This window comes from Lynx rufus, unplaced genomic scaffold (genome assembly GCF_022079265.1).
Source record: "Lynx rufus isolate CCGP_SWC_20201006 ecotype Redwood Valley unplaced genomic scaffold, mLynRuf1.p SCAF_4, whole genome shotgun sequence".
Taxonomy (NCBI): Eukaryota; Metazoa; Chordata; class Mammalia; order Carnivora; family Felidae; genus Lynx; species Lynx rufus.
In genome coordinates, this window is record NW_025814856.1 from 60,132,660 (window position 1) to 60,276,838 (window position 144,179).

Sequence of the window (144,179 nt, forward strand, 5' to 3'; positions counted from 1 at the left end):
CACTTTTATAGCTAATTAACCTCCATCTGGTCACAAGTTACTTGAATTCAGCAAATTCTATTCCAGTGATTCAAACTGAAACAGAGATCAATTTGGGTCTAGTCAGCACATAAGTATTGAGGGGTTCCCTTGGCCCAGCAATCTGCTGATGATGGGGAGGCTGTGACATGAGCACAGCAGGCTCTCCACCTTGATGACTATAGTTAATGAACTTCCTCCATGTCGTCAGGTCGCTTTCACTGTGCCTACTCATGTCAAGTGGGTCATGACCTCTGACCCTAATTGTCACACTTTGTTGTCTATGTGCAGCAGTACCCAGCACTCTCCACCAATGTGTCCCCCTGCACCTCACAGTGCATATCCCAAACTGACATTCTCTCTGGCATCACCATTGCCTCCTCTTGCAAACAGAAGTCCCTCTCTTGGGGATAAACCCCCAAAGTCCCATTTTCATGCCCCAAGGCCACCTCTGCCACATCCTCCAACGTATCCCCTGAAATGACTGCCCCTCTGAAGGAACCCCTATCATCTTTCCTTCCCCCTTCAGTCTGAAGCTGTGCCTCAACCTCTCTCTCTTTAATAAAGCCCCTTGAGGAATGTACAGTTTCACACTGGGACACTGAGGGCTCATAGGAATTGTAAATGAAAAGCAGTTTCCCAGAATGTAGGACAAACAATGGCACCGAGGAGCTGAACTTATGCTATTGTGGCTATAAGATGCCAGTAAAGAAGGTCAGCCTGTAGACCCTTCCCACTTCTCCCCCAGTATACCTCATATCTCCATAACTTAATCTGGATGTGCTGTTCCTTTTCATGCTGTGTTAGGGGGATTGCCATTCATTCACATACTTGCTCATTCATTTTTCATGTATTTGGTGCCTGCTGGGTGCCAGGCTTTGGCTAGATGATAACTACTTCTGGAAATTCCAGGTTACATGTCACTACTTCCTTGAAGCCCTTCTTGATGTCGACACTTTCTCTCTGTACCCTCAGGTACATCTGTGAGCTCTGAGTGTTATGGTCATACTTTTATGATTTTTCCAGCTTGTGGGCACTGTGATTATATATATAATGTAATCTCTTCCTTACCCATTCATTTGGGCTCTGTCCATAATTTGGATATTATAGATAATGGTGCTATAAACATGGGGGTGCATTTATCACTTTGAGTCAATACTTTTGTATCTCTTGGGTAAATACCTACTAGATCAGGTGCTGGAACATAGGGTAGTTCTATCTTTAACTGTATGAGGAACCTCCATACTGTTTTCCAGAGAGGCTGCACCAGTTTGCATTACCACCAACAGTGTAAGAAGGTTACCCTTTTCAACATCCTTGCCAACACGTGTCATTTCGTCTCTTGATAATTTGAGCCATTCTTACTGGTGTGAGGTGATATACCACTGTCATTTTAATATGTATTTCTCTGATGAGTATTTCCCATCTGCTGGCCATCTGTGTTATTTGGAAAAATGTCTATTCATGTCTTTTGTCCATTTGTTAACTGGCTTATTTGGTTTTTGCCTGTCGACTTTGTAAGTTCTTTAGAGATTTTGGATACTAACCCTTTATCAGATATGTCATTTGCAAATATCTTCTATTCCACAGGTTGCCTTTTAGTTTTATTGTTTCTTTTGCTGTGCAGCAGAAACTTTTTATTTTGATAAAGGCCCAAAAGTTTATTTTTGCTTTTGTTTCCCTCGCCTTAGATGACATGTCTGCTAAGAAGTTGCTAGAGCTGACGTCAAACAGGTTACTTACTGCCTGTGTTCTCCTCTAGGATTTATATGGCTTCCAGTCTCACATATGGATCTTTAATCTATTTTGAATTTATTTTTTATTTGGTGTAAGAAAGTGGTCAATTTTCATTTTTGCATGTTGCTGTCCAGTTTTGCCAGCACCATTTGTTGAAGACACTAATTTTTTTATATTGGATGTTCCTTCCTGCTTTGTTGAAGATTAATTGACCACAGAGTTGTGGGTCCATGTCTGGGCTTTCTATTCTGTTCCATTGATCTATGTTGTGCCAGTACCACACTGCTTTGATCAATTTGGTTTTGTAATATAATTTTAAGTTCAGAACTGTGATGTTTCCACCTTTTTCTTTTCCAAGTTGTTTTGGCAATTTAGGGTCTTTTGTGGTTTATAAAAATTTTAGTAATGTTTGTTCTACAATGTATAAAATGCTTTTGGTATTTTGTAGAAGTTATATTAAATGTGTAGATTGCTTTGGGTAGGTAGACATTTTGACAATATTTGTTCTTTACAATTAAAGGTGTGGATCATCTTTCCATTTCTTTTTGCCATCTTCAGTTTCTTTCTTCAGCATTTTATAGTTTTCAGAGTTTAGAGTTTTAACTTCTTTGGTGACGTTTATTCCTAGGTATTTTATGTTTTGTGCAATTGTAAATGTGTTGATTTCTTGATTTTTGTTTCTTCTGTTTCATTATTGTTTAGAAATGGAACAGATTTCTATATGTTGAATTTCTATCCTGCAATTTTACTGAATTTGTGTATCCATTCTTGGAATTCTTTTGGTAGAGTCTATCAGGTGTTCTATATAGAGTGTCATCTGCAAAGACTTCAAGTTTAACTTCTTCCTTGCCTATTTGAATGCTTCTTATCCTTTGTGTTGTATGATAGCTGTGGATAGGACTTCCAGGATTATGTTAAAGAACAGTAGTGTGTTCCTGAAGGTCATGCTCCTGACTTTTGGGAAAAAGCTCTCAGTTTATCCCACTGAGCATGATATCACCTTTGGGATTCTCTTATATGCCTTTTATTATGTTGATGTATATACCTTCTCACACTACTCTGATGATAGTTTTCATCATCAATGGATGCTGTACTTTGTCAATGTCTTCTATGCATCTATTGAAAGGATCATATGATTCTTACCATTTTTTATTAATGTGATATATCATGTTGACTGATTTTCAAATATTGTATCATCCTTGCAGCTGAGCAATAAATCCCACGTGACCATGGTGAATGAATTTCAATGTACTGTTGGTTGCAGTTTGCTAGTATTTCATTCACAATTTTTGCATCCTTGTTCATCAGGGATATTGGCCTGTAATTTTCTTTTTTAGTGGATCCTTATCTTGTTTTGGCAAGAGGATACTGCTGGCCTCATTGAGTGTATTGTGAATTTTTCCTTCTATTTTTTGAAATAGTTTGAGAAGAATAGGTATTAACTCTTCTTTAAATATTTGGTACAATTCACTTATTAAGGAATCTGGTCCTGGACTTTTGTTTTTTGAGATGTTTTTGATTACAGATTCAATTTCTTTGCTGGGTACAGGTCTATTCAGGTTTTACATTTCTTCTTATTTAGTTTATATGTTTCTAGGAATGTATCCATTTCTTCCAGGTGGTCCAATTTGTTGACATATAATTTTTCATAAGATTCTCTTATAATTGTATTTCTGTGGTATTGGTGGTTATTTCTCCTGTCTTCAAGATTTTATTTGAATCCCTTTTGTTCTACTTTTGGTAAGTCTGGCAACGGTTTTATCAATTTTATTAATTTTTTTCAAAGTTCTTCTGTTTCGTCATTTTGGGTAGTCCCTGGGGTAGCTCCCAACTACAGGGAACTTCCTGTGTGCTGTCTGAAGTAACGTGTTGGTGGGCAGGGCTGCAGTCACACCTGATGTGCCACCGCTGGGGCCACAGTCAGACTGGTATGTACCTTACTTTCCCTTGTCCTGGGGGCAGGACTCATTGTGGAGTGGTGTGGCACTTGCACACTGCCAGGCTTCTGGTGCTGCTTTGATGGGATCTGGTGTATTAGCTTGGGTGGATCTGTGAGGTGCACAGGAGCAGGAGGGGCAGGCTTAGCTTGCTTTGCTGTTGGTGGTCCGCTGCAGGAGGGGCCCTGCAGCACCAGAAGGCAGACCCATTGGAAGGATGGATCCCCAGGAGCACAGCGTTGGGTGTTTGCCTGGTGCAAGCAAGTTCGGTGATGGGAACTGGTTCCCTTTGGGATTACGGCTGGGAATGGGAGAGGGAGATGGTGCTTGCCAGTGCCTTTGTTCCCCTGCCAAGCAGAGCTCTCTATTCTCAGGCTCAACAACTCTCCCTCCCAGTGTCCTCTTGCCCTCCTGCTCTCCAAGCAGAGCTGTTGACTTTTCACATTCCAGATGTTGAGTCCCTCTGGCTGTCAGAACTCACGAAGTCCAACCCCTCTGCTTTTGCAAGCCAGACTTCAGGGGCTCTGCCTTGCCAGGTGGGCTGCCCCTCCACTGCCCTGGCTGCCTCCCACCAGTCCATGTAGTGCACACCACCTCTCTGCCCTTCCTACCCTCTTCCGTGGGTCTCTGGTCTATGCTCGGTCCAGAGAGTCTGTTCTTTCAGTCTTCTGGTAGTTTTCTGGGTTATTTAGGCAAATGCTGGTGGAATCTAAGTGATCAGCAGGACGAGGTGAGCCCAGTGTCCTCCTACGCCACCATCTTCCTTGCAAACCTAATTTTTTTCAAAGAATCAGCTCCTAGCTGCATTGATCTGTTCTATTATTTCTATATCACTCAATTCTCCTCTACTTGTTCTCTTCTTCTTGTGGCCATAGGCTTCATTATTTGTTCTTTTTCTAGCTCATTTATGTGTGAGTTTAGGCTATTTTAGACTTGGGCCTGTATTGCTATACACTTCTCTGTTAGGATGGCTTTTTCTGAGTCCCAAAGGAGTTGTACTGTTGTATTTTCATTTGTTTCCATGCATTCTTTAAATTTCTTCTTTGATTTCCTGGTTGGCCAATTCCTTGTTTAATAGCATGTTGTTTAAACTCTGTGTATTTGTGGCCTATCCAAACGTTTCTCTTGTGGTTGTCTTCAATTTCATAGTGTTATGGTCAGAAAGCAGGCATGTTGTGGCTGGGTGGCTCAGTTAGGCGTCCGACTTCAGGTCATGATCTCACCGTTTGTGGGTTTGAGCCCTGTGTTAGGCTTTGTGCTGACTGCTTAGACCCTGGAGCCTGCTTCGGATTCTGTGTCTCCCTCTATCTCTACCCTTCCCCTGCTTATGCTCCATCTCTCTCTGTCTCTTTGTCTCTCTCTCTCTTAAAAATAAACACTGGGGTTCCTGGGTGGCTCAGTTGGTTATGTGTCCGACTTCAGCTCAGGTCTCATGATTTCATGGCTTGTGAATCTGAGCCCTGCATCTGGCTCTTTGCTGGCAGCTCACAGCCTGCAGCCCGCTTTGGATTCTCTCTCCCTCTTTCTCTGCCCCTTCCCCACTCACACTTTGTCTCTCAAAAATAAACATTAAATTTTTTTTAAATAACTAAACATTAAAAAAATAAAAAAGGAAACAGGCATGTTATGATCTCAATCTTTTTGCACTTGTTTAGGCCCAATTTGTGACATAGTATGTGGTCTATTCTGGAGAATGTCCCATGTGCTTTTGAAAAGAATGTCAAAATGTTAGGATGTTAACTTCTGAACATATCTCTTAAACCCATCTGGCCCAGTTTGTTATTCAATGACAATTCCTTGTTTTCTGCTTAGATGATCTGTCCAGTGATGGAAGTGAGGTGTTAACATCCACCACAATTATTGTATCAATATCATTGGTTTACTTAATGTTGTTATTGTTTTATATATCTGGGTGCTCCCACCTTGGGTGCATAAATACTTAAAAATTTTACATCTTTTTGTTGGCTAGATACCTTTGTTAGATAGATACCTTTGTTATAATATGCCTTTTGTCATGTCTTGTCACTATCATTGGTTTAAAATCTAGTTTGCCTGATACAAGTATCATTACTCCTACTTTATTTGCACCTCTATTTTCGTGATCAGTGTTACTCCATTCCTTCACTTTCAATCTGCAGGAGTCTTTAAGTCTAAAATGAGTCTCTTGTAGGCCGTACAGATCTTGTTTTTGTTCTTGTTTATCCATTCTGACACCCTGTCTTTTGATTAGATCATCTTGATTAGATCATTCAGGGTAATTGCTAGATATGTATTTAGTGTCATTTTATTACTCATTTTGTTATTGTTTTTGGACAATTTCTCTGTTGCTTTCTTGTCTTTATCAGTTTTCTTCTTTCCTTTCCACTCAGAGTCCCCTTTAATATTTATTTCAGGGCAGGTTTAGTGGTAACAGACACCTTTAGATTCTGTTTGACTGGGAAATTTTTCATCTCTTTCTATGCAAAATGATAGCCATGCAGGATAGAGTGTTCTTGGCTGAATATTTTTCCCCTTCAGCACTTCGAATCACTTAGATCTCTGGCCATGACATCATCTTGATCTTTCATTTGAGATGAGTTCCATTGTCTAGGAATTTTGCCTTTTAATTGCCTTTAATCAGTCAGGTACTGTGTGGAATGAGAAATTTGATTCAGTTTTTTCATATTTCATTGCAAACAGTGGTACTAATTATGATGATAACATCAGCAGTAATTTGGAGTACCACAAACTCTAGGAATTTCCATCTTGGTAAAGTCCATCCTGTGCTGGACTTCAGTGAGGGCCAATCTATTCTTAACTCCATTTTCTTTTCAACCAAAAAACCATCTGGTCGTCCTTCTGGGAGCAGGCACCAAGTGACAGCCAGCTGTTGAGAAGGTCACTAGTAAGTATCTTAGGACCTCACTGGGATGACTGAACTCATGCACACAGCCTCCAAAAGTAGACCTCCAGCAGCATGTCCAGATATGCTCCCATGAACATTTCCCATGGAATTCTAAAAAAAACTATAAACGGGTGACAGGTAAACAGAACAAGCTGTGAAGATGGCACTAGAGTGGGTCTGTGACCCAAGGTGATGAGAGTGGGCCACCAGGTGACTGTGGGCCCAAGGCTTCAAGTACTCATTGATGGCAAGACAGGTAGGCTCCTCACAGCCATCCTGAGAAGGGCCCCAGCTCTGGAGAGGGGTCTTGTAGTAATTTTGATGTTCTCACGACTGGAATCTATGTGGAAAGGTGGGAGTTCTGGTGCCTCCCTTGTACCTCCATAGCAGGTCCCCAGCTCTAGGTGAGGTTTGGAAATATTGGGAAATGAAAAATGACTACTGGAACCATAAAGAAGGGCACAGGAGCCAGATCTATGTCTTCTTTGCCCAGCAGCCCCCAGTAGGACCCTGTGTGCAGAAGGTCCTAGAGCATGTGGGTTGACCTTTGCCTGCCACCCCAGTGACCTGGAATCACAATGCTGGCCTAGCCCCGCACCCTTCTCCAGAGCCACCCTCAGGTGGGTGGATAGTGCACCAATCCTCTGACACCACAGTAATGATCCTGCTAGTGATGCCATGCTCCTGAACCTCTACTTCCCTTTCTGCACTGAAATCTTATCTCTTGCCCATTTCCCTGGAGCTCTGAAGGACAAAGCTACCTAAAAGCATCCACCAGGTATCCACAGCACCTGAGCAATCATGATCAGGAAGGACATGGATCACTTCTTGAGCCTCGGATCTCCTTCCCAAGCCAAGGACACATGGAGTGTCTCAAGCATGATCCTTGGTGCCTCTGAAGCAAACCTCATGGCCTGCAAGGTGTGACCCTGGAAGCCTTGGAAATGGACTTGGAAATGTTTTCTAGGAGGTCTTGGGGACAGTAATTTTTGGAGAGATGTTTGCTAAAAAGGTTAGAGTCTCCTGAGTAGATTCTCATGCCTACTGGGACTACTTCCAGGCTCTGGAGGTACATAAAAAATTTCCCAATACCATGGGAAAGGAGAGGAGGAAATCCCTTCAGAGGCTTCTCAGAGCAGGAGGAGTTGTTCCCAGGCTCCAAGTGGCCTTGAGAAATCTACAGGGGCATGGGCAGGCACGGACTGCAAAATTGAAACCATGAAAATACTTGAAGAATTGTGTCTTTATCATATTTATTTCATAATTCCAGTGTGGAGAACTTTCAAAAAAATTTTTAAAACCACTTAGAAGTCACAAGGGAAAGACTGATAAGCTTGACCATACAGAATATTTGTAATAAATAATCATTAAGTGGGACCAGGGAAGTAAATTGCAGCACATCCATACAATGCAATACTATCCATTTTTGGTTTATTTATATTATAGTGAAATAGATCTGTAGGTTCTGAGATAGAAACATGTTCATGAACTGCTAAATGAATATAGCAAGTGCTAGAATTGTCAAAGTGTAGACAGAAAAAAAAACATATGGAACTTTTTCAAACTTCTATGGAAAGGTAGGGAATTGGAATAGCTTAAACATTTGTGAAGGACAAGAATAAAGTCTTTCCTATATCCTGGTGTCAACAGTCAAAAACAACACTGGCTTCATAAACTATAAGCCACACTTCCTCCTGTCTGCTGTCTCCTACTTACAGTCCTCTGGCAGGCAGCTGACATCCCAGCCCCTCCAACTCCCAGCTCCTTCAAAGCCCAAGTGAACTGGGAGCCAGTAAGACCCTAATCTTCAGGGTCCGTGTGTCCTCAGCCTTTCCCCTCATACTGGGAGCCCCAGGCAATTCGTTCATCTGCCTCAGCTGTGCAAGTCTGGTGCTACCTGTCCCGACCTACACTAAGTGTAGTTCTTCAGTCCAGGAGCTTTGGGCTGCCTTCCCAAGGGAAGTTTATTCCTTTGCAGAGCACATAGGAGGGAAGGGTTAACTTTTTGCACCTGGACCCACCATATAGACATTGTGTGCTTTCAACTACCAGTAACCCAAACTTACAGAAGTCTTGGGTTTGTTGGCACAGCCATGGCCACAATAGCAAGTTCAGGAGTGCCAGAAGGAAAGGGGAGATACACACACACACAGACACACCCTGATGGTTAATTGGTACTCTTGCCAGGGCCTGCAGTGGTGGCAGCAGAAAAGTATTCTTTTAGTTAAAGCAAACTAGCTAAATTTTATTTGCTATTTACTTTAAGGTGAGGACTGGCAAAGTGATAGATCCTGAGGTTTAGAGTAATCATAATAAGTATCACTGTTGTTATCACTCTTGTCATTGTTACCATTCTTTGTAGTTAATTGTGGTTGACTGTATAAAACGTATCTATCCATTGATAGTGTACGATTTATTGAAAGCAGTGCAAGAGGGGGTTTCAGTACATGGAATTTTCTGTATTTTTCAGAACGTGAATTGCTTGCTCCAACCTAAGAAGCCCTAACCCACAACATGAAGCAGCCAGCCTTGGAGTTCCTCTCATTTTTAGTCCTGATTCTAAGTTAGGAAAGCTAACTAATCACATAAAACGCCTTCTAGCCAATCTCTTTCCTGTTTCCCCAGTCACAACCTCTGATCAGGCTGCACATTCCTTTTCACCCCCAGAAAACTTTCTACTTCTCCCTATGCCTTTGAGTCTCTTCCAAAAGAGCACATGGTCATGGCTGAGTCCCTTGCTATTTAGAGCAAGCTCTGAATGAACAGTGTGTGTTCTCATTTGGGTGGTCTTTACTGATGTCTAGGGAGGTTAGTAGACAGGGACCAAATAAAGTGCCCAGAATATATATGTTTTATAAGTTAACTTTTTTTCCCAAATGAGTTATTTATTTATCCATACAGCTTAAAAAAACTGAGATATAATTCACATACCACAAAATCTACTCTTTAAAAGTGTACAATTAAGTTACTTACAGTCTATTCAGGAAGTTATGCAAACCGTCATCATTGTCTAATTCCACAATATTATCACCACCTCAAAAAGGAACCCAGGTTCAGGGCATCTAGTGTGTAGCATGGCGGTCATATTTAACAATACTCTGTTGTAAACGAGAAAGTTAACTGTAAAAGTAGAGCTTTAATGTTCTCATCATAATGACGACAACAAAATGACAATTATGTGAAAAAAGGATGCCTTCACTAATCTTACAGTGATAACCATTTCACAGTACCTACATGTATCAAATCATCACATTGTACATCTTACACTATACAATGTTTATGTCAACCATATTTCAGTAAAGCTGGAGTGGGGAAGAGAAACCCAGCCCTGATTAAATGATCACTTCCTTTTCCACCCCCCTCCCAACCCCTGGCAATCACCAATATGCTTTTTTTCCCTCTATGGATTTGTCTTTTCTGAATATTTTAAGTAAATGGAATAAAATATGTAGCCATGTACGTCTGCATTCTTTCTTATGCTTAGCATCATGTATTTAAGGCTTACCCATGTTTTAACATATACCAGTGCTTTATTACTCACCTTAGTATTTTATGTACATAATATTAAAAATATATATGTACACCGACATATATATATTCATGTGCCACTAAGTCCCTTATTTTTAAATTGTGGAAAATATATTAACAAAACACTGGTCGTTGCAACACTTCAGGCTTCTGGGGGCCTGGAAAAAGGAAAGCTCTGAGCCAGAAACTCAGTCCCTGGACTAGGGAGTATGGGGGCTGTCAGTGGTGGGGGTGGTAGACACCACAGAGGGAGCTCTGCTGAGGGGGTAGGTGGTGGCAGCGGCCTGCACTAGCTGTGTGGAATGAAAACAAAGAGAAAGAATCACCAAAAGCAAGGAAAAGTGGAAAAAGTTCAAGACAAGGACAAGACATAATAGAATCAGGGCTGTGCTATTTACAAGTTGTACCTACAGAGCTTGAAATTATTTCTGAAAAATACTGAAGTTTTGGGCCCTTCACTACTTCCTCATAAGGAAGTATGCAAGAGACAACATGGCACACCGAGCATGACGGTTGACAAATCACTGTCAGTCATTTTGCAGGAATACAAATTGAGGCACTTCAGTTCCTCTAAACTATGAGTTGAGCCTGACTCTTTATTGTTGTTCATGTCCTTAGTCTTCATCTGAATTCTTCACTGCTGGTTCCATCCACTCACCAGACATGATTGACTCATGCAGGTGCATTAGATGGCCATTACACCTTTTTTCCTCTCCTATATCTCAATGTTACTCTCACCTGGAATATTTTAACCTGAACAATTCAGATCGGTTTGCTGTTCCCATGTTGCTTTTCAGACCAGTTTAATATCACATCATCTTCACAGCTAGTGCTTGCTCACGGCCTGTGAACTCACCTTTGTTAGGACAGTTGACACATTCAGGGCTACACAGCCTGAGAGATGGGCAGAACAGGCTCCTGTCCTGGGAAGAGTAGCCAGGTTTGGGAAATAATCCCCAGAGAGAAAACATTAGAGAACTTGGCATAGCACTGAGATAGAGATAACCAGTCAAGAACGGGAAAGGTCCTTGTACTAAAATCCTGGCTGGCTATATTCTAGCCTCACAGAAAACAAAGAGGCAAGTGGCTTACACTGCAGGACATTTTTTGGATAGAACAAGGGAAATTTGATGACATGGGGTTTTTAGTAAGATGAAGTATGGCAGTAAAGAATAGTGTAAGGCAGAGTGGTAGAGGGAACGAACAGTCTTTCATCCTGGGGGTTATATAATAAAAATGCCGACTCGTGATTGCCATAAACAATGTCATCTAGCTCTGTGGTCCTACTTCTTCATCGCTAAAAGTAAAAGACTTAGAGATTTAGCCATTTTTAACTATGTGAAATAGACTAGGTGTGACACTTCTTGAAAGAAGTTTCCCCTGCAAGATATGTGGCAGAATATATCTTTCAATGTAACAAAATATTATTGAAGGTCATAACTGCTGCTATGCAACTTTAGTTTTTCTCTAGAAGTTTCTGCCCCCTGAATGGTGCACATTGTTATATTTTTCTTTCTTTTATGTTTCAAATAGAGTGTTTAAATTTGACTTGCTTATCCACACAGATTCTAGAAATAAGAGCTTCAGCCCAGCAAAATTTTTTTAAAAAGACTCAATACAGTGCCATTAAGTACTACATTCCTGCCCTGCCACAACTTGCCCCACCCACTCAAAGACAGCAGCACACTCAGAAGACAGCAGCCCAGCCCTTCTTAGGAATCCACTATACCACCTACCCTCTGGTTACTAGAAGGCCAGCAGGGAGCCAGTCCTGGCAGTGCTCTCCTACCCATGGGAGTACCAGGGGCCTCCAACATCCTGCTCTCACATCTGAGACTCTTCAGGCCCACCCCTGGCCTTGCTCCTGAGACCCGCCCAGATCCAGCATATTCAGGAGCAGGGTGTGGCCAGTGGCATCTGGCTGCAGAGCCCAAGGTCATTGGAGCCCCTTCTGGCCCTCAGTGCAGCCCAGCCCTGGCCCTAACTGCCCCTTTTGCCCAACCCCAACTTGCCTTAACCAAACCACAACCATCATCACAACCAGAAGAACCAACCAGGCCATGCTGCCCTTCCTGGAGTCCCATGTGCCACCCACCCACCCAAACCAGGACCCAGTTAAAGCTATCCTTTCAACAGCAGCCAAAAATGAGAGCTCCAGAGGGAGGGGGGCTCTGAAGAGGAGTGCAGCTCCTGAAAAGGAGGGTGGTCATGCATGGCCTGGGTCAGGACAGGAGGCAGTGCCCTGGGACTGGCAGTCACCTGAAGGTCCTGAGAAGTGCCATCTCTTGAGGAGGGTTCCACTCTGATACCTGCCCAGCCTCAAAGTGCAACTGGGATGTGTTTCTGCATTTCTCTTTTTGCTTTTGAGTTTTGTCTTTATGTCAAGTGACCCTGGACTTGCTGAGAGTGGCTAGCTGTTTCCTGAGAGTGACTCACTGTTTCCTGAGAGCAGCAGCAATAAGAGAGACAGTAGGGCCTGAGGTCTGGATCACTCTTGTCTCCTCAAGACTGGACGGGCTTTTACTTGCTCTAGGGGGAAGATGTCTGTCCCTTGGTAAAGTAGCCTGAGTATCATGAAAAGAAGGGCTGTTTCTTCATAAGTTGGAGCCTCATCCCAGGGCTTAGATGGTTGGGGTACCAAGTGAATTGCTTGGGGCTCCCAGGATTCCATGGGGGAAGAGGTTATAGGGAGCCCCTGGTTGGCCCTGGGTCTGAGTAAGGTTCGAAGAGGAAAGGCTGGGATGCTGTCTGCCCACCCAGTGGTAGGGGGACAGAGATGGCTACAGGGACTGAAGTGGGTAGGTGAAGTTTGGGGGCTGGAGGTAGGGAGGGAAAGAGGCAGGAGGTGTCTGGAGGGAGCCTCACTTGAAGTGGTGACAGCAGCAGCAGAAAAGGGTGGGAGGCATAAGCCTACAGCACCCTATTTTCCCAGGCAGTCTCCCATCCATGTTCAGGGTTGGGTAGCTGAAGTGTCTGGGAGAAAAGCCAAGTGGCTCATTTTCTGTGCTAAACCTGAACTTCTTGCCCTTCTCTTACTCCTTCATGCATTGCTCCACCCAGGCCCTCCTTAAACACTGGTCATACTTCTGGCTTCTGCTCTGTGGATGACACTAACAGGACAGGGTGGAAACACAGTTTCAGCTTCGCAGTGACCAGTGCAGGTGCCTGGCCAGCCCTGCCTCTGATACCACATCTGGCGCAGCATCACTGTGAGGTGGCCACTGGCAGATTCACTTAGGCTAGGAACTGAGGCTGCAAAGGCCCAAATGACTTGCTTAAGGCCAGTAGAAGGATTAAAACCTAGGTGTGGGGACCCCTAAAGCTGTGTCTAAAGAACAGACCATCTACCACAGAAACAGGTTGTAGAAGAGTAAACGGGTCATTGTGGGGTGGGGTTTGGCTCTTGCCTGGATTGGTCCTTTTCCTCACTTCCTTCCTACTGCCTGGAAGCCCTGTACTTCCATCTCCTTCTAAACATCCTGCACTTTCCTATTGTCCTGTCCAGTCTGAGATAGAACAGAGGGATCTCTGCCTCTGGAGTGAAGATTAAGTTTATTATTCAGATGTAGAGTCATGTAAAAGGCTAACAAAATTAAAATTGAACATAAAAATCATGTAGAATGCTAATGGTTTGGATGAGATGAAGATGGCAGGAGGTCTCTCAGACTCCTGTTAGTGATTGAGGCTTGGTCCAGGAGGGATGGAGAAGGGAGAGGAATCTCACCTTTGGTGAACTTGACCCACAGAGAGCCTCTGTTTAAAAATTTCATCTATTCAGTGTTTCATCCATAATCACATTTTTCTGAGCCCTTTTCCGCATCTGGCCCAGAGTCCTCATAGAGCTCACAGGCTGGAGACATCATCAGAGTGTGAACACAGCACTTGCACCTGCACAACCTGCCTGACATGCAGGTTTTGGTTGCCAAGGTAGCTATTTCAAAGATATCCATTGTGAATAAACCCATTGCCAGCTGTTTGACACAGCTACTAGGGAAACAGCTAGATGAGAAACCAGGTCACCGCAACTATGAAGTTCCCTTTTTATTAAGCCCTGGGTAACTGACCACTTGACTGACTTCCTTCTTATACTTTAATCCCTACCATTTTCCAATAAAGAGTGAACCTTGAAACCCTTAGACACCCCTCTTGAGACTTCAATAAAGGCACACTCCCAAGTCTGCTTTTCTCTCCCTACCTGAGACCCTAATGTGCGGCCCTTGGGTGTGCTGTGTACCCTCCAGGACCTGTATTTTTTTTTCAAAGTTCCTTGGTGGTTTATGCTGTGGTGCATCTTGCAATCATAATAAGAAACACAAGGGCCAGTCCAGCCTCAACACTCGCTCTGGATGGGGAAATGCCTGTGGGTGCTCATCACAAGTAGTACATGCCCAGGTGAGTGCCTCAGGCACTCCTAACTGATAGCATCACTATCAGTTGACTGAGACTGACACTAAACAGACTAAGGGACCCAAGTGAGACCATAGAGGCCTGCAGGAGAGAGCGAGGCCTAAGATGGTCTTCATGAAGGAAGTGCCATCTGTGTTGGGTCTACAAGATGAGCCAGGGGCAGCCACTGAGCTGGAACAAAACCATGACAAATGGATGAACAAATGAATGAATGAATGAATGGCTATCCAACAGAGAATGAAGCAGGGAAGCTCACCCATGCTGAGGGCTGAAACACAGTGCACACTGGGTGTGTTAGTCCATTCATGTTGCTATAACAAAATACAGCAGACTGGATAACTTATAAAAAGCAACCCTATTTGGAGGCTGAAAGTCAAGATCATGGTACCAGCATGGTTGGGTAAGGGACCTTTTCCTGGTTCATATCTGGTAGCTTCTTGCTATGTCTTCGCAAGGTGGAAGAGACTAGGTGTCAGTGTGGAGTCTTTTTATAGAAGCAAAAATCTCATTCATGAAAGCTCTGGCTTCATTACCTAAACACGTTCCAAGGACCCCAGCTTCTAACAATTTCACATTGGGCATTAGGATTTCAACATATGAATTTGGAGCAGGGGAGGGGACAGGGAATAAACATTCAGATCATAGCACAGACAGAATGGTGGTGAGACCTATGGTGTAATGCCTGCCTCACTCAGGGAAAGAATGTGGCACTGATGCTTTGGAGGGGAGACAGTGAACACAGCATGTTAGAAGGGGTATGTGCTACAAAAGAAAGATGGGGACTCAGGAAGCTTATAAGTGGGCTGGAGTGGACAGGAGGGGGCTAGGAACAGCTGGGGCAGGGGACAGTCACGTTGAAGAGATTGCACAGGATATCGTGCCCGCTGTGAGGACTTTTCCTCCAGGTGGGGGAGCTTGTGCTGAGCAGGGGTGGGGCTGAATGCCCTGAAGGTATGAAGTGGGTAATAGCTAGGGAGACTTGGGGTGGGGAAGGCTGTCACTATAGATTGTGCAGGCAGGGAAGCCTTCTCTTAGGAAGTGACATGTGAGCTGATATGTATCTCTTGTATGGACCATGTTTCTAGCTTGCTAAATGTGGTGTTTTAGCATGTGCATCTGCCTACATGTGTACACTGGACACGCCTTGTTGTAAACAACCCATTGGTATGTCTGAGTCACTTCATCTAGGCGTCCAGCCTTCCTGCTCACCATTTCTTTTTTCTTTTTTTTCAGACAAAATAGACTTTATTTTTTTTTATATATGGAATTTATTGTCAAGTTGGTTTCCATACAACACCCAGTGCTCATCACAAAAGGTGCCTTCCTCAATACCCATCACCTACCCTCCCCTCCCTCCCACCCCCCATCAACCCTCAGTTTGTTCTCAGCTTTTAAGAGTCTCTTACACTTTGGCTCTCTTCCACTCTAAGTGCTCCTATGCATCAGTACTCCTGGATCCCCTGGGTAAATTCCTAGCAGTGCTATTGCTGGGTCATAGGATAGGTCTATTTTTAATTTTCTGAGGCACCTCCACACTGTTTTCCAGAGTGGCTGCACCAATTTGCATTCCCACCAACAGTGCAAGAGGGGTCCCATTTCTCCACATCCTCTCCAGCATCTAGAGTCTCCTGATATGTTCATTTTATCCACTCTGACTGGTGTGAGGTGATATCTGAGTGTGGTTTTGATTTGTATTTCCCTGATGAGGAGCGACGTTGAGCATCTTTTCATGTGCCTGTTGGCCATCCGGATGTCTTCTTTAGAGAAGTGTCTATTCATGTTTTCTGCCCATTTCTTCACTGGGTTATTGGTTTTTCAAGTGTGGAGTTTGGTGACCTCTTTATAGATTTTGGATACTAACCCTTTGTCCGATATGTCATTTGCAAATATCTTTTCCCATTCCGTTGGTTGCCTTTTAGTTTTGTTGGTTGTTTCCTTTGCTGTGCAGAAGCTTTTTATCTTCATAAGGTCCCAGTAATTCACTTTTGCTTTTAATTCCCTTGCCTTTGGGGATGTGTCGAGTAAGAGATTGCTACGGCTGAGGTCAGAGAGGTCTTTTCCTGCTGTGTCCTCTAGGGTTTTGATGGTTTCCTGTCTCACATTCAGGTCCTTTATCCATTTTGAGTTTATTTTTGTAAATGGTGTGACAAAGTGGTCTAGTTTCAACCTTCTGCATGTTGCTGTCCAGTTCTCCCAGCACCATTTGTTAAAGAGACTGTCTTTTTTCCACTGGATGTTTTTTCCTGCTTTGTCAAAGATTAGTTGGCCATACGTTTGTGGGTCTAGTTCTGGGGTTTCTATTCTATTCCATTGGTTTATGTGTCTGTTTTTGTGCCACATGCTCACCATTTCAACTTAGAGGAATCATTCTCCAAGGGGTATCCTTTTCAAATACAAACCAATCCATCCTGTGTCCACAACTCCAACCACTTCATCTATCAGACTCTCACACTTGGGGCCACTATCCACCTGCCCTAATAATGCCAGGGCCATGTACCAGAAAACTAGGGACGACCTCTATGTTCCAGAGTCCTGAAAGTATTCAAGCCAGCCAGCCCTAAGCCTGCTTACCTTTCCTACCTGTTCCTTTCTAAGAAAACTAGAATAAGGAACTTTCTCACATTTTCCCACCTACTCCCTCTGCCTCCTGACCACCATGGCACATGTGGCCCTGTACGGTGTGATCTGCCCCTCCTCTGGGAGCTTTGAGTAAAAACTGTCTTTTCAATAAAAGGCCATCTCCTGATATGTTTACCTTACTATAACACACTTATGAATAAACAATATTTTAAAATAGTGAATGTCAAGAGACCTCCTAGGCACTTTGAAGAGTGGGCAAATGAGTAAACTATACATCTTTTCATAATATTCTCAAGTTTAATACATTAAAATATATTAGAGTTCCTTTCCCCCATAAAGTTTCAGGCATCATAAGAATGGAGGGCATATAGGAAATTATATGGATGAGACCAAGCATCTGGGGAAGAGACTGGGAATGCACAAGTGATAGAAGAAAGAACAAGATGAAGCCCCCTGGAAGATATTAACTCCAGGCTTGTTTATTTGGGAACACCAATCTTCCAGAGAATTTCCAGAGAAGTGCCTGGAGAGGGGATGGTGGGAGCTGAACTTGGCTGTTCACCCTATGGAAGGAAGGGCTGAGGATTTCAGAGGGCTGTGGTTCTAGGAGCAGCCTGGCCCAAAGGAACCACAGAGAAAACTCTTCCCCAAGACTGCTGTCCTGGTTAGGATAAGGTTCAGCTGCTGTCAAAGAGGTCCCTCGCATGAGTTTGCATCTCTCTCCTGCTTGGTCTAGAGGCAGACAGTCCAGGGCTGGCCTGGTAGGGCTGCTCCAGGAAGCCCCTCTCCCTGAAGCCCTGTCATCCCAGAGGAGTTGCCCTTGTCCACACAGGCCAGGATGGAGCTCACATTCCAGCAGCAGGACAGGGAGAGAAGCAGAAAGTGCCTGATTCTCTCTGCTAGGAGACATCCCAGAAGTACAAATCACTTTGCTTCCCATCCAGGGGGGAAATCCTGGTCACACAACCAGCCCTGCCACAGAGGATGCTGGGAAATTTATAGTCTGGGCAGCCATATGCGCAGTTCAAAGTCAGGTGTCTGGTTACTTGCAGTAGTGGATAATGCCACCTGGAGCCACATGGACATGTCTGCTACATCCCTTTAAAAAACGTTCCCTCCCACCACCCAACCACCCCATATCCCAAGATCATGTTTTATAAGAGACTGTCCATGAGATAAATTGCATTAATTCATAATTCAAGAACCAGTTGAAAATCATAGGCCAGTGGATGCTTTTCATTAGATTTGCTAGCAAATTGCTAGTGTAACCCCATTACGAACTCTGAAGCTTTTTGGCTGGCAAAGGTGACTGGGCCAGAGAGTGGGAGAATAATAGCAAGGTACCAAATGATAAGATAAGAACCATATGGTCCTGTCAATAGATGCAGAAAAAGCATTTGACAAAATACAGCATCCTTTCTTGATGAAAACCCTCAAGAAAGTTGGGATAGAAGGAACATACTTAAACATCACAGAAGCCATTTCTGAAAAGCCCACAGCTAATATCCTCAATGGGGAAAAACTGAGAGCTTTCCACCTGAGATCAGGAACATGACTGGGATGTCCCACTCTCACCTCTATTGTTTAACATAGTATTGGAAGTCCTAGCATCAGCAATCCAGACAACAAAATGAAATAAAAGACATCAAAATTGGCAAAAATGAAGTCAAATTTTCACTTTTCACAGATGAAATGATACTCTACATGGAAAACCCGACAGACTCCACCAAAAGTCTGCAAGAACTGATACATGAGTTCAGCAAAGTCTCAGGGTACAAAATTAATGTACACAAATTGGTTGAATTTTTATACACCAATAATGAAGCAACAGAAAGAGAAAGAAACATCCCATTCACAATTGCACCAAGAACCATAAAATACCTAGGAATAAACCTAACCAAAGATGTAAAAGATCTGTATGCTGAAAACTATAGAAAGCTTATGAAGGAAATTGAAGAAGACACAATGAAATGGAAAAACATTCCATGCTCAGGGATTGGAAGAATAAATATTGTTAAAATGTCAATAATACCCAAAGCAATCTATACATTCACAGCAATACCAATCAAAATTGCACCAGCATTCTTCTCAAAGCTAGAACAAACATTCTTAAAATTTTTATGGAACCACAAAAGACCCGAATAGCCAAAGTAATATTGAAGAAGAAAACCAAAATGTCAGGCATCACAATCCCAGACTTTGGTCTCTACTACAAAGCTGTAATCATCAAGACAGTATGGTATTGGCACAAAAACAAACACACAGACTAATGGAATAGAATAGAGACCCTAGAATTGGACCCACAAATGTATGGCTAACTAATCTTTGACAAAGCTGGAAAGAGTACCCAATGGAAAAAAACACAGTCTCTTTAACAAATTGTGCAGGAAGAACTGGACAGCAACATGCAGAAGAATGAAACTAGACCACTTTCTTACATCATACATACAAATAAACTCAAAATGGATGAAGGATATGAATGTGAGACAGGAAAAACTACCTCAGTAAAAACTACCACTGTCTTCACAGTTTGAGTCAATAATTTAAAAATCGTTCTTGATTGTTTTCTTCCTCTGTCACTGGACAGTCATTTCCTAGGCCAGTTTTGCAGAAACTACCTTCTAAGACCTCCAGGCCACCCCCTCCTTCCCCCTCTAGTCCTCTTCTCTCCTATCCTCTCCACTTCTCCATTCCTTTGTGCCTTGCCCTTCCTAACCCCCAAATTCCCAGTACACTAGGTCTCCTTTCTTTGGATGACCATAGTGACCTACTTCTCCTAGGGAGGGGCTCTGGCTCCCATTCTCCCACCCAGAGCCCACAGCAGCCAGATGTGTCTTGCCCAATAGAAGTCGACTATATCAATCCCTGCCAGACCCCTGGCAGAAGTGGATCCCCTGCTCTTCAGAACAAAACCCAAACCCTTTTCCCGTGAAACTTTGACTAATGAGGGAGATCAGTGGAAGCCACTGGCCCAGCAGCCAGGCCCACAGCTCACAGAAGGAGAAAGTTTTATTAGCAGAGCGCTTCACCATCAGAGCTGATTGCTTTCCAGGCCCTGAGCTGTGGGATGTTCATTTTTAGAGACACATAGCAAAATGCATCAGTGGGGTGGTCCTGTACACAAAGGGTGCTAGTCTAATCCCTCCCTCCCTACTCTCACTATCTCTGATCCGATTAACCTAACACTCCAGCTTCCTTCTGTCTAGAATGCCCCTTCTCCATTTCTTGTGTCAAACCCATACACCTGGGGCCTACTAGACATCACCTCCTTCAGGAAGCCACCCTGATACCTCCAGCAGCAGATGAACATGTGCTGTGCTTTGAATATCCCTCCCCTTGCACCTATGAACAGGTGACTGTACTGTAGTTATGTCCCTGCCTTGTCTTCCCAACTGGCCCATGAATTCTTCAGGTGGGATCTATGTGTGGTTCATCTTGGGGGGGGGTGGCAATGTCATTTGGCTGAATGTCCAGCATATGGGCTTCTCAGAGAGGAAGCCACATAGGCAATGTATCTGTGGGAAAGTGAATGATTCAGTGTGTGCAAGTGCAGGGTGATGGTGAAAAGGTCTTCATGGGGACAGGTAGGAGAGTCCTAAAAGCCCACTAAATGACTGGGACTTGCCCTGAAGGGGAGAAGAGCCATGGATGGATTCTAAGGAGAGCAAAACTGGTTGACCACACATTGAATTGTCATCATAAAGAAAACCAACACTGTGGGGGGGGGAGCCACAAGATCCCCACCCTGTCACTAGTATTTTTTCTTGCTTCTCCTGGACCTGCTCTAAGGGTGTATGGAGCATCTTCTCTGGTCAGATGCAAGGACCATCCCTGGGCAGGGTCACAGCATGTGGAAAGACTGTGCACACAGTGCAGCTGGATGTCACCAAAGCAGTCAGGGGACCTCTTGGAGATTCCTCATGTTTCTTAGAAGCCCACAGGGTAGCTCCCTGATAGCTATCTGAAACCACAAATTCACTGCCAAAAAATGTAAATAGCTGTTTTATGGAAACCAGGCTTTTACAGCCACCTTTCTGGCATCCCCTACATATCCCTCCAGGCTGCTTTCTCTTACCATAAATCCCCCAGAATGTCTGGATCCTCTTGGAGTGCCCCTTTGAACTTTGAATTGGATAAACAATACCTCAGGCCTCTTAGAAGGACTGCTCCATGAAACTGTTATAAAAAGCAAGAACCATCACAGTGGAGAGATCCAACTACTGCATTACAGTCAGGAAACTCAGTTTCAAGCTTCAGTGACCCCTAAGCCACTTTGGGGCCCACCCCCACACCACTTCTGACTCCCACACAGGCTTGTTCATGAGACTTTGTTACCCTGTTGTGAACTCTTGGTTACAATTACCATAGGCACAGGACCCAAATGCTCCCCTTGGTCCTTCTGAAAATGTTGGACAATGTTAGTGTAGGAAGGTAATACACAATCTCTGCACTTCTGCCCTGCGATCCTCTCGTGATAATTCCCTTAAGTCATTTTTCCATTTAATTGTTCTGGTGACTTCCCAAGTACTACATCACTACACGCTCCTCCCAGTGGGGCATGTGCAGTCCCAATGCAAGGATGCAAAACAGTATCTGTGATACATCTTTCTGGAGCTTTTATTACAGAATTTGGTAGAACTCCCCCCCTTTTCTAAACATGGAAGAAAAGACAGAGAAGAGCAGGGGAGGGGAGTAGTGTTCCAAGAAAAACCCAGTCATGACGGGGACAGAGGGGTGAACCTGCAACCAGAGCGACCTCTCCTCTTGTAGGCCATAGATGTGGGATATCCTCTTGATTTGAATCCCATGCAGAGAACTCCAGAGCAGTTTGCAAGCCTCTCTGTCCATGGAACCAAGTTCTCTGGTCTAAGTGCCCTTGCACACCCAGCGTCTTCTTGTACCACTTCCAGCCTCTGACCAATCTCCTGTACCATGTCGCCAGACTCCCTGAAGCTCAGCATCTTTTTTTCTTTCCATTTAAAATGTATAGAGTGTGGCTCCACCTCCCCAGCATTTGATCCCTGCCTTGGCCATCCCCCATGAGAGATTAAACTGACTTTATTTTGTTTGCCATTCTGGTTCTTGCTTGCAGCCTAAAACACAAGTGTCTTAGAATAAGACATGAGGAACATGATGGTCACTCCATGCCAGCCTTGGCTCTGGCCAAAGGAGGAGGGTGGGGTCATACCATCAAGCTGCCTGGTGTGGAGGAGTTTCCTTTTGAGAACACACTCCAGGGCTTTATTACTGCTGCTAGTGCCTTGGGTGTAGGAGGTACCAGGGCCACACTGGGGGCTGAACTGGAGGCAGAGGATGCTCCAGGGCCACACTGAGATGCTGTGCTGGAGATGGGCTCCTTCACTTCAGGCTGGGTGGGGAATGGCAGGCACTATGTGCTTCTGCTCTGTCTCCTGGTCCCCTTCAGGCCTCTGTGTTTCTTTACTGAACAACCAGGCAGGTATAGCTGGCTCATGCCAGCAGCATTTTCTACTGCCTCTGACACCTGCTGAGCCTCCTGGGTTTGGGTAGGATTGCAGTTGGAGTCAGCAGAAGGGGAGGGCCTTGCTGTGATGGCATGGTCCTCCATCTTGGGTTTTTCAGAACTCAAAATCAAGGAGGTGGCCGTCCCACTGTCATACTTCCAGGCTGTTGATGGGTCCTAGATCTAGTCCCACACATAGCCCATGTTCATCATCACCTGAGTCACCTGAGGGTCCTTGGTGTCATGGAGTGGCTATTGTAAGGCCTGAGTTCCTTCTCTTGCACCACAGTATGGATCTCTCATATCTTCTAACATTCTTCTGTCACTGGGGTTGAGGACCATCAGTTTTCTCAAGAGGTTTTCACATTCAAGAGGGAAGAATTTTGGATATGGTATTGTCTCCTCAGGATCTGCTTCCATAGCTGCCAAAAGTCCTCTCCCACAAAAGGCAGGGGCACCAGTGACCATGGTGACAGACTGGTTCCCAGGATCCACACATCCAGCATGGGGTCAGAAGAGTTCTGAGGCAGCATAAGTTGGGGGGTGGGGGCTGCCACAGTAGACGTTCAGCTTATGGCTGATGGTGAACTCATTGCTGAGGCCAAAGTCTGCAATTTTTATGATCAGGTTAACACCAAAAAGTAGGCTCTCCAGCTTCTGGTCCCTGAAGGCTGATGACATTGGCAGTACTGCACAGTGTATACTAGCTGCTGTAATTTGCCTTGAGACTCTTTCTCTGTCATGCAGCCATGGCCCAGTAAATAACCAAATATGTCACCCCCACTAATGTACTCTGAGATGAGGAAGAGTGTTTCTGTACTGTCAGTCACCTGGAGCATTTTTATGATATTGGTGTGATCCCAGCCCTTCATGCTATGGACTTCACAGAAAAGTCTTAGGAAGCTGGAGGAGGTCTGCTGACTCTTGTTAATGACCTTACTGAAGGAAGACAGCATTTATGACATTTACCTCAATAAGATAATCAGCACAGTCTTCTTCAACAGCCTCAGAGGCCAAATGACAGTGGGTTGATCTATTCAAAATGTTGGTGAAAAAATATGTCAACCAACAATCCTACTCTGGCAAAACTGTCTTTCAAAAATGAGAGATTGTTGATTCATTATATTACACACCTTAAACTAATATAACATCATATGTTTATAAAATTTCAGAAAGAGAAAGAGAAAGGGAAGGGAAGGAAGGAGGAAAGGGAGGAAGGGACAAAGGGAGGAAGGGAGGGAGGGAGGCAAGGAAGGAAAGGGAAAGGGGGAAAGGAAAGGAAAGGAAAGGAAAGGAAAGGAGGAAGGCAAGGAAGGGGAAGAAGGGAAGGGAGGAAGGGAACGGAAGGGAAGGGACCAGAAGAAAGGATTTGGAAGGAAGAATGGTATGGAAGAAAGGATGGGAGGGAGGGAGGGAGGGAAGGAAGGAAGGAGAAAAGGAGGGAGCGAGGAAGGAAGAAAAGGAGGGAAAGCAGGAGAAAGAGAGGGAGGGAGAAAAATAAGGAAGGATGCAAGGGAGGGAGGGAGGACGGAGGGAGGGATTCTCCCCCCTCCCCAAGAAACGAGGGATAAATTAAGACATTCCCAGATATGCCAAAGCTTAGAACATTGTTACTTCTAGACCAGCCCTGCAATGAAGGCAGTTGTTCAGGTTTAAATTAAAAGACAATGGAAAGTAACTCAAAGTCTTATGAAGAAATAAAGATTTCTGCTAAAAAGAAATACATGGATGAGTAGAAAAGCTAGTATCATTGTAACTTTAGTTTGCATCTCTACTTTTTCCTTTCTACATTAAGAGACTAATGTAGTTTTGTTTTCAATATATGAAGTTTATTGTCCTATTGGTTTCCATACAACACCCAGTGCTCATCCCAAAAGGTGCCCTCCTCAGTACCCATCACGCAACCTCCCCTCCCTCCCACCCCCCATCAACCCTCAGTTTGTTCTCAGTTTTTAAGAGTCTCTTACGCTTTGGCTCTCTTCCACTCTAACCTCTTGGTGTTTTCTTTTTCCTTCCCCTCCCCCATGGGTTTCTGTTAACTTTCTCAGGATCCACATAAAAGTGAAACCATATGGTATCTGTCTTTCTCTGTATGGCTTATTTCACTTAGCATCACACTCTCCAGTTCCATCCATGTTGCTACAAAGGGCCATATTTCATTCTTTCTCTTTGCCATGTAGTACTCCATTGTGTAGGTAAATCACAATTTTTTTATCCATTCATCAGTTGGACATTTAGGCTCTTTCCATAATTTGGCTATTGTTGAGAGTGCTGCTATAAACATTGGGGTACAAGTGCCCCTATGCATCAGTACTCCTGGATCCCTTGGGTAATTCCTAGCAGGGCTATTGCTGGGTCATAGGGTAGGTCTATTTTCAATTTTTTGAGGAACCTCCACACTGTTTTCCAGAGTGGCTGCACCAATTTGCATTCCCACCAACAGTGCAAGAGGGGTCCCATTTCTCCACATCCTCTCCAGCATCTATAGTCTCCTGATGTGTTCATTTTGGCCACTCTGACTGGTGTGAGGTGATATCTGAGTGTGGTTTTGATTTGTATTTCCCTGATGAGGAGCGACGTTGAGCATCTTTTCATGTGCCTGTTGGCCATCCGGATGTCTTCTTTAGAGAAGTGTCTATTCATGTTTTCTGCCCATTTCTTCACTGGGTTATTGGTTTTTCAGGTGTGGAGTTTGATGAGCTCTTTACAGATTTTGCATACTAGCCCTTTGTCCGATATGTCATTTGCAAATATCTTTTCCCATTCCGTTGGTTGCCTTTTAGTTTTGTTGGTTGTTTCCTTTGCTGTGCAGAAGCTTTTTATCTTCATAAGGTCCCAGTAGTTCATTTTTGCTTTTAATTCCCTTGCCTTTGGGGATGTGTCAGTAAGAAATTGGTATGGCTGAGGTCAGAGGTCTTTTCCTGCTGTGTCCTCTAGGGTTTTGATGGTTTCCTGTCTCACATTCAGGTCCTTTATCAATTTTGAGTTCATTTTTGTGAATGTTGTGAGAAAGTGGTCTAGTTTCAATCTTCTGCATGTTGCTGTCCAGTTCTCCCAGCACCATTTGTTAAAGAGACTGTCTTTTTTCCACTGGATGTTTTTTCCTGCTTTGTCAAAGATTAGTTGGCCATACGTTTGTGGGTCTAGTTCTGGGGTTTCTATTCTATTCCATTGGTCTATGTGTCTGTTTTTGTGCCAGTACCATGCTGTCTTGATGATGACAGCTTTGTAGTAGAGGCTAAAGTCTGGGATTGCGATGTCTCCTGCTTTGGTCTTCTTCAAAATTACTTTGGCTATTCGGGGCCTTTTGTGGTTCCATATGAATTTTAGCATTGCTTGTGCTAGCTTTGAGAAGAATGCTTGTGCAATTTTGACTGGGATTGCATTGAATGTGTAGATAGCTTTGGGTAGTATTGACATTTTGACAATATTCTTCCAACCCATGAGCATGGAATGTTTTTCCATTTCTTTATATCTTCTTCAATTTCCTTCATAAGCTTTCTATAGTTTTCAGCATACAGATCTTGTACATCTTTGGTTAGATTTATTCCTAGGTATTTTATGCTTCTTGGTGTAATTGTGAATGGGATCAGTTTCTTTATTTGTCTTTCTGTTGCTTCATTATTAGTGTATAAGAATGCAACTGATTTCTGTACATTGATTTTGTATCCTGCAACTTTGCTAAATTCATGTATCAGTTCTAGCAGACTTCTGGTGGGGTCTATCGGATTTCCATGTATAATATGTCATCTGCAAAAGTGAAAGCTTAACTTCATCTTTGCCAATTTTGATGCCTTTGATTTCCTTTTGTTGTCTGATTGCTGATGCTAGAACTTCCAACCCTATGTTAAACTACAGCGGTGAGAGTGGACATCCCTGTCGTGTTCCTGATCTCAGGGAAAGAGCTCTCAGTTTTTCCCCATTGAGGATGATGTTAGCTGTGGGCTTTTCATAAATGGCTTTTATGATCTTTAAGTATGTTCCTTCTATCCCGACTTTCTGAAGGGTTTTTTATTAAGAAATGGTGCTGAATTTTGTCAAATGCCTTTTCTGCATCAACTGACAGGATCATATGGTTCTTTTCTTTTATTAATGTGATGTATCACGTTAATTGATTTGCGAAGGTTGAACCAGCCCTGCAGCCCAGGAATGAATCCCACTTGATCATGGTCAATAATTCTTTTTATATGTTGTTGAATTCGATTTGCTACTATCTTATTGAGAATTTTTGCATCCATATTCATCAGGGATTTTGGCCTGTAGTTCTTTTTTTACTGGGTCTCTGTCTGGTTTAGGAATCAAAGTAATACTGGCTTCACAGAATGAGTCTGGAAGTTTTCCTTCCCTTTCTATTTCTTGGAATAGCTTGAGAAGGATATCTTTAAACGTCTGGTAGAACTCCCCTGGGAAGCCATCTGGTCCTGGACTCTTATTTGTTGGGAGATTTTTGATGACTGATTCAATTTCTTCGCTGGTTATGGGTCTGTTCAAGCTTTCTATTTCCTCCTGGTTGAGTTTTGGAAGGGTGTGAGTGTTTAGGAATTTGTCCATTTCTTCCAGGTTGTCCAGCTTGTTGGCATATAATTTTTCATACTATTCCCTGATAATTGCTTGTATCTCTGAGGGGTTGGTTGTAATAATTCCATTTTAATTCATGATTTTATCTATTTGGGTCATCTCCCTTTCCTTTTGAGAAGCCTGGCTAGAGGTTTATCAATTTTGTTTATTTTCAACTCTTGGTTTCGTTGATCTGCTCTACAGTTTTTTTTTAGATTCTATATTATTTATTTCTGCCTTGATCTTTATTATTTCTCTTCTTCTGCTGGGTTTTGGGTGTCTTTGCTGTTCTGCTTCTATTTCCTTTAGGTGTGCTGTTAGATTTTGTATTTGGGGTTTTTTCTTGTTTCTTGAGATAGGCCTGGATTGCAATGGATTTTCCTCTCAGGACTGCCTTCACTGCATCCCAAAGCGTTTGGATTGTTGTATTTTTATTTTCATTTGTTTCCATATATTTTTTAATTTCTTCTCTAATTTCCTGGTTGACCCATTCATTCTTTAGTAAGGTGTTCTTTAACCTCCATGCTTTTGGAGGTTTTCCAGACTTTTTCCTGTGGTTGATTTCAAGCTTCATAGCATTGTGGTCTGAAAGTATGCATGGTATAATTTCAATTCTTGTATACTTATGAAGGGCTGTTTTGTGACCCAGTATGTGATCTATCTTGGAGAATGTTCCATGTGCACTCGAGGAGAAAGTATATTCTGTTGCTTTGGGATGCAGAGTTCTAAATCTATCTGTCAAGTCCATCTGATCCAATGTATCATTCAGGGCCCTTGTTTCTTTCTTTCTTTCTTTCTTTCTTTCTTTTTCAATATATGAAGTTTATTGTCAAATTGGTTTCCATACAACACCCAGTGCTCATCCCAAAAGGTGCCCTCCTCAATACCCATCACCCACCCTCTCCTCCTTCCCACCCCCCATCAACCCTCAGTTTGTTCTCAGTTTTTAAGTGTCTCTTATGCTTTGGCTCTCTTCCACTCTAATCTCTTTTTTTTTCCTTCCCCTCCCCCATGGGTTTCTGTTAAGTTTCTCAGGATCCACATAAGAGTGAAACCATATGGTATCTGTCTTTCTCTGTATGGCTTATTTCAGTTAGCATCACTCTCCATTTCCATCCATGTTTCTAAAAAGAAGGGCCCTTGTTTCTTCACTGACCGCGTGTCTAGATGATGTATCCATTTCTGTAAGTGGAGTGTTAAAGTCCCCTGCAATTATCACATTCTTATCAATAAGGTTGCTTACGTTTGTAATTGTTTTATATATTTTGGGGCTCCGGTATTCGGCGCATTGACGTTTATAATTGTTAGCTCTTCCTGATGGATAGACCGTGATGATTATATAATGCCCTTCTTCATCTCTTGTTACAGCCTTTAATTTAAAGTCTAGTTTGTCTGATATAAGTATGGCAATCCAGCTTTCTTTTGACTTCCAGTGGCATGATAAATAGTTCTCCATCCCCTCACTCTCAATCTGAAGGTGTCCTCAGGTCTAACATGAGTCTCTTGTAGACAGCAAATAGATGGGTCTTGTTTTTTTATCCATTCTGATACCCTATGTCTTTTGGTTCGCACATTTAGTCCATTTACATTCAGTGTCATTATAGAAAGATATGGGTTTAGAGTCATTGTGGTGTCCGTAGGTTTCATGCTTGTAGTGATGTCTCTGGTACTTTGTCTCACAGGATTCCCCTTAGGATCTCTTGTAGGGCTGGTTTAGTGGTGACGAATTCCTTCAGTTTTTGTTTGTTTTGGGAAGACCTTTATCTCTCCTATTCTAAATGACAGACTTGCTGGATAAAGGATTCTCGGCTGCATATTTTTTCTGTTCACCACATTGAAGATCTCTTGCCATTCCTTTCTGGCCTGCCAAGTTTCAGTAGAGAGATCGGTCATGAGTCTTATAGGTCTCCCTTTATATGTTAGAGCACGTTTATCTCTAGCTGCTTTCAGAATTTTCTCTTCATCCTTGTATTTTGCCAGTTTCACTATGATATGTCGTGCAGAAGATCGATTCAAGTTACGTCTGAAGGGGGTTCTCTGTGCCTCTTGGTTTTCAATGCCTTTTTCCTTCCCCAGATCAGGGAAGTTCTCAGCTATTATTTCTTCAAGTACACCTTCAGCACCTTTCCCACTCTCTTTCTCCTCTGGAATACCAATTATGCATATATTGTTTCTCTTTAGTGTACCACTTAGTTCTCTAATTTTCCCCTCATACTCCTGGATATTTTTATCTTTTTCTCAGCTTCTTCTTTTTCCATAATTTTATCTTCTAGTTCACATATTCTCTCCTCTGCCTCTTCAATCCGAACTGTAGTTGTCTCCATTTTATTTTTCAGTTCATTGATAGCACTTTTTAGCTCCTCCTGGCTGTTCCTTAGTCCCTTGATCTCTGTAGCAAGAGATTCTCTGCTGTCCTTTATACTTTTTTCAAGCCCAGCGATTAACTTTATGACTATTATTCTAAATTCACTTTCTGTTATATTGTTTAAATCATTTTTGATCAGTTTGTTAGCTGTTGTTATTTCCTGGACGTTTTTCTGAGGGGAATTCTTTCGTTTCATCATTTTGGATAGTCCCTGGAGTGGTGTGGGACTGCAGGACACTTCCCCTGTGCTGTCTTGAATAACTTGTGTTGGTGGGCGGGGCCGCCCTCCGACGTGATGTCTGCCCCCAGCCCACCGCTGGGGCCACAGTCTGACTGGTGTGTGCCTTCTCTTCCCCTCTCCTAGGGGCGGGATTCACTGTGGGGTGCGGTGGCCCATCTGGGCTACTTGCACACTGCCAGGCTTGTGGTGCTGGGGAGCTGGTATATTAGCTGGGGTGGATCGGCGAGGTGCACAGGGGCGGGAGGAGCAGGCTCAGCTTGCTTTTCCTTCAGAGATCTGCTTCGGGAGGGGCCCTGTGGCACCAGGAGGGATTCAGACCCGCCAGAGGGATGAATCTGCAGAAGCACAGCGTTGAGTGTTTGTGCGGTGCAAGCAAGTTCCCTGGCAGGAACTGGTTCCCTTTGTGATTTTGGTTGGGGGATAGGCGAGGGAGATGGCATTGTTGAGCGGCTTTGTTTCCCACCAAGCTGAGCTCTGTTGTCTGGGGCTCAACAACTCTCCCTCCCATTGTCCTCCAGCCCTCCCGTTCTCTGAGCAGAGCTGTTAGCTTATAACCTTCCAGATGTCAAGTCCCGCTTGCTGTCGGAATGTTAGCTAAAATTAAAATTAAAGAAAAAAAGATAAAATGTGGTTCCAAGTACTAGGTAAAATAATGGGAATTTCCACGTTAAGACAAGATGGGGTAGACATCTCTTCCCAATCCTCTCACTAAATACAACTAAAAATGCTGGACATTATATATAAAATAAACATAAGATTTTAAAAGGTGGAGAGAAAAATTGGCTGGCCAGGGACCTCAGGATTCAACAAACAACACAGAGGTAAGTTACCCGAGTTTGGTGTGTTTGAGGGTGGTGCTGGTTTGTTTTATATATCCCAGACTGGATGCTGGAGAAGTCAACAAGCCAGAAATGTCAATCAATGGGCAAGACCCAAAAAGAAAAGACTCAACAAAAGCCTGCTTTGTCTAGCCAAAGCTCCAGAAGAGGGACAGCCTAGCAAAGCACAGAACTTCTAGACAACAGCTGCTCTATTCCAGACAAATATCACAGGAAGACTGCAGCCCCACTTTCATCAGCAAAGACCAAGTGGGGAGCCTGGACTCTGACCTAATCTATGTGGAATGTGGTGCTCACTCCTTCTGGCTGACGTGGGATAGGGGAAGACTAAGTGGAGAGTAAGTGGTACTCTGCCTGGTGGTAATGAGCTCCCCCCTTCATGTTGATGAAGGCCATGTGGGGAGCAGTAATAAGGCATCCCTCTCCCTCTCGGACAAGGTGGGATCAGAAGAATGCTGACTCCCTGCCAGTCCACCAGCAATGAGGTGCTCCTCTTCTCCCAGTGTGTGAATAGAGATGGGGGAATCCTGGGCTTCCAGCCCTACCTGGCAGTAAGCAAGCAATGCATTATTCCCTTTCCTTCAGTGGTGCACTGTCAGAGGAGGTAGCTAAAAAAGACTTGAATAAGATCCAGAATTTAATAACCTATACCCCAAATGCCAGGGATTTAATCTAAAATCACTTTTTACAAAAGAAATCTATAACCAGTAAAGAAATAGAATTCGTAATCAAAAATCTCCCAAAAAAACCCAAGAGTCCAGGGCTGGGCAACTTTCCAGGGGAATTCTACCAAACATTTAAAGAAGAGTTAACACCTATTCTTTTGAAGCTGTTCCAAAAATTAGAAATGTAAGGAAATCTTCCAAACTCATTCTAGGAAGTCAGCATTACCTTGATTTCAAAACCAGACCAAGACCCCACGAAAAAAGGAGAACTCCAGACCAATTTCCCTGATGAACACTGATGTGAAATTACTCAACAGGAAACCGACCAACCAGATACAACAATACATTAAAAGAATTATTCATCACGACCAAGTGGGATATATACCCAGGATGCAGGGCTGGTTCAATATTCACAAAACAATCAAATGTGATATATCACATTAATAAAAGAAAGGACAAGAACCACATGATCCTCTCTATAGATGCAGAGAAAGCACTTGACAAAATACAGCATCGTTTCATGATAAAAACCCTCAAGGATGTAGGGATAAGAGGATCGCACCTCAAGATCATAAAAAGCCATATGTGAAAGACCCACCGTCAATATCATCCTCATTTGGGAAAAACTAAGAGCTTATCCATAAGGTCAGGAACATGACAAGGATGTCTACTCTCGCCACTGTTACTCAATATAGTATTAAAAGTCTTAGCCTCAGCAATCAGACAACACAAAGGAGTAAAAGGCATCCAAATTGGCAAGGAGGAAGTCAAACTTTTTACTCTTCGCAGATGACATGATACTGTATATGGAAAACCCAAAAGATTCTACCAAAAAACTGCTAGAACTGATCCATGAATTCATCAAAGTTGCAGGATATAAAATCAATGCACAGAAATCAGTTGTATTCCTATACACCAATAATGAAGTGACAGCAAGAGAAATCAAGGAATCTATCCCATTTACAGTTGCACCAAAAACCATAAAATACCTAGGAATAAATCTAACCAAACAGGTGAAAAATCTATACACTGAGAAGTATAAAAAGTTTATGAAAGAAATTGAAGACACAAAAAAATGGAAAAATATTCCTTACTCCTGGATTGCAAGAACAAACATTATTAAAATATCGATACCACCCAAAGCAATCTACATATTCAATGAAATGCTTATCAAAATAACACCAACATTCTTCATAGAGCTAGAAAAAACAATCCTAAAATTTGTATGGAATGAGAAAAGACGCCGAATAACCAAAGATATCCTGAAAAAGAAAACCAAAACTGGAGGCATCACAATTCTGGACTTCAAGCTGTATTACAAAGCTGTAATCATCAAGACAGTATGGAAATCGTACAAAACCAGACACGCAGATCAATGGAATAGATTAGAGAACCCAGAAATGGACTCACAAATATATGGCCATTTAATCATTGACAAAGCAGGAAAGAAAATCCAATAGAATAAAGACAGTCTCTTCAGCAATCGTGCTGGGAAAACTGGACAGTGACATGCAGAAAAATGAACCTGGATCATTTACTGACACCATACACAAAAACTCAAAATGGATGAAAGACCTAAGTGTAAGACAGGAGGCCATCAAAATCCTCGAGGAGAAAGCAGGGAATCACCTCCTTGACCTCGGCTGCAGCAACTTCTTACTCAACACATATCCAGAGGCAAGGGAAATAAAAGAAAAAATGAACTATTGGGACCTCATCAAAATAAAAAGCCTCTTCACAGCAAAAGAAACAATCAGCAAAACTAAAAGGCAACCAACAGAATGGGAGAAGATATTTGCAAACGACATATCAGATAATGGGTTAGTATCCAAAATCTATAAAGAACTTATCAAACTCAACACCCAAAAAACAAACAATCCAGTGAAGAAATGGGCAAAAGACATGAATAGACACTTCTCCAAGGAAGACATCCCATGGCCCACTAACACATGAAAAACGGCTCAACACCACTCATCATCAGGGAAATACAAATCAAAACCACAATGAGATACCACCTGACACCTGTCAGAATGGCTAACATTAACAACTCAGGCCACAACAGATGTTGGCAAGGATGCAGAGAAAGAGGATCTCTTTTGCACTGCTGGTGGCAATGGAAACTGGTGCAGCCAGTTTGGAAAACAATATGGAGGTTCCTCAAAAAACTAAAAATAGACCTATCCTACAACCTAGCAATTGCACTACTAGGCATTTATCCAAGGGATATGTGTGCTGTTTCGAAGGGACACATGCACCCCATGTTTATAGCAGCACTATCAACAATAGCCAAAGAATGGAAAGAGCCCAAACGTCCATCGATGGATGAATGGATAAAGAAAATGTGGCATATATATACAATGGAGTATTATTTGGCAATCAAAAAGAATGAAATCTTGCCATTCCAACTACGTGGATGGAACTGGAGGGTATTATGCTAAGTGAAATTAGAGAAAGACAAAAATCATATGACTTCACTCATATGAGGACTTTAGGGGACAAAACAGATGAACATAAGGGAAGGGAAACAAAAATAATATAAAAACAGAGATGGGGACAAAACAGAAGAGACTCATAAATATGGAGAACAAACTGAGGGTTGGTGGAGGGGTTGTGGGAGGGGGGATGGGCTAAATGGGTAAGGGGCATTAAGGAATCTACTCTTGAAATCATTGTTTCACTATATGCTAACTAATTTGGATGTAAATTTTAAAAAATAAAAAATAAAATAAAATAAAAATAAACAAAGAAAAAAACCCTAAAAAATAGACCACAATATGTAGTCAAGAGCTCCATTTTTGGTGTGTTTATCTGCTCTTCTGTTTGTTTTTGCTTTTAGAGAGGGAGAGAGTACTGTGGGCAGAGGGAGGGAGGGAGAGGGGGAGAGAGAGACGGGGGAGGGGAAAAGAGAGAGAGAGAGAGAGAGACTTTCCCATGACCTTGGGGTCATGACCTAAGCCAAAAATAAAAAGGTGGGACGATCAACCAACTGAGCCACACAGGCCCCCATATCTGCTCTTCTGGACCATGTATATACATGGGGACAAGACTCAGCTTTCCCTGACTCATCACAATAACATGACATCTAGTACCTGGCAGACCTTCAATTAATATTTGAGTGTTTGAATATTTGAATATTTAAATGAATGAATGAATGAATCAATCAATGAACTAAAGGCAAGGGTGGGAGTCAGGTCTCTGGGAGAAGGACTCATGACCTTGAAGATGATCTCTGTTGAGGTCAGCACTGGCCTTAGACCTCTGTTGCTACAGACACCAGATTCCACTAATGGCAAATTTTACTTGTTGAAAGAAATGGCCACATGGCTTCCAGAAGATACCAGACTCACCTGAGGTGCAGAAAGTGGAGCATGGGTTAGGCCAGTATTGTTTCATCCAGAGGGGTAGGACACCAGGTGTGCTACACATGTGCAGGTAGGTGGAGATCCGGCTGCTCTGAATTGCCACCAGATTGCCACCAACACCTGGGAGGAGAAAAAGAATGTGGTTTCCCCCTTTTTATGCCAGTCTCTCAGTTCTGGCCCTTATTTTAAGTCTACTTCCTCCAGAAGCCTCCCTTGATTGATGTAGCACTTGGTCTCTTTTCCTTTCCTCCCACTTTACAACAGATTTTATTTGGCTGCAAGCAAGGGTAAACTCGACCTTGTGAGTGAAGTGCCAGGGTAGTAACTGTATCACCTTGACAGCTACCTCTTATGGTGAAGGAAATGTGACTGGCAAAGTAGGTTTACAATACAGATTTGTCAAGTAGAGGGAGGGAGGGAGAGTGATGGAAAGGTCTATGGGAGGATGTCTTGATAAGGCCTTCAAGGCCGTGGGAAGTGACAGGGATCAGATTACAGACTGGAACATCTGAGAAAATGAAGATTTTTTCCACCTAAGGTGGAAAGGAGATGGAAGAGAAGGTGGGCAACAGCAGCAAGGGAAGAGGGGATAGCATATGCAACAGGTCTGGGGCTTATGGCTGAGACTCCCAGCTTCCACAGAGAATGGACCATGCCAAGACTACAAAGGCCATGCTGAGCTGTCTTTGCAGGGACAGGATTACAGGCTGAGAGAGAAGAGCGTCTGTTCAGGACCATCTCCTTTAGAGAGTGGGAAGGCTCCCTCCATCCTGTTTCCTCAGCCCATTGGGGAATAACCCCTCACTGGGCCAGATGTGCCCCAGTGATATCCAGAGGCAGAGACCAACAACCCTGGATGCAAAAGTCTGTGGGCAGAGGATGGCTGCAGATCTATTTTGCTCAATCCACATGATTTAAAAAAGGGGGGAGGAGTGGATTTAAAAATGTAACTCAAATTACTTGTTAGCATTTACATAAATTGCTGGCTTCTCCTAACAAGTCAGTTCTGCCAACTCTGGACCTCCAAACTTGCCAGGCAGCAACTGGCTGGAGCTAAGCAGGCCCCTCTCCCTCCACACCAGGAACACGTTCTGCAGCATGACCTATTCCCTGCTGCTCCTTACTGCCCAGCTACTGTCATACTGGCTGAACTCACTCAACATTCTCATGTGGCCCCACAGTCATCTGAGTTGGTGACATCCAAGAAAATCTTTCTAAGCTTTAGCCTGCCTTAGCAGTTGTTGTCTTTCACATGGCCAGCTCCTTGTATGACGGGCAAGCTCTGCCTCTACTGGGGCAGACCTGCTGGGTGGTCCACTGATATTCAAGGAATAATCACCTGGGTTCCCATGGAAATGGGGAGAGGGGGTGCCCAAAGGCCTCTGTAGCCTGTTTCTGCAGCCCCAGAACACCAGGGCCTGGGACCAAGCAAAGTATGCAAAAAGCTATCACATTTGGTTCCCTCCCTGACTGGTCAGTTCCATTTACAGATCCTTATCAGAAGCCAGACACAAACCAAGCTTTGGTTAAGAGAGCCCATAGGGTCTAAGCCTAGAAGGGAGATCAATGAAGGGTTGGGTGGAAGACAACAGGGAACGGAGGGGATTCAGGCAAACCGGACAAACACAAGTCCTGTCTGAGTGGCAGCTGATTGTTTCCTCACCCAGAATGTAAACTCAGTATTGTCACAGTCTTGCTTTCGAAGAAGGCAGAAATCCAGATTTTTATGTGCAAAAGTCTTAGTTTTAAATGTCATCAATGAATCTAAATTTAAGAAATTAGCAAACATACAAACAAACCATGAGAAGCCAACACCCCAGTTCTGAAGGCCACGATCAGGTGGCAGTGAATCCTGGCTTAGATGTGCCTTCAAGGCATGGGATTTAGCTCTGTGGGACAGCTCAAGTCTCTGTGGTGACTGTGAGGAAGAGTGTGAGCTGGTGGAGCAGTGGTCAGGGCTTTTTCCCTGAGGGTCTCCTTCCATATGAGAAAAACCAGCCCGGTAGTCCCTGCCCAGCAGAAACATAGCCATGGCTCAGTTTCCAGATTATGCCTTTGAAGGCCTGGGGCTAGACCTCTGAAGTCACTGCTGTTCAGGTCCCACTGCCCAAACCCTGTGGGCCAATACAGCCCAGGGGTCCCAGGTGATGGTGACTGCCAATACCTACCACATATGATGGGAGTAAATATGGCCATGCCTTGGAATTGCTGTTTAGAAATGGTTTTGTTCAAGATGAGCCCTCCAAAACTGGGGAGAGAGCAGAGGGAAAATGATTAGTTTATCCTTGTAGGGGACCTGGTATACCTCTATACAAAATGTCTTATCAGAGGCACCTGGGTGGCTCAGTCGGTTGAGAGTCTGACTTCAGCTCAGGTCGTGATCTCATTATTCTGGAATTCAAGCCCCACATTGGGCTATATGCTGACAGCTCAGAGCCCGGAGCCTGTTTAGGATTTTCTCTCTCTTCCTCTGCCCCTCCCCTAGTCATGCTCGCTGGCTCTCTTTCTCTCTCTCTCTCTCACACAAATAAACAAATATTAAAATAAAAAATTTTTTCAAAATGTCTTACCAGTTTCCTTTCTCAGTGTAGCAAACACTTTCCTGACCCCTATACAAAATATCTGATATAGACAGGCTGGTATCCACAGTGTCCTCTCCACCACGCACATGGTTCTCCACCTCTATTCTGAGCATCAGCTGGTTCCAGAAGGCCCATCAGATAATGTTAGCCCATTAAAAACAAGTTACAAACTCTCTGAGGTCACATAGCTGGCTGGACTCTCCCATGTGACAGCTCATGTACCACAACTGAACTGGTACTTTCCTGAGCAGTAAAATGGAACCTGCATGAGAATCCACTTCTTCTCCTTGTTCTTAGAGATGTCGCAATAAGACCTTGCTCCTACCAGCCCCTGGAGTTCAGCAAAGACTGCCCTGCTCCTACAGTCCTGGCAAAGTTGGATCAGTTCGTAAGAGGAGCCCAGGAGCTTTCTGGAATCAAAGACACCTGGACCATAACCACTTCTCCCTAAGATTCAAAGTTTGGAAAGCACCCCAGAAAGCACTGGGGTGGTGATCATCCAGGTCTACTAACAGAAAGGGCTCTGGAGAGTGAGGTTCAAGGGTGGAAGACCTGAGCTCAGCTGAAGGCCCAAGGGCCCAGGGGGACGAATCCCTCAGCCCCACTAGGTCCCACCAGCAGCCATGCTGTGGAAATGGTATCCACAGAGCCATCACTGTAGGGCCAGGTGAGGGACTCCCTGAAGCCCAAGCAGGGGAACTCTGGCAGCAGGGATGGGGGAGACAGGTGTCCTGCAGTGCCACGAGGGGACAAGAGGTCCTGGCATCAGTGTATTCAACTGATGTTTCCAGGTTCAGTTCTTCCTGGCTCTGATACTCCTGCAGTGGTAAACAGGACTGCCTCTCAGAATAAATAAGGCCTAAGGTGCTTGGTGAGAGGGAAAGAGATGAAGAACAAAGAGGTATGACTCAACAACCGGCACCGGGACTTAGTGAGGGAGCCCACAGCAATGATTCCCTCCAACCATGATCAGCCAGAAAATGATTTAAACCCACATGATTTACATCCTCACCCTGGAGGCTTGGTGGCCTCAGGCCACTCTCCCTGTCTGCAGAGGCCAGACAGGGGTGGCATGGAGAGCAAAGGGGTGGTGGCAGCCCTCACTCATGTGCACATGCTGATGACCATTGCTAGAATGATTGGGAACCACCCTAACTTCAGGATCCTCATGATGGGCGGGTTCTGCTTGACAATGAGGACCCACAAGGGGATCAGGGCCATTAAGCTGATATAGACCAATAGCATCAGGTATCGATTATCTGGGAGGAGAGAGAGACAGGCAGACAGACAGACAGTGTGAGTGCCAGGGCACATGAGCATGGACTGTGGGGCCACAGTCTGGGCTGCAATGATTAGAGGTGGGCTTGGAGCTGAGGAGACGGTTCTGTCTCCGGCAGTTTAGGGTGGACAACCTACCATACTTCTAAAGATTTTGTCCATCTTATTAAGCAACTGGAAAAGCTCCTCTTTATCCTCAATTCCTGTCACAAGCCCCTTTACTTCTCTTTTTTGCTATTTTCCTGACATACATAACCTCTCCCATCTCCTTCCACCTCAACCTTATTATTATTATTAATGGTTACATTTATGGGATTGTGTCCACAGGCCAGCACTGTGCCCAGCACCTTCTGAGCACAAACTCATGTCATGTTCTCTATTCCCCCTCAGATGGGCATAGGAGAGACTACAGCATGAAGAGGTGGCCCACCAGCACCCAAACCAGCATGCAGACATCAGGGCTACAGCCAGAGTTGGTTAATGATGCCAATCTGCTCCTGGCTGAGGCCAGCCTAAGGTGGCCTCCCCAGCATCTATAGGACCCTCAGGGCTCAGACCACACCCAGCTTTGCAGCTACTTATGTCCCTGTGTCATCTTCGCTGCTGGTTGGAGCCAGCAGAACTCTGACGGTTCTGGGACACCTGACTGTTCCTGGAGCCAGGTCAGGGCCCCACATACCACCATTCTCACTCACTCCCTTCTTCCCTTATATTTTGTGTGTCACCTTCCCAATCACTCCAAATAAGACACCAGCTTTCTCTAGAGCTATCCTCTCACCCCCAGCCCCACCTCTAAAGGACAGGCTCAGGTGGTGCACAGTCCTCTGCCAAGTGGACCCCAGCACGCAGAGGTGTGCAGGTAGGTCTGTGCCCCACATCCCATTTCTCTGAGCAGCATCATTAGGAGGACCCCTCCCCTCTTGTCTTTCTCTGCACTAAACAATCATGGTTCATTCCTCTGCCATAGGGAGGCCCGTCTCCTTGGGCAGCTACATGGAAGCACAGGCCACAGTTGCTCAACTTGGACTACAAAGTAACTCATCATGGAAGGGGCCAGCCTCTTCGCCATCCCAGGAGGTGGGAGGCCCAGGAAGCTCTAAGCAAGTCTCAAAAGCTCTAGGAAGCAGCAGCCTACAGGAGTGCTGCTTTTAGGACATTTTTTCAGTCTGATTTTTCTAGAATTATTCAGGAGCCCTGGCAGAGGCTCCACCTCATATTTTCCCACCACCATGATGAATACTTCCCCCAGACATGGCTTGTCTTCCCAACTACACTGACAGGTGACATAGCAGCTCATTCTTCATCAGTGAAGATTTATCTCATATGTGCCAGGCCCAGTGAACCTGTAAGTGCACCCAAGATAAATTCACAGTCTAATTTGAGGGACAGACAACCCAACAATGATTCAACAGCTACTAAGTCGTGTGTTGCAACATGCACATTAAGGCAGAGAAGAAGGGTCTGGAAACACCAGTGACCCAAATTTGTTTTATAAGTAAAACTCGATTAACCAACCCACACACAAATCTTGTTTTAAATTCACCATGGTTTAAAAATAAAATTAGGTCATCTTATCATTAGATCTTCATTGCCACTTACAGGAACTTTGAGGATCTCCCAACCATCAAACAGTATTGGTGGAAGGCAGTTCCTGGGGTGACAAGGAGCTGGTCCCAGAGCTGAGAGGGAGAGGGTCTCAATGCCCAGACACACTAAATCACAGGTATTCTGTCAGTCTGCTTCAGCTGCTTCAGCATGTAAGTGCTGGGTGACTTCTCTTGGTCCAGAGTCTGAGTTCCCACAGGGCAACGATAAGCCAGAGCTTTGCTGTGTCTGTGCCTGTGTCTAGGTATTTCCTCCAAATAAGTGTCACCACATGCCCTACTGCTGTCCACCATCTTCTTCACTGTCCACTCCACTCACTGATGCCACCTGCCCCCAGGTACTTGGGGTTATGACCATGCACAGAATCAACACTTACTAGATCCAAACAACTGTGGGCAGCCAGCTTAGGTGGAAAGCAAAAACTGTGATGCTCAGAGGGGAGTAGTCAGCAGGTGAGAACCATCTGGGAAAGGGAGATGCTACCTGTCCACAATGCCCAGGGCAGGAGCATGTTCATTGTGCTCCCAGGGCAGATCTAGGGAGACCCCTGGTGGAGTCAGAGCCTCTGGCCACAAGGGTCTGTCATACAAGAGGTGTGAATGCCTCTCTTGGCTGATGACCAGGGCACTGGGCACCTTCTGAGGAGACCTGGTCTTCTGCCTCACACCAGCAGGGAGAGCATATGCTGCTGCCCATGGCTATGACATGCCTCCTTGGGAGTCCCTTCCCAGCTGGTTTGTACATGTCCGGTGTGACACATGACTTACCCATGGAGGCTCTGTTAACCTATGAGGGCACACTGAAGTAGCCAGGCCATCCTCTGGCCCTCCCTGGTCTCCTTGCACACCCCTGCCCTAAGGTGGAGACTGAACTTATCTGCTGACCTGAGTGAATGGGAGAGCTTGCTGTTTGCCGACATTGGACCCAGCCTTGTTCGTGTGCCCCACCTCGAGGGGTACCTCTTACCTTTGTGTTTATAGAAGAAGCTGCTAACAAAGGCCAGGATGGACAACGTGATGAGGTCTCCCAGGCTGGCAGCAATGGGCGTGGCAATGTTGTCTGGATTGACCCCAAGCTTCCGAGAACCAATTACTATGTAGACCATCAGCATTCCTGCAGGGAGGTGGCAGAGAAAACTCAAAGCACAGGATGAGAAAGTGGTCAGGAGGCTGCTCAGTAACTTTTCTGTATCCACACAGCCCTCGCCTGAGCCAGCCTGCCCTAACACTCAGTTTCCCCGCTATTCTGAAGCCTGAGAAGGCTGCAGTAGGGTGGACCCTGTCACTTGCACAGTGATGTTAAGAAGCAGCCTGGAAGCTTTGATGATACACTCAAACCCATGGGGGAGACAGCAGGGAGGTAGTACCTGGGCTCCCAAACCAGAAACTACAGATGTGAAGCTCACAGCTGCTCCCTGACAGGAAGAAGACTCCAAAACCACTCTAAGCAACAGAGCCCCAGGGGCAGAGCACAGCATCTTGTGTCTGTCGGGGTCCCTGGGGACACAGGTGTCCCAGTGGGATTAGCCACATGAGAGGTTTGTTAGGGACAGGGCCTGTGAGGAGGAATGGGGGGCCACAGGGGTGTTGGGAGAGCCACGAGATGGCATGTAGGCCACCCGCAGTGGAAGACAGGAAGGAAAGCAGGGGAAGCACATGCAGACAACAGCACAGCATTGTCAGCAGGTCCACATCTCTGGCGAACAGACCCATCTCAGGATCCTGGAAGGGCCACCACTGGGCGAAGGCAGCAGGTAACCTCTAACAGCGGGGAGTGGGGGTAAATTTTTGGGTGTAGCACTGGAAACCCAAGAGACACATTCTCGTGGCCACTATACCTCCCTGGGTCCTATTTTGTGTTCTGACTGTGTTCTGAGATGACTGTCACATGCAATCTTCCAGCCCTCATCTACTGCCTAGGACTTAATCCAACAGCATTGGGGGCTCCTGGGTGGCTCAGTCAGTTAAGCGTCCAACTCTTGGTTTTGACGCAGGTCATGATCTCATGGTTTGTGGGGTCGAGCCCCATGTCAGGCTCTGTGATGACAGCACGGAGCCTGCCTGGCATTCTCTCTCTCTCTCCCTCTCTCTCTACCCCTCCCCTGCTTAAGCTCGCACCACTGACTCTTTCTCTCAAAATAAATAAATAAACATTTTTTAAAAGACACATTGTATCTTGGCTCTTGGTGTTTTAATACTTTACTCACTACTCTGTAACTCTAAATATAATTAGAATTATCACCTCAAGGCCTACTAACACTGCTGCCACTGGCCACAGTTTGTGCCCTATTTTGTGACCAGGTCATAGCTACTTTATCTCTTTTGAAATGCCAATTCTAAGTGAGGTTGAGTCTGTGTGGCTGGTGGTCTGGTGAAAAACAGGGACTACATCGAAACCACCAGTTTGAGAGCACTTATTAAAAACCACCACCACCACCTGGCTTTACAGCAGTCATGCTGAGGTCACACTATGAGCCACCAGCCATGCTCCTAAACTTCTACACATCTTTGGATAACCCAGTTTATGTCCATGCTGCTGAACTTCACCCCTCATCTATGCTTCACTTTCCTCATCTGGAAAATGGGGAGCTAGGAATGACATTCTCTACAAGACTCCACAGGAACAGGACTGGCCTCTGGAATCATTGGATTGTGTTGTTTTCAGAGGAGACTTCAGGTCAAGTATCTCTTGGGCTCTATTTCTCCACAAGGTGTGGCATACTCATTCTTCTCTTCCCTTGGACAGACTGAGTGATGGCGCCCTAACCCCTGCCCCATGTGCACAGGCACAGGTACATGACCAGGAGCAGTCTGCCCAAGGAAGTGCAATTTATGAATTTGCTCCTGGGTTTCTGCACTCTTACCCTCCATCCCGATTACATACACTAGCACAGGAATGAAGAGAAACCACTAAATAACCTGCCACATTATCCTTACAGAGAGCTAAGCTCAAAGGTGTTTCATGAGCAGTCAGATGGAGAACAGAAGGGTAAATGCAAATCCAATTCAGTTAGCACTTATTCTTTCTTATACGTGCACATTGTTTGTGAGAGACACTCAGACATGCAGTCCAGAAGAGAACCAAAATGAAGTCCGCTCATTCAGCAAACATTTGGCAGCTGGTAACATGCCTATTTTAGGTGTTGAAAATAGCCATCAGGCTTTGGACTCAAACAGTAAATGCTTGTTGGGTGGAGGGACAGACAGCACACAAGTAAGTGAACAAGCATTTGAAGTAAAAAACAGGACATGAAAAGAAAGCAGGACTATGAATCGGGGGGGGGGTGATGCTAGAGAGCTGATCAGAGAGGCTTCAAAAAGGAGACACTTGCACTTAGCTGAAATTTGCTATGTGCTTGCATATTGATGTCTCACTCCAAACCAGAACATACACATCACAAAACAGTGCAGTTACTCACCAGTGCATCCCCTCCACTGCACCAGTGTCTGGCACACATTAGACACTCAGTAAGTACTGAGTAAGGAGCGAATGGGGGGACATCCTATGGTAATTGCATGGCAACCATGGTTGCCCCTGAGATGAGTGAGCTCCGTGAAGACAGGGTTTTTTGTCACTCCTTGTGTGTTCCGCCTTCTGCAGACATGGAGGAAGCATCTGATGCATGGCAGGCGGTGTGACAGGAGCAGAATAGGAGAAGCCCTATTCTAACAGGGCACCTCTCTGAGGAGCTGACATTCTAGCAAAGGGGTGAGACAGAAAAGAATGAAGAAAATGAACAATTGCAGATGTTTGTAAGTGCTCAATAAGGAAAACAGGTGCATAGTGCAGAAGAGCATGTCAGCAGCTGGGGAGAAGGGCAGAGGGCAGAACTTGAGTGAGTCAGAAAAGACCTCTCTGCAGAGATGAAATTGAAGCTAATGCTAGAGTCTTGCTCCCTACAGGACTGCAGATGCCAGAATCTTCCACAGGCCCATTCACAAGCTGTGCTCAAGAAACATTGAATGGATGGAGGATGGATGAACAGATGAATGTGTCAACTGAGCAAAGGCCAGTTCTCTGAACAAGCAGAGGGAAGAGAAATGGAGTCAGCAGCTCACTCCTGCACACATACATTGCCTAGGAAAGGACTCATTGTCCTCCTTGCCCATCCATAAGGTGGGGCTTGGAGACTTAACTAATAGTCTCTCCCCCATCCTCTGGCAGGACATGTGAGGCCCCACCATTAGTGCACCCATTTTCCACATCTCAAGGAACTGAAACACAAAGAGTTGAGAGCGAAGTACTGAAGAATGGAGGACAGAGAGAGCTAGGAGGGGGTGGTAACTGGGGTGAGGGCACAGCTCACCTAAGGCAGATGCGGCGAGAAAGGCTGTGATGACACTGCTGGCACACAGCAACTCCACCTTCACAAAGTCCATCTCCTCCCTAGACATAGCACCCAGCAGCAGGGCGGCCACAGCAGCCAGGAACCCCACAACGGTGGCCTGCACCTGTCAGGGCAGAAATCAGAAACATGAGGAAAGGTGTCTCTGACCATCATTGTTCCTCCCTGCCTTTGCCTCTGCCTCCTCTCTGACCTTGAGGTTACCCAACTTCCTTCCCTTACCCTAAAATTTGCCAACAGCCCCTCCAACCTGGAAAAAACAAACACCTCGCTTTAATCCAACTCCCTTGAAAACTATTGTTTTCTTGTTCTGCAATTTGTTTGATGCCATTTTCCATCATGAAATCTTCACCTCCTATTCAGCCCTTGGCCAAGGGCCACCAGTCTCTTGCTCATGGCTCCTCTCACTGGTCTGGGCAAAAGTGCTCTGTAACCCCCAGCTGCTCAGACAAGCAACTTCTCCTGCAATGTGGAAACTCCATGATCCACAGCTATGCCTTGGAAGTCTCTGTGCACACTCTGTCTCTCTCCCAGACTTTCCTTCCTTGGCAATTGCCCTTCATGCTGGTGGCCCTCTTTCTCTCCATTCTCCCCCATCCCAGCTGCAATTCCCATCTCATCTCCGTGGCATCACACCTCTGCTGCTCATGCAGGCCAGTACCATGAGGTGCCCAGATCTCAGTATCAATACTGGCATGTTAGCAGTACAGTTGACCCTTGACCAACACTGGCATTAGGGGCACCAACACTGTAAAGTTGAAAACCTGTGTATAACTTGTCACTCCCTCAAAACTTCACTACTAACAGCCTACTGCTGATCAGAAGCGTTACCCATAACACAAACTTGATTCACACATATTTTGTATGCTATATTATATACTGTATTCTCGTAATAAAGTAAGCTAGAGAAAAGAAAATTAAGAACATCATAAGGAATCATACATTTACAGTACTGTATTTATGAAAACAAATCTGCCTATAAGTGGACCCATGCAGTTCAAACCCATATTGTTCAAAGATCAACTGTAATTCAAATGTCTCAATGGAAACGTGCTGTATTATTAAAGAAGCCTAAAAAAAACAAAGAACTCTACCATATATATGGATGAAAATGTTCCCCAAGTTAACCCACGTGATTCCAGTGAAAGTCCCAACAAGACTTCTCATGGCACTTGACAACTTATCTTAAGTTCCACAAAGATGAGTAGATGTGCAACAACAGCCAAGACACCTTGAGAAAAAAGATCAAGAGGGAGTTTGGCACATTCATTATCAATATTTAGTTTTAAGGCTACTGTAATTAAAACAGGGTGGTACTGGCACAAAAATAGACAAATAGATCAGCAGGACAGACTGGAGTCCAGGAACACCATCAAGAATAGATGAAAATTTATATATGGAAATTTAGTATGATAAAGGTGGCATATCTAATCAGTATGGAATGGGTGGGTACTGAATAAACAGGGTAAGGAAAAGTGGATATTTAGAGGAAAAAAAAAGGATTCCTACATTATACCATTCATACACACCCCCCACTAAACATAAAACCTAATGTATGAAAAGAAAAAAATATAGGATAATGTGTTTCAGATTTCGGATTAGAGAAAGACTCCTTCTGAAGATATGTAAAATCTATGAAGAAAAATGAAATAAGCTCTATATAAATCCAAGTATGACTTCTATGTGATACCACAAACTTCAAAGACAGAAACTGAGCAGGAGAAAATATCTCCATTTATAAGTAATAAAGGGTTAGTGATCAAAATCATCAAGTCCATTTTACAAAGCAATGACAACTTTTGTGTTTTTTTAATGTTTATTTATTTTTGAAGGGGAGAGAGACAGAACATGAGCAGGAGAAGAGCAGAGAGAGAGGGAGACACAGAATCTGAAGCAGGCTCCAGGCTCTGAGCTGTCAGCACAGAGCCCGATGTGGGGCTTGAACTCATGAACCACAAGATCATGACCTGAGCCAAAGTCAGATGTTTAACAGACTCAGCCACCAGGCACCCCAAGCAACGCCAACTTTTTAAAAAAGATAACCCAACAGAAAAATGTACAAGGGGAATAAATTGACAAGATACAAAAAGGAAATACAAATGGCTAAAAACAAATAAAAATGTGACCAGCTTCCCAAGTAATAGGAAAAAAAAAATCCCAATTTGAAAGTAGGTATCTTATTTCTTTGTAATTGATGTTGGTGTTCCTCTATGAAAAGGTCAGTGCCCTCAGTTTTGGCGGGAGCTGGGTGGGGGGAACTCAGCAGGTGCTAAGCCCTTATCTGTGCTTATCCATTGAATGAATCAATCAATGAGTGCATGGGTACACTATATTTATCCCCCAGACTAGGTAAAATTAAAATTTAAAAGGTTTAGGGGCACCTAGGTGGCTTAGTCGGTTAAGCATCTGACTCTTGCTTTCAGCTCAGTTCATGATCTCAAGGTTCATGGGTTCGAGTCCTGCAGTGGGCTCTGTGCCATCTATGCGGAGCCTGCTTGGGATTCTTTCTCTCCCTCCCTCTCTGCCCCTCCCCTGCTCTCTCTCTCTCTCTCCCTCAGAAATAAATAAACATTAGATAAATTTTTAAAAATTTAAAAGGTTGATAATATAAAATACACATTGACAATTATGTGGGAAAATGGTTCTCTTACATATAGATGGTGGTAAAATTGGTACAGGAATTCTGGGAGGAAACTTGGCTACAATTTACCCATATACCTTATGATCTAGCATTTTCTCAGTACAACATTTGCACATGTGAACAAAGAACCATGTAATAATGAGAATAATGACTGGAGCTGACATTTCCTGAGTGCTATCTGCTATTCTAAGTTATTTTCATTCATTAAGTCATTCTTAAAAGTACAAGTTACAGAATTACATGTACAGCATAATACTTTTTGTGCTTAAAAAAACACAGAGAGACAGGGACACCTGTCTGGCTCAGTTGGAAGAGCATGTGATTCTTGACCTTGGGGTCATGAGTTTAAGCCCCAGGTTGGGTGTAGACATTACTTAAATAAAACAATATTTAAAAAAAACACAGAAAGTCCTAGCATATATTGTCTATGGCCACATACACCTATATGGTAAATACAAAGTAGTTGAGAAGAATACTTTCAATGCTGGTGAGGTTATGGAGAAACTAATAATTAAAACATTAACATTGGTGCTATTACTTAATACTAAGCATTGAAATATTTTATAATCCTTTTTGGAAAAATCTAGATCTTTAAATTGTTCATACCTTGTGAACTTGTGGGAAGTTATCTTCAGAAATTCGTGCAAAAAGAGAATAATGTCATTGTGGTGTAATTTATTGAGCAGAAGCCTACAAACAATTTTATGTGCACCCATGTGATGAAAGTCGAATGAGGTGGGATAGGGCTGAATTTGGACAGTTTGCAATGGCCCTGTTGGACCAGCTCTTAGTGGCTGCTCTTCAGTCTTACTAGTTGAGTTCCTGGGCCCTACCAGTTGTTAAAAATCACTCTTGGGTATATTTTAAATATTACTGTTGGGTATATTTTTGATAGAATATGAAGTTAGTAAAAGTTTAATTATGAAATTTATTGGACCATGTGTGACTCAATGTTAAGCTCCTTAACAAACAGAAGAGACAAACTTATATCCATGCTATGAACCAGAATGTGCCAAGCCAGTGTCTGGCCCAGGTCAGGACTTAATGAATGTTGGTTGAGAATCGATCATGTGGAAATGTGCATGCATATGGACAAGGATTTGGAAACTTGTAGCTCAGGCACTTATTACCTGCCCCTTGCCAGCCTCTCTGTTAAGGGTATCATGAGCATCTCATTTAATCTCCAAAGCTCTTCAGCCATAGGCCATGGTCCTGGCACAGGTGACTCGGCTCAAGTGGAGAAGGGAGACATCTACACACAGAATTGCAATCAGGTCAGCTGCAGCTGCATGTGCAAGGCCCCAAAGAGTACCTGGTGTTGGGCTGGAACTGAGACTTGATTGGAACTTCATTGCTGGAAGAATAAGAAGAGACAGGACATTCCAAGGAAAGGCAACTGCACACACAAAGGCAGCAGGTGTGGAGGACATGAGGCTGTGGAAGGGACAGGACCAGACCAGGAGTACCTTTGGGCCAGGCCTACACTTTGACAAGTAGAACCAACAAAGGAGCTTCAGGAGGAGGCAGTTTGATAAGCTCTAGGATTTAGAAAAGGTCACTCAGGTGTCCAAGCAGAGGGGAGCCAGAGGGGAAGGAACCTGGGGCAATGAAGAGGTTTGATGTCAGTGATGCAGGAGACCAAGAGGCCAAGGCAAGGAAGAAAAGAAGCAGGGCTGGATTCAAGTACAGCTCAGAGGCAGACTCCTCCGTGAGTGGTCATAAGGTTGAGGAGCAGAGATGCTGAGAGATACTCGGTCTCAGGCTTGATTAATGGGAAGACTCCTCACTAGGCACAGCTACCATGATTGGGAGTTTACCACATGTGGCCAAGAGCCATGGCCTTACATGATTGAAACCTCACAACAGACCATCTTACAGATAAGATGAGGTGATTTGCCCAAGGGTCGACCCCCAAAATGAACTTTCAACCATCAAACTCTTTGGGATTGGGGACTTCACAAGAGGTGAGTGTGAGGATATAAGGTGATGATGCCAGATCTGGCTAAGGTGTTTCAGGGATGCTTCGGGGAGGGGCAAATGGAGATGCCCCGTAGACAGCCAGAAACAGTGGCTCTAGAACCCAGGTGAGAGTTAAAGTGGATATTCACCTACTCTGATGGACAGCGAGATACAGTTAAGCAAGTCTTGTGTGGTCTGCCCAAGGCCAACCTGTTGATAAATGACAGCCTTAACACCAGCCTGTCTGATCTTAGAATCCAGGTGCTTTGTGCAGCCACAGGCTGCCCCCAGCCAAAGAAGCCCAGAAGGTTCTGGATAAAACTACTTCCTCTCTTGCCCTGAGCCAATGTGTTCCCAGTCTCCCCCTGCTCTAGGCTTCCTGATTTTGTAATACTCTGAGACTCCTCGGATGAAAACTTAGCCCAACTAGGGTCTATTAGAAGGAGGTTCAAGTTTGAACACGCATGAAACATTTAAGGGACAAAGGTGTGGGGGTTGGAGGATATCCTGCAAAAGCTGAGAAGGCACAGGCTGAGAGGCAGGAGTGGGGCCAAGGAGGAACTTCCAGGCAGGAAGAATCTCCAGAAACTATAAGCAGGATCATATGCACGAGGCAGTATACCAATTGGGATGTCAGTGACTTTGGCAAGCACAGCTTGAGTCAAGACAGTGGGAAGAGAAAGCAGTTAGCCCTGTCCATGCTATGAGAAACAGGAGTAAGTATAGGCGAATCTTTCAATAAGTCTGTCTTGGAAAGAAGGAGGTGGAGAAGCTGGAGGGAACTTGGGTTCTAAGAAGAGGCATCTACACTCCGGTGCCAGTGCCTGTAGTTGGGCTGAGCCTCCAGCTGCCACATGAGTGTGGTCTGTGCCACATGAGTGCGGTTACAGAATGGACGAGGGGTCCATTCCCAAAGCTCAGTCTGGAGTACAGGGACAAGGGCTCACTTAGTCTTTGCTCTTCCTACCTGGAGCAGGCCTGACTGCAGATTCAAAGCAGGAAGGAGATTCATCAATTGGACAAAGAGGAGAGTCACCTGAATGAGGGCGAGGTTATGGCTGATAACTCTGTGCTGTTCTTGGGTGTCATCAATTTGTCCAGTGTTGGCCTAGGATGAAAAGAAAAGGGCAAAGGGTAAGTCTGGCTGGTCAAAAAGCCACATGAAGCCTTCCTGGAAAAGGCAATCTCTCAGGAAAGAAATTAGCAAATACCATTTCATTAACACCAGAACAAATTATTCTGCTCAACTTTCAAAACTGACGTGGGATGGGAAGGTAAGACACAAATACCTTTGAGAATAAGATGGTGTCATGAACCATCTCTCCCATACTCGAGTATTCAAGCACACACAGAGGTAAGCGTCACCAACAATTTCAGAGCCACCTCTCAAACTCATCCATGGGCAGCAGGGGGAGGACCCCTGCTGAGAAGCTGGTTTGCATCCTCAGCTGGGTCTTTAGGCATGTTCTCCCCAGCACCTGCAATCCCTTTTCCCCCCTAACAGCAAGTCACATCTCAGCTGACCACTAACCTTCTCAATTTCACTTCTGCAAATCATCCCATTTAAGAAACGTTTAAGTCCTTCTTAGGATAAAAAAAACATGATCGGAAATACAATTTTCTCCTTTCAAAAATGGTAGTCAGCTTCTAATTTCATAGAATTTTACCGCAAAATTCAAGATGTAGATAAGAAAAGGTTTCAAGCAAATATACTTTTCTAGCTCCTTTGAAATTAGTTCATTATGTTCCTGAACTCCAAAGAAAAAATAAAATTACTTTTCATTTTCAAATAAGGGGAGGCTTTTCTTTTCAGCATGATGGAAACCTCAGGTGTAGCACATGCCATGGAGCCAGGTGACTTTTACTTCACACAGGTAGATTAATATGCACTTTGGGAGTACCCACCGGGACAAGGGACTAAGATGGAACAGAACACAGCTACACAGCTTGCCACACACCAAACATGCAAGGCCAACAGGCTCATTTCCCTTCTCTGCTCCATGCTATGCTGGGTGCTTGCTGGACTCAACCAGTGCATTTACTGTGTCCTATCAATCCACCAACTCTAACCCTGTACTCATCAGATAAGGGGGAGCTACCGGCCCATTGACCCCTGGGTATTGATCAGAAGGGCATTCCTTCCTCAATGGCTGAACCAGAAAGGGAGTGATGCCAAGAGGTGCAGCAGGAGGACTGGAGGGCTGGGGAGCTTGCAGAACTCATACAAACAAGGAAGGAGGAGGACCTGAGGGAAAGAAGCTGTGAGAAGGGGTGGGATGCTAAGGAAATAGGATTTCAGAGCATGTGGAATGGATGGCCCATTTTCCAGTGGGGAACAGACCAAGGCAGCAAAAGGTAGGGAAGGAAGCAGGGCAGAACAAGACTAGCAGGATAACCCACAGGGAGGGGGCACTTGGGAGCAGGTCTCCATCAAGGTAGATGGATACTGCTTTACCCTGGAATGGTGGCCCCAGCGATGTCCAGGTAAGAGCTGGAGAAACAAAGCCAGTCCAAGCACAGGCTCAGTGGCTTTTTGCTAAGAATGTAAAGAGAAAATCAGTGGGAATTTGGGACATCTATTATGGAGACTGACCTAGATTCATCTCAGTGGGAGAGGTTTGGGGAGGCCCTTCCCAAATGTTCATTTGGATAACACAGACTTGAACATTTTAATATGTCTTTTAATGTCTTACAAGTATAAATTGCTATGTGAAATCCTATGAGGTCCTATCTCAGTTCTATATTTTCTAAATCTTTCCTTATTGGCTACATCATAACAGGGTTGCTTTAACGGATTCAGACCATGAAGATGACATCCCTCCAGGCACCTCTCTGGGTTTGGATTGTACCTGGAAGGCTGACCCATATAGATGCATATACAAGCTCCCTTGCCTTGTTGCTTCTGGTTGGTTTTGGTCAGTGGGGAGTCATGGAAAGTCACTGGAGGGACAGCAAGAGTGAGGGTGGGGTATGAGCATCTCTGTGCCCTTCCCACTGCCCCAGTGGCTGCACTCCTGCACACAGACCTGCAGCACCAGCCAGATGGCCCTTTCCTACAGCTCTCCCGGGTTCTGAGAATCATCCCTACCTCTACCCATCCTCTTGCTCCTTTCAGCTTAGACTGATCATCACTTCCTCTTATTGCCAGTCCTAGGGTGATTCACTGCCCTTTTGCGGTTTCCCATAATCCTCCCCACAATGTGGTCAACTCTTCATTAAACCCTGCTCAGCTTCCATCTGTATGTGCCACCTCTCTCCTGCCAGGATCCTGACTTACCCAGTGAGTTTTATCTTCAGAAGGACACTTAGCTTATTCACAATAATAAAAAAACCCAATTTGTCATTATTTTGTATATTTTTTCCCAATAACAAATATACCAAATATTTTTCCAATAACAAAAAAAAGACTTACTGGATTAATATGGAGGACTGAATGTTTTACTATCCTTCCTAACCAAACTGAAGGGTAGGGAAAGACAATCTTTTTATTTTGAAATAATTTTAGACTTCAAAGGAGTTCCCAAGTTAATATACTTTCCTGTATACCCTTCACTCAGCTTCTTCTGATGTTAACAGCTTATATAACCACAGGACAATTATCAACTGAGACATTAAGGCTAGTACAACTTTATTAACTAAATGACAGAACATATTCTGATGTCTCCAGTTTCTTCACTAGTGTCCTATTTCTGTCCCAGGGTGTCAATTCAGGCTGCCCATGTAGCTAGTCATCATGTCTCCTTGGTTTCTTTCAATATGTGGCAGTTCCTCACCTTTCACTGTCTTTCATGGCCTTGACACTCTCGAAGAGTACTTGATTAGATATTTTGTACAATGTCTCTCAAATGGGTTTGTCTGGTTTTCCTCATGATTACACTGAGATTATTGGGTTTTGAGGGAAATCAGGCTGCAGAGGTATAGTGCTTTTCTCTTCACGTGGTATCTGGAGAGCTGTCATACCAACATGGCTGATGAGATGTGGCCTTAACCTTGGTCCTTGGTTCAGGTTGTGTCTGCCAGGATTCTCCACTATAAACTTATTGTGTTTCCCTTCCAATACTCTGTTATTTACTAGTGAGTCATTAGGCCCATTCCATATTCAAGGCAAGGGAATCCAGCTTCACCTCCTAGAGAACAATGTATCAAAGATTTGAGGACATAGTTTGGGGCCAAGCAAAGACCCTATTTCTACTTCAAGTGCCACCTACTAATTCATTAGTGGATTTTGCCTGTGCAATGATCAGTATGGTATTCTAATGGTGATTTTATATTTCCTTCATTCTTTGCACATAAAATTTTCTCTGAGATACAGTGGTCCCTTCTCCCCCTCTTAAATCATTTATTTACATGGTATGATTGGACTCATGGGTATTTATTCTTTAGGTCATAATACTATTATATTTATTTTGTCGCTAACACTGCTCCCACTGTGGCCATTGGGAGCTCATTAAGGTTGTCTTTCTGACATGCACCCACATGCTGTTTAGTACTTCCTTACTTTCTGGCACCATCCGATACTCCAGGTACATCTTGTATTTTCTCTGCCCCAGTCCTAAGATGAACCATTTTCCCAAGAATGTTGGCTTCTTTTATTGAAGAATGGTATCAGAAATCAAGACCTAGATGGCAGATGTGCTAGGTGCCACTGGGATGGTACTGCTTCTAGGTTCTGTTAGTGGGAGAGCTAGGAAATGTATGTATGGATTGATCCTAACCCATGTATGTACACATACCCATGTTTATTGTTGTACCTATCTGCATACATATTAAAACAAACATGAGTCCATATTCATATTTCGGAGTCAAACACAGGATCATAGGTTTGGAAATGATTTTTAAAATGGACACAAGTTGTGGAAAATAAAAAGAGGTATCTATAGTTTAACACAGCTTAAGAGGGCATCCTAAATAATGTAAAGCAGGAGTTAGGTTGGAGGAAGGACCCATAACCAAAAGGTCTACTGCACAAAGCAGAGGTAGCCCTGGGGATGATGGGAGCAGAAGGGAGCCTGGGACAACTGAAAGGGCTTTAGCTCAGAGAGCAGAGCAGGAACATCCAGAAGAGTTGGCCTCTTCCCTTGTTTGCCAACAATGAGACACCTGGCCATTGGGCTCTAAGCAGAAGTAGTATGTGTGTGTGTGTGTGTGTGTGTGTGTGTGTGTGTTGGGGTTAAAAAGGCAAAGCAGTGCCCAAAGTGGCCATGATAAGATGGAAAAAGAGTCTCTAGACCCATAAGCCCAGTTACTGGCACATACTTCCAGGTAACCTATTTTGACTCACCCCCCCCCCAATCACTACAGGTATCCTCCTCTAAAGGACAGCATTCAGAGATTCACAAAGAGGAAAGCTAAAATAAAATGATGCTCAACCAACCAAAAATCACTGTTCATGAAAGGAAGGTCACAATCATGAAAGAGATTCATCAGACTCAACAAATGGAAGCACAAAAATCTAAGGAAACAGTCAAAACAGGAAATTGAATAAGACTCTAGGGCAAGCAAATTAACAGATGCGGGAGAATGGTACTTCTGTAAGTGAAAAGACAATTTTAAACTTTAGAAAGTACAAACTTGATCTTTGAATTTAAAAGAGAGGTTTAAAAAAAAGACAGAAACAAACAAAAGCTCTTCATTAGATGATCTCAATAACACAATGGCCAGAGAGAGAGATGGAAAGTGATTTAGTGAAATAAAACATCAAGCAGAAGTATTCCCCCAGACCAGACACAAATACAAGAAATGTGAAAAGAAAGTTAAGGAACTCAGAAGGTAGATTCAGAAGTTGCATTGTGCACCCAATAGTAGTAGTAGGGGGTAGGGGGTGGGGTGACAGAAAGAATGAATACCAAAATATTATAAGTAACAGCAGCAACAAGATTTCTGTAGAACTGAAGACAGACATAACCCTTTAGATAGAAAAATCTAAGATATATGTAAGGTAATGAGAAAAGGTCCTTGCCAGAGACATCATGATGAACATAGCTGATAAAGAGAAATATACCAAAAAGTCCAGATAGAAAGGTGAACACATAATCTAAAATAAATTAGATTCTAAAAGTAATGGGGCTTCTAGGGGGGCATGGCTGGCTCAGTCAGTAGAGCATGTAACTCTCGATATCAGAGTTGTGCATTTGAGCCCCCCAATGGGTATAGAGATTACTTAAAAATAAAATTTTATTTTTAAAAGTTATGAGGCTTCCATCAGCCACACTGACCACAAGAAGACCCTGAAAATATGCCTCAGTACTGATGGAAAATAATTGTGAACCATGCATTCTCTACCCTTCCAGGTTGGCATCCAATTGTGAAGATAAAATATTGTCATACTGCAAATGTCCAAAAAGTTCACTTCCAACAGATCCTATCTGATTACTAGAAGACACACTAAAGTAAAACAAAAAAACAAATTTAAAAGAAAAGTGAGGGAGAATGATAGCAAGATGAAAGGCTAGGAAGCTCCAGGCCTCATTCCCCCCATGCAAATACCAAGTAAAACAAGAGACTGACCAAAACAGCTTTGTGAGAGCTCTAGAAACCAGTCAAGGATTTGCAAAACCAAGTGACCACTCACCAAGAAACCACACTTAGAACAGTAGAAAATCCAACAGTGTCTTTGCTTATCCTTGCACCACTTCCTCCTTGGTACAGAGTAGTGCAGTGCATGGTGCCTTCCTCAAGATAGAAGGAAAACAGTGGACCAGTTTGCAACATCCTGGCCTTCCTGGAGGATACCTGAGGGTGTAGTTTCCATTTTGCCGGACTTGGCGATCAAAGGAAAAGGTGGCATAGTTTGGATATCAGTTTCCAGGCTGCTGAAACCAGTGCTGGGTGCTGGATACAGTACAGCTGCTTCAGGGAATTGCAGGCCCATGCATGCCTGGGGCAAAGACTATAGATGGAAAAATACAATAAAGCATTAAGTCCCCAAGGAGAAGCAATGCTGAGTTTTTTAGGGTAATTAAGAGGTTTTTAAAGAAAAATTTCAATGTTTATTTATTTACTTTTGAGAGGGAGAGAGAGCGAGAACAAGCTGGAGAGAGACAGAAAGAGAGGGAGACACAGAATGCAAAGCTGTCTCCAGGCTCTGAGCTGTCAGCACAGAGCCTGACACAGGGCTCAAACTCACTAACCGTGAGATCATGGCCTGAGCCAAAGTTGGATGCTCACCTGAATGAGCCCCCAAGCACCCAAGGTAATTAAAACATTTAATAGCAGCCATGTGTGGTGAATTGGAATGGAAAAAAAAAGGTACATGTACAGGCCCAGGGAAGACACATGCCCAGAAAAAGCCTCAAAAGACTTTAAGCCTTCACACCAGACTGATTAGTGAAGGTCTTCCCTTTCATGAGCAAGTCTGCAAAGACTGGGAGAGGTAGCTGTTTTCTCAAATGCCAATTTTTTGACAAAAGATGAGAAGGCAGGGAGTGCCTGGGTAGCTCAGTTGGGTAGGCATCTGACTTCAGCTCAGGTCACGATCTCATGGTAGATGAGCTTGGGCCCTCTTTGGGTGAGCACAAACCCCACTTTGGGTGAGCCCCACTTTTCTCACTCTCTTATTAATAAATACTTTAAAATAACTGTCTTAAATATGTTCAAAGAACTAAAGGAGGACATGGATAGATATCTAGGGAAATGATGATAACAAAATGAAAATATCTACAAAGAGAAACTTTTACAAAGGAACCAAGAAAGATATGCAGCTGGAAAATATAATCACTGAATTGAAAAATTCACTAGAGGGGTTCAATAGCAGACTCAAACAGGAAGAAGAATGAATCAGTGAATTTGAAGATAATGTCATTTGAAATTATCAAGTCTCAGAAACAACAAAAAAAAATGAAGGAAAATGAACAGAGAGCCTAAAGGACTTATAGGGCACCATCAATCAAATCCATCCATCCATCCATCCATCCATCTATCCATCTAATGTGTATCCCAGAAAGGGAAGAGAGACAAAAAGGGGCAGAGAGCTTATTTGAAGAAATAATGGCCAAATTTCCCCAAATTTGAGGAAATACATGCATATCCAAACGCAAAAAGGTCAATAAACCCAAGGAGGACAAAGTCAAAGAGGCCCACACCAAGAAACATAATCAAACCACTGAAAGTCAAAGTCAAAGAGATAATCTTGAAAGCTACAAGAGAAAAGACTCCTTACAAATACAGGATTTTCAATAAGATATCAGATTTCTCAGGGGAAACCATGCAGGTCAGAAGGTAGTGGGATAATATATTTAAATATTTTTTTTGCTGGAAGAAAAAATAAAATTCACCAAAAGTTCTATATACAGCAGAACTGTACTGCAAAAAAAAAAAAACACAAAAAACAAAACAAAACAAAACAAAACAACAACAAAGAGAGAAACGAGAGCATTCCTAAATGAACAAAAGCTGAGGGAGAGTTCAATACCACTAGACCTGCCCTAGAAGAAGTCCTTCAAGTTAAAATGACAGGACTTTAGACATGCTAAAGTGAGCCCTTCAAGTTAAAATGAAAGCACACTAGACAGGAACTCAAAGTTGTATGGAAATATAAAGTTATCCAGTACAGGTAGATATTTGGATAAATATAAAAACCTGTATTATTTTAATTGTGCTTTGTAACTCCATTTTTATTCTTTTATATAATTTAAAAAACAAAAGCATAAAAATAATGAATCAATGTAATGGATACTCTAATAAAAATAGATATTTTGTGACATCAGTAACATAAAATCAAGGGGTAGAAGAGGGCAGAGGTATAAAGAAGGGGCAGAAGAGGGCAGAGTAGACTTTTTTATGTGATTTAAGTTAACTATTATCAGTTTAAAATACATTGTTGTAATTTTAGGATGTTATACGTAATCACTATAGAACCACAAAGAAAATAACTATAGAATATAAACAAAAAACAAAATGACAATAGAATCAAAATGTATTGCTATAAAAATCACCTAAACATACAGAAAGACATTAAGGAAATAAATAAGGGACAAAAATAAAGCTGTAAGACATATAGAAAACCAATTTTAAAAATGGCAATAAGTCCTTACCTATCTGTAATCACTAATTATAAATAGGTTAAACTCCCCAATCAGAAGACATAGACTGGCAGAATTAAGAAAAAATTAATGGGTCCAAATACATGTTTTCTACAAAACACTCCCTTTAGATTTGGAAGATGCCTAGGTTGAAAATGAAAGGATGGAAATATCTCATGCAAAGAGCAACCCAGAGAGCAGGAGTTGCTATATTATTAGCAGACAAACTAGACTTTCCATTTAAAACTGTTGTAAGAAACAAACAAGGATATTATTTGATGGTAAAGGGGTCAAATCATCAAGAAGATATAACAATTATAAATGCACCAAATATCAGAGCTCTTAAACAAATGCAGACACTGACGGACATGAAAGGAGAAATGGACAGCTCTACTATGATAGTTGAAGATTTTCAATAATGGACAGAATAACCAGTCAGAAGACAAATAAGGAAATAGAGTATATGACTAACAATATGGAATGACTGGACCAAACAGGCATAGATAGAACACTCCACCCAAAAATAGAACGCAAATTTTTCTTAAGTAGCCTTGAAACATTCTCCTAGATGAACCATATGTTACCCCACAAAACAGGTTTCAACAAATTTTTAAACACTGAAATCATATAAAATATCTTTTCCAATCACATTAGAATGAAACTAGGAATCAATAGCAGGACAACTGGAAAATCAGCAAATACATGAAGATAAAAAAAAAATACTCTTCACAACCAATCAAATAAGAAATCACAACAGAAATAGGAAATATATTCAGATAATTAAAATTGAAACACAACATACCAAAACTTAAGAGATACAGTTAACACAGTACTAAGCTAGATATTTCTAGCTGTAAACACTCTTACATTAAAAAAAAAATCTCAGGGGCGCCTGGGTGGCGCAGTCGGTTAAGCGTCCGACTTCAGCCAGGTCACGATCTCGCGGTACGGGAGTTCGAGCCCCGCGTCGGGCTCTGGGCTGATGGCTCAGAGCCTGGAGCCTGTTTCCGATTCTGTGTCTCCCTCTCTCTCTGCCTCTCCCCCGTTCATGCTCTCTCTCGGTCCCAAAAATAAATAAACGTTGAAAAAAAAAATTAAAAAAAAAAAATCTCAGTCAACCACCAAAAATGACAACTTAATAAATGTGAAAGAGAAGGGGCGCCTGGGTGGCTCAGGTGGCCTGGAGCCTGCTTCAGATTCTGTGTCTCCCTCTCTCTCTGTTCCTCCCCTGCTCTCACTCTAAACGAAATAAACATTTATTTATTTGTTTATCTCTCTCTCAAAAATAAATAAAGATTAAAAAAAATTTTTTTAATGTGAAAAAGAACAAACTAACCCTAAAGCTAGTAGAAGCGAGGAAATAATAATGACTAGATCACAGATAGAGAATGGAAAAACAAATGAGAAGATTAATGAAACCATGAGTTGTTTCTTTGAAAAGATCAATAAAATTCACAAAACTAACTGCATTGATTAGAAAAAAGAGAGGACTCAAAATCAGAAATGAAAGAGGTACATTACTACTGCTTCCATCAAAATCAAATCGTATTTTTTTAATTCCAAAACCAGAAAAACACCTCACTAAAAAGGAGAAGTATAGACCATATCCCTCATGAACATGGATGCAAAAATTCTCAACAAGATACTAGCCAACCGAATCCAAAAATATATTAAAACAATTATTCACCACAACCAAGTGGGATTTATACCCGGGATGCAGGGCTGGTTCAATATCTGCAAATCAATCAATGTGATACATCAAATTAATAAAAGAAAGGACAAGAACCACATGATCCTCTCGATAGATACAGAGAAAGCATTTGGCAAAATACATCATTCTAAGGGACAGAGGGATCATATCTCAAGATCATAAAAGCCATATACAAAAAGACCCACTGCTAATATCATCCTAGATGAAGAAAAACTGAGACTGTTCCCCCTAAGGTCAGGAACACTTCAGGGATGCCCACTCCTGCCACTGTTATTCTACATAGTATTAGATGTATTAGCCTCAGCAATCAGACAACACAAAGGAATAACAGACACCAAATCAGCAAGGAGAATGCAAACTTTCACTCGTCACAGATGACATGATACTCTATATGGAAGACACAAAAGATTCCACCAAAAACTGCTAGAACTGATCCATGAATTCAGCCAAGTCGCAGGATATAAAATCAAACCACAGAAATCAGTTGCGTTCCTATATGCCAATAATGAAACAGAAAGAGGAATCAAGGAATTGATCCCATTTACACTTGTACCAAAAACTATAAAATACCAAGGTATAAACCTAACCAAAGAAGTGAAAAACCTATACACTGTAAACTTTAGAAAGGTTGTGAAAGAAATTGAAGAAAAAAAAAAAAAAAGGAAAAATATTCCATGCTTATAGTTTGGAAGAACAAATATTATTAAAATGTCAATACCAGGACACCTGGGTGGCTCAGTCGGTTGAATGTCCGACTTCGGCTCATGTCATGATCTCATGGTCTGTGGGCTCGAGCCCCGCGTCGGGCTCTGTGCTGACAGCTCAGAGCCTGGAGCCTGCTTCTGATCCTGTGTCTCCCTCACTGCCCCTCCCCCACTCTCACTTTGTCTCACTCTGTCTCTCAAAAATAAATAAATGTAAAAAAAGAGTCAATACCACACAATCTACATATTCAATCCAATGCCTATCAAAATAACACCAGCATTCTTCACAGAGCTAGAACAAAAATTCCTAAAGTTTGTATGAAGCCAGAAACGACCCCAAATAACCAAAACAATCTTGAAAAAGAAAACCAAAGCTGGAAGCATCAAAATCCCTGGTCTCAAGTGTATTAGAAAGCTGTACTTATCAAGAAAGTATGGTACTGGCACAAAAACAGACATTCAGATCAATGGAACAGAATAGAGAACACAGAAATGGACCCACAAACACATGGCCAACTGATCTTTGACAAAGCAGGAAAGAATATCCAATGGAATAAAGACAGTCTCTTCAGCAAGTGGTGCTGGGAAAACTGGACAGCGACATGCATAAGAATGAACTTGGACCACTTTCTTACACCATACACAAAAATAAACTCAAAATGGATGAAAGACCTCAATGTAAGACAGGAAGCCATCAAAATCCTCGAGGAGAAAGCAGGCAAAAACCTCTTTCATCTTGCCCACAGCAACTTCTTACTCAACACATCTCCAGAGGCAAGGGAAACAAAAGCAAAAATGAACTACTGGGACCCCATCAAAATAAAAAGCTTCTGCACAGCAAAGGAAACAATCAGCAAAACTAAAAGGCAACTGACAGAATGGGAGAAGATATTTGCAAATAACATATCAGATAAAGGGTTAGTATCCAAAATCTACAAAGAACTTATCAAACTCAACACCCAAAAAACAAATAATCCAGTGAAGAAATGGGCAAAAGACATGAATAGACACTTCGCCAAGGAAGACATCCAGATGGCCAAATGACACATGAAAAAATGCTCCACATCACACATCATCAGGGAAATCCAAACCAAAACCACAATGAGATACCACCTGACACCTGTCAGAATGGCTAACATTAACAACTCTGGCAACAACAGATGTTGGCGAGGATGTGGAGAAAGAGGATCTCTTTTGCATTGTTGGTGGTAATGCAAGCTGGTGCAGCCACTCTGGAAAACAGTATGGAGGTTCCTCAAAAAACTAAAAATAGAACTATCCTATGACCCAGCAATTGCACTACTAGGCATTTATCCAAGGGATATAGGTGTGCTGTTTCGAAGGGACACATGCACCCCCATGTTTATAGCAGCACTATCACCAATAACTAAAGTATGGAAAGAGCCCAAACGTCCATCGATGAATGAATGGATAAAGAAGATGTGGTATATATATATACAATGGAGTATTACTCAGCAACCAGAAAGAATGAAATCTTGCCATTTGCAACTACGTGGATGGAACTGGAGGGTATTATTCTAAGTGAAATTAGAGAAAGATAAAAATCATATGACTTTACTCATATGAGGACTTCAAGAGACAAAATAGATGAACATAAGGGAAGGGAAACAAAAATAATATAAAAACAGGGAGGGGAGCAAAACAGAAGAGACTCAAATACAGAGAACAAACTGAGGGTTGATGGAGGGGTTGTGGGAGGGGGGATGGGCTAAATGGGTAAGGGGCATTAAGGAATCTACTCCTGAAATCATTGCTTCACTATATGCTAACTAATTTGGATGTAAATTTTAAAAAAATAAAGTTAAAAAATGTTACCATATATTTCCAATCAGGACCTGTTCTCAAAGAACTCTGCTCAATATTATGCCATTCTCTCTTAATTAGTATAATAGTACTCTTCTTGATTAATGGTTGTTTAATAAACAATTTGTGTCTTTCAAAGGAAATTAGATTTTTGGTTAAATAATTTATATGATTTCCTGAAAAAACAATGTGACTATACTTAATGTGAATATACTTAATAATATACTGAACTAGACACTCAGAAATGGTTAATTTGTAAGTATTCTTTTATGTGCATTTATCACAATTAAAAATTATTTAAAAAGGACCATGTTGGGGCACCTGAGTGTCTCAGTCAAATATCCAACCTCAGATCAGGTCATAATCTCACAGCTCCTGAGTTCGAGCCCCGCTAAGGGCTCTGTGCTGACAGCACAGAGCCTGGAGCCTGCTTTGGATTCTGTGTCTCCCTCCCTTCCTGCCCCTCCCCCACTCAGGCTCTGTCTCTCTTTCCTTGAAGAATAAGTAAACATTAAAAAAATGTAAACATAGAGTTGCTGCAGCGGCCGCCGCCATATTCAACAGGCAGCAGCGCTGTGGTCTGGCCCCCAGCAGAGCGAGCATCCATCAGTCTGTCTGTCCTTCAGTCCACAGACCCTGTCCTGACCTGGGGACTCTGGCCTGCCGTCCAGCCTGAGCAGCGAACCTGAAAGAGCCTAGAGTTTGATGGACCCGCGAAGTCAGAAGTCAACTTTGGGGCTTGTGCTTCCACTCAGTTGCACCTTCCTCCTGTATTCATGGGCTCAAGACACCAATGTTGCCCCTCCAAATCTCAGACCAGCTCTTAGTGCCCCCTCCTGGTTGGCTCCCCGTGGCTGGGGGAGGGGTGGGCTCACCATGGCTGAAGCGCCCCGCCCCCGGTTCTGGAGACCAACCAGGACTTGGAGCCGATAGCCCTGCCACCGCCTAGGTTGGCATTAGGCCAGCCCACCTCTGCCACCTCCAGCCCTGCCTGCCCTCAGTGGCTGCTGTCAACACAAGCTTCCTGAGCAACCTGAGCCTTTTGGAGGAGAGCAGGAACTTCCAGCTCAGGCCTGGGTCCAGCTGGGGCCACACTGGGGTTTGGTGCAGGGACTTGCAGGGCCCAGAGGCTGGCTGCTTGCACCAGTCCGCTGTCTTGGCACCTGCCCATTCCTCCAGCCACCACCGGGCCCCTCTCAGGGTCTCTGCAAAAGAGGAGCTCATCCCTCAGGAATGCATCAGGCAACCTGTCCTATGCCCACCTCATCACCAAGTCCATCAAGAGCTCAGGGTGGAAGCAGCTCATGCTGTCGCAGATCTAAGAGGAGGTGGTCAAGTATGTGCCATACTTCAGGGATAAGAGTGACAGCAACAGCTCAGCGGGATGGAAGAATTCAGTTGGCCTTAATCTGGCCCTATACAGCAAGTCCATTCGTGTGCAGAATTAAGGAACCGGAAAGAATTCTTGGTGGATGCTCAATCCAGAGGGAGGTAGGAGTGGAAAATCCCCCTAGAGAAGAGCTGCGTCCCTGGACAACAGTAAATTTGCTAAGAACCGGGGCTGAGCTGTTAAGAGAAAAAGTGTCTCTACAGTCTGGCCAGGAGGGTGCCTGGGACAGCCCAGGATCTCAGTTTTATAAATGGCATGCGAGCCCTGGCTCTCACAGCAGTGATGGCTTTGATAACTGGCATACATTTCACCCTCCAACTAGCTCAAATGCTAGTACTATTAGTGGGAGACTTTATCCCATTATGGCCGAACAGGATGATCTTAGAGATGGGGATGTGCATTCTATGGTGTACCCACTATCTGCTGCAAAGATGGCTTCTGCTCCACCCAGTCTGTCTGAGATAAGTAATCCTGAAAATATGGAAAACCTTTTGGATAATCTCAACCTTGTCTCATCACCAATGCCATTAACTGTTTCAACTCAGTCTTCACCTGGCACCAGGATGCAGCAGACACCATGCTACTCATATGTACTACCAAACACCAGTCTGAATTCACCCAGCCCCAATTCCCAAAATATACACACGGCCAGTCCAGCAGGAGTCCTTTGCCCCACATGCCTATGTAAACACTTCAGGACAACAAATTGAGCTATGGAGGTATGAATCATTGTAACTGCGCACCGGGACTCTTGAAGGAGTTGCTTACTTACTCTCCTCCCCATCATGACATTATGACAGTAGTTGATCCTGGGATCACCCAACCCAACAGCCAGGTCCTTGGTCAGAATATGTTAATGGGCCCTAATTTGGTCATGTCAACCTATGGTAGTCAGGCATCTCATAACAAAATGATGAACCCCAGCTCCCACACCCACCCTGGACATACCCAGCCAACATCAGCAATTAATGGGCGTGCCTTGCCCCATGTGGTCAGCACCATGCTCCACACCTCAGGAATGAACCGCCCCCAGTGAAGACAGCTTTACAAGTGCTGCTGTCACACACCACGCAGATGAAAGCCCTGGGGGCCTACTCCTCAGTGAGCAGCTTAATGACCATGGCAGGATGGGCCCTCTTAACCAGGGTAGGCTCCCAAGTGACTTGGATGGCATGTTGATTCACATGGAGTCCATCATTTGGAACAACCTCATGGACAGTGATATGTTAGATTTTGATGTTGACAATGTGTTGCCCAACCAAATCTTCCCACACAGCGTCAAGACGATGACACAGAGCTGGGTGTCAGGCTAAGAGTGAGTTAGTGAACAGGCTACAGTTTAAAGGACTTCAGATTGTCTGACAACAGGAACTGAGAGAAGCAGTCCAAAGATGTCCTTCACTCCTCATTTTCCTTTTCTTGATTAAAAAAAAAAAGGGGGGGGGGAAAGCAAAAATTTTTTTTTTCCTTTCGTCAGACTTGGCAGCGAAGACACTTTTCCCGTACAGGATGTTTGCCTGATGTTTGCAGGTTATGTGCCACTGTAGGTAAGGACTGTGTCATTGGAAATTTCATTACAATGAAGTGCCAAACTCATTACACCATATAACTGCAGAAAAGACATGCAGATACTGGTGTGCTTTCAAGTTTTCACATAAGCAATAGCTACAGAACTATGTGTGTTTTGTTGTTGTTGTTGTTATTGTTTTAAATATCCATTAGGTCAAAGGAAAGTTTTGTAATACTGTGATGGTCTCATGTCTTTGATAAGTTAAACTTTTGTTTGTACCACCTGTGTTCTGCTGACCAGATGAACCACAGAGAACCAAGCTCTCCATCCTGTGCCTCTATGGAACAGCTTTGGGCCTATTCAAAAGGCCACACAATTTACATGAGAACCAATAGCCCATTATCATTCTGCTGAATTAATGGACTTGTCAAACACATTTGGGAAAAACAGATTAAAGGCCAGCCTTGTACAGGTCTTTTCTAATTTTTTTGGTTTGTTATTTGCAAATTTGTACAAACATTTAAATGATTCTAATTTCCAGATAAATGACTTTTGACATTATCATTGGGACTTGAGATCATTTTTGAAATAGATATTGAACGGTAATGTTCTCTTAAAACTAGAGTCTACTTTGTTACATAGGCTGATTGTAAATTTGTGGAATCCCAGATATTTGAGGCAACATCCATAGTATTTCTAACTGGATTAGTACCAATTTTATATGTGTTTAACTGGTTTGTACACTTTGGGATGTTACCTGGTACTGTTTCTGACTAATCTTAAAATCATTGTAATTAGTACTTGCATACTCAACATTTTTGGCTCTGTTCCGGCAGGAGAGTGATGGTTAGTTATGGACATATTGTGTTTCATCTTTAGGAGAACTTAGTAAGCTTTTATGTATGTATTTTAAAGAAATTCTATCTGCTCCTATTATCCTGTGAACTAAGTGAACCGCAAAGCATTAAGTCTTCTGATAGATGCTTCTATGCTATGTTGTTTCAGTGACTCCTGAGGGGCCTCGTGATGTTTATAGATCAGAAAGGGAGACCTGAGGCTAAAACCATGCTCCTCTCTCAAACTGGGAGCTTTGAGCAACTTAACCTTTTGGAGTTGAGCTTCAGAAAATGTTTTCCCTCATATTTCTGTGTTCTTATGTTGGTCTAGGTAGAGGTTGGCTTGGTAGCTCTGCTTTGCAGGATTATGTTCCGACTCACACTTCATTCCTCTCTGCCTTCTGTCCTGCAGATTACTTAGCACACTGGAAATTTAGGTGGAAAGAGGAAAATTTTAATAGGACTTTAGTGATTTGCAGAATGCTTTGTGTCCCTGAGTGCAGATGGCTACCAAAGTGATTAGAGCTTGTTTACAAACTGGGGCAATGAATTGGAAAGCCAACAAACCAGCTGTAAGTTGTATGTTTGAATTTACTGTAAATGCTCTTATTGTAAGTTAAGAATTGGAGAATTTCCTTAGCCTTTAGGAACCTCAACTATAATTCTGCATCATTATGTTTTAATATTATGCAGTTACCTATAACTGACAGACCAGGTTAATTGGCTTTGCATCCATCACTATTTTCAACTCTTGTGGCATGCCCTAAGTCAGCACAGTAAAAGAAGGAGGTGCACAAAAATGTTCCTCTTGCCTTCTTGAGAAGGCTCTGATTCCTTTCTGTGTATTTAGCCCAGATCACACTTGCTTTGTCTTGCATGTGAATTGCAGATCTGTTGGCTTGGTCTTTCCTACATGTTTAATGAGAACACAAGGGTTCCTGAAAGATTTCCTATAGAAGGCCAGCTCTATTGTAAGCTTCCCACTGTGACTTCTAATGTCTTCAAAATTCCTTAAACAGCCACCTTCAAAATTCATTAAATAGCCACATTGCCCATGTGTCCAACCATCTTTGCTGCTAGCCACTCCAAAATATGTCTGGTTTTGGAAACTCTAGTTCCTCTAAGCAGTGCCTTCTGCATATGTAACAGCACTTGGTGCCAGAGTGCTTGGGTTCTCATCTCTGTTACTGTGTCCCGCTTCTTTCTTCCTCCTGTGCCATCACACAGTAAGCCTCAGAGCCCCTGTTTGTTCACTAAAGAGGCAACTCCAGCTGAAATCACTCTTAAAATCTTATTACAACCTAGAGTAACTTTTCAAAACATGTTTCTTCTTCCTGTGTCTGTGTAAGTATCTTTTTTTTTCCTGCAAATTCTTCTTTGTGTAGAAATTCTAACATGAATCTTGGGTATCTCTCTGGGGTACAGTGAAGTCCAGTAAAAGCCATCTTGTCTGTTTTTAAAACAAATATTATGTGACCTTTTGTAATTCTTTTTCTGTATTAATATGGATGTTCTTGAGTAATTAGGGTATTCATTATTGTACATGATTGCTTTGTGAAATGTGCAAATGAGATCATCTATGCAGCCTTGTTTATTACCTCTGGTTTGTAGTGTTATTAAAAGCACATTCTATTGTAAATAAATAAATAAATAAAATTAAAAAATAAAATCAATGGTTTGAAAGATACCTCTTTTCCAACTGTATTTTGTAAATGTTTATTTCTAGTGTGTACACAGAAATACACTTCTATACTTCCTACACTTCTGGAGGCCAGGAGTCTGAAATGCATCTTATGGGGCAAAAATCAAGGTGTCCACATGGTCTTACTCCCTCAGAAAGCTTGAGGGAGGGATCTGTTTCTTCATCTTCTCCAGCAGGTAAAGCCACATTTCCTGGCTATTCCTCCAACTTCAAACCCAGGGGCATAGCATCTTCTCTCACTTGACTTCCCTCACATAGCCTTTGCTTCTGAAACGTCCCTGTCCCCCCCTTCCTAGAGAGCCTTGTGATGGCACTGGGCCCATGTGGATAATCCAGGATCATCTCCCGTGTCAAGGTCCTTCACTTCATCCCACTTGCAAAGACCCTGTCCACATAAGGAAGTATGTACAGGTCCCACGGATTAGGATGTGGCTCGTTGGGGGTCACTGTCTGGCCAGCCACCCCTCACCCACTCTCCAGGCAGGCCCCACCTCTTTCCCTCACTATTCCAATTACATCACTCTTCTTTCAGTTTCCTGACTACAATGTACGTACTCTTGCCATCAGCCTTGTTCACATCCTGAATGTGAAATGGGTTTCACAGAAGGGGAAAGACCGTTCTGCATAATAGAAGGAAAAGAACTGCAATTCCCAGGATAGCTAGGAGGGGTAGAATGAGTAACAGCCTGAGGGACAGAGTGAGTTAGGGAGTCCTGAGAAGACCCCTCTGCTGACGGGGCATTTCAGAGCCATCATAGAAAAGAAAATCCTCTAACAGAGATAGGTGATGTGGTGATGAAAATCTTGTTTCATCTCTAAAACCCTCTAGTAAGGCTGCATTGCTCATTACAGCTTCTGCGTGAATGTGTGGAGCCAGGCTCCGGGACACAGCAGGTTACAGGAGAAACCAAGGGCACCCGGGGCTGAGCCTGGCCCTCGCCAGAAGTCCAGTTGCACTGTGGAACAACAGGATAGCAGGCTGTGAGGGGCGGCCAGGTGGAGCATCATGACAGAACAAAACCTCATGACACCTGTCTTTTCAGAGAGGCAAACCCACCTGTCTAACAAGGCTATGAGGAGAAACTGGGAGGTGCCCATGTGTCCGTCCCTGGGAGGCAGGTGGCCCAGATGCTCAACTATCTACTTACAGCAGTGGAGAGTCGTGATGTCAGCGTCATTTCCAGGTTCCCCTTCAGGCCCACCAGGGGTGGCACCAACGTCAATAGGTCTTTAACCTCCACAAACACAAGCCAGTGCTGGTGGGGAAAGAGTAAGATCAATCCAAACACATATATTGGCACATCTTCAAAATTTCTTGAGAGAAGTTGTGGCAAGTTACTTCAGCAGCTAGGAAAACTGGAGGCCAGACTGTGTCCGAGCCTGACTGGCGGGGTCCAGCCTGCAAACACGACATACCCAGGGTGGCCCCTGTGTCTGTAGCAACAGGACCAAGTCACCAGTTTCAAAGCTGGGAGATTTCTCATGAATGGGAGAGCTGGTGAGAACATCTGGGACAAAGGAGTGACACAGATTTCCCAGTGACCCAGAGTATCATGTGGGGACACTGGATCTGTCAAAACAGACAGAATGTAGCTCTATCCAGGTCTCTATCAAAGGTAAAAGATTAAAAAAGGTATGAAAGGGGGGAGTCTGGGTCTTTCAGTCAGTTGAGTGTCTGACTTCGGCTCAGGTCATGATCTCACAGTTCGTGAGTTTGAGCCCCACATCGGGCTCTGTGCTGACAGCTCAGAGACTGGACCCTGCTTTGGATTCTGTGTCTCCCTCTCTCTCTGCCCCTGCCCCACTTGTGTTCTCTCTCTCTCTCTCTCTCTCTCAAAAATAACTTCTTTGTGAGGTGAAAATTATTCCCACCAGTTTATATGCAATTAGATTGCTTATCCCCACCCTATCCCCATCAATTTTCAATACCTCATCTGGTTCTATTGACTTAATTTATCTCTCAGTCCCCTATAGATTTCTGTGATTCCCTACGCTAAGAGCTCCTCCTGGTTTTAGAATTCTAGACCTAAAACAACACTCCTACTGTGTCAGCTAGGAGATAGGAGCCCTGGGGTCTGGGCCCTGTTGCCTGAGACTGAAGATATGGTGGGGGGGAGGAGAAGGGGGTAGAGCCCAGGAGAGTCCTCTAATGCAGCCCAACAAAACATCTTACAGGGTCTGGAGTGAAAGGGTCAGGCGTCCTTCATGTCCTCAGAGAGAGGGAGAGAACTCATGGCTGCCAGTTCCCTCTTTCTTTTTACCTCATTGGCAAAACTGGGGAATTCAGAATCCAATCCCAGCTCTGATGGAGCTATGAGTCTTCCCTTCTCTGAAAGTTCAGAAGAAAACCATGTCACAGGCAAGAAGGTGCTCCCACTGTCAGTGGCCTCCTGTGGCTCCCAGGCTTCTAGAAGCATTTGGCCCCTGTGCAGCTATCCCACCAGTGTGCCACAGCATGCACAGAGACGGAAGTCCCTAGCCCAGTTCCTGGCACAGGCACCCCTCCCTGGGCTCCAGCCTCCCCTGAGGCCGGCATCCTCTACCCCAAGCCTCCTCTGGCCTCCCACCTCGGCCTGCTCTCAAGCACCTTCATTTTCGCTGACACATAAGACCAAGTCCCCACCAACTCAAGTGTAAAAATAAATCCCCTCTCTCTGCATCTCGTCACAGAAGCTTGCCCTTGTCTTCCTCAGCACCACTGAACTTAGTGAGTCTTGTTCTCACCCTCTCAGATACTATGCTAGCTGCTGTCATTCCCCACCCCATAGCAATGCCCTTTCCTTGGGCTCTTCTAACCTCCATTCCTCACTCCTTGGCTCTCTGAGCTATGGACCTCCCCTACCCCCAGTCCCAGCTGGTGTTAAGCTCCAATTGTGTGACAGGCACACCTCTGACTCCATGTCACACTTGTGAACTCACAACCACATTCCCCCAGTCTGAAACTGACCTCTGCTTATTCCATGTTGACCTCCATTGAGGGCTCCTCTTCCTCCTCCTGACCTCCTTTTCTTAATATTATTTAATTTAAAGAATTTTATTTCCTTTCTCCAGGTAGGCAGGTTGCAAAGCTAGAAATTTTACCAAGGTCTAATAATTCTTGATTCTTCCAAATGGACACAGGCTTTTCAACTCTGGACCGTCCTTGGGTTACAAAATAGCTTTATGGAACTGATGCTCAAGAAAACAGTCCATCGTTTTCAAGAGGCCTGTCCTCTAACTCCACAGTTGACAAACTCCCTGCTACAGAACAGACAGACCCAAGCCAAGGGTAAGGTTAGGTTGGCATCAAACCACTTACTGCTCTGCGGCACTCATGGTTCCTGACCCATCCATTCCAAGTCTGCTTTCTGCCAACAGTGGCTCCCAGAGGTCAGGAGACCAAAGGGTGTAGACCTCCTAACCTGTTAATCCTGAGTCCTTCATGCTTCATCTTCAGTTCTCCTTCCCTGCCATTTCCTTTCCCTCCCAAGGCTTGAGTCACCTACTGCACACCCTACATGACCTCACCCACAGCCATCTCCATCCTCCCTACATTAACAAGCGGCCCTAAGGGGGTGAAGAGCAGGAGGAGAGCCTTTGCAACAGTCATGTGGGTGTGGGCTGGGACACAATGATGGCCACAGAGACTTGAGAAGTCACATATAGACACATCAGGCACCAAATAACCACCAGGGGTCTATTATGGGACAAAGTCAACTAACAGGGAAGACTAAAGCAGAAAAGCAGTAGGACCCTGGATCCTCGCTGACACTGTTAATCCAGGGAACTAACAAGTACTAGAGCAGTCTGATCTGTAGCCTTCTTTATAGGAGTCCTAAATGACTCTAGTCACTTGGAGTTAGGGTTTTCTGACGAAGACATTGTGCTCTGTGCTGGCGATGCTTGACATCTCTGGCTCAGATCTGTCTTCTGAGCACCACAGCTGCCTACCCAACTGCTGACTGAATCCTGACATCCCATGGGCCCTTCAAAATCAGGATTCCAGACTTGACCCTCCTTGCCCAGACCCTTTGCCCTGCCCACTGTGGCTACAGGCATTCTTGCTCTTCCAGCAGGGACTTAAGTAACCCCTTGTGTTCCCTGACAGCCTGGCATCCAAGTCATGGTAACTGTCTTAATTTCCACCACCACTGCCCTCTCTGGCAATGCTTCAAATAAATCTTATGAGGGGCACTGGGGAGATCAAAATCAGTCAGAGTTAGTAATGGTTCTTGCACTCGCGGGGCTCTGAATCACAGCCACAGCTTCCCAGCTCTTCCCTGTGGCCTTCACCCTGCTGCCACAGTTCAGTTCTGTTATAGTTATGACCCTGTCACTCAGCCCTTTGACCAGTTCTGATCCTGGGCATACACCCAATAGATCTGTCCCCTCAAAACATACAAGAAATAGACAGGAATGTCTCTGGTAGTATCATGCTTCAAAAACATCCAAAACTAATGCACAGTATTAGAAGGCAGAAGACTGGTTTAGGTGGGGCAGAGGATGGAGGAGCCCGCTGGGGGCTGAGAATGTTCTTGACCTGGATGGGGGTTACACAGGTGCATTTATCCTGAGATGGTTCATCAAACTGTACACATAAGACTTGTACAATTTTCAACACATCCATGATATACTTCAATAAAATACACATTTATTTTAAAACAAATAATGAGGACAAAAATCAACAACCCCTCTGTACTCGAGCAGAGCAGACAGCCCTTCTCACGGGCTGTTCCTGCACCCCACCCCCATGACCATGGCCAATTGCTGTTCCTCACTCCTTGCAATGCCCACTCATTTGTCTGTATCTCTGCACACACTGATCCCTTCGCTTGGACTGTCTGCTCTCTCTCACATCATCCCAGAAACTATTATATTATCCTTCAAGGTCCAACTCCAACTGTCCTACTAACTGCAGATTCTTTGACTCCTCTAGGAAGAATGAACTGTTCCCTCTTTCTTCACAGGCAAATGTCTGTTCACTGCTCCACTCCCTTAACACTGGCTCGTGGGATGAATCACCTGCCTTACCACTTAAACTACAAAAGCCAGGGAGGCAGAGACAGGTCTGTTTCTGCTCACCATTGCACTCCTGGGGCCTGAGAGCAGCTAACACAGAATTCAACAAAATATGCTGAATGAATAAATGAGGAACCAGATGAATGAATGAATTCATCTATCCTACTCTGTGCTCAGCTACTAACTGCTCAAAAGCAGACACCCTGTCTGATTCATCTCTGACTCAGTGAAGAAAGACTACATACACTCTAACAATTACAACCGCTGTCACTGTTTCTGGTGCCCACGGGTCTACATAAGCCCCCAAGAAGGCCTGAAAGGATACACATGACCTGATAATAGAAGCTTCCTCCAGGGATGAGATTGAAGGCTGTGATACTTATTTTATAAAAAAGAGAAACATGGGCTCCTGGGTGGCATGGTTGGTTCAGCATCCAACTGTGGCTCAGGCCATGATCTCACGGGTCATGACTTCAAGCCCTGCATTGGGCTCACTGACACCAGCTTGGAGCCTGCTTGGGATCCTTTTTTGCCTTCTCTCTCTGTGCCCATCCCCTCCCCCCTCACCACACACTCAAAAATAAACATTAAAAAAATAGAGAGAAACTTTTATATATACGTTACTTGTGTATCTGAAAAATAATTTTTTGATAAAAAAAAAAAACTGAACTGATACTCTGGCCCCTTACTGGGCCCCAATCCCTGGACCCAACTATAGACTGACCCCAAACACCATAAACAGAGAGACTCCTGACCCCAAATCTACAGTAGGTAAAGCTAGCACCCAGCCAGTACTCTTCGGGCCACTATGCCAGAGACAGCCACGAGGTGCCCCTGCCAGGAGGTTATCCCTGCTGCAGGCTCATGGGGCTATGAGGCCCCAGAATGTGGCAGCCTAGGTACAGTGGGAGCCAGGCCACCCTCCTATGTTATGTAATTTCCCCCTGGAACAGTGTTGACAAGGTCACATCCTGAACCACTGAGGGGGGGTGACCAGGGAGGTGGTGGTGCACATGCAGGAGCCACGAAAACCTGAGTGCCCTTGAACCCTACCACACCTGGGAGTCACTGCACATTTGCAAACTGGAGAGAAAGAATGAGCTGTGTCTTCCAGGGCTGTTTTCTGTTCCTCCCAAATGCTGGGCCTCCCAAAGCTGGATGGCTCAAGTCCTGGATTTGCAGACAAATTTGCCCAGGTATGCTCTGGGCCTGTTTCCCAAGACATCCCCTTTTCTGCATGCTAGACCCCCAGATGGAGACTTAACACAGAGGTCAGGAAACGGCCCGCCAGTTGGACTTCCTCCTGGACTGGCCTCCTGTGTCACCCCTACTGATGGTCGGGTACAATCCCGAGCCCTTCTTTCCCTGACATCCCATCCAATCTTCCAGACTCTGCTGAGATCCCCCAACTGACTGATAAATAACCTCTCAGGCTGCAGCAACTGAGGGACATGCACTGTGGTGTAGGGGCTTAAAACCATGTTCTATGAAGTGGTCATGGAAGGTCATAACAGAGACACAGGGCAGAGTTTTTCTCTGGAGAAGGGTCTTAGGAAGGGGGTGGGAGACTAGTAGAGCACCCCAAGGGGTGAAGCTCTGAGGTGGGAGAGACGGGGATCTAGGTTGCAAGCCCAAATGAATGCTTTCTAACAGCAAGTTGGCCAGTACACAAAGGGCTGTCCTAGCCCCAGGAGGGGTGAGTGTCCCATCCACTGAAGTCTGAAGGCAGAGCCATCAAGAGTCTCATTCAGAGACCAGGGAACAGGGTGGGTGTTGATAATCTCTCTTCAACTCACACACAGACGCACAAAGAATGCTGAGCTGTCATCAGGAAGGAGATGCTTTGTGGAACTGAGGAAGGCACTGCACTAGCTGCAATGTTCCCATGGGCTGCAAAACTAAAGTTAAATTTAATTTCACTGATTAAAAAGCACATTACAGGGGCACCTGGGTGGCTCAGTCGGTTGAGCATCTGACTCTTGATTTTGGCTTAGGTCATGATCCAGAGTCATGGGATTGAGCCACACATTTGGTGCTGTGCTCACAGCAAAGAGCCTCCTTGGGATTCTCTCTCCCTGTCTCTGCCCCTCCTTCCCTCACTCACGTACACACATGCACACACACCCTCTCTCAAAAAAATATAATAAAAGCACATTACATAGCAAGATCCCATATATTTATGTTTACACATTCTTGATAGACACGCACCACGATGTTGATCAGAGATTATGGGCACCCTTCCTTCTTCACTTGTGCATATTTTCTAATTTTTCTATCACACACTAACTCTATAAAAATGTTTAGGTAGACAGAGCAAACCCTCAATGATTCAAACAGCATTACGTGAACCAACCACAGGGCATAAAGAGACCAGGAGAAGTGAATGCCAGAGTGTGTGCTCGTTTAAGGGCCTCCCTACAATGCTTCTAATCAACAGAGACTACCACATCCCCACACTCGTCTGGACCCCAGCCCGGGATCTGGACCTTGTCCCCTCACTGAAGAGCCCCACAGAGATTGTGGGGACTGGAGGGAACAGTGCCCATCACCCTTGGAGTCACAACACGAAACACACTGGGTGTCTCACCCTCACAACCCAGTGAGGTCGGTGCATTCATTAGCCCCATCTGTAGATGAGGAGACTGATACGGGGAAAGCTAATGAATTCCCTCAAGTAGTAAGTGAATGGCAGAGGATTTGAACCCCTCCAGGCCCTGCCTGATGAATCTGAAAGGAAAATGGTTTGAGCTCCCCAGGCTAACATGGTTTGTGTGGGCCAACCTTGGAGAGGGTCGTCAGAAGCTTCTTTGAATTTCAGACCCGAGGCCCCCCGGAGGATCCTCCTGCTGGCACCACTGAGCCTGGGAATCCTGGGCTGCACCCCGACTCAGGGCCTCTGGTGTCCCCTGGCCTATCATATCTGTGATGCCTAGGGAGCCTGGTTTCCCACCCCCCTCCCCCCAGGCCCCCAAATGCCCAGTACGCACTTGGATAGTGTTCATCACCAGGCCGGCTGTCAACATGCCCAAGCCTGAGAGCAGAATGGGCACCATGATCTGGCACATGATAGAGAAAACTGTCTCAGGGAAGACCCCATGAGGGGACCGGGTGAGTACACAGCTGAAGTCTTACAACTTCTTGTCCTGGAAGCAAAACTGCAGGTTCAGCTGGGTGACCACCATGATCAGGCTGCCAACCACGTTTACAGGAGCAAGACGTCCACTTGTGTCCTCTGTCGTCCTCCTGCACCAGGATATGCTTCCAAAGATGTGCACATAGGGAACACTGCCAGTGCCCTGACCCGCTGGCAGGATCCCCGAATGCCCCTCAGCCAAGGGCCAGAGCAAGCAAGGAACAAAGGCCAGTGTGACTCAGAGCCTCATGTGGGGCCTTGGTGAACTCCTGCTGTCTCTCCACCACCTGCAGATCAGGTTCTCCTCAGAGAGTAGCTGCTCTTTCATCCAGACGTCCCTCAGCTATCAGTCTCTCACAGTGACCTTGATAGCATCCAGCCTTCCAGCCTACACTGGCTTGGGCTAGACCCAGGGAGACAGAACCACATGAGGCCTGACCTTGGTGAGGGACACAAAAAATCCTGACCACCTCTGCACACATTCCCCAGTTGCTTCTACTCTTTTTTAAAACAATTTTTTTTAATGTTTATTTACTTTTGAGAGAGAGACAGAGTGCAAGTGGGGGAGAGGCAGAGAGAGAGGGAGACACAGAATCCGAAGCAGGCTCCAGGCTCCGAGCTGTCAGCACAGAGCCTGACGCGGGGCTCGAACTCACGGACCGCGAGATCGTGACCTGGCTGAAGTCGGACGCTTAACCGACTGAGCCACCCAGGCGCCCCACCAGTTGCTTCTACTCTTGGCAGACAAGGGCCTGGAGAAACATCAGCCTAAAGGACCCACGCTTACAGCCCCCTGAGGAGTTTCATGCATCAAGGTTGAGAGGGCTGCAGGTACCCAAGAAAGCCACATCCTGTGATCATCTTGACTTCAGAATCCAAGGGCTCTTGACCATATGAAGAAGCTATGTTCACAGAGGAAATGCAGCCCTCTTTACTCCCAAGGGCCCAGAAAACTAATAAGCACACTTCCAGGGGGCACCTGGGTAGCTCAGTCGGTTCAGTGTCTTTGGCTCAGGTCATGATCTGATCAGGTCACGATCAGGTCTGTGAGTTCAGGTCTGTGAATTCAGGCCTGGGGTTGGGCTCTGTGTTGACAGCTCAGAGCCTGGAGCCTGCTTCTGATTCTGTGACTCCCTCTCTATCTGCCCCTTCCCTGCTCATGCTCTGCCTCTCTCTCAAAAATAAACATAGGGGCACCTGGGTGTCTCAAGTCGGTTAAGTGTCTGACTTCGGCTCAGGTCATGATTTCGTGGTCTGAGTTTGGGACATGCATTGGGCTGTGCTGACAGCTCGGAGCCTGGAGCCTGCTTCGGATTCTGTGTTTACCTCTCTCTCTGCCCCTCCCCCACCTATGCTCAGTGTCTCTTTCAAACATAAAATAAACATAAAAAAATTTTTTTTAAAAGATGCTTCTGTAGAGACTCCACTCTCATCCATAACAAAGGTTAGACCAGCCCCGATACCCAGCTTACTGCCGCCTTCCATAGAGTAGGCTTGGATATCACCTTTGACTGCCAGCAAGTCTACTGTTGGGTGTGCACTGGGCATTCCACAGGTAGCAGGGAAGGAATGTCAGGCATGAGGGTTGGCTGGAACAGGGATCAAGGTCACCGCCAGAAGAAGCCCAAGGCTGAAGGTCAGAAGCACACTCACCTACTGACCCTGGGGGACTTCACCTGGACCAGGCTCCTGATCTGAGCCTCAACTTCTGCTCCTGTTCCTAAACCAGGGCCCTCTTGGGCAACTTCTTGGTTCCCCTCTGTTGGATAGTCTATCCCACACTCAGGTCCCATCCCCTTAGCCTGGAGTTCACAATCTAGATCCTACTGACATCCCCAGGCCTATCCACCTCCCTCCCAACTCCAGCCAAACTACTCCAACAACTATTTTCCTCATGCCCCAAATATTCCTCTCTCTGCATCTGTCCTCAAACAATTCATTTGCTCATTCATTCAATAGATATTTTTAAGCCCTTCCTTGGAGCCAGACATAATGAGCTCTAAACTTCTTGGACATTCTCCCATTGGGAGTTGGAGTTTCTGTCTCCTCCCTTCAACCTGTGACTGCTGGACCAGTAAAATACAGTGGAAGAGACACTGTGTCAGTCTGGTTCTTGAGAAACAGTCTCCTCTTCCCATCTCTTGAGATGCTCATACTTGAAACCCAGATACCATGCTATGAGGAAGCCCAAGTAGTCACACAGAAAGGCCACGTATGAGTGTTCCAGCTGAGGATCCAGGTGACAGCAGCAACTGTCATGTCATGTGAGTGAGCTAGCCTGGATTGGGTACGATGTTTGGCAAGCCACCGCAGCAGATGCTGCACAGAGCAGACATCCGTTCTCACAGAGCCCTATTCGAACTGTAGATTCATGATCAAACTGAATGACTAGCTTTAAACAAGCCACTAAATGTGGATGCAGTGTGTTGCATAGCAATAGATAATTGGGACATCTGGGGAACCTCATCCCCACCCTTTACTTTTCTCATCTCAGAGAAACTAACAATTTCCAAACCTCTCTCTAGTCCAGACCCCTCCCCTGAGCTTTCAGGCTCTGTGTAACCCCTGTATAACTCAATTAGTCTTTCACGTTTGTTCCTTCCAACTCCTCCCCCAAGCCTCTTGCCTCAATAAATGGTTCTGCCAGAAGCCCAAACTGCCCGTTCCCCAACCAACTCAACCCCATATCAAATATGCCTGTCCCCATGTCTTTCCCCTCCTCTCCAGTTCATGGACACCACCTTCACCATAGCCCTTAACTACCTCCTAACCCTCTGTCCACCAAAAGTAATACCTGCTCTTCACATTAACATCTTATATTATGTCTTCAAGTCACCTGCTTGCCCAAATATCCTCAATAGCTGTCAACTCGTTACCTGAGAGAGTTCAAATTTTGTGGGCAGACATTCAAGGTCTCTCAGAATTTGGGAGGAAAGCATCCTTTTGAGCCCTCTGTCTGTCTAGTACATGATCGTACACCGCATGCCCTAAAAGGAGCTTCCTGTGGACCCTCACATGGGCTGTGCCTATGTTCACACTACTCCCTCTGCATGTTCCACTCGCTGCTCAGGCCAAACTTTTGCCAAACCTCATGGCCAACTGAGGTGCCTTCTCATCTCTGAGGCCATTCCTGTGTCCTGGCCAGAGCCTAACATCTTCCCCAGAATTACCAACGCTCTTTTTTGAACCCCTCTGAGGGAAGTCCACATATGCCTAATGACATAATGAAATGCACATACATCAACCCTCCCATCCCAAAGTGCACTTCTCTTGAGGTGGAGTCTGGTTGATTCATGGCCACAATCTTTCAGAGCAAGGGAAAGTATTCATTCACTTACTCCACAGATTAGTACTGAGGGCCTTATGTTTGCCAGACTCTTGGTCTAAGTGTTGTGGTACATCTGTTAGCTGAACAGCACATACTTAGAGCTTTCCAGTATGGCAGATAATCATAAAAATGGAAATGTAATTATGACCTGTGATAAGTGCTCTGAAGGAAACCCAAGGAATGGGAGCAAGAGATGAGGATCAACCAACCATACACAGCACCCAACGACCTGCATATGAAGGAATGAACAAATGAATGAACTGAAAGATCTTCATTCCCTGTACCCATCTGTGCCTCTCACTGCCCTTTCACACTGATTTCATGTTCAGTCACCAAACTCTCAAAATATCTCTAGGATATCCAGCAGGAAGTAAAACAGTTTTGCAAATGAGAAAACAAAGGCCCTGAGAGGGTTTACCCAAGACCACACCGCAAGTCAGTATCAGAGGCAGGACGAAGACCCTCAGATCCCAACTCTGGGGGCAGACTGCCTCCACCACCCTCCATGCTCTCTGCTCCCCACCCTTCTCCTGTCTGATGCTGCCAGCATCTGTGGCTTGGGTTCTTGGTTTCTCTGGACACTGACCACACGGCTCCCACAGCACTCAGCTGGAGGGACCCCCAACAAGCGATTGCTTTCTTTTGACTTCAACAACTCCTGCGATTTAGTTTTGAATGTGGTCAAACATCCTAATACAATGTATAATCATACACAGTGGGCCTTGAACCATTCTCATCAGTACAGAAGATATGGAAACAGACAATAATTTACATAATTCCATATAGAAACAGATTTCTGATTAAGTTCTTAATTATTAAAAAATATTTCTAATTTCTGTTTAAAAAACCAAATGAGAAATTAAGATAAATGCACACACACATGATACACACACACACATGCAAGTAGTGAAGTTCAGAAGGATAGTCATCAAGATGCTAAGAGTGACTACCGTTGAGAAGCAGAATTTAAAATGACCTTTATTTTATAATGTTCTAACATTCTATTGTGATTACTTGCTTTTATAACCATCAAAACATAAACTGTCACCAAAAATAAATACAAAGATATCATTACATGAGAAAGATTACATTCCCATGCAACTTGAGAACAAAATATGTCAACATGGTTTACTGGGTCAGAATCCAGAAGATCAAGAATGTAATTTTAAAAATAGCTAGCACAGGAGAAAAGCTCAAAGACCTTGAACTAGATTCTGGGGCTGCATTGAACAGCAGATGGAATCTGGGTCAAGCATTAGGTTGTTTCCTGGATGACCCTGAACAAGGCCCTGCCCCTGTGCAGGCCTCTAAACTCTAATCATGAGAGGTGGGACTGCATCAGTGGTTTTCAGTCTACTCTGCCACCAGAATGACCTGGGAGCTCCTGAAATGTGTAGCCCAAGCCCAAGCCTGGACCAAAGAATCAGGATCCCGAGGCCTGCAGCATGACCTACCCATCTATTCCAACCCCCTTGATTCTTTGGGAGTGTGTCTTTGGAGGACAATTAGGAAGGCCTGCAGAGGGTGGGCAGAGAGCTTTGGAATGCACATCACCATTCCTGGATTTCATTTCTGATTCTTCAGTGGGAACTGGGTGTCTTCCCAGAAGCACACCTTCTAAATGGCCTCCTATTCCTTTCATGGTCATCTGGAGCCTGGGCTGGTTCTGAGCCAAAATGTCAATCTTAAAAGGCCTGAATTCTTCCTCATCCTGTTAAGGTCTCAGAGATCAAGCTGATTACATTATCAATAATGGAGGGCTTCTTCTTTACTTCCCGCTTCTGATGTCACTGGCAGAACCCACCCACAGGTGAAAACACAGAACCAGAGCACTCATGCCTATCCAGGGCTGGCTGTCTTCACGCACTTTCTCCAAGCAGCTCCTTCATGTCACTCAGGCATTCTGGGACCTCCCTCTCCAAGGCTGAGATGCAGCTGGCCTTCTTGCCTCATAGCTCTTTCTGCTAACACTGACTAATGCATCTGCTGCCCTCCTTGCTTGACTGTGATGCTGTGAGAGTGGAGCCTGGCTCTTGTGTCCTCCACAGGGTCCAGCATAGTGCTGGTCCTCTCTCCCCCACTGCTGACACATACGTGTTGCATTGAGTGAAAAAATGAATATACAGAATCATAGAAACAAAGAAAAAAAGAAACCCAATCAGCCTTCTGTAGGTTGAGTGGTGTAAGGCCCTAAAATTGTTACGATCTGCTGCCTTGACATGTGGTAAAACCAGGAGGGCCTCACAGGGTCTACCTGCATCTCCCCCTCCCCACTCTTCTCCAGTGGGCAAGGTCCCCTAGTCAAGCAACCGTCCTTACCAAGGGGACCAGGCACAGTTCCCACTTATCCCTGAGTAGGGGGTTTTAGTTCCTGCTGGCCCACAGAATTATTCAAACAAGTCAATCACACCTTCCAACGAGAACTGGGGCAACTCATGCTATTGCTACTACAAAGCCTGCCTCCTGCAGCCCCTCGTGGTTCACTCTGCTTTCCAGTGCAACCCTGCGTGTCCCTGGATGTGAGTTTGTGTGACCGATAAACTGTGATTTCCTCAGTCCAGTGTTGGGGTGATGTGTTTGGCCATCTCCATATGATAGGGTTGGAACCCCTCCCTCACCAGCAGAGTAAGGAGAGGGTGATTGCAGCAGCTGGCATCACAAACAGGACTGCCCAACCCTGACAGAAGATGCCTGGTCAGCTTGTACTGTAACTGCTCTTTGCTGCCTGACTAGCTCCTGACATGGCCAGCGCTGCCTGGGATGGAGCCACTAACTGCTGGCCAGCTTGTGCATTATTAGCCTGTTCCATGTCCCACTGTCTCTCCCGGGTAATGCCATCTCCTCCCATCACTAAGGCAAGAACTATTGCCAACTGGCCATAGCCCAGCAGGAGGCATCTCAGGGCAATCTGTATCTGGCAAGTACTCTGTGGCATTCCTGCACCTAGTCTGAATTATAAATTAAACTGCCAAGATGGGACCCCATGGAACATCCCCCTCCACCCAGCTAAAAATAAAATAGTTAATACAGCCCAATGGAAGCTAACACAGGGCCTTCAAGGTTTGAAATTTATCATACAAGACCTACTTGGTGATTACCCCCACTGCTTCTCCTTTTAAAAGCCCAATTTGGCCTGCTCTTAAACCTGGAAAGAACCTGCCACAGGGTGAATGACTGCATCTTTAATGCTCTGGCATCCACTGTGGCCCCATACACAACATCCAATGTAACTGAAATTACCGACTCCCCCTGATCAGCACCAGTAAGGATTTTGCTACTATAGATTGGGCTAATATTTTCTGTTCAATGCCTATTTCCACACCCTCTTAGGCGCAGATGACCTTCAACTCTGAACGGACACAATAGACTTTCCAGGTTACTCACGGGGTACCTCAACCAGCTCTGCCACGCACGGTCTTGCAGGCAACATCTTAACTGCATGCACCTTTCTCAAGGAGCACAGGTATAATGTTACATTATGATGTCCTCCTCCAGGGAGACTCATGTGACACATTCACTAAAGGCAAAACACTCAGGAGCTCGCAAAGAGAGGATGGGCCATTACTCCACATGTGGGGCAAAGCCAGACACCTTGGCAAATTCCTAAAAATTATTTTGGTAAACCGAGGGCAACTCCATCCTTGACACTATCAGAAAACAGCCATTGACTCTCAGCACCCACACTGTTAATAAACTGTCCATAGAAGCCCAACACCTTGTAGTCCTTTTTGAATTCTGGAGGCAACACAGTCCTCCTCTGCACATTTGACCTATGTCCATTTATGCTGTCACTTGCAAAGGAGGCTGTTTTAAACAGACACCTCCAACAAAAGGCTCTAGAATCTGTCCAAATTAAAGTCAACAGGCATTGCTATCAGTGCCCTCAAAAATTCCTTCACTGGCAAAGCATTAGCAACCTCCTCTTATGCTTCTTAGAGTCCTGGTCCACATACCTGTAATGAATATATGTTGCCCAAGAAGCCCTTGGGTGCAAGAAAATACCCTCCTTGCCTAACTTTATACCAACTGAGCAGCAACTGCTGGCTACATACTGGGCTCTCCTGGAAAGGGAGGCTCTCACAGACCCTGGCCTGTGACCCTCCATACGCAGCAGCCCACTGAGCCTTGGGAGGCATAGCTACTGAGGACTCAATACAGGATAGAGTCAAACTTGGACTCTCTGGCATATGCCACTACAGAAGGATGCCTCCTCTGTCCTTCCTTAGTCCCTTGCCAGATGCTACCATACCAGAGGAGGTCACCCCTCTCCCAGTCCCCTTGACATTAACCTAGTGAACAGCAATGGACTTTGTATACTTTATGGGTGGTATGACCACCATACTACATCATGGAGCTCAGTGGAATGTTTATGTCCCTGATAAAGGAAACAACTCACCCAACAGTCAGCAAAAGTGGCCAAATTTAGGCTGCCATTTTAGTACTGGATGCTCTGGCCAGCAAATGGTTCCATCTGCAACTTTTTACAAACTCTTTGGCCACTGCCTAGGAGCTATTCCAAAACTTTTACGCTAAGGAACTAGGGCACTCTTGCCTCAGAGACACCCAAAATATAGGTCAAAGTCACAGATGTCTCCACATGCACTAAGGCCACAATACAAGGCCTCACCAGGACACTGCTTGTCCTCCTTATTTTCCAACATTACAGGTCGTGGCCAGCCCTCATTTTGCTTCTGAGGACACACAGTGCTACCTCTACAGGAAGGACTCAATAAACTCCCACCTCCTCTGCAGACCCTGAGCAGCCAGAAGAATTGAGAGGCACACTGGTCTCCTCAAACAACTCATATTTAAGCTCTAAGGTGAAAAATAAGCCCCAGTGGGGGTTGGGGGTTGATTAATGTGGTATTTTTTGATTGAGTTTTTTCTTTTCTTTTTTTTTTTTTTGAGAGAGAGAGAGATAGAGAGGGAGAGGGAGAGAGAGAGAAGACGAAGAAGGAGGAAGAGGAGAAGGAGAAGAGGGGGAGGAGGAGGAGAAGGAGGAGGAAGAAGAAGAAGAAGAGGAGGAGGAGAAGAGGAGGAGAAAGGGCTGAGGGAGCCCAAGCAGGCTCCACACTTAGCACAGAGCCCAACATGGGGCTTGATCCCACATTCTGGGATCATGACCTGAGCTGAAATCAAGAGCTGGACGCTCTTAACTGACTGAGCCAGCCATGCACCCCTGGCACTGATTTTAATCTGGATTTGTGCTCCTGGGGATACATGCTATCTGCACCCCAACACAAACCCCTCCACTACCTTTATTGGCTGCAATGGGGAACCCTTATAAGTTCACCAGGGGGCCTTCTCTCTCCAGGTCAAGAGGCTGCTTTACTTGCTGGGGGGGGGTGAGGGGGTGCTTTACCTGCTCCCTAGAAGTCCCAGTCACGACCACGATTTAAGTTGGTGTCACGGCATCATGGGGTCAATGTGGTATGAGTGACCACAGTATAATGTGCTGTGACAGTATAATGTGCTGTGACATGGGGGGAAAGCAGGAAGGCTATGAGGAACCTAACCACAAGTTCCACCCTGCTCTGTTCCCACAACCCTTCCTATCCCTGAGGAGCAGGCTCTCTCTGCCTCGCTGCCGGCGTGCAAAGGAGCCAGGCACACCCTTCTTCAGAAACAGGGGCGGGGGGGGGTTCCCCCACTGATAGCACACAGTGTTCCCCAAGCTCATGCAGGCTCACTCTGCTCCCAAGTGCTCCTTTCTGAGGGCCCTTCACAGCATCTGCTGTCCCCCTCTCAGGTTAGGAGTATATGTAATAACTAATGACCTGCTGTTTTTCTCAAGTCCAAGGCCGGATGCCCTATATTCGACCATCCCCACAGCCCAACGATGGGAATCTATCCCTTATCAAGGCTGGCCTCATCCCCTGTGGCACTCAGTCCAGGCTTCACTCCCTTCCCTCACATAACTCTCCATGCCCTTGCTTCTCCCCTCCTGTCAGCCCCTTGCCCTCCTGCCTTTCTAGAGGGCTCCGTGTCTTTGCTAAGACACCATCCCTGCCAGACCCTTCCTCCTCTTTACCCCCACTCCACCTCCATGGGGCCCATGGTTCCTGACCACTCTGCAAACCAGCATGATGTCTGTGGACCACCAATTTGAATTTCTGCTATATGTAATACAAAGAGATCAGATTCATCACAAAGAATGGGGTTCTTTCTTCTTCCTATGTACACATTCCCAAAACCCTGTCATATATGCTGCTTTGTGTGGGCACCCAGGGGGCTGGAGAACTATATGAGAGGCAGCTTCTGTTTCTAAGGAAAACACTGGCATAGAGCCTTAAAAGAAAGAGTATTAATCTCATTACATACACAAACAAAAATAAATTAAAAAAATATGCACAACATAAACCATCAAAAGCAAAGTCAACAAATAGAAAAATGAGAAACATTTATAATCCATATCACAATTAAAAGGTCAATTCCCTTAATATATAAGAAGCCCTCAGGTGCCAGTAAAAGGATAACCACTCCATAAAAATACAGGCAAAGAATAGAAGCAAACATCCAAAGATATTCAACTTCACTTGCTAATGTGAGAAATACAAATTGCACTACCAGGGACCCAGAAGGCAGCCCTGGAGAATGATCTCTAAGGATCCCTGCCTCCTCTACTGACACTGGGTGTAATACCTTCCCCTGAAACGTGGGCTGAACTCAGTGACTTGCTTCCAGCCAAGAGAAGAAAGATGTTGCTTCTGTGATAAGATTTACAAAAGGTGGTTTCTGTCTTGCTAGTGGACTCTATTTCCTTCTCAGACTGCATGCTTGGATGATGCTGCCATGTTGGAGACATCCAGTGAGGAAAGAACTGAAGGTGGCCTCTGGGCAACATCCAGAGAGGAACTGAGGCCCTCAGTCCAACAACCTGCTGGGAGCTGAACCCCTCCCACAGCCTATGAGTGCCCTGGGATGATGCCACAGCTGTGGCTGACGTCTAGACAGCAGCCTCCTGAGAAATCTGGAAGCAGAAAACCTAGGTCTCCTGGATTCTTGGCCCATGGCAGCCATGAGGTAATCAGTGAGTACCATTTTAAGCTGCTAAATTTGGGGATGACATGTTGCATAGTAATAGAAGCTAATACAGTGTACAAGGAAATGCAATTTTCCATCTATCAGATTGTTAAAGATCAAAGAGTTTGAAAATAAACTACGTTGCTGAGTACTGGCAAGCAGGCATCTCCCTATGGTGCTGGAGGAAGTATAATTGGTCCCACCCCAAGGGTAGGCGATTTGGTGATATATCTATCAAATGCATGATGTTTTGACCCAGCACTTCTACTTGCAACATGTACCTTACTCATTTACTCCAGCATGTAGCAAACGTCAAGATTATTCACTGCAAGGAACTGTAGGGGGCTCAGTAGGTAGTCATCCTGACTCCTGAGTTTGGCTCAGGTCATGATCTCATGGTTCAGGAGTTCAAGCCCCAAGTCAGGCTCTGTGCTGAGCGTAGAGGCTGCTTGGGGTTCTCTGTCTCCCTCGCTGCCCCTCCCCTGCTCTCTCTCTAAATAAACAAACAAACTTAAAAAGAAAGATTATTCACTGCAGCTTTCATTAGCAAGACTATTTTAAGGTGTTGTTATGAGCTGAATCATGCACCCCTCCCCCAAACTGCAGTCTTAACCCCCAGCACCTCAGAATGTGACTGTATTTGGAGACAAGGCCTTTAAAGTGGTATTAAATTAAAATGAGGTCACAAGGATAGGCCTTAACCCAATATGACTGGTGTCCTTACAAGAAAAGGAAATTTGAACGCAGACATGCACAGAGGAACAACCATGTAAAGAGACACAGAGAAGGTGGCCATCTGCATGCCTCACAGAGAGGCCTTGGAAGAAACCAGCCCTGAGGACACCTTGATTTCAGATTTCTGGCTTCCAGAACTGAGAGAAAATAAGTCTCTGTTGTTTAAGCTGCCTGATCTATGGTCCTTTGATATGGCAGCCCTAGCAAACTAATAATTAAGTTTAAAAACACATCAGAAAAGAAATGGTTAAATAAATTCTGGTATATTTGTATAATGGAATACTGAACAACCATTTCTAAAAAAGGAAACTTTTAATGTATCTATAAAGAATATTGTAAGGTGAATATATTGTGTAGTGAATATACAGTATAGCTATACTGTGAGGTGAAAACACCAAAAGTCGAGTTTGTATATGCCAAAACTTGAAAAAAAAAGAGTGAGCAAAATATACAGAGACAGATGAACAGATATAGATATTTGTTTGTACGTGCATAAAATATCTTTAGGAGAAAACAAAACCAACTGGGGCCCAGTGGCTGCCTTGGTATAGACTGGGGACTTTGTCCCTGTGCATATTTGTGAACCTTTTACATTCTGAACCACAGCCTCTTTTCTCAGGGAGTTCACATTCAAGCCAGGGAGAGCATCAGATCCTGCACATGGTAAAAAGAAATGGCAAATATCCCAACATCTATAGAAGGTGACATGCTGGTGAGGCTAGCACCTCAAGAAAGGCTCCATGTAAGGCTGTCCATGTGAAACGGGGTGGAAGGAATATGGGAGGCCTCTTCCCTCAGGGTTAGTGGGAAAGAAGGCACAGGGAGAGGGCAGTCTAAGTGAGGCTGGGGGTTACCACACAGCTGACTAAAGCCAGCACCACTGGACAGAGCGGACAGAGGTCTGTCCAGTAGTGCTGGCTTTAGTCAGCTGAGCCATTGTGGCACCACTGACTGTTTTCACCTTCCCGACAGAACCAACTGTACACAGAAACCCATCCACAGGGCAGGGGACCTTCTCCTCTTCTCAGCTCAATCAAGCCAAGCCAATCATGGCCATTCCATTCTCTTTGCCAATTTTTGGTTTTGAAGTAGGACATGCCCAAATCTGCCAATGAGAAGTTGAAGAGTTTTGTTGGGGATGCCCAGGAAATGTTCCCTGTGCTTAAGAAGGAGGAACCAGGCGTAACTGGTGGCTCAGTTGGTTAAGCTTCTGACTCTTGGTTTCAGCTCAGGTCATGATATCACAGTTCGTGGGATTGAGCCTCACATTGGGCTCTGCACTGACAGTGAGGAGCTTGCTTGGGATTCTCTCTCTCTCTCTCTCTCTCTTCTTCTTCTTCTCTCTTCCCCTCCCTGCCCACTCTCTCTTTCCCTCAAAATAAATAAATAAACTTTGAAAATCAGTAAAAAAAAAGAAGGAACCAGAGCAGAAGACCCATTCTTCCCCCTCTGGATATGATGGGGCTATAAGGCAAAGCCAACTTTGGCTGCTGACTCGGCAGGAACTTGGAAAGATCCTGGTTCCTTGGAGTCATTGTGGGCCGTTTATGGTAGTATTTTACAAGCCTGGAATTACCCCATCTTGGAAATTCCATTTTGGGAGATGACAGACTTCCTTCTTATTTAATCTACTACAGGTGTTTTTTCTGGTATGTGTAGCTGAAACCATCCTAATTGATACAGCCAAGGTGAGCTCAGGATGTCTGGATGCCAGTTTGTGGAGTTTGGATTTTATTCCACAGTCAGTAGAGAAATCAACAGAGGTTTTAAAATTCAGATCTGCAAGGCACCTGGGTGGCTCAGTTAGTTAAGCTTCTGACTCTTGATTTTGGCTCAGGTCATGATCTCATGATTCATGGGTTCAGCCCTGCATCGGGCTCTGTGCTGACGGTGTGGAGCCTGCTTGGGATTCTCTCTCTCTCTCTCTCTCTCTCTGTCTCTCTGCAAACATGCAGGTCTCTTTGTCCCTCCCCTGCTTGCTCTCTCAAAAAATAAACTTAAGAAAATAAAAATAATAAAAATAAAATTCAGATCTGCATCATGGAGTTCCCCCTGAGATGGCAGTTAGGCCACGACCTTCATGTGGATCCAACAAACACATGAAAAAAACTGTAGAATGGGTATTTCTGCCTAATTTTATCCTCTTGAATTGTTGCATTGACAGAATATCAATGACAACAGGAGTTAACAGCAGTTAACCTTCACTGCCTAGTGCCAGGCCCTGTAACCTCCACTTCACAGACCTCGTAACAAACTTCAGGGCTCAGTTCTAATTTACAGAAGAGAAAACAGGGGGACAAAGAGCAACTTGTGTAAGTGACAAAAGTGGGACTCAAACCCAGTTAGACTAGCTCCAGAGTCTGGACTCTCAAGCAATTCAGCTCACTGTTATACTGCCTCTCCCTATATAATCTATAAACCTGTGTGTGTACACTCTAAACCAATGTGTGTACATTTAGGGGGTTGATATATATGGATGTATATATAAATATATAAGTGTGAGGTGTGTGTGTGTGTGTGTGTGTGTCTGTATAGGGGTACATGCCCCAGTGACACCATACTGACAGAACATTCACTAAAATAGGCATCTTGCAAATCAATGGTATTGAGAATGGACTGCAAGGAACAGCACCTGAAGTAAGTAGGGCGGTGAGGAGGCTGGGACACTGAGGTACTCCAGAGGCTACTGCAGTGCTGACTAACCATGTCAAGAAAGATGTGGACTAGGTCACCAGGAAAAAGGAGAGGGCTGGGGGTCTGGAGGGCACAGAGAGACCAAACATGCAGGCAGGGACTGAATCAGACTGGGATAGGTGCTCTGGTTTAAGAGACAGCCATCCTGGGGCCGGGCAAGTTCCAGGTGGATTCTGGGAGTGAGCTGGTGGTCACTGGTGCTGTGACGTCATGAGGAATTAGACAGCTGGGTACTGGAAGGGTCTTTGAGAACTCCAGACTGGAGCAGGGCCAGGCAGGTGGTGGAATGCAGTGGGATGGTGGGGACTGTGGCAAAACAGAGAACATGGCTGCCTAGAGGCAGCTGCAACCATCCACTGTGCAGTGAGAGAAAGTGGGGCCAATTATGCGAGAATTGCCAAGTTTCAAGACAAAACAGAAATTCAGACTTTTACATGAAATCTCTTGATTTTAGTGTTAGTGTAAAAAGAATTTAGGGGCGCCTGGGTGGCTGTCTATTAAGCATCCAACTTCAGCTCAGGTCATGCATGATCTTGTGGTCCGTAAGTTTGAGCCCCATGATGGGGCTCTGTGCTGAGAGCTCAGAGCCTGCAGCCTGCTTCAGATTCTGTGTCTCCCTCTCTCTCTCTGCCCCTCCCCTACTCACACTCTCTCTCTAAAATAAAAAAACATTAAAAAAAATTAGGGGTAGGTGGCTCAGTCGGTTAAGCATCCAACTCTTTATTTCAGCTCAGGTCATGATCTCATGGTTCATGGGTTCAAGCCCCATATCAGGCTCTGCGCTGACAGTAGGGAGTCTGCTTGGGATTCTTTCTCTCTCTATGCCCCTCCCCCACTTTCTATTTCTCGCTCTCAAAATAAATAAACTTAAAAAACACTTTTTAAAAATTTAAACCACCAGCCTTACTGCTAAGTGGTAGAACTGGGACTTAAATCCATGAGGGGCAGGGCCTAGGTCACCAGGCACAGAGCCCCTGGAGCACTGAGTGAGGCACAGGCCAGGAACTGTCACACACATCAGCCCTGCTTCTCCCAGCCTGCCTTACTCTAGACAGCCTCTGATCTCCGCTGACTGCTAACTAATAGGACAGATCTAGCCAGTTATGACTTAGAATATTCTTAGGGACTATACCTTTCCAGGAAGGACTTCTGAAGACCGCACTGATATGATAAAAGGAATGACAGTGTGGCCAGTCATGACTTAGAATATTCTTAGGTACTATGCCCTTCCAGGGAGGACTTCTGAAGGCCATACCGATGAAAGGAATGACAGTAGAAGAACAAGAAAGTCAGGGTACATTGGTAACTTTTTTGTCTGATGGGTAACTCCCAGTTCCTCACTCTGTGGCATTTCGGTAGGGCTGCAAATCAAGGCACCCTGCCTCCCCTCCAAGAGTGATGACAATGTAGTCAGGTGAGCCAGAGAATGTTCTCCCTCAGGGAACAGGAACTGGAACAGGAGTGCACACCTGACATCAGGATCAATTTTTAGAGACTGATGTGGACATTCACAAAGAAGTCTCTATTTTTTTCTAAGAACAAATGTATTAAGTTGAAATTAAATGCCAAGGGCCATCTTCCCCTCTATGTACAGAATCCTACCTGAAAATAAATCATAGATGAGTGGCAGAGAAAAAGCCAGCATCCTGCTAATCATTTAAGCACGTGGATCATGCCATGCCTGAAATCTAACCCCTTACATATTTCAATTATATGAGCTAATAAATTGTCTTCTTAAAGCTTAACCTGGGTTAAATTTAGTCTCTGTCACCAGTAACTACAAGAATCTTTCTCAATTTGTAGAAAAATGGTATTTAAGAAGAGGACGTCCTGTCCCTTGTCTCTTAAGCTGGATTCAAAGTGTAGAGGCCTATTCTTCAGGTATGGCATTCAACAGTGCCCCCAACACCACCATTCCCATTTATTTCCCTCTTACCCGGAAATAGTTCAAAAGCATACCAGCCCCAGACAGTCCCAGTCCTGCAAACATGAAGGGCACCATCACCTGAAGGCCAATGGACAAGGCAGTCTCCCTGCTGAACTCAGACCCCAGTGGTTTAGAGACCACCCTGTGCCTCTCAGACACACTCGGAGGTCCACTCAGACACACTTCTGAGGCTCCAGAGAGTCTTCCAGGGCTGAAGGCGTGTGGCAGAGCCAGCTCCTCTGGCCTCTGTCTGGTCTCTGTCCCATCCATGTGAGCAGAGCTGAGCCTCTGCAGCCTTAACCTGGGAGACACAAAGCAATAGTGGCTGATCAGAGGAGTTCCTGACCCTGATAGGACTGATACCCTGTAAGCCCTCAGGCCCTTCTGTCCAACAGAGGCTGGCATCATTCTACCCAGTTAATAGCCCCTCGCTCAGGGACTGCTCCACACGGTCTCCTGCAACCCCAATTTAAACAGTTTTTATTTAATATGCACGTTTGAGAAAAATAAAATATCACAGAAGAGAGCACTCAATATTTACGAATTCGAGTCAGCAAAACTGGTGGTATAGGTGGAGGAAAATTCTTTCCTCCAGAGAAGAACAAGATACCTAGCAAAAAATGTCAGAATCCAGTTTTTCAGAACTCTGGAAATTCACCAAAGGCTTGGAGCAATGTAGGAGTATTTATTAAAAAAAAAATGCTTAATCCTCAGCAAGAACAGCCACATTGTAGTGTCCATGGTGTTTGTGATATTTTTACTGTGCCTTAGTCCCACCCCCTGCTCTGCAGCTCTGCAGCACCCTTAAAACCCAACAGCCTGGAAAGAGCAGAATGGGCTGGAGCTTTTTCAAAGCCTCATTCTCAAAGGACTATCACTGTTTGACCTATCAGGTGGTTCACCGGAAAATGCCACTTATAGACTATCTGTATTTCACATTTTTTAACGTTTCTTTATTTTTGAGAGACAGAGTGCGAATAGGGGGAGGGACAGAGACAGGGAGACAGACCCAAAGCAGGCTCCATGCTGTCAGCACAGCACCTGACTCAGGGCTTGAACCCATGAACTATGAGATCATATCTGAGCCCAGGTCAGCAGCTCAACCAACTGAGCCACCCAGGTGCCCCTCACCTGACTTATAAAATTCACATAGTGTAAAAAACCTTTTCCCTGGGGGATATTTGTTGAAAACAATGATAAGCACTTCACAGCTGCCTAAGGCAGTGGGTAATAGCTGGGGTAAATAATACAGAAACCAAAAGCCTAAAAGGAAATGCTGGGGAATGAGATGCCTAAATTCTGAAAAGTTCCTAAAAATCCTGGGAATCTAGAAGGCCACTCATGGTGAGCTGGGCATATGCTCAGGAAAGAACCGAGAAGGTCCAAAGCTCTAACCCCCAGCTGATCTGGAGGCTCTGCATAAGCAGGTGTGAAGACTAAGGCAGAGCTGTGAATGACAGCACTATGTACTGAAGGTGTGCCCCAACATGCACACAGAGCCTCCAGGCAAAGACTGGGGGACTCATCACTTCCACACACGGCATTCAAGGAAATCTCTAACCAAGCATTACCTGACCACAGAGCAGAGTCCTCAGGAGCTAAGTACAACACAGAATACAAAGCAAAGAAGTCATTTAGAAAGGTTGCTAAACCAACAACAGCTACAGAAAGCAGCAATAACAAGAAGCCCTGAGAAGGGGGGAGAACCTTATTTCCCAAGTCATCACGTTATAGAATTTTAAGCATCTGGTTTTCAACAAAAAATAGGAGGCATGCAAGAAAACATGATACTATGACCTATGCACAGGGAAAAAGCAATTAAAAAAATATCCTGATGAAGCCCAGATATTGGACTAACTAGACAAAAGCCTGAAATCAGCTATTTTAAATATGTTTGTTGGAGAAGTGGATAAAGTACACCGAAGATGGCTGATTGGACTAAAACAAACTCTGGTCTCTAGCTTAGAGACCCCTCTTCCGGTTTCTTCTTCCTTTGTTTGCTGTGCGCCCAAAACCCCCCACAGATATGGAGGCTGTTGGCTATAAATTACCCTCCCCACTTGCATTCCGGGCTGAGACCTTTGGAGAAACAGTCTCCTCTGAGCCCGCCGGTGTAAAATAAATCTCCAATCCACCAAGATCTCTGAGTGCTGCTTGGTTTTTCTGCCAGCGTTCCAGCCTGGTTCCCTGACCGGGAAACCCAACCGCGCTGGCCCATTGTTGCCACTGGTTTGGGAGAACAGAGAGGTGGTGATGGAATGAGGCATCGCAAGTGAGAGCACGCACCCTGCCTAAATTTCGGCAGTCTCCTTCTCTGTCCCCTTCAGGCCGGCCTTGCTCTGCCATTCCTGCTGGACTCTTGGAGACTTGGCAGGTGAGGACCTAGACCCGATGTTGGAACTGGTAAGGTTCCAACAAAGCAAAATTTAAAAGAGCCTCATGATCAATCGCTATTCTGGCTGAGCTTATGTAAATAATTAGGCCAGATTTGTTAAGACTGGATTTGTTCTACAAATGCATTGGTCTCAATTTGGCTATCTCTGGAAAGGGCAGGTTTTAGAGAGAACAACTATGTTTCATCAATGCACCATTATGGATGTTAGATTCTAGTTATGATTGCCTTTAAATGTTTGTTATTTGCCTAAACTAGACTTGAGATAAACTTCAGAAAACTGTCACAGCATTTCATATAGAGGCAATCTTCTGTGCTTGTTATACAATGGGGATAACAATAAGATATGATATTCAAAAACTGGAAAACAGGATGGATCTCTAAATATGCAAACCATATATTCCCTAAACCTGACCTGACAGTTACCAGAAACCCACCCCTTTCAAAGACTTGGAGGTGGGCTTTACAGACATACAACCAAAGAGAGGATTCAGTTTCAGGTATCACCCCATGGGTCTATCACTCCAGAGCTAAGAAGGCCAACTCGGAGGAGCCCTCAACCTGGCGAAGTGATCCAGATCCAGTCAACCCGCTTAAACTGACCCTCAAAAAGACACTGGCCCTTGAGATCTCCAGCCCTGATCCAGCCATGCCCCAGAAGTTGGCTGGCCTGCGCATGACAGAAGCTTGAGGAATCAACACGTGGACCGAGCCTAGGGGTTTGGATGCAACTCTGCCAGCCCTTGCCCCTCACTGGGGTCATAGCCCTCATCTAACTTCTTACTGTTGGGCTGATAGAGACTGCACCAACAAGCTAGAGATGGGACAAAAGATGCATGCTGGGTCTCACATACTTCCTCTGGATGGGAGGATTATTAAGTATTGCCTGTATATTATGATAACCTCTCTCACATTCACAACTGCTGCTTACCCACTTTGCCCCCAGGATTGTTATATGACAATAAGTGAGTCAAGGGCATTCAGCGCCTTCACCTCCCTCCACAAAGATTGCTACAAGGGAAAAACACCCACTCTCTGTCAGTTACCTGGTGCCCCAAGGACTAAGTATTGGACTGTAGAGATAACCCAAAATGTCAGGAACCCATGTCACAACAAGGACCTCCAGAGAGGGAAGCTTGCTATACTTACCTTCCTCAATGGGGGAATCTCGGGCAGGGAAGGGATACAGGACAGGGCCCTTCAAAAGGTTATAAAGGATACCCAGAACGGGGTAATATAAGCCATAAAGGTGACCACTCCCCCGGCAGCCTACCAGGGTTTGAGCCTTTCAGCCCTCAATCAGATGCTTACCAATTCTCCACTCCAACGTTGGACTAACACTACCTTACCAATCCTCCATAAAATAGATAATCACACCCAAACCTGCTGGATGTACTTCCCCTCAGCAGGAGGGCTTACTTAGCCACTCCTATCCCTTTTATCTAGGAAGCTCCTGAAAATCTCAAAACCAACACTTCTGTCTTAATTGGACCCCTGGCCACTGGGATCCGTCTCACAAATGCCAACAATCTAATCTGTCCCTGAAGGTATGAACGGTACCTCTCTTTACGGAAGAAATATAACCTTAAAGAGGAATACAACCCTATGTTCAACCCCTGGGGTGTTCTATCTATGTTCTAATTCGGCCTACCAATGCTTACAGGCCAACTGGACTCAGAGATGTTTTTCCATCTTCCTAACCCCAGAGATATCCGTATACACTGAAGATCAGCTCCTAACAACTTTTAGGCCCACCTCCTGGGCTAAATGGGCAATCCTGCTACCCATTCTGATAGCAGCAGGAATTGCGACAGGTATAGGAACTGGAATAGGGGGCATAGGTTCATCCATAGGACTATACCATAGACTATCTCAAGAGCTAAATGAAGACATGGAACAAGTGGCAGATTCTCTGGTAACCTTACAAAGCCAAATAAACTCTCTGGCAGCAGTGACCCTCCAAAACAGGTGAGTCCTGGACCTCCTCACTTCAGAAAAAGGAGGGACTTGTATCTTTCTGGGGGAGGAATGTTGCTATTTCGTAAACCAGTCAGGAATAGTTACAACTAAGGTTAAGGAACTCAAGGAAAGAATTCAACATAGACAACAGGAAAATATCAATCAATGGAAAGGATGGGATCTCACAGACTGGGCATCCTGGCTTTCTGCCCTGGTAGGGCCCCTCCTCTCCATAATGTTACTTGTATCCATTGGCCCCTGTATACTGAATGCCATGGTATGTTTTATTGAAAACACTTGCTTGCCAAAGTACTGCAAGACTTCCGAGAGTACCAACCTGTATATCTTACCGTTCCGAGAGTACCAACCTGTAAAATTGAAAGGTGATGCCTACTAAAAGTTTTTTAAAAAGGCATCAAAGGGGGGAATGTTGGAGAAGTGGATAAGGCACACCAAAGATGGCTGACTGGATTTAAACAAACTCTGGTCTCTAGCTTAGAGACCCCTCCTCCAGTTTCTTCTTCCTTTGTTTGCTGTGTGCGTGAAAACTCCCACAGATATGGAGGCTGTTGGCTATAAATTACCCTCCCCACTTGCATTCTGGGCTGAGACCTTTGGAGAAACAGTCTCCTCTGAGCCCACTAGTGTAAAATAAATCTCCAACCCACCAAGACCGCTGAGTGCCGCTTGGTTTTTCCACCAGTGTTCCAGCTTGGTTCAGTAATATGTTCAAAGAACTTAAACAACCATCCCTGAAGAACTAGATAAAGTAAAAAAATGGAGTCTAACCAAAATGGAGAATATCAAGAAGGAGATAAAAACTATTTTAAAGAAGAACCAAATAAAAATTCTGGAGTTGTAAAATATAATGGCCCTAGAGGAGTGCAATGGTTGATCTGAGCAGGGAGAATAAAGAACAACTGAACTGAAAGCTAAGTCAACAGAAATTATCCAACCTGAAGAAAAGAAAGAAAACAGAATGAAGAAAAATGAACAAGTCCTCAGGGCCCTTGAGACAGCATCAAGTCCACCAGCATGTATAACGGGAGTCTCAGGGATGAAAAGTTAAAGGGGTCCAAAAGAATATTTGAAGACATAATGCACAAAAGCTTTCCAAATATGATCAAACTTCCATATTCAAGAAGCTCAACAAATCACAAGTAGAATACAAGAGCACAAATTACAAGAGATCCACCGCAAGACACACCACTATCAATCTGCCAAAAGTAAAAGACAGAAAATCTTGAAAGCAGGGAGAAGCTATTCTTCATGACAAGGACTCCTCAGGAAGATTAACAGCTTACTTCACATCAGAATCCATGGAGGACAGAGGCAGTGGGATGACATGTTCAAAGTGCTGAAAGAATAAGACCTTCAACCAACAGTTCTGAAAAGCAGAAAAAGGATCCTTCAAAAATGAAGGACAATTAAGAGATTCCCAAATGAACAAAAACCAAGAGAATGTGCCTCTAGCACACCTGCCCTACAAGAAACACCAAAGAAAGACCAAGAGGCTGAAATGAAAGGACCTAGATAGTACTTTAAATTCATGTAAAAAAATAAAGAACACTAGTAAAGGTAACTACATAGGCAAATTAAAAAAAATGTATAAATGCATTGTAACTCTATTTTCTCTTATCCAACTTAAAGACAACTGCATAATTCAGTAATTATAAATCACTATATATAGGTACACAATATACACAAATGTAATTTGTATGACAGGAGGAGCACAAAGTAGGAGAGAACAGAGCTATATAGGAGCAAAGTTTCATATACTAGTGAAATTGAGTTGCTATTAATTTAAATTACAATGTTATCTAAGGAAGGAATTGTAATCCTCAGAGCAACCACTAAGAAAATAACTAAAATATATATATATATTTAAAATAACAAAGGAATAAAAATAATACATTAGAAATTATCCACCTAATACAAAAGAAGATAGTAATGAAGGATAGAGGAACAGAACGAAACCATAAGATATAGAAAACAAATGGCAAAATGTCAGATAGAATGCTATCTTATCAGTAATTACGCTAAATATAAATGGATAGGTCAAAAGTAAAAAGGTTTTTAAAACATATACCATGCAAACAGTAACCAAAAAAAGGGGGGGAGTGACTTTCCTAGCATCAGACAAACAGACATTAAAACAAAATTGTTACTACAGATAAATAAGGGCATTTGATAATGGTAAATGCATCAATAATTGTCAAAAAACATAACAATTATATACACCTAACAATATAGCCACAAAATACATGAAGCAAAACCTGACAGAATTGGAGAGAGAGAAATACAATTCAGTAATAATAGGAGACTTCAATACTCTACTTTCAATAATCTACTGAACAATCAGAAGATCGACAAAAAAAGGGAAGACTTGAACACTATAAACAAATCAGATCATACATGTATAGGACATTCCACCCAACAATAGCAGAATAGACATTCTTTTCAATATATACAGAACATTCACTAGGATAAACCACATATCATATAAAAAACACAAAATGCAATAAAATTACAAATAAATAAAAGAAAATTTGGGAAATTCACAAGTTTGTGTAAACAACACACCCAAATAACTAAAGGGTCAAAGAAGAAATCACGAGGGAATCATAAAATTATTTGAGATGAATTAAAATGAAAATATAGCATACCACAACTTATGGGATGCTGGGAATACAGTGCTTAAAATTTATATATGAAAAAGCAAAAAATAAAAGAGAGAAGCTTATATTAATAAATTGATCTTTCACCTTAAGAAAAATGAGAAAGAAGACTAAACTAACACAAAAAAAGTAGAGGCTGGGAAGCAATAAAGATTAGAGTGGTAATAAATGGAATAGAGAATAGAAAAACCATAGAGAAAATCAACAAAACCAACAGTTGGGTCTCTGGAAAGATTGACAAAATACACAAACCTTTAGCTAAAACTGACCAAGAAAGAGAGAGGATGTAAATATTTAAGAGGGAACACTACTTCTGAACTTACAAATATAAAAAGAATCGTGTCTGTAGTGTAGTGGTTATCACATTCACCTAATATGAAAATAATAATGAGGGAATACTATGAACAATTGTATGCCAAAATGTTAGAAAATCTACATGAGATGGACAAATTCCTACAAACACACTGACAAACTAATTAAGAAGAAATAAAAAAATTAAGAGACCTGTAAAAATTAAAAGATTGAATTAGCAATACAAAAAATTCTTCCACAAAGTCCAAGACCAGATGGCTTCACTAGTGAAGTTTACCAAGCATTTAAAAAAGAATTAACACCATCCTTCACACACTCCCAAAGAAATTGATGAAATGGGAACATTTGCCTGATACCAAAATCAGACAGAGCCAACCTAAGAAAACTACAGACCAGTATAAGAGCCTTATAAATATACACACAAAACTCCTCAACAAAATACTAACAAAGTGATTTATGTGGCATATAAAAAGTCTTATACAACATGACCAAGTGGGATTTATCTCAGGAATGCAAAGTTGGTTCAATTTGTGAAAATCAATGTATTACACCATATTAATAGAATGGAGGAAAAAAAAAACCGATTCACTCAATAGATCAGAAAAGCATTCAGCAATATCCAACACTTTCATGATAAAAACACTAAAAAAAAAATCACTAGGAATTTAAGGGAATTATTTCAATATGATAAAGTTTATCTATGAGAAACCCTCGGTTAACAAACTTAACGGTGAAAGATTGAAAGCATCCCCCTTAACATGAGGTACCAGACAAGGATACCTGCTTTTGCCACTCCTGTCCTATTGCATTGTACTTGAAGTCCTATCCAGCACAATCAGGCAAGAGATGAAATAAAAGGCATCCAAATTGGAATGGAAGAAGTAAAACTAACTGTTTACAGATGACATGATCTTGTACATAGAACATTCTAAGGAATACATACACACACACATACAACTAGTAAGTTCAGCAAGGTTGTAGGATACAAGATCAATTTTTTAAAAGTCAGTTTTATTTCTATACACTAGCAATGAACAATCTAATAAACTAAGAAAACTGCATCTGCAATAGCATCAAAAAGAATAAAATACTTAAGGATAAAGGTAACCCCAAAAAAGTGTAAAAACTTTTACCCTGAAAACTGTAAAGCATTGTTGAAAGGAATTTTGAGAAACCTAATAAAATGAAAAGATATCCTGTCCTCATGGACTGAAAGACTTATACTGTTAAGATGGTGATATTTCTCAAACTGATCTACAAATCCAATGCATTCCTATCAAAATTATATTCATCTTTTTCACAAAAAAATGACAAGCTAATCCTAAAATCCATAGGGAAATGCAAGAAAGCCAGAATTTTAAACAATCTTGAAAAAAAGAATACACTTCCTGATTTCAAAACTTACTATAATGCTACAATAATCAAGAGAGTATAGTACTGGTATTAAAATCAAAATATAGATAAATGAAATAGAGTTGAGAATCCACAAATAAACCCATGCACCTGTGTTCAATTGATTTTCAGCCAGGATGCCAAGGCTATTTAATGGGAAGAGAAGAGCCTCTTCAAAAATGGTGCCAAAATAACTGGATATCCACATGCAAAATCATGTGTTTAGACTCCTACCTCAAACCATATACAAAAACTAACACAAAATGGTCCAAAGCCCTAAACCTAACAGCTAAAACTATAAAACATTTAAAAGAAAACGTAGGTATAAGTTTTAGTGACTTTGGATTAGGTAACGGTTTCTTAGACATGATATCTAAAGTAAAAGCAACCAAAGAAAAATTAAATAAATTGGGCTTCATCAAAATTTAAGTTTTGTGGGACACTATCAATAAAGTAAAAAGACAATCCACATAAAGAGAGAGAATATTTGCCATGTAATCTGATAGGGTCTAATATCCCGAATTTATAAAGAATACTTACAACTCAACAATAAATCCAATTTAAAAACTGGCAAAGGAGTAGAATGGCCAATAAGCACATTAAAAGATGCTCAACATCAGTTGTTAGGAAAATGCAAGTCAAAAACACATAAGACACCACTTAGCATAATGTTTTCCAGGTTCACTGATGTTGTTACATCAAGAAGTACTTCACTCCTTTTTATGGTCAAATAATATTCCACTGTATGGATAGAACACATTTGGTTTATCCATTCACCATGTCATGAACTTTTTTTACTTTTTGGCTATTACATGAACATAGAACATATGCAGGTCTTTGTGTGAACGTGTATCTTCTGTTCTTCTGAATTATACATTTTGAAGGGGCAAATTTTATGGTATGTGATTTACAAATAAATAAAAATATTCATGAATTATTTATGGAATAGGTAAAGAAGCAGAACACTAGCAGCTTCCCAAACTCTCTGAGCCCCTAACAATAACCTTTATTCCTTATCACAGGGGTGACTGTCCAAACTCTGGAAAGAATCACTCCTCAGTTTCTGTTTCATCCGTATTTAGTGTTACCAACTAAGAATACAGCCCTAAATAACAGTGTTTTGCTTACACTGCAATTTAGATCAATAGTCACATTCCACTTATTCTTCAGGTGTGGTGTCTTTTACCCGACATGAAGATTCTTGCATTCAGCCATGCTGTAGAACCACAATCCATCAATTCTACTCCTGAAGAACCATCCCTTTCCAAAAAAAACCCACAAAAAACAAAAACAAAAACAAAAAAAAACCCAAAAAACCTGATTGCTTTTTAACACAAAAGTAATGTGTTAATAAGAAATATAATTTAGACAGCACAAAGATATAAATAAGGATGTTTAAATCACTGACCATGTTACTGCCCCCAAATAACTAATGCTAAATCTAGTGTATATCCTTCCAATGTGTGCACACACACACATGCTATTTTTTTAAAATCAATGTCCTAGATCCTGGGTTGTTTTATTTCATAAAATGTATACATCTGTCCACCCCTATTTTTAGCACGGATATAATTTTTATATAATTTCTCATGTCATCCTTGATAGTTCACCCAGTGGTTGGTAAAACCTTTTTTTGCCAGAGGATTTATAGACTGAGGAAGAATAGAGGAAAGAACACAGCAGGGACAAGTCGCTACATGTTTTAACTCCTATCCAGCCCAAGGCCACCAGCCCCAGATCCCCATTGGCAAGGTACCAGGAGCCCTGCACTGAGTACAGCAGTTTTAAGTCAGCAGAGATGCTGGGCCTGTGAGGACAGCCTGTGCTGTGAGCAATGAGTAAGGAGGACACAGGAGAAGCCTCACATCTTTGGGGACACCTCTGAAGGTAGAACAGTCCACACACACAAGGCTACAGAACCTGGGCGAAGGCAGGCTTTGCTCAGCTCAAAAAAGCAATAAACTACAAAAAAAAGATGGAAATTACATATTACACCATGAGTTCCCCCTCCTAAAGGCTTTACAGCAGCCCAGCAGCAAAACAGGAAACGTCTGCTCTTCTTGCTACAGGGTACCACCCTGGCTCCTGCCCTGGTCCTGCCCCTACAGAAGTCACCCTTACCTGGTTGGTCCAGGCCCAGGTCATTCATTCAGACTGAGGCCCACACTCCATCTTCCCAGTGGCTTTCTTGCCCTAGACCCTCTGAGCCTGAACCTTGAGGCAAATTAACCATTCTTTTCAAATTCACAGCAAGCTGTGAAGCAACAGTGGTAAACTGGGTCAGGCATACATAGGAGGCCTGGCTACAGTGGGGAGGCAGGTAATGGCGCTGGGGGGGGGAGGGGAAGAGTACCAGTCCTACCACCACTGGAGCTGATGTGGGAAAAAAAGGCAGAAGGAAATGGCATATAGAACTAAATTTCCTTATAACCTGCAGCCCACTGACAATTACTTGAGGCTGGCAGAGTAAAATGTTTCTCCAGGAACTCTTTGGAGTTAATGCTTTGCTACAGGGAAAAACCACCTTAGCTTGACAATGGCTAGGACTCTCGTATCCTATGAGTCTTCTTTGGCATATGAAAATCTCACTGGAAACTTCCCCCGGACTTTACCTCCCCCAGTCTCTCCTCATGGTCCCAGGCAGTTCTTCCTACCCATAGGTCCTGTCCTCATGCTTCAATAAAAATCACCTTTTTGCACCAAAGACGTCTTCAAGAATTCTTTCTTGGCTGTTGGCTCTGGATCCCACGAACCCCACTATCACCCCAAAATCTCATCCAGAGCAACATACAGAACAAACAATAGGGTCTCAGGTCCCCATTCGGCTATCCTATGTGGCTCCCTTCGAACCCAAGGGGAGAAAGGATGCTTAGTAGAATAGGGTTGGGGAGGGGACAGTCCCTGAGTCCCTGCAGTGCCAGATACTTAATCTCTTAAAAAAAAACAACACAAAAAACAGACACAGCTACCCAGGACCCATGCAGCAGCCCTTCATTCTTCACCCTCACAAATCCTGAGAAGGGCTATCACTGCCTCTCCCCTGGGCCCTGGAGCCCACCTTGGCCTTCTCAAGAACTAGCACTAGCAAGGTCTCCTTTCCTGCCTTTTCAGTTTCTACGCACTCCCTCTGCGGGATCCTCCAACAATAGGACCTTGCACGAGAATCTGCCTCTCAAGTTCCCTGGACCCCAAGCCATCCTCTAGCTTGTACCCTATTTCTCTCCTCCCTTTCAGGGCACAATGAAAGAGACATGTCCATACTGTCTCTATGTCCTTGCCTCTGTGCTCAACACCCATTTGGCTCCTTCCTGCACACGTGGTCCTTGCTGAGACCAGCGGTCACCTGCACGATGCCAAACAATCCCCACAGACCTCAGTGTGCCCAACGTCTCAGCCAGATTCACTAGGGCATGAGAGACTCAAGGACTTGAGACTTGCCCACCGTGGCCTCCCCACATCCTTGTCCCCACAGTGTGCCCCCCACCCCTCTTGCATGTGGCTTTAGCCCCTGCTCCTTTTTCATCCCTTCTCCTCCCTCCTGATAAAGTCCAGTCCAGCCTGCACAGAAGAGCTGCTGACCATCAAGAACAACGCCCTGCTCTCATTTCTGAAAATGGCCACACTGGTGCTGCCCCCTTCCTGCTACATCTACAGGAACTCTGACAAATACCTTCCCCCTAAAGCCCTTAAAACATTCTGCCCACCTCCCCCTTGTTAAAAGGCTCTTCTGGAGCTTTCCTGTGTTCAGCACTCTACAATAAAGGCTAGGTTAATGGTGCTGGGACTGATTTTGTTTCTCCTGGGCTCCTAGTGTGTGCATGTCAAGAAGCCTTTGATTGCTGAGGCATCCATGTCAAAGGCAGCTCCTAGCAAACCAACCCCAGAAGGCCCCCTCCCATCCATGAAGCTCCCTTTTAGAAAGTCCTGAGTAATCTAGATCACTGCTTGAGTGACTCTGCTGCTCCCTTCCCTTATCCAACTTCTTGCTCTCATGTTTTAAGCCATCCGATAATCAGTGAACCCATGAAGCCCTAGTTACCTGTCCCAATAAATGCAGAGCCCCAGGCCCACACACCCTCCCTTTCTCTCTACTTTAGACTGCACTGCGTGGCTGTGTGGCCCTCGGGCATGCCATGGACCTGCCAGGACCTGTGAGTAATAAATCTTGTTTTCCAAAGTTCCCTGATGACTGTGCTAAGGCACTTCCTGCAATAATGTAACAAGAACCACAAGGTCTGATCCAGCTTCAACAATGGCTCCCGGAGGGGAACCCGAAAGGGGATCACCACAAGGAGTATAGTCCCAGCAGGCATTCCTGGCCTGTAGCAGCACTGTGGAAAGGCTGATATGACGTCACACCATTCTTCTTCCAGCTTAGGGTTGCCAGATTTCACAGATAAAATGGGACATAGTTATGCTGAAAAGTGAGTCACTGTTTCTCTCAAATTCTGTGTTTTATCTGGCAGCCCTTCCCAGGTTTCCACGCATGCCTCATTTTGTCCTACTCCATGGGTGTCCTGTCTCTTTTCCTGGTATGGCTTCTCCCTCTGATCTCTAACGCTGACACTCCAGACTCTCCTCACTTGTCTTCTGTCTACAGCCTGTGCTTGGACTTCCCCCAGTCCCAAGCCTGAAGTAACAATGATACACTTCTACTACCTCCCAATCACGTCTCCCAGCTCAGCCCTCAGCCCAGGATCCAGACACGGAGAGCCAGCTTCCCACTCAGCGGTCTGAGAGGCATCTCAGGCACCCTCGGTCTAACACAGAGCTCCCAGTATCCTCATTCCACCTCTCAATCTCATCTTTCCCATGAAAGGCATCACAGCCACCCAGCCAGTCAACACAAGAGGAGAGGATATAAACAGAAAGGGCTTGGGGTGCAGAAGGTATGGATATAATCCTCTGGACTTTATATGTATGTCTATATTGTTCAGACTTCTTCCCAATGGATGTGCACTATTAAAAGAAAAGAAAAAAAACCACCTTTATTTTTTAGAGCAGTCTTAGGTTCACAGAGAAATTGAGAGGAATGTACACAGAGTTCCCATATACCCCAACATCCCACATGAGACAGGAGCATGTTACAACTGGTGAGCCCACACTGGCACATCATGATCACCCCAAGTCCAGTTTACAGTAGGGGTCACTCCTGTGTTGTAGTCGATGGGTTTGGACAAATGTAGAATGACATGCATCCATCATTATATCATACACAATAGTCACATTGCCATAAAAATCCTCTGTGCTCCACCTATTCATCCCTCTCCTCCTTTGGTGCATGAATGATTTATCATCCATTCAACAAATGTTTTCTTCCTTCCTTTTATGCAAGGAGTTTTCTAGGCACCAAGAATACAGTGGAAAGCAAGACAGATAAAGGTCCTGCTCTCAGGAAATTTGCATTCTAGAGGCAGAGACAGAAATAAACAAGAGAACAAGTAAGTGAACAGGATAAATTAAATGCTGTGAATTGACAGGGACTATCCTGGGAAAGTGTAGGGTAGGGTGTGGATGGAGGATCAAAGACTCAAGAAGAGGGGCGCCTGGGTGGCGCAGTCGGTTAAGCGTCCGACTTCAGCCAGGTCACGATCTCTAGGTCCGTGAGTTCGAGCCCCGCGTCGGGCTCTGGGCTGATGGCTCAGAGCCTGGAGCCTGTTTCCGATTCTGTGTCTCCCTCTCTCTGCCCCTCCCCCGTTCATGCTCTGTCTCTCTCTGTCCCAAAAATAAATAAACGTTGAAAAAAAAAAAAAAAAAAAAAAGACTCAAGAAGAGAGGGTGACATTTTAATGAACCTTTAAGTATAAAAAAATTTCCCCTGTGCAGGGGTGCCTGGCTGGCTCAGTCAGAAAAGCATGTAGCTCTTGATCTAGGAGTTGCAAGTTTGATCCCCACACTGGGGGTAGCAATTACTAAAAAATACATAAATAAAACTTTAAAAAAAGCCAACTGTGCAAAGATCTAGGGGAGGAGCCCTGCAAGCAGACAACAGCGAGTACAGAGGCACTGAGGTAGGGCAAATTTGGTGCTTCCAAGGAAGGAAAGGCAAAGAGGCCAACAAGTCTGGGGTATGTAGATACAAGAGGATGGCAGGAAAGGAGGACAAGGCAGCCAGTCACCTAGGGTCTTACAGGCAGAGCAAGGAGTACATGCTTCTTCCTCAGAGTGACTGTTCATGTTTTCAAAAGACAACTCTGTTGCTTCCCCCACTAAAAAGGGATCAGGGCCCCTGAGTGATGCCAGATGACCCCTGTGAAGCCAAAGATACACCCCAGCAATCCACAGAACATTGAGAAATGATAAATCACTGTTTAAGTCCCTAGGTTTGGCAGTACTTTGTTATGCATCAAAAGATAACTGACAATGTTCCAGCTCTGTGATTTCATTTACAGTTTAGCTGCCCTCCTCTGGGGGTGAGAGATGGTGCTGAGCTGAGGACTGCCAATGTGGGAGAAAAATCTTAGCTGCCCGTGACACTATGTACTTCAAAGATAGTTGGGTACAGAGCATCAAACCGCTGGAAGTCCATGTGAACTCTAACCTTAAAACAAGATGTATTTTCTGGCTCTGACACTTCTAAAAGTAGTCCAAAGCAACAACATGTCCCCCTAGTCTGGGGGCCATGTATCTCTGCACTCAGATTTTCATGTCTAATACTCAAAACAGGACTCTTGGAGGACAATGAATCCCATAACTTGGGGCAGGAGAAAAATTGAGACGGCTCTGGAACACTCTGGTGTTGCTAGAAAATAAGATGCTTTCAAAGGTGTCAGAGGAGGGACTAAAATGACAAAGGAACAAAATTGTAAACAGACTACCACTGTCAATCGGTGACAACTTCAGCATCTAATAATAATACAGTATAGTTACCACTTCACAAGTTGAGTCTGCAAAGGACCATGAGTTCATTATGATATCAAAACAGAAAAGTTAATACAAAATGTATAAAGCCAATAATGAATAAAATAAATCAGCAGACAAAATCAGTCACTAATTAAAGTCAACAAAGGATGAGATACAGCCTACCAGAGAATCCTTCCTTTGTTGACTTTAGTCAGCTGCTTTTGACAACTTAATCACAACTGCATCACTTCAGGAAGACTCACGCATGTAAGCAGGAAGGAGTGGAAAAGTCAAGACAGCGCTGGGAAAAGCAGGAACCAGAGGAAGGACAGGAGAAATCACCCATCACCACAGTCACAGGATAACCAGGGAGCGGGAAGGCTCACCAGCTGAAGGGCACAGATCAGACAAGATAACCAATTAAAAAGAGGCATTGGGCCTCCCCATTGGGGGGAGCCTGGGTGGCTCAGTATGCTAAGTGTCTGACTTTGGCTCAGGTCATGGTCTCACAGCTATGGGTTCAAGCCCCAGGTGTCGGGCTGTGTGCTGAAGGCTCGGAGCCTGGAGCCTGATGCATATTCTGTGTCTCCCTCCCTCTTTGCCCTCCCCTGCTCGTGCTCTATCTGTCTCTCTCAAAAATAAACATTAAAAAAAAAGAGGCCCAAAAGCGTTCACAAACACTAGACAATTAGAGAAGCATGAACCACAAAGCTTCATTCTCTCCTCCCAAAATGAGTAAAACCCTCTGGATGACCCACTCATGGCAGTGGGATTCAGACAGAATACAAATGAGTTTCCAAATACGCCAAGAAACCATTAGTCACCAGGAGGTAAGTGCCAGCAGCCGAGCTAAACTGAAGGGTTCCCTGACTGCTAAGAAAGAGGCCTCCTCTCAATGTGTAGGGCAGAGCTATGAGGACCACACAGAACAGTTCCAGAAGAAACTTGTGTGAGGGAAGCACACTGAAGAATGCCCTCTAAACTCATCAAACGTGCACCAGAGGCCCAGTGTGGTCAGCACCCAGCACGCATTCCCACCTACCCTGTGCCCCTTACAGTGTGGGGCCTCTGTGATTCCCCAGCAGGGACCCCACAACCCTGTGGATGGTAGTCAAAGGCACTCAGCTTCCTTGGGAACATGGGGGTGTGTCAGGAGAATGTGTTCAGATGTCATTTGCATCGACAGAAATGAGTACAGATGAACACACCAGGTCCTGAAGGACAGGCCTGCTGGTGAAGGTGGCCTCTGTCGGGAGAGTGGGCTGTGGACGCAGGAAAACCCTGTCCTGTAGCCCCCAGAGAAGGGGGGACATGGGGGGGTGGCACTGACTCCAGGGCAGAGGTTCCCACTCAGCCTTTCCCCCAGAGGACACAATATGGAGGCGGTGCCCCAGGACAGGCCCCCACAACAAAGAACTACCCTGCCAAGGTGTCAGAGTGTGGAGTGAGAGCCGTGCACAGCCCGTGTGCTTGGAGCCCCTTCCTCGGGCGCAGGCCTTGAGAAGGGCTGGGCAGGGGGACCTGGGCCCACCTGGCTGCCAGTCACAGGAATCTGTAAGGTCATTGCTCTTGCAGATGCCTCCTGGGGAGTCTGTACCCATCAGACTGAGGAGGACACTGATGCGCAGCCTCCCCATGAGTCAGGGAGAAGCTGGCCTTGAATCTAGGGCCTTTGGGCACCCTGGGGCCAACACATCAGGTCTGAGACCTGGTCACCAGGACCTCATACAAACTAGTGCTCACCCCAAGGCAAGAGACAAGGCCCGTCCTAACTGTTCACTGCACAGCCAAAATGCTGGAACCGATCGGCTCCACTCAGCTGCCCACTACCTGCTGTGAGGCCAAACTACCTCTGGACTTTACAGGAGACCTGGTTCAGTGGGAGCACCCTGGAGCCTACCTTGAGGGTCTGAATCCCAGCTCTTCCTCTTCCTAGATGCTGGTCCTTGGAAAAGTGAAATTTCTGTGCCTCATCTGTTAAATGGGGACAAGAGCACCAACTTCACAAGGCTGTGAAGATTAAATGTAATAATGCACTTGCATCACAGAACACCTGGCTGGTTCTCACTCCCACTTCAAATCCCTCAAAGCTCTAATGTTTCAGACCAGTGCCTCTTAAAGTATAGTTGCATCAGAATCAGCTGGAGTACCCACCTGGGTAGTTTGTGATAAGTAGATGGGGGGACAGCAGGCCTAGTAAGCCAAGATACTGGCTATGCGGGAGAGAGAGCCTCAGAAATACCTGAAGACTTGCCCAACCCTCAGTCTGGATTCCCTCCCGCCCCCCCCCCCCCCCCGCCCCGGGCATCAAACCCGCCTTGGACCCTGGGTTTGTCTCCCTCCATCCCAGGTCTGTCATCCAGGACCCAGCCCTGGGCCCTTATCCGGATACCTCCCCAGGCGTCCCCTCTGCCCAAGGCCCTCTGGGACCACTTTCTCTTTCCCCTTCCCATTTTCCCTTATTTTCGCCTTCCTGCAGGCCCCTGGCCTCCCACCGGCCTCCCCCCGCTCTGGGTTCACATCCTCTTCTGTGTTGCCCAGGCCCCAGACTTACCACGTGTGCCCCACCCCGTCCCGAGGTCCCCCTCCAAAGGCCCTGGGTTTACTCCCTCTACTGCTCATCCCCCACTCTGAGCCCCAACCCCAGCGCTTCCCCAAGGCTGGGCCTCCTCAGTGTGACATCTCCACACACCCAGACAGCCCCCTTTGGACTCCATCACTGCTTTACCCCAGACTTCCCGCACCCCTGCCCAGGCCCGCTTGGGGCTCAGCACCAGGCTTACCCGATCCCCTCCCAGGCAGCAGCGTGCAGGAGGAGAGCAGAAGGCACGAGGGCCAAGGGGAGGGCTCAATGAGAAAACAGGGAACACCAGATCTTCAGGCCAACTTGCCTGGAGGTTTCAGGACCCGGCGAAAGCGTGACGGGGGCGGGGACTGGGCGGGGCTACCCTGGAGGCGGGGCCCTGTCGCCCAGAGCCCGAGGGGAGGTGGGGAGGTGTGGCCCAAGGTCCAAGGTCCCGCTGCTTGACCCAGAGCGCGCCGGAAGCCAGGGCCACACAGATTCTGCCCCCGGGACCCTGGAGCTTGGCCTTTGTGGTGGGGACACGTGGAGCCAGAAGTCTTTCTGGGCTGTAAACCCAATTGTTTCCTAAGCATGCCAAGCTCCTCTCCTCCTTTGCTGCAGTCAATGCTCGAAACAGCCCTTGCGGGGGGGGGGGGGGGGGGGGGAGTCGTGTGCTGAGGCCTGGTTTACAAAGAAGGAAACCAAGTCTAGGGCTGTAAAACAGCTCTGACAGGGGAGGGTCAGAGGGTCAGAGAAAGAGGGAGACACAATCTGAAACAGGATCCAGGCTCTGAGCTGTCAGCACAGAGCCCAATGCGGGGCTTGAACCCACGGACCGTGAGATCATGACCTGAGCCGAGGTCAGACGCTTAACCAACTGAGCCCCCCAGGCGCTCCAGGAATCATAGTTTTTAAATAATACCTTCATGGGATGCCTGAAGCTGACTGAGCCAGTTGACCATCCAACTTCAGCTCAGGTTATGATCTCACAGTTTGTGAGCTTGAGCCCCACATCCGGCTCTGCGCTAACAGCTCAGAGCCTGGAGCCTGCTTTGGATTCTGTATCTCCCTCTCTCTCTTTCCCTCCTCTACTCACACTTGCCTCTCTTTCTCTCAAAAAATAAATAAATATTAAAAAGTTTTTTGAAAATAATAACTTCATTGAAATAGAATTTACTTTCCACACAATTTAAAATGTACAATTTAAATTGTTTTGTGCATCTACTGCCACAGTGAATTTTACCACATTTTTATTCCCTTCCTCCTCCAAAAGAAAATGAAACCTATTAGTAGTCACTCACTCCCCATTTTCCCCAATTCTAGACAACCACTAATATACTGTCTGTCTCTACAGATTTACCTCTTCTGTACATTCCATACAGATGGAATCATACAATATGTAGATTTTTGTAACTAGCTTCTTTTATGGCATGTTTTCAAGGTTCATCCACATTGTAGCATATATCAGCACTTCATTCCTTTTTATGGCTGAATAATATTCCATAGTATGGATATATCATATCTTATTTATCCATTCATCAATTAATGGAAATTTGCATTATTTCCACTTTTTGGCTATTAGAAATACTTCTGCTATGGCTATATTTGGGTACAAAGTTTTGTGTGCAAGTCTAGCAAAAATTTTAAATTAATAGGCTTTTTTTTTTTTTTTTACTGATTTTTGGTTTACAGAAAAATTAAGCAGAAAGTACAGAGGCTTCACAAAACCCCTCACCTGTCTGCCTAGTTTAACCTATTATTAACATATTACATTAGTATAAAACATTTGTTACAGTTAATGAATCAGTATTAATACATTATTATTAACTAAAGTCCACAGTTTGCTTTAGAGTTCACTTGTTTTGTATGTTACACGGTTTTAGACAAATGTGTAATGACACGTATCCACCCTTACAGTAGATCTACTGCTCTAGAGGGCCCCCTGTGCTCCACTTATTAATCTCTTTCTCCCTCCCACAACCTCTGGCAGCCACTGATCTTTTTACTATCTCTATAGTTTTACCTTCTCTTGAACTATATTGTTGGAATCATGCAAGATTCAGCCTTCAAAGATGGCAATTTCCACTTAGCAATATGCATTGAAGCTTCTTCTATCTCTTTTCATGGCTTGATAGCTTTTCTTTTTATTGCTGAATACTATTCCTTTGTATGGATATACCACTGTTTATCCATTCACCTACTAAGAAAAAACATCTTGGTTGATACCAAGCTTTGGTAATTATGAAAAGAAAGCTGCTATAAACATCCATATGCAGATTTTTATATGGACATTACTTTTCAACTTCTTTGGGTAAATTCCAAGAAGCACGATTACTAGATCATATGGTGAGATGATTTAGCTTGGTAAAAACAAAAAAATAAATAACAAAAAACCAAACCAAAACAAACAAAACAAAACAAAACCCAAAACTGCTAAACATCTTGCAAAGCAGTAGTAACATTTTGCATTCCCACCAGCCATGAACGTGAATACCTGTTGTTCTGCACCTTCACCAAGTCCTGCGACCACAAGTTCTGCCAATACTGCTTTTCTCAGGCAAGTGTGCCTAAGGGCCAGCACAGGCAGGTCCCTTCCCCAGAAGACCAGCAGAAACCCACATTCATAACCACAACTCCAGGCCAGAGAGCTCTGCAAGGCTTCAGTTCTAGTGGAAGTAGCACCTGGTCTCATGTAACAAGCAGACAAGAGCACACCTAGTAAAACCTCACCACACTGGTCAAGGACCAAACCCTGTCCACTGCAGGCAAGAGCTTCTAAAGACAACTGGCCTGAAGGATAGAGCAGCCAAAACATAGCAGTAGAGCTCATGCGGCACACATGAGAGACACTCCCTGAAGCACTAGGCCCTGGGCACTATATGACCTCTTCTTCATAAAACCATTACTCTCAGGAGCAGGAAATAAAACAGCCTTTTCTAAAACACAGAAGAAGACAGTGACTTGGACAAAATGCCAGGACAAAGGAATTCATCCCAAAAGAAAGAACAAGATAAGGTCATGGCCAGAGATCTAACCAAAACAGGTATAAGTAATATGCCTGATGGAGAATTTAAAGCAACAATCATAAGTATACTTTCTGGGCTTGAGAAAAGCAGGGAAGACTTCAGGGAGGCCCCTAGTGCAGAAATAAAAGAGTTAAAAAACAATCAGAAATGAAAAATGCAATAACTGAGACTCAAAACTAACTGAATGTAATGCCCACAAGGATGGGAGAAGCGAAGGAATGAATAAGAAATATAGAAAATAAAATAATGGAAAATAATGAAGCTGAAAAAAAGAGAGAAGACTTATGGATCACAAGAATAGACTTAGAGATCTCCATCACATTTGACTCCATCTAATGTAATATTTGTATCATAGAAGTCCCAGAAAAAGAAGAGAGAAAAGGGAGCAGAATATTTATTAGAGGAAATCATAGCTGAAAACTTCTGTGATCCAGGAGGCACAGAGAAATTCCATCAAAATCAACAAAAGCAGGCAACACCAAGACATATTATAATTAAATTTGTAAAATATAACAATAAAGGAAAAATTCTAAAAGTAGCAAGACAAAAGAAGTCCTTAACTTACAAAGGGAGGCTCACCAGGCTAGCTGCAGATCTCTCAACAGAAACTTGGCCAAGCCACAAGGGAGTGGCCTAATATATTCAATATGCTAAGGGAGAAATATGCAGCTAAGAATACTCTATCCAGAAAGGCTGTCATTCAGAATAGAAAGAGAGATAAAGAATTTCCCAGGCAAACAAAAACTAAAGGAGTTTGTGACCACTAAAGCAACTCTGCAAGAAATATTAAAGGGGAGTCTCTGAGTGGACAGGAAAGACCAAAAGTGACAAAACTAGAAAGGAACAGAGAAAATCTCCAGAAACAATGAGAAAGCAAATAATAAAATGGCACTGAATACATATCTATCAATAATTACTCTGAATGTAAATGGACTGAATGCTCCAATCAAAAGACATAGGGTGTCAGAAGGAATAAATAAATAAGACCCATCTATATGCTGCTGATAACTGACTCATTTTAGACCTGAAGACACCTGCAAATTCAGAGTGAGAGGATAGAGAACAATCTATCATGCTAATGAACATCAAAAGAAAGCCAGGGTAGCAAAACTTATATCAGACAAACTAGATTTGAAACCAAAGGGTGTGGTAAGAGATTAAGAAGAGCACTGTATCATAATAAAGGGGTCTATCCAACAAGAATATCTAACAATTGTAAGTAAACATTTATGTCCCAACATGGGAGCACTCAAATATATAAAACAAATAATAACAAACATAAAGGAATTCATTGTTAATAATAAAATAATAAAAGGGAACTATAACTCCCCACTGGTAGCAATGGACAGATCATCTAAGCAGAAAATCAACAAGGAAAGGCTTTGAATGACACACTGAACCAGATGGACTTAACAGATACATTAGAAATATTTCATTCTAAAGCAGCAGAATACACACTCTTTTCAGGGGCACACGAGTCATTCTCCAGAATAGATGACATACTACATCACAAATCAGGCCTCAACAAGTACACAAAGATTGAGATTACACCATGCATATTTTCTGATCACAATGCTATGAAACTTGAAGTCAACTAAAGAAAATTTGGAAACACCACACACACATGGAGGTTAAACAACATACTACTAAACAATGAATGGGCCAACCAGAAAATCAAAGAGGAAATTCAAAAATACAAGGAAACAAATGAAAATGAAAACATTACATTCCAAAACCTTTGGGATGCAGCAAAAGTAGTCATAAGAGGGGAGTATATAGCAATAGAGGCCTACCTCAAGAAGGAAGAAAAATCTCAAAGAAACAACCTATCCACCTAAACTTACACTTGAAGGAACTAGAAAGAGAACAACAAATGAAGCCTAATGCCAACAGAATAAAGGAAATAATAAAGATTACAGCAGAAATAAATGATACAGAAACTAAAATAATAATCACAATAATCATAATAATAGAACAGATCAATGAAACCGGGAGCTGCTTCTTAGAAAAAATTAATAAAATTTATAGACTCATCACCAGACTTATCAAAAAGAAAAGAGAAAGGACCCAAATAAATAAAATCACAAATGGGAGAGGGGAAATAACAATTAACACCACAAAATACAAACAATTATTAGATAATATCATGAGAAAGTATATACCAGCAAAATGGACAGACTGGAAAAAATGGTTAAATTTCTAGAAACATACAAACTACCAAAACTGAAACAGGAAGAAATAGAATACTTGAACATACTGATACCCAGCAAAGAAATTGAATCAGTAATCCAAAATCTCCTAAGAAACCAAAGTTCAGGGCCATATGGCTTCATGGGGGAATTCTACCAAACATTTAAAGAAGAGTTAATATATATTCTTTTTGAACTATTCCAAAAAATAAAAGAAAGAAAACTTCCAAATTCATTCTACAAGGCCAGTATCTCTCTGTTAACAAAACCAGACAAAGCACTAAAAAAGAGAACTACAGGCCAATATACTTGATGAACATGGATAAAAAAATTCTCAATAAAATACTAGCAAACTGAATCCAACAATCCATTGAAAGAGTCATTCATCATGATCAAGTGGGATATATTCTTGGACTGCAAGAGCAGTTCAATACTTGCAAGTCAATCAATGTGATCTATCACATTAATAAAAGAAAGGATAAGAACTATATATATATATATATATCTATATTCGATAGATGCAGAAAAAGCACTTGACAAAGTACAACACCTATCCATGATATTAAAAAGAACAAAACAAAACAAAACAAAAATTAACAAAATAAGGAATAAGGCTAGAGGGGAAAAAAACTTACTAAAGTCCGTAAGTGGAAAAACCCACAGATAATAATATTAATGGAGAAAAAACTGAGAGATTTTCCCTAAAGTTCAGGAATGTGACAAGAGGTCCACTCTTACCACTGTTATTTAACATAGTACTGGAAGTCCTAGCCACAGCAGTCAGACAACAAAAAGAAATAAAAGTCATCCAAATTGGCAAAGAAAAAGTTAAACTTTAACTATTTTCAGATGACACAATACTCTATATAGCAAGCCCAAAAGAATCCACCAAATATTGCTAGAACAGATACATGAATTCAGTAAAGTTGTAGAATACAAAATCAATGTACAGAATCTGTTGCATTTCTATAGACCAATAATGAATCAGCAGAAAGAGAAATCAAGGAAATAGTATCATTGACAATTACACCAAAAGCCATAACATATTTAAGAATATATCTAACCGAAGAAGTAAAAGATCTATACACTGAAAACTATATGACACTGATAGAAGAAATTGAAGATGACACAAAGAAATGGAAAAATATTTCATGCCCGTGGTTTAGAAGAACACACATTGTTAAAATGTCTATATTACCCAAAGCTATCTATACATTTAATGCAATCCTTATCAAAATACTACCACTATTTTTCACAGAGATAGAGCAAACAATCCTAAAATTTGTATGGAACCACAAATGACTAGCCAAAGCAATCTTGAAAAAGCAAAGCAAAGCTGGAGGCATCACAATCCCAGACTTCAAGCTATATTACAAAACTGTAGTGATCAAGATAGTATGGTACTGGCACAAAAACAGACACATAGGTCAATGGAACAGAATAGAAAACCCAGAAGTGAACACACAACTAGATGGTCAGTTAATCTTTCACAAAGCAGGAAAGAATATCCAATGGAGAAAAGACAGTCTTCTCAACAAATGGTGTTGGGAAAACTGCACAGCAACATGAAAAAGAATGAAACTGGATGACTTTCTTATACCATACACAAAAATAAATTCGAACAGATTAAAGACATGAAAAGATGCTCAACATCATTTATTATCAGGGAAATACAAATCAAAACTTTAGTGAGATAACACCTGACACCAGTCAGAATGGCTAAAACACAGGAAACAACAGGTGTTGGTGACGATATGGAGAAAGGGGAATCTTCTTACACTGTTGATGGGAATGCAAACTGGTGTAGCCACTCTGGAGAACAATATGGAGGTTCCTCAGAAAGTTAAAAATAGAACTATCCTGGGGCGCCTGAGTGGCTCTGTGGGTTCGTCGTCCGACTTTGGCTCAGGTCATGATCTCACAGCTCGTGTGTTAGAGCCCCTCTGTGCTGACAGGAGCCTGAAACCTGCTTCCGGTTCTGTGTCTCCCAATCTATCTGCCCCTCCCCTGTTCATGCTCTGTCTCTCAATAATAAATAAACGTTAAAAAAATTTAAAAAATAATAGACCTACCCTACCATCCAGCAATTACACTATCAGATATTTACCCAAAGGATACAAAGTTACTAACGCGAATGGATACATATACCCCAGTGTTTATAGCAGTAGCATTATCAGCAATAGCCAAATTATAGAAAGAGCCCAATTGTCCATCAACTGATGAATGGATAAAGAATGTGTAGTATTTATGTATATACATATAATGGAATATTACTCAGTCATAAAAATGAAACCTTATATTTGCAATGTAAGTATTATGTCAAGCAAAATAAGTCAGTCAGAGAAAGACAAATACCATATGTTTTCACACATATGTGAAATTTAAGAAAATAAAAGAACATAGCAGGGGGAAAAAAGAGAAGCAAACTGAGAAACAGAATCTTAACTACAGAGAACAAACTGGTGGTTACTGGAAGGGAGGTGGATGGGGGGATGGGTTAAATAAGTGATTTGTATTAAGGAGGCCACTTGTGATGAGCACAAGGTGTTGTATGGAACTGATGAATCACTATATTCTACACCTGAAACTAATACTATACTGTTTGTTAACTAACTGAATTTAAATAAAAACTTAAAAAATATCAAATATATCCAACACCTGCTGTGCCTGTTGTTTTTTTCCTTAGTTTTTGATCATTTAGGTTTTTTTTCCTGGTATGGCAAGTTATTTTATTTTATTTTTTTTGAATACCAGGCTTAATTTTATTTGTTTGTTTATTATTTTTAAAAAAAATTTTTTTTCAACGTTTATTTATTTTTGGGACAGAGAGAGACAGAGCATGAACAGGGGAGGGGCAGAGAGAGAGGGAGACACAGAATCGGAAACAGGCTCCAGGCTCTGAGCCATCAGCCCAGAGCCCGACGCGGGGCTCGAACTCACGGACCGTGAGATCGTGACCTGGCTGAAGTCGGACGCTTAACCGACTGCGCCACCCAGGCGCCCCTATTATTTTTTTAATGTTTATTTATTTTTGAGACACAGAGAGAGACACAGCATGACCATGGGAGATGAGAGAGAGAGAGAGACAGACAGACAGAAAGAATCTGAAGCAGACTCCAGGCTCTGAGCTGTTAGCACAGAGCCCGATGTGTGGCTTGAACACATGAACCATGAGATCATGACCTGAGCTGAAGTTGGATGCTCAACAGACTGAGCCACCCAGGCACCCCAGTTTGACCTCATTTAAAGCTAGTCTTCTTTCTTTGTTAAGGCTGATCTAGAGTATGGCCCTTGGGATTACCACTTTTTTTAAAGTCTGATATCCCCCTGCTCCCAAGTACCTTTTACTTGTTGAGCTTTAAACTTCATTGTTTCCCCAGCCCTATGAGATTACCTGAGATATGCTCTGCTTTTCAATTTCTTACATGTTGCTTTTTGCTGGAACTCTTGTCACTTGGCTTCTGTGCTTACTGTCTTTTGAAGCCCTTGGCCTCTCAGGCCAAGGACTGAATTATTTTTGAAAAAAATTCAAAAGTTTTGAATCAGCAAATGCCCCAGAAGAAAAGCTGTACCAAATTTCAAGCTTGTGCCTATGTTTTCCCTTCTCTTCAGAATTTGGCCCATATATCTTTGCTTTTTTCTAACATTCTGGTGCCTACAAACAGATGTGCTCTTTCTCTATCCAGTTTTTCTAAAATTTCTCAGCCCTCACTAGATCTTATTTTTATTATTGAACTATCACCTCAACTTTTCAAATTTATGTGTTTTGTGTTTAAAGTTATTTTTTATTTTCTCTGTTAATTAAGTTTCTATAGGGACTTGTTTACCTGATTGCTCAATATAGTTCATCTGTTATCAGTGGCATGTAGGTAAGATGTTATCATGGAGGCTAAGCACATTGGAGAAAGTTACAGATGAGTGATGTGTTCTTTTTTTATGTTTCTTCTCTTTATTTACTCTGGCAACCTAAGTTGGCTTTTTTTGATTTGACCTAATTGCCCAAATAAGAAATCAACACAGCAAAGACCTGACTTTAATAAATGTATGCATATCAGGAGGAGCTAGATGAGTGACAAGTTTTTCTGTGTGAGGGTTTTGCAGCATTTCTCAAGGCCTTTAAGTTGGCCTCTGCCAACACTGCTCAGGTTGTGGAGATTTTCTAGATTCTGTAGGGCAAGAGTCCCTACTTGCAAACCAGATGAGTTCTTTTCTCTTTTTCAGAGCTCATTTGTGGGTTGGTGGCCCTTATTTCTTCCATTTCCCCATCTAATCATATGTGTTCATAAATTCCACAAAGCTCTCAAAATACCTTATCCCTCCCTTCCTCTCTCTCTTTTTTTCTTTTTATCAACACTGTTAAATATTAATAATATATTTGCATATTCCTTTCTTAATTACAATGAAAAATTGGAAGAGCAAATCACTAAGTATGAGCCCCATTGACCTATGACTCACATAACATCTCTCCCTTGGACCTAAGCTTATGATATCCATTTGGTTTTCTTATAAGATCTTCTTATAAGATGTATTTCTAAGTTCATAATGATTTAGCTAATTCCTGAATTGCATGACAATTAGAAAGTAGTCATTAGTACTTTAGAGGTACAGCTTAGACCTAGGAACCAGAACCAAGGGCTGGAAAACCTATTAACCAGTAAGTGTCATTTGTGCTTTTATGTCTGACAAGTGCTAAGGGTGAATGAGAAGTGAGGGAAAAGCAGATTAATTTAATTTAGTATCACAGATCCTTGCACTGAAAAAGAAAATGGCATTGTTTTTTGGTTCAAGTCATTAAAATCTGCGTTTGTAAACAATAATAACACAAATGGAAAGCCAACACTAATTGATGGGAACTGTGGGTAATCAATTACCAGATCAGCAGACACAGATTACACTTGCTAGGGAGTTTATTAAAATAGAATTCCAAAAAATCAGTGAGATCTTCTGAGAAGGCTTCTGATAAGAGGTAGGGTCCTGGTTGAGTCTTAAACAATTATGTAAGGAGAAGAACAAAGGGCTGTCAAGGCAGGGAACTAGCAGTGTCAGGAATGAGCATAGATGGTGTATGAAATAAGGAGCAAACCCGATGACCACAGCAGTGGAGTGTTGGGGAATAGTGGCAGCAAGGCTGGCTGAGATTGGTTAAGTAAAATAGAATTTAGACCAAAGAGGAAGTAGGTGGAAAGACAGAGGCTGTGGTGTGTCCCTGAAGGTGTAGATTAGTGTAATAATATTTAGAAAGCAGTGGTGCTTTGACACAGTATGTTTGGTTTTAAATAATTAGGGGCACACAATAAAAGAAATAAACTACTGATGTACTTGATATGTGCCAAGTTACCAGACTTAAGAGAGTACATACTATTTCCTACTATATGGTGTATGGTGATAGACGTCAGTATAGGGATTACTTCTGAGGGATATAGGGTTGGAGGAAGTGACAGAGGGCATATCAGGGCACTAGAAGTGTTATAATACCTTGACCTGCTGTCAAATGCATGGGCGTATAAAGATGTAAAAATTCATTTATGATCAGTGCAACTGATGTTTATTGTTTCCACTTATACCTTTAAAAAATCCATTAGGATAGTGAGGGTGTCAGTTGAGTGAGGAGAACTTTACCTTAGTCAAGGAATAGCCAAGGTATTAATGCAGTAATAACTTATAATGTACTCACCATGGAATAGAATGTCACTATTGGAAATAAAGGGCCATGTGCGTAAGAAAAAAGATCAACTTTGGATGGTTGGATGAGCTGGATAAATTAGATGACTCTATTTTAAGAACTTTGGCAGTGTTTGGATACCTTTGAACAAAGGAAGGAAATACAATTTTATCAAGAATATGCTACGTGTCAATTCCTGAGCTATGTTTATACACGTCACCTTATTTAATACTGTGTCTTATGACCATAAGACAGTGAACATGAGAGGTAGCTGGTTTTGACACCAGAAGTTAAGAAAAAAATTAGCTCATATTCATGACAAGTTTGAAGTCAGAGGAAAGGAATCTGGTAGAAATGAGTGGTAAATGCCCAGTGCCACGAAACATACTTCAGAACTCTCAGTGACTGCGTGAGAGATGAAGACACCAGAATTCTTGAGTTTTTTAAGGGGCATAATGAGACAAATAAAAGCAGAAGGCTAAAAACCAATTCTTGCAAAGTGACAAATGTCAGGTCATTAAACAGTGAAGTATTATGAGAAAAGAAATTATATGCTTGTCCCAACCCTGAAATACCCTAAGTTCTATATCAGCATTTCTCAAACTGGCCTTCCACAAAATATAGTTCCATTAAGCTGATTGGGGGTTTGCTCTGAAAAAAGGGTTCAGTTGTCAAGTAACTTTGACTAAGACGGAAGTAAACAAGTTCATTAATTCTTTCCTTCAAAACTTCTCAGAGTCTATAGTGCAACAATGTGTAAGTTGAATATCACGGGGGGATGTGTTACACTTTTTTTCCCCAGATGCTGTTGCCTCAGATCTACATTAATATCATTTAAAACCAGTGTTCTGCGGGACAGAGACTGTGAAATGCTTCTCTTGGGTCGCCTGGGTGGCTCAGTTGGTTAAACATCCAACTTGGGAGATTGGCTCAGGTCATGATCTCACGATTCATGAGATCAAGCCCCATGTCAGGCTGTATGCTGACAGCGCCAAGCCTGCTTGGGATTATTTCTCTCCCTCTCTCTCTGCTCCTCCCTCACTTGTTCTCTCTTTCTCTCTCTTCTCTCAAAGTAAATACATGTTAAAATAAAAATAAGATTTTAAAAAAGAAGAAATGCTTCTCTCCCCATGTAAAAATCACATGCTGTTCTCAAAAGCCATTCTTCCCTCTGCCTTTGCTCACATTGTCCTTCCCACATGAAACAGCCCACATAAGGTCCATATGTGAAAATCCTACCTATCTCTTAAAGTTCAAGATATTAGGAAAGACCTTTACTACTAAAAAGGCAGAGAAAGAAATCCATTGATCCATTCTCTAAGAAAAGAGAAAACCTGGGGCGCCTGGGTGGCGCAGTCGGTTAAGTATCCGACTTCAGCCAGGTCACGATCTCGCGGTCCGTGAGTTCGAGCCCCGCGTCAGGCTCTGGGCTGATGGCTCAGAGCCTGGAGCCTGTTTCCGATTCTGTGTCTCCCTCTCTCTCTGCCCCTCCCCCGTTCATGCTCTGTCTCTCTCTGTCCCAAAAATAAATAAAAAACGTTGAAAAAAAATTTTTTTTAAAAATAAAAAAAAAGAAAAAAAGAAAAGAGAAAACCTAATACCATGCCATAGTGACCTTAATTATGTGCGAAAGTATTGTGTTACTTTGTACTGTGAAAGTCAGAGTGCTGCAATATATATGGATATGAATGTTTGATCTTTGACAGGACCAGATTAATTATTAAACAAGCCATTGTGTTTGGCTTAGCTCTCAACTATTGGAATAGTCCCAGATGTTAGTCAGGCTATCCACATCATATCCCAGATGAGGCAACTGAGACCTTCATAGATTGGATAATTTATACTGACAAAAGGAAATAAAATATTGGCAGATTTATCTTCTAGATTAAGAATTCTGAGAATTCCACTGGCACTGGAAAAACGTGTTGTTTATTCATCCTTTACTATTGTACCTATTAAGAGAGGTGGTAATCAGGAGTTATTCCAAGGAAAAAAACTTTAAAAACTCCCAATTTATATACAAAGGGAAATCCACCATTTATATTATTTAAGTGAATTGAATGCAATTTATCAGCTACATTGGGAAATGGTGAAGCTAGGTTTCTTTAGGATTAACATGTCAGTTTGTTCCAAGGGCTCCCCTTCATTCATGTTCAAGTGAGTTGATGGTTACTGAGCACCCAACCCAACTGAAGTTGGACTAAGTCTCTATTTGTCACATCTCTATTCTTTGGTGACCTTGGCCAGAATTATTTCTCTTACATTTTGACAAATACAAGAGGACTAAGTTTTTGCAAGTTCTTTTGCCTGGATATGGGGGTAAGGAGGATTAGTGGATTAGAGCACTTCTAGATTTAAGCATGGTCAGACTGAAGAAGAAACATCTTATGCCTGCAGTGAAAGGAAACTAAAATAATATTTAAAAATTACCTTTCAAATGTTCTGAAATGATGATAGGAAAAGATAGGATTCAGTAGGCAGCGAGGCAAAGGTTAGGACCTGAGGTCCCTGTGTGCGGGGAGAAAACACATATTTTGGATCAATACTGGGAGTGTCTGAGGACAGCAGCAGTCCCTCCAGCATAAGGTTCCTCTTAAGAATGTGATAGACACTACCTATTCTTCCTCAGGTTTCCCTCAGGAATTTGACAAAAGACCCAACTAAAAATAAAACATATTTTATTATAAGAAGTGATATGGCCAGGAGCGCCTGGGTGTCTCAGTCGGTTAAATGTCCAACTTCGGCTCAGGTCACGATCTCACGGTTTGTGGGTTCAAGCCCCGCATTGAGCTCTGTGCTGACAGCTCACAGCCTGGAGCCTGCTTCGGATTCCGTGTTTCCCTCTCTCTGCCCCGCCCGTACTCATGCTCTGTCTCTCTGTCTCTCAAAAATAAATAAATGTAAACAATAAAGAAGTGAGAGGGCCATAGGCCACCCCTCAAACAATGCAAGTGAGACAATCAGGATGGACAACCCAGCACCTAGAGCTCTCAAGCCAATAAGGGTAGGACCTGAGAGGGAAACAGTGGAGAGGGCTGATGAGAACTTTATAAAACAAGGACCCTCGCCTATAGCCCCAGATAGTCACCTTCAAATGCCCCATCTCTGTAAAGAGAGCTTTCATACTATTCTTCCTTTCTGATCTTATACTCTAGTCAACTTTTGCCTGATGCTCATTTTGTGTCCACCTCTTCATTCTTCAAAACAGTGAGACAATGAATTCCTCATTTTGAGGTAAAGAATCCTGCAACAAAATGATCACAAAGTAAATGGGTATCCTAGGAAGTGAGGAAAACAACCAAAAATATTTTCTAAGAACTTGTGGATAGCAGTGAAAAGGACAAGGAAAGTGGAGACCACAGGAGTACTGAAGATCTTTTTGCTTGGCCATAATAATGGAGTCAGAAAGAGAATAAAACAAGAGTGACAGATCCAATGGGAAAGAGAAAGCAAGGATACAAAAACAAAAAGTAGAAAAATGAGACAATGTAGGTAGAGGGAAGAAAAGAAGAGGAGAGGGGGGAAGGTAGGCCAGATGACACTCAAGAATTAACATGAGAGACTTTGAAGATCCACCAACAATGGCCATGGTCATTACCTTCAATTAGTTTGCAGTGTGTGTTTCAAAAACATGTATAAATAGAAATTTTCATTAAAATGAGATAAGTGCCAGGATAAAGGTATTTACAGAACAGTATGGGAGAATCAAGTGGGGCATTCAGATTAAATCTTGCCTATAGAATCAAGAAAGTCTTCAAAGAGGAGATCTTCAAAGCAGATGACTCAGGGCAGGGGTTGGGGGAAGAAAAAACGGTACAATAAAAGATAGGAAGAGAGAGGTAAAGAATAGGGAAAGGAGTTTAAAGAAGAAAAGTGGGGAGCACAGAGAAAATACCACAGAATTGTCCGGAGTTCATTGAATGATTGCGGAACATTGACATTTTGAGCATTGCAAATTTGTGGTTAAAGACAATAGCTATCTTTCTTATGATATGCCAGTATGTCACATGTATTATTAAATATTTACTATTCTATATTTCAAATATAAATGTTGAATACCTGCTGGCCAGTGGCAGGGCAAGGATTTGAATGAATCCATTCTGGTATCTAAACCCACACTTTATTTAGCAGGCTCTAGAGAATAAAAAACAAAACAGAACAAACGAAACAAAATAAAACAAAAACCAAAAATGAAAGAAAGAGGACAACCACGAAAAAAAGAGAGAATAAAGAGATGAAAAATAAAAAAAAATAAAGGTAAACAGAATTATACATTTAAAATAGGTTAATTAAGGGGTGGGTGCCTTGATGGCTCAGTTGATTAAGTGTTCCACTCTAGGTTTCAGCTCAGGTCATGATCTCATGGTTTGTGGGTTCAAGCCTCCTGTTGGGCTCTGCCTTGACAGCACAGAGCTTGCTTGGGATTCTCTCTCTCCCTCTCTCTCTCTCTCTCTCTGCCCCTCCCCCACTTGGTCTGTCTCTGTCTCTCTCAAAATAAATAAACTTAAAAAAAATAAAATAGGTTAATTAATGCTAGCTGGAGATAAGGCATCCACATCAGAGTTACACCAGCATTGCCAGACTCTCAATCCACATCCTCCCAATGCACAACAAATTCCATCCAAGGCAGATGGTTCTGGAGGACAATTTTCTTGTGGTTCATCCCTGCTTCCTGCCAAATTTTCTTCCTCTTATCCCAAAGCAGAATTATGGAAAAAATAAGAGTTAATCAGCTGAGAATTGATTTTGTTTGTTATCTACGAACCCTATCATTCCACAGACGTGTCAGTTTGATTGATTATACATTTTTAAGACCATACTAAAGGACCGAGAACAAGATGCTGTTTCCATTATTAAATGCTTACCAGAGTCACTGCACTTACACCTCACCTAATTCTTATAGTATTATACACACTGGTACTCACTTCCTGACTTTACAGATGAGGAAGCTAAGGCTGGGAGAAGTTTCACCACTTACTCAAGGTCACACAGTTGATAAGTGATAGAATAGCTTTAAATATCCAGAACCATATGACATTCGGTAGACCAACACTTTGGAGTTTCCAGGAGCTGAAAGCCCAGGAAGATATAGTACATGGGACAAGCTTTCAAAGAGCTACAACTCCAAGTTTAAACTACAATTATTTTCAGGTATTTTAAGTAAGAGAGGTCAGTAAGGTCAAAGAGTTGTGAAATAAATTGAAATAATTGGAAAAATTTTGTAAGAGCTACATCTTGACCTCCAGTTTAGAGAAAACACTAGCAACTGTTTTGCCAAGTGAGACAAGTAAAGCTATATTAGGCAACTTCCAGAAAAAAAAAAAAAAACATAAATCATTAGAGTGTCATCCACAGTGTTTAGGAACAAAAGGTCTTCTCTGGCCATCCATCCAAATTTCTAAGGTCCCTTCCAAATGCATGCATCTAGGATTCTGAAATTAAAGCTCCAAATCATGACTGAAAATTCCTGTGGCTATTGTCCTTCGCCCTCAGGAACGTTCCAGGAGCAATGCATTGTCTTATTATCTACCATATGGAGTCCTGGCCCCTAGGTTTCAGAGATTTCATGGATTTTCTAAACATGACGTCATATGCAATGAGAAAAAGAAGCATAATTTGATCCTTTCTATAACACTGAACCACAAAACCTGAGGCTACTAATGCAGAAACTAGAACACCATAATTGTTCTGCCATGCAAACTCATTCCAAATTATTGCAAATGGATACCTGGAGACCAAAAATATTGTCTTACAGGTTTTTAAATTTGTAGAGCAGGACATATGGTTAATTAAAACCAGTTAGTCCAATATTCTTATTTTAGAAAGTGAAGAACTTCTAATGTGAAGGGTGATGGTGCTGGTTGTGTAATTCTCTTGATTCTTAAGCCTCTTTCCCTTAAATGTAAGGGGATTTATATTACTGCACAGTCAAGGAACTCTCTGTAGGATATTGGCTTTGGTCTGTGAAGGAAAGATGATTACTACCTGGGTTAGTACATGGCAGTGACAAGCAGATATCCCCCAAGGACCTGAAAAAGAGAGATAATTAAGAGTGAAACTATGGGATCAATACATTTTTTAAAACGGAGTCGAGAAAGACAAAGTCACCTAAATGTGAAAGAATGACTCTCAAGGCTGTACATTTTGCCTGTAATCTGATTAATCAGTGGAGTTATTTTATTCATATACATGAAGAAAAAAGATGTCATTAAAATTTAAGTAAGAATTAGTCCCCTATAAAAATGTAGAAAAAGTAGAGTACCAGAGGTAAAAGTTGGCAGTGCACATCAAAGTGCTAGCCAGGTGAGAGTTAAATTAGTCAGTGGATTCGAAATTTCTCCTGTCTTTGGCCACATCATTTTGACTATCATAGCATAAAAGATGAGTGTTGGCAATCCTGAATAATACAGTCTTCGGGAAATGTACTAAAAGTGTAAGATTATTCTGTGATTATCTGGTTTAATAAGGACAATGGATCTAGACCACATCTCTGTAGAATAGACACTACAGATGGTTTCTGCTACTAACCATCCTGATACGAAATTAATCCTATGATAGAGAATTAAGACTTACAGAATTCAGCCTGAGGTCATGACTGGGAACACCATTTGTTCCCTCTGGAGCTTGGAGTGAATTTGGCTTGAACCTCAAGACTTTAGAAGGTTCTATTGCGGATCTGGTATGGAGTGGTAAACTGTCCCTTGACAAACATCGATAGGCTGGGATCCAGGCCAATCATTGTCTTATAAGAGGCCCTGGGGTGATCGAAAGTTATGCGATAGTTTGGAATCTCTTCCATTATCCCTGAGCTTCAGGAAAGCCACATTCAAATGGATTAATCTGGTCTCAGCTGCACTGAGATGGAACCAAGGCACGGAGCCAAGCAGGGCAGGGGAGAACAACATCCCCTCCCTGGTGGCCATGACCTGAAGTTACAACTGTTGTCACTGGAGAGAGCTTGCCAACCCCAGTGGAGAGATCTCACAAGTTTTTCTCTGACCCGTGGCTGCGGTGTAGTGGCAATGCTAAGCAGTTGGGTGAAAGGAAGTCAACAGAATTGTCCCTGGGGAACATGTAAGGAGGTGTTGGAGACTGTCATGGAAAGAAGTGGGGGACATTTGAATGGGCTCATTTCTGTGATTGGGAGGTAGGGTGGAGGGGCCATAGATTTATAAAAAGGATGTGAAATTCACTTTAAATCACAGACCACACTCTTGCTTACACAAACATATTCCAGCCACACAGAACCTCTTCAGGTTTGCTTCCCGGCCTAGAATGATTATATTTTCCTTTTCACATGGCTTGCTGCTTTACATCCTTTTTGCCCTCACCGGGTGCTATCTCCTCACTGAAAATTTCACGGAGCCCATGAGCGCATGCCCAAATGGACACTGCCTTCCATCTTATCACCCAATTTGTTTTGCTTTAATTCTTTGAAAATATATTTTTTCATTGTCGATTTTGCTTCTACTTTGTCTTCCTGAAAGATGATGTCCATTTAGCTTCTATAGCTTACTCCGGGGCCCAGCACAGAGCCTGGCACCTAATATCCATATGCAAGAAAAATATTCATTGAGTGAATGACTAGGTTACAGTTTATATGAGTGTGATGTCATTAAACACCAGATTTACTATTTTATTTTTTTTGTAATGTTTATTTTTTAGAGAGAGACAGAGCATGAGAAGGGGAAGGGCAGAGAGAGAGGGAGACACAGAATCTGAAGCAGGCTCCAGGCTCTGAGTTGTCAGCACAGAGCCCAACGCGGGGCTCAAACCCACCAAACGTGAGGTCATGACCTGAGCCAAAGTCAGAGGCCTAACCAACTGAGCCACCCAGGCGCCCCCCAGATTTGCTATTTTCTGATTTCATGCTCATCTTTTACTTTGTTTTTGTAAATTTTATTGAGGTATAATATAGATACAGAAAATTCATGAATCCTGATTACTTTTGACATCCAGATCAGCTCAGCCTAAAGGGAGAGAAAGTACAGTTTAAAGAGATACAGAATGTTGTAATTTCTTTTTTTTAATGTTTTTTACTTATTTTTGAGAGAGAGCATGTGAGACTTGTGCAGGGACTGATATAGAGAGGAGAGAGGGAGACAGAAGAGGATCTTAAGTGGGCTCTATGTTGACAGCTGTGAGCCTGATGTGGGGCTCGGACTCATGAACTGTGAGATCATGACCTGAGCCAAAGTCAGACACTCAACTGACTGAGCCACCAGTCAGTTTGTAATTTATTTATTTTTAATTTATCTTTACATTCATAACTTGACATTCTAGTCTCATACATTATTTGTGTTTGCTAGTTTAATGTGAGTCCTTCCCTGAGAATAGAAATTGTATTCAACATCCTAAAAATTTCATGTTTCCAAGTCTCAGAACTGAAGGAAAGACCCTGAGCTTTGGTAAATTCATCCTGATGAAAGAATACAGCCTCAGATGTGAGAAGGCCTTCTTTTATTCATATGTTTTTACCCAACTCATCTTGCATTGATTTCTTATTTTTAACTTCTAAAGAAAAGACCAAGTATTTATCACAATTAACATGGGACAACTCTCTAATAAATATATATTTCATCCACATTAAATATATTACATATTCAATTAATAGAAATGTATGATGAATAGGGCTGCAATCTTTATTCCATCGGAAAACTATCTTTAAAAACGTTTGAGGGTCACCTGAATGGCTTAGTCGGTAAAGCATCCAACTTGGGCTCAGGTCATGATCTCACAGGTCGTGCATTTGAGCCCCAAGTTGGACTCTGTGCTGATAGCTCAGAGCCTGGAGCCTGCTTCAGATCCTGTCTCTCCCTCTCTCTCTCTCTCTCTCTCTGCCCCTCTCCCACTCGTGCTCTGTCTCTCTCTCAAAAATAAATAAACATTAAAAAAGCTAGAGATCATAAATCATATTTCACTCTTCAATATGAAAGATTTCATACAAATAAATGATCACAAAATACTTTCCTAACTCCACCACCTTTTTTATCCTCTGGTTCTTATAATTATTGAGAACAATTTTGACATCTTTAATCAAAGGGATGGTACCTTCATTATGGAAACTGTAAGGATAATATCCATAAGCCTGCTTTTCAAATTTGTATATATATATTTTTTTATTCTCATTTCATTCTCCATAGAGATTAGAACTGATGCATCGGTAGTCATCAACTACACAGGGTAGAAATAAAAACTAAAAGCTGAGAAAATGCAACATTCCTCCCATTGTAATTAGGAAGTCAGTATTTCCAAACCTTATAATGTTATACATAATAAGAGACACCTAAAGTCAGTTGAAGTCAAACCACTGTCTTTCATCCATAGATAATTAAAATGGCCCCATGTTTCAAGACATAAGTCAAGGATTTTCAGGAGTACAGTAATCTTTAATGGCTAACCTTCAGGAAATTTTCTTTGCAACCTGGGAAAGGTACTGAAAAGAAGCTTATGGACCAAGAAGAGAATTTAATGGGCTCTTAACCCCTTTCAATTGAGGTACAAGATGTGGGATTAGGAAATGGAGCAACTATTTAAGTCTCTCCATTCTATTTTTCACTCAGCTCAGAAAGAGTCCAGCTAACAAAGCACAGTCACTTGAAATTGTACGTGCATCCTTATTCCCTTGAGCATCAAACTTTCACATTTATGAGAGTCTTATAGAGATATTTCTAGAAGCTAAAATCTCATCTTCCTACCTATAAACTAGCATGTTGCAATAATATCAAAAAGACTGATTTTTAATGTTATAACAGTATGAGAATACTACATTGAAATATATGAATATCTGCTGTGCTGAGAGTGCTATAAAATTAAAATGCCAACTTTAAATTGTCAAAGAGTTAATTTCCTGAACTTGACTCTGTTTAATTGTTACTAATGTGTGTTATACTAAACACGCCTCCTCAATAATTATATGAAGAAGCTGCAAAGCTTTTAAGATTTCTGCTAATCCAGCACCCTCTGCTTGCCTGTTTCTAATTTGTTCATTTTAACATACTAATTATGCGAATTAGAGCAAATAAACATGTGAAAAATCTCTCTTCTGAGACGCTGACCTCAAAATGTTTTGAATCAGATGGAACAATCCCCGTTCTGGCTTAATTATTCAATTTCTAGAGTAGATTAAAGGATTAAAAGGCTGATTTATTTAATTGTGAATAAGCAGATATAGCTTGAGGTTTCGAAATTTTTATTGTGAATTCTCAAGCACTAAGTATTGTTGTCCTGCTCAATCCAAAGAGGACTGAACTCAAGTAAATGTGCAATGAATCAATAAAGAAAAAAGAGCAAGACTGTTTAACACATACAGTCTGTTTATGGCAAGCATTAACAACTCCCCTAAATATCATAGTACAGTTGCGGGAACGAACATACTGTATTGCATCGTATCTTTTTAGAGTAAAGAACTTTTAACACATAGTCCTTTTATTTTCTGTTGTCTGATAATATCTGGTGTATATATCACTCTGTTTAGTTCTAATATTTTTTTTTTAGGGCTGTATTCCCCACTGAGATGGAGATGAATTTCTTTTAAAGTTTGTAAAGTAGAATACATCCAGAATTGCTAGATCTCCAGCCTTTCCAGGTCACCTAACAGATAATGATCATTATCTCCACTTAGTGGATTTAATGGTGCACTCTCCTGCCCAGAGACCCCACACAAAAAGGGTGGCACACTTTTTCTCCTATAGACTGATACACAGTGGAAAAATTAAAGCTTCCCAGGTAGTAAAACTTCCCTTGGCCCAATAACTGAGTCAATATTTATGGGAAGCTGATTCAATAGTTTTTATTGTGCTTCACCTTTTTGATTATAAAAATATAGCATGTACAATGACAGATTTGGAAACTCCAAAAAGTAATAGTCACACAACTCTACCATCCTGAGGATCCATGATACATAGTTTAATATTGCTTCTACTCTCCCTAGCTTCTTTTTATTTTTTAACATGTTCAAGATCATAACATATGTACTTTGGCAGCTGGTTTGCTTCCTGTAATATTATAACGGCATTCTTTGATGCCATGAATAACGTATGAACAACATAATAACATTTATGATTTTAGGGCTATAGACCAATCCACAACATATGATAATGCATACGTTTTTGTTAATTCCTCTACTGTTGTGCAGTGAGACTGTTTCCAGTTTCTTGTGGTTATATGTAACATTACTGTGGATACTGCTATATATAAATTTTTGCTAGCAAACACTGTATTTTGATTTTTTAAGTTTATTTATTTATTTTGAGAGAGAGAGAGAGGCAGAAAGAGAGAGAGAGGTATAAAATTCCAAGCAGGTTCCATGCTGCCCAAAGTGGTGCTTGATCTCATGAATAATACCATGACCTGAGCTGAGATCAAGAGTTGGACACAAGTGACTGAGCCACCCAGGTGCCCCAGTATTCTGTTATTTTTGAATAGGGAATGCCTATATATTTATATTTACTGGCCATATGGTGAGTTTTCAGTAGCTGCCCTAGGCATCATCTTCCTGGAAGCAGACATATATGACTGAATAAAAAGTGTCATTAAACGGTTCCTACACATCAGTGCGGTTGGCCTAAGTGACATACTAGTAGCCATCCGTATGGTTTCCTTCTAGGAAGGGGCAGTTATTTCTGAAGATATTGGCTAGAATTCCTAAATCTCTCTTTAATTATGAATTCCTATCTATGTCCTTATTTCTTGTAAATCACCCCTATTGAATTCTAAAATATATATTGAGCCCCTCAGAATATATCTTTTCCTCTTCTTCACCTATATGTTCTAGTAATATATATTATGTTCCATAACATTACAAAGAAATCAATTCCTCCTTAAGGAGTGTCATAGTGAAGCATATATCCCTATAGTAATGAAAAGTTTGATAATGCTAATAGTTGAGGTAAGTTGAAAAGTGGTCCCTAAATATATCTGTATTCTGTACTAATCCCAGAAAACTGTGAATGCTACTTTATTTGACAAAAGAAACTTTGCAAGTCTCATTGAACTAAGGATCTTCAGATAGGAGGATTATCCTGGGTCATCCCCGGGACTGGATAATCCAGAACGATGTGATTGCCCTTACATCATCCCTATAGGAGGAGGGTCAGAGTCTGAGAAGGTGATGTGCTGGTGGAAGCAGAGTGATCTTTACAGATGGAAAAACATAAATGGCCACAAGCCAAGGAATGTAGGTGGTAATAGAAGTTTTAAAAAGGCAAGGGAACAGATTTTCCCTCAGCACTTCCAAAAGGAACTACTGACACCTTGGTTTTAGCCAATGAAACCGATTCTGGACTTTGGACCTCCATTGTAAGAAAATAAATTGGTGTCATTTACATTTTTTTAATGTTTATTTATTTTTGAGAGAGAGAGAGAGACAGACAGAACACAAGTGAGGGAGGGGCAGACAGAGAGGGAAACACAGAATCTGAAGCAGGGTCCAGGCTCCAAGCTGTCAGCACAGAGCCTGACACGGGGCCTGAACCCATGAATTGTGAGATGGTGACCTGAGCCGAAGTCAGACATTTAACCAACTGAGCCACCCAGGCACCTCAAATTGGTGTTATTTTAAGCCACCGAGTTGGTGATAATTTAAACAGTAATAGGAAAGTAATCCAATAGTTATCTATGTTCATTCATGTTAGAAAATCTGGTAAAGAAGAAGGAAATAGAAATAAACCATGAGCAAATCATAGTTAACATGTTGGTGCGTTTTCTTCTGTATATATCTTTTATCAAGCTATAGATCCAGCTGCATACACACAAATACATAATGCACATACGTACATATACACCCAGAATCATATATTCTAGGGGCACCTGGCTGGCTCAGTCTGTGGAGCATAAGACTCTTGATCTTGGGGTTGTAAATTCAAACTCCATGTTGGATGTAGTAGAGATTACTTAAAAATAGAATCTAAAAAAAATCATATTTTATTGATCATCTTCTATTGTACTTTCTTCATGTAATAAAATAATTTTGATTCTCAAGTTATTAATTTTATTACTTAATATTGTATCTATTTATATAGCATGATTTACTTAACCAATTCCTTATTTTATTGTTTTTAAAGTTTGTTTTATTCATTTATTTTGAGAGAGAGAAAGCAGGGGAGAGGGAGAGAGAGGGAGAGAGAGAATACCAAGCAGGCTCCGCGCTGTAGGCGCAGAACCTGATTTTGACCTGAGCCAAAGTCAAGAGTCTGGAGCTGAACCAACTGAGCCAATGAGGCACCCCTTAACCAACTCCTTATTTTAGGCCAAAGGCTACTTTTTTCAATTCTTATATTAAATATGTGTATATATTGATATATCATAATACATATTATTTTTCCCATATTAAATAATATTGAAATCAACACCATCATAAATCTTTGTCCACCTCTGATTATTTGCTAAGGTTAATTTCTAGAAGTAGAGTACTAGTTCAAAGGTTATATATATTTTTCATATACTTGATACAAGTTTTTCCTTCAAAAATTCTTTCTCAATTTACATGTTGTCAAGCAGGGAATTAGACTATCTATATTTGCCAACCATTCTAATTATTTTCATCTCAATATGTCATTTTGAAAGGAAAAACGGTTCATTACTTCTATTATTTTTTAAGTTTTTTTTCTAGAGAGGTTGAACATTTCTTTCATCATTACTGGTAGTTTGTGCTTTTTCATGTGTGAATTTCCATTCATAACCTATGCCTGTTTTACCATTGAGATAGGTTTTTTTTATTATTTTGTAAGAGTGCTTTAGATAATTATAATACTAATAATTTTATCCATTATATGTTATAACATATTATTTATGATATACTCTTTTTTTTTAATTAACCATGATTTTGAATGTATGCTCTTTGCTTTTACAACCTAAAAACCCTAATGTAAGGAAAATGTTTATATATATATATACACAATATATATATATGTTTATATTTATATATATTATTTTAAATCATGGTTTTTCTTTAACATTTAGCTCTTAAAACCATTGAAAAGTATGAGGAATTGTTCTTTTTTCATTTATTTAATTCTCTTCTTTCTAAAAGAAAATGGTGACATCTTTCTCTTCCTTTCCCTGCCCTGTGTTTTTTTTTTTTTTTTTTTAGTTTATTTATTTTGAAAGAGAGAGGGAGAGCATCTCAAGCAAGATCCATTTTGAAAGCTCAGAGCCATGCATGGGGCTCAATCTCAAACTGTGAGATCATGACCTGAGCCGAAATCGAGAGTCGGACACTCAACCAACTGAGCCACCCAGGCGCCCCCGTACCCCCTCCCTTTTTGAACAATACAATTTTAGAGATATTGATGGACTCAAGAAAGGCAGGCATCTACGTGAGGTGGAAGCACCAGCGGCCCAAGCAGGGAGGGTATCCAAGCCCAAGAAGAATGAGAAGGACAAATGTGTAAAAGGGTTATCCAGAGCAGTGTGGCAGAATGTAAGCAGGGTAAGGAAGCTAGCTGTTAAGGACAGCCTGCTATAGTCAAGCAGACTGCCACTGGGATGAGGAGGAGAAGAAAAATCGTGTCGGTTGATTGCCTGCCATGAGGTGTTGAACCCCAGGCTTGGTAAAGAAGGATCTTGCAGCGTAGCATATCCCTGTGTGGGGCATCAGAGTACAGGTGCTGACCAGGTGTAGAGCGTTAGAGCGCTAGTGGGATGAAGAGGGATCTCCAGGGGAGGGAATGGCAGCAGCACTGGGAGATTTGTTCCATACTGGGAGATTAAGCACATCAGTAAATTAAGGGTGATGGGGGTCAGTTATCTCATTATTAGAGAAGAGAACTACAAATTCAGAAAGGGAGAAACTGGTATGAATTCTTCAGTGGTGGAATGCTAACAGGTGTCAGTATGTGCTCATTGTTTTTAGGTAGATAGAATAGATGATAGATAAAAAGACAGACAGATAGATAGATAGATAGATAGATATGTAGTAATGTGTGTGAATACACACCTAAAAATCTCTGCAGCCCTTTCCACAGAAAGAAAGAATCTGGGAACAGCAATAGCCTAACAGTAAGGAGGGCACCTAGCACCCAGGTCTTGATTCTACTAAAAGGAATCTGAACACCTTAGTTGAGGTAAGCTGAAAAGTGGCCCCCAAATATATCTGTTTTCTGTATTGATCCCACAGCTGGAGGAGAGAAATCACAAGATGGGATCAGAATATACTCTCATGTCAGAATGTAAAAGTGCTTAAAGAATGATAGGGACACATCAAAGGGACACAGGAGCCAGATCAAAGGGGCTCTTACCTCTCAATCTGGGACAATTTGAGCTTTTAAATAAATATAGAGGGGCGCCTGGGTGGCTCAGTTGGTTAAGTGTGCAACTTCCGTTCAGGTCACGATCTGATAGTTCACGAGTTCCAGTCCGGCGTCAGGCTCTCTGCTGTCAGCACAGAACCTTCTTGGAATTCTCTGTCTTTCTGCCCCTCCCCCATTTGTGCATGCATGTGTGTGAGCACCTGCCCCCTCAAAAATAAATACAAACATTACAAAAACAAATAAATATAGAAACAAATTATAGCCATTGAACAAAATAGAGTACCATGAATCTATACCAATATAAATAAATAAATGAATAAATAGAAAGTTTGATGGAGAACAGAATATTTTTATTTTTCCAAAGTACCTTCCCGACAATATTTATAAATTACAAAAGGAAAAGTGATAACTTTAGAATGGAATAACCCCACCAACACCACTTTAATCAACTTATCAAAGGTATATATTATTAGTAAGGCAAAGGAAAAATGTGTGTATCTGATACGATGAGATAAAATGAGAACACGTTATTTCTAAAATAGTCTCTCCAGAGATGTGAAACTTGACTCAAATATGAGGAAACACCAGACACATCCAAATTAAGAGATATTCTACAAAATAAGTAATATATAATTTTCAAAAGTGTCAAGACAGAGAATACAAATAAAAAATGAGGTACTGGGATGCCTGGGTGGCTCAGCTGGTTGAGCATCCGTCTTTGGCTCAGGTCATGATCTCGTGGTTCATGAGTTCCAACCCCGCATGGGGCTAGTTGCTGTCAGTGTGGAGTCTAAATCAGATCCTCTGTCCCCCTCTCCCCCACTTGCACTCTATCTCTCTCAAAATAAATAAATTAATTAATTAATTAATTAAACATTAAAATAAGAGAATGAGGTACTATTCCAGATTGAAGAAAAATGAAGAGACACAATAAGTAAATGCAACATGTAACACTGAATTGGAGCCTTTTGCTGATTGAAGAAATTTGACTGGCGTCCAAAGATCATAATAATATATTAATGTTAATTTCCTGATTTAGTTTGTTTTCAAGAAATATACTCATGTAATCTGAAAATAATAATTTTATATTTTCCTTTAAAAATTTTTCATGTCCTATTCCATTGACTAGAGCTTTTACAAACCTTTTTCTTTAAATACTCATTACAATAATAGGCATTTTTACATTACATATGACTTTCATGAAATTATCTCTGATGTTTTCAGCTGTGAAAAAATACTGGATGTTGGCATCATACTGAGAATTTCCCTTCCTATTTCTTCCTATTTTTCTATCATAAAAAAGACCAACTGTTTTTCTGTATCTATTGAGATTAGTATATTCTTTCTTGTTTTGACTTGTATGATGTGATTAGGTATAAAAACATATTTACTTATGATAAATAATTTATATATTCCTGGAGTATATCTTAACTTGCTGAAGTTTACTAATAGTTCAGTATACTGCCGAGTTAGATTTACTAATGTTTTCTTAGAATTTTTCACCTGTATGCTGGGCTGCCTGGGTGGCTTTGTCAGTTAAACGTCTGACTCTTGATTTCGCCTCAGGTCAGGATCTCATGGTTGTGAGATCCATGCTGGACATGGACCCTGCTTAAGATTCTCTCTCCCACTCCCTCTGTCCCTCCCCTGTTTGCACTATCTCTCTCTCTCTCTCTCTCTCTCTCAAAAAAGAAAAAAATTTTCCACCCATATGTAAAAAAAAAAAGTGTATATTTTTAAAATTTTTTTTATGTTTATTTATTTTTGAGACAGAGAGAAATAGAGCATGAGTTGGGGAGGGGCAGAGAGAGGGGGAGACACAAAATCTGAAGCAGGCTCCAGGCTCTGAGCTGTCAGCACAGAACCTGACACGGGACTCAAACCCATTGAACCGTGAGATCACGACCTGAGCCAAAGTTGGATGCTTAAGCTACTGAGCCTCCCAGGTGCCCCTCTATATTTTTTAAAGTATGCTTTTTACCCAATGATTTTTTTTGAGAAAATGCTAACAAAATAAGATTTATAACATCGCTCAGTTTTCTATGTGCTTAAACAATAATTGATATATCTCTCAATTTTATAGTCTTTTCTACTACCCACATTATTAGTTTTTCGTTTTATTTTTAATAATCCCTTTCTCTGCACACTTCAGATTAAGAACCAGTAAGCTTTTTCTGTAAAGGGCATATAGTAAAGGGCTGTGTGACTTTGCAAGCCAAATGGCCTCTGTCACAGCTACTCAGCTCTGTACTTGAAGCACAAAAAGAAACATAGACAACTCAGAAATGAATGAACATGGTTATGTTCCAGTAACCAGCTTATTTACCAAAACAGATGGTGGGCTGAAATTGGCCACTAGACTGAAGTTTGCCAATCCCCGCTTTATTTTAGATATTCTTTTTGTAACTTTTTAACTGAAATTTATAATTTAAAATGTTTACCTTTTTTCTGTAATCTTTAAAATATATAGAGACATTTATTTTGCTCTGAGTATAGTCTTGGAAATCTCTCATAAATTTTGATACGTGAAGTTCGCACTGCTGATATTTCCCTGCATGTTATATAATTTACATTTATATTTTCTTGTGGTCTAAGAATTATTTAAAAAAGTTGTCCGTTTAACTTTTAAATGCTAGGAAATGAAAAAGGCTTTGAAAATAGGGTCATGCATAAAAATAAATAAGCACAACTAAGTGGCATTTTAGGATGGGCAATGGCACATGTCATTCAGGGCAAATGTGACAAGCTCAGGGATTTAACTCATTGTCTTGTGCTGCAGGAGCTAGAGCTATTTGGATACATAGAGGCCAAAAAGAATTCCGGTGTTATTAACTACCTAAAAAAGTACTGGATGATGCCAGTGGGGTGGCCACAGAGAATGGTTTTAGATTAAGAAATTCTCTGCAAGAATATGCAAAGAAATGCTCCTGGAAATAGAGAGTCATAACAGAATCCTGCAAAACTCAGAAGACAGTCAGGTTATTGCATCTTGTTCATTTTATGTTGCTATTATTTTCTTGTATTATGGTCAGAGAATGTATCCACTACAATGGCAGCATTTTGCGAGGTTTTGGACTCTCCAAAACCCTTAGCTTAATACACAACCAGTTCTTTGCAAGTGTTTTATGAGTGTTGGGAAAGAAATGCTAAATCTCTGTAGGACATTGATGTATTAATTAATTTATTTATGTGTTAGGGATACCTCTAGGATGATACAAAATGCAATTGTCTTGCATTATATTCTTTTCAACTTCTTTTGGATTTCTACCATCTGAACATTTTGACTATTTTACCTATTTTGATATTGGTTACTTTTATGCAAAGAACGCAGCTTTTAAAATTTTCTTTGAATATTGTGCCTTTCATCAATAATACAGTGTTGCGGGTGCATTTAATATGTTTGGCATTGAATTTTATCTTGTTTAGCATTAATGTTGCCACCTTTACTTTCTTTTCATTTCAATGAGTGTTGTATATTTTTTCCCATCTTTTGCTTTTAACTTTTGTGAAGATTTTTAAGTGGATAATCTTACTTTTCTTTTAAACATTTTTTTTAATGTTTATTTATTTTTTGAGACAGAGACAGAGCACGAACGGGGGGAGGGTCAGAGCGAGAGGGAGACACAGAATCCGAAGCAGGCTCCAGGCTCTGAGCACAGGTTCTGAGCCTCAGCACAGAGCCCGAAGTTACTTTTCTTTTAGATGGCGCAATTTTATAATCTTTTCTTTCAGTAAAAAAAAAATGTTGATGTGAGTTTTTCCCTTTAATTAAACTAATTTCCTACTGTTAAACTTATTTGGTCATTTTAATCAAGAATTGAGGAGAGAAATAGACACGAGCACTCATGTGAACATGTTACCTTGAATTTAACCGATAATCTCTTTTTCTACCATAAACACATGCAGGTTTTATGGGTTCAATCTTTTATTTTAACTTCTGATTGGAAATTTTCAGACAAAAATCTCATTGGTTTTTGATGAATCACTCACAGCAAGATTTACATACAGAAGCCTAATAATGGCTGGTTGTCAGTGAATCAGGTTTATGCATTGTGTGGTCTTTAACATCTCTGAGTAGGTTAATAATAAACAGTTATGGGGGTGGAAATAAAAGCACTGGATATCTTACAATTTTTCCCCCAAATCTTGAAAATGCTGGCCTCCATCAAATATACTCCATCAAGTTACATGTTTCTGCTACCAAGAGCGTACAATGGGACAAGAGAGCAAATCAGAGGTGTGAAGGAAAGCAAGTGGTTTTCTTTAAAAACATGAAATATCAAGACCCCCAGGAAACACTAGGATAGACGAGAGAAAATAAATCCAGCTTTTTTTTTTTTGTTCTCATTCAAATCAAACGTAAAGGAAATTGTTGGCTTCTCCCTCTTCCATGGTATATATTTTCACTTAATTATTTTCTATAACAGTGATCCAGACTCAGCCACACTCTGGGAACTGTCCATCTGCTTGGAAATTCACAAAGCAACCCCATGAAGGTTAGCTGTTAAAAGCTTTACGGATAAGAACTGAGCTGGTTTCTGGTTGTAAATTCTATGGCTGCATCATCGATTTAGTGGCTCTATTCTTGAATTCCATGCTAGTTGAATTATGGAGACTGAACTTGTTCTGCCTCTGCCAGACCATATTCCTCTAACCTTTCTGAACATGATGATGTCTAGTCCCACATTACAATCTGAGGAGACTGTGTTTTTTCCTGTGTACCTAATTCTTATAGGAGCTCAAAAGATTTAAAAAAAAAATGTGAGCAGAAAGAGAGTAATTCAGGTCTATACCCACAATTCAAAATAGAGAAAATTTGTAGATTTGCTGTGGTCTTTTATGACTTTCTGCTATCAGGCTATTTCCATCATAAAAAGAAAAGAAAAGAAAAGAAAAGAAAGCTCCCAGATGCATGAAGTGAATGCCACTAAGGCACACTATCTCAAGGTACTATAGTGCTGAGGAGCTCTGGAATTCCTGAAGAGGTAGGCAATCAACAAAGGAATTTCATTAGGGGAGGCAGCAAGCTATAAAACCCTGTTTTCTCTTTTGGAAAGGTCATTGTGGCAAACTTTTCCTCCTTTATGATAGGAAGATGCAATCAAAGGCAGATTCCTAGACGCTAACACTACGATCCTATTGCCATCATTAACCCTCCCCATCTGAGGGTCTAGTGGTGGGGGGGAGGGGATGATAACCCACAAGTCCAATAAATGTTGCACATAAACAGTAATGCAGTAATAGTGTCAAATTTTTTGGTCAGGCAATTAAACTTTATGCCAAACTAATTCAATTTTGCTCCTGTTTTATTAAGTCTTACAGAAAAAAAAAAAAGAAAGAAAGAAAGAAACCTGTTCTCTCTGGTAAATCACAAGTTTCACAACACATTTCTTAATACAAGCTCCTTGTTCTGCTATTTTGATATATTAAATATCCAGCAACAAATTTCTGGGGTCATAAATCTACAGTGATAAAATTAATCCTATCACTGAAGACAAATAAATATTTTATTGCAGTTTTATGAGCTTTTGTTCCCTCTTCACTTGCAAGTAGATGTTGTTTAGTGGTATGAAGACATTTTGCTTTTGTAAAATGTGCTAGAAATATAGTAATAACAGAATTCATATCTACAAAACTTGTGCTCCCTTAAGATTGAAATTCAGGCACATCAGTCCCCCCCAGATTTATAAAGAATAGTTTGCCAATGGAAAATATCCCGTCACTATGTTCAACTTGATTTATATTCTGAAATCTTTTCATCTCAAGTGTGGGCACTAATTCTTTTACATGACACTTTTGTTATTGTTGTCATTAGCAAAAAAAAATTTGAATTGTAGAAGGGGAGAAAGTGCAACAAAGCAAATACTCACCAAGGTGTAATTCTTCTAATTTTTCAGATTGTGCACACCCTGGAGGTTACAATGAAAGTTTTATATGCAGAACTGAGTGTTAGCAAGAATTGTAAGGATTAGGAAAGGGGAAAGCTCCAGGATAAACTGGCTCTCTGACATCTGTAGAAACTTCAATAGGGTTGCCTACTTTCAGAAAACCTCCCACAAAAACATAGAAATTTAGTATGGAAAAAATCAAGTAGTTTATTCCTTCCCATATACAATCTTTACAAGGAAACAGGTTTAGAAATGGTAGATTACCTACCCTGAAAATATTTTATGCCAGAACTAGGACCAGACTTGAGTAATCTGCCTGCAAATCGCTTAAATTTAGTAGTTTAAAAAAATAATAATGCATTAATTGCTAAACATTTTATAAGACATTTTGCAAATTTCGATTAGGCAAAAAGTCCACAAGAGTATGAGTACTCCGATCTAACCTGTTCATCATGCACTTTGGCCTTTCTAAAACGACCTTTGCTGTTTCTTTTCTTTTCTTTTTTTTAATATGAAACTTATTGTCAAATTGGTTTCCATGTAACACCCAGTGCTCATCCCAACAGGTGCCCTCCTCAATACCCATCACCTTTGCTGTCTCTATAACACAGTCCTGCTTGAGATATTGCTTACCGCTTTCCTAGGTTCATAATCTTTCACTTCAGATACATTTTCTTGTTTTATATTAAAAATTTTTAAATGTTTTATGTATTTTGACAGAGGGTCAGAGCGTAAGTGGAGGAAGGGGAGGGAGAGGGAGACACAGAATTGAAAGCAGGCTTCAGGCTCTGAGCTGTCAGCACAGAGCCCTGACATGGGGCTGGAACCCTCGAACCATGAGATCATGATCTGAGCTGAAGTCAGCCACTTAATTGAGCCACCCAGGTGCCCCCAGATACATCCTCTTCTTGAACCAATCCCCATCTCTCCAGGCTCAAATTGTGCAGGCAGAGAGACATAATTAGAAATGAGACTATTCAAAAGCACTTTTATCTCTGGCAAGAAGTAATGTGTATATGCCAACTTCACTTTATAGTCTAGCAAACTGCAAAGAATACCAAAATAATTTGCAAAGTACCGTGTAGATGAAAGAGATGGCATATAATAAATAGTGTGGGTGGGGGGAGTGAATAGGGGAGGGAACTTTCACTTCTAGCCAAGACAAAATACCAGAGACCTGATTAACCTTTCCCACCAGAAACACACAAACAATAAAAGGAAATAAACATATGAAACAAACGGTTTTGAGATCCTGGCTATCAGGCAATGAAGGAAAGTGATCCTTCAAAATGAGAAACAGAAAAGGTGAGCCCTAAAATTTCCCCAGCCCACTGACTTGAGAAAGAGTCCAGGTTGTTATGCGTGAGGTCAAACCCAGGTTGCACCCAGGAAATTCCTTGAGTTGAAAAGTTGGTGTTGAGAGTCTGGAGGAAGATCGCTAGAGGTCCCAGCAAAGAGTATCAGAGAAAAGAGAGGTGCACAGAAAGAGAACTCTTTAATAAGAACCGGCCAAACACTGTATTCCCTAGTCTCTTTTTTTTTTTCCACCTGCTTTGGCCAATGAGATATAAGGAAAAGCTATATGTAGAACTTAACAGATAAAGAAGACATTTTCCTACTGGCTAGAAATTTAGTGTGATAGTTCGTTAGAGCAATCTTCTTTGACAATGAAGCCAATCTGCAAAACCACAAACATCTAAACCTTTGTGTCTTTAACCCATAGTGATAATCTGCAGAGACATCCACCATCCTATTTGGGGCTCGGCTCTTCGTCCACATAGGTTCCCAAGGTCACGTAAGTCAATTTCACACACATCATCTGTTCACATCTGAGAGCTCTCTTTCTTGCTACTCACCTTCCTTACCTGCACATTGGGCACACTGGAGAGAGAGTATTCTGTTGCTTCTACAACATAACGTTAAGGTATGGGAAACTCAGTGGAAAGGTAGAAGACTTTACACAACAGAGAATTTTTATTCTTGTAACATGCGGTCTCTGCAAGATCTACCTGGGAATTGAGACATAAACCTACTTGGGGATTTTCTACCCTTCCCTCAACCTTTCTGGTAAACAACCCATGCAGGGTGGCACAGCGATCTTACCTAGGGGACCCACTACTGTTGATTTCTTTTCTGTTTCTCGTTTTTCTTAGTGGACAGCAAGAATGTTTTGCTCTTACTAAAGTATTATCCAAAAATACTTTTTCTATGCCTGGAGCCATTTCTATTTCAACAAGGATCCAGGTTTTTGAAAATCAGAAGTCAAGAGGAGACAATCCATTTGACCCTGATTTCCATTGTTAAATCCTTTCCGTGATTCGCTGAACAGAGAAAAAAATGGCTAAGATAAAAAAAGAAAGTTGGAAATTTCAGGAGAAATGAATCAGGGAAGATACGAAAAGATTATCCTCCCACACTAGATTTCATGACCCTCAAGCTTTCCCCCTGGTTTTTGAACACATGGGTGCTCTGATCTG

General features: G+C 42.8%; 1 protein-coding gene and 1 pseudogene across 1 annotated transcript; one reads left to right on the forward strand and one right to left on the reverse strand.

The window, feature by feature from the left end:
* Nucleotides 1-23,083: 23,083 nt before the first annotated feature.
* Nucleotides 23,084-91,817, reverse strand: LOC124523373 (solute carrier family 41 member 3-like). Its single transcript, XM_047095207.1, has 9 exons — nt 91,557-91,817; nt 68,858-68,965; nt 50,049-50,120; nt 44,374-44,518; nt 41,034-41,180; nt 38,299-38,443; nt 36,771-36,850; nt 34,588-34,722; nt 23,084-23,181 (listed from the first exon to the last, which is right to left on the reverse strand). Exons 1-9 carry the CDS (start codon nt 91,815-91,817, stop codon nt 23,084-23,086), a joined length of 1,191 nt encoding a protein of 396 aa, XP_046951163.1.
* LOC124525016 (forkhead box protein O1-like) lies at nt 51,452-64,974 on the forward strand (annotated as a pseudogene).
* Nucleotides 91,818-144,179: the final 52,362 nt, after the last annotated feature.

Excerpts from the sequence above, each read along its gene's own strand:
- LOC124523373 (XM_047095207.1), bottom strand. The coding sequence starts at position 91,817 with ATGGATGGGACAGAGACCAGACAGAGGCCAGAGGAGCTGGCTCTGCCA. Across the intron at positions 68,966-91,556 it reads TGCTTTTGAACTATTTCCGG|CACTGGCTTGTGTTTGTGGA; the intron begins GTAAGAGGGAAA and ends TTTCCCCACCAG. Across the intron at positions 41,181-44,373 it reads TCTCGCCGCATCTGCCTTAG|GAATGCTGATGGTCTACATA; the intron begins GTGAGCTGTGCC and ends ACCTCCCTGCAG.